Source organism: Podarcis cretensis (assembly GCF_951804945.1).
Source record: "Podarcis cretensis genome assembly, chromosome: 1".
Lineage (NCBI taxonomy): Eukaryota > Metazoa > Chordata > Lepidosauria > Squamata > Lacertidae > Podarcis > Podarcis cretensis.
The window spans coordinates 11,532,334-11,654,229 of NC_137170.1; the positions used below are offsets into that span (position 1 = coordinate 11,532,334).

Sequence of the window (121,896 nt, forward strand, 5' to 3'; positions counted from 1 at the left end):
AGGAAGAACAAGCAGCCCAAAAGGGCTGCTTTTGGGCTGCTCGTTCCTCCTCTGCTACTGCCGACAGCGGCAAAGGCGGAGGAGGAAAATGGAACAGCCTGAAAAGACCATCACTCGAGTATAAGCCAAGGGGGGCTTTTTCAGCATAAAAAATGTGCTGAAAAAGTCGGCTTATACTTGAGTATATACGGTATTTAACTTATACAGTGGTAACTCGGGTTACATACGCTTCAGGTTACAGACTCCGCTAACCCAGAAATAGTGCTTCAGGTTCAGAACTTTGCTTCAGGATAAGAACAGAAATCGTGCTCCGGTGGCGCAGCGGCAGCAGGAGGCTCCATTAGCTAAAGTGGTACTTCAGGATAAGAACAGTTTCAGGTTAAGAACAGACCTCCGGAACGAATCCTTCCTTGGAGGTTTTCAAACAGAGGTTGTATGGCCATCTGTCATGGATGCTTTGGCTGGGATTCCTGCGTTGCAGAGGGTTGGACTAGATGACCCTCAGGGTCCCTTCCAACCCTAAAGGTAAAGGGTAAAGGTACCCCTGCCCGTACGGGCCAGTCGTGTCTGACTCTAGGGTTGTGTGCCCATCTCACTTAAGAGGCCGGGGGCCAGCACTGTCTGGAGACACTTCCAGGTCACGTGGCCAGCGTGACAAAGCTGCTCTGGCGAGCCGGCACCAGCGCAGCGCACGGAAACGCCGTTTACCTTCCCGCTGGTAAGCGGTCCCTATTTATCTACTTGCACTTTTTAGGGTGCTTTCGAACTGCTAGGTGGGCAGGAGCTGGGACCGCAGACGGGAGCTCACCCCGCCGTGGGGATTCGAACCGCCGACCAAGCAATCGGCAATCCCTAGGCACTGAGGATTTACCCACAGCGCCACCCGTGTCCCTCTTCCAACCCTACATTTCTGTAATTTTATGAACACCCTTATAACATTACAAATCGGTTTAAAACAGAGACTTGGAGGAGTAAATTTGCAGCAACACACCTGTTGGAAATAAATGGAAATAAAAACCACTGAGTTAATAAACTTTAGTATGTGTGGCATTTGCAGAGATAGATAAACATTACACCCACCCACCCACCCACACACACACACCTACAACACACATATCTACACACATCCACACAGCTCAGACAGCTGACTTTAATTATGCATATAAACATTTATAACACAAGCATCATCTCTATAGTCCCAAGGTGGGGTAGGATACATTATATAAGCAAATCAAGGGGAAAGGGCCATAGCTAAGGGGCAGAACACCTGCTTGAATTGCAGGTTTAATCCCTGGCATCTGCAGGGAAGGCTGAGAAAATGCCCAGTCTGAAATCCCAAAGAGCAGCCGGCAATCAGTGTAGACACTACTGAACTAGGTGGAACAAGGCAGTTTCTGGAGCTTCCCCAATGCAGCAGATTGGGGACTTATAAAGGCCTGATCCAACAGCCTTCTTTCTTCAGGTGGTGTAACCTGGAGCTCTGCAAATCAAGGGCAAGAGCCCTACCTCACAAGCAAGTCCCCAATTTGTATTTCGTGTCTGCTTCGGCTTGGCACTGAAGCACATTGAGGCCATTGCACTTTTCCCAGCACCAAGTGTTTCTCATGCCAAGAGCTCCTCCTTGTGTTAGATTGCGAGAGGAGCATGACTGTAATAACCACACATTCCAGGTAAACTGCAAAATTGCAAAATTGGAGCAACACAAATGCCTCAACATTTTGGGAACGCTCCACAACCGTATCTGGCTGCTCCCCTGCCCCCGATGGCTCTTTACATCCATCTTGTGAAAAGGTTTGACGTTTGGATGTGACCGGGTGTGGGTGTCACGACGCTCGTTTTCTCCTGCTCTAGAGGGTAGGACTCGAACTAATGGCTTCAAGTTACAAGAAAGGAGATTCCGACTAAACATCAGGAAGAACTTTCTGACAGCAAGAGCTGTTTGACAGTGGAATGGACTCCTTTGGAAGGTTGTGGACTCTCCTTCCTTGGAGACTTTTAAGCAGAGTTTGGATGGCCATCTGCCATGGATGCTTTAACTGAGATTCCTGCATCGCGGGGGGTTGGACTAGATGACCCTAGGGATCCCTTCCAATTTAATGGTAAGCGCCAGAGACCCTGGGAAATGTAATTTCCCCAGAGCATTGTTCCGTGGAGGGAACCTGGAAATTGCATGTGCCAGGGCTTCCATGCAAAGAGTTTAGGGCCCTGGAGAAAATTATATTTCCTTGCATCCCTGTTACCAGATATGCTGTTGTATTAGTATACCAGTAGGGGCCAGGGAGAAGAGACAACCACTGTCATCAAAACCCATAACATGTGTATCAATCCTCCTATTTGCTACCCGCTAGAGGCTCCCATGGGATGCGGGTGGTGTTGTGGGTTAAACCACAGAACCTAGGAATTGCCGATCAAAAGGTCGGCGGTTCGAATCCCTGCGACGGGGTGAGCTCCCGTTGCTCGGTCCCAGCTCCTGCCAACCTAGCAGTTTGAAAGCATGTCAAAGTGCAAGTAGATAAATAGGTACCGCTCCAGTGGGAAGGTAACCGGCGTTTCCGTGCACTGCTCTGGTTCGCCAGAAGCAGCTTAGTCATGCTGGCCACATGACCCAGAAGCTGTACGCCGGCTCCCTCGGCCAATAAAGCGAGATGAGTGGCACATCCCCAGAGTCAGTCACGACTGGACCTAATGGTCAGGGGTCCCTTTACCTTTTACCTTTAGAGGCTCCCATATTCTTCCTTTCACTGTTTCCCTCTTCTCTCTTTCCTACCTTTGCCCTGTTCAAAGCTGCAAGGCTGCACAATTTTATTTTTGTATTTAAGAGGTTAACATGCAATTAAATGCAGAATATGCTATTCCGCTTCAGTTAATCGGAAACAAAGCAATGACAGATTTGGAAGTGAAAACTATTCTACTGAGTGGGCTGTTTCGTAAGTACCAAAGCGATGGACTTTGGCACTTTTGAGTGCCTGCCTGAGCAACAGCCTGCCTTTTTCCACCTAATCCTGCTTCTCCCGATTGCTTCATACCTATTGAGCAGTTGCTGGGACATTTGAGGAGCAGGAGGTGTCTAAAGCAGGGGTAGATAACATGGCGCCCTCCCTCCATACGTCATTGGACAGTAACTCCCACCAGCCCAGCCAACGGTTGAAAGAGACTGAATTGCAGTCCAGTAGCATCTAGAAAGCACCACATTGGCTACCCCTAGAGTGATATGGGAAATGCTAACAAAGAAATAAATCAAATCATTGAGTGTCCAGCAGATGTCATGGACACCAGGATGCTGGTGAGAGTGTACCAGTGGAATGGGGCCCGGTGTCTGACTCAGGAGCAGCGAGCAGTGGTTTGTGGGGAACTGTACCAGCCAAGAGGCAAGTGTCAGGGGCAGGGGAAGCTTCAGAGCCTGAGGGTGGAGCACAGGTTGTGTTGGAAGAAGAGGAGGAAGAGGCAGGTCGGGCAAGTGGAGGGTCGTGTGCTTCCCCACCCTCTCCTGCACCACTGTCATCCAGAACCAGGAGGGGACTGAAAAGGGAGGAGCAGAGGACGTTTCCATGTAGGCACAGTCTCTGGCTACATGTGCACAGCCTGTCAGGGGAAGGTACATAAACTGTTGGGTGATAACACCGAGGCTTGGTGCCTCGCCCGGGATTCATCACTCCGGTCTCCCGTCACGCTGATGTGGCCCATATCCAGGGACATGAGCAAACGATTAGCAGAGTTCAAAACAGAAGCTCAGCCTTGAGGAGTAACATCTAAGCCTAATTTATGGCAAATTAAATCAAACGTAACAAAACAAAGAAAACATGGCTTCTCTCTCCGTCTTTCTTCCTCGGAGAGAGAGAGCTGCCAAAGCTATACAGAGCGGAAACAGCGTATCTCAATTTCCTCTCACAAGACTCCAATAATCAGTGCTGGAATGTAAACAGACATGTGACATGTAACAATCCCACACATCTGCAGCACGGGAGGAATGGAATTCTCAACATCCTCCCCCATTTCATGTAACCCGCTGCTGCAGTATTTCAACCTAACTGCAACCGCTGTACATAAACCTGAAGTTGTTCCCAGTCAACAACTTTTGACAACAGATCTGCAGGAATTTCTTTTCCCGGCATGTAGGACACCTGAATGAATCCTTTCTGGATACACTCTCTTGCACGGTGTAATTTTATCTGCAAGTACTTGGTTCTTTCCTTGGAAGTGAGCAAAGACAAACATGACCTATTGTCTTGGTAAACCTGAATAGGACAGGTTTTGTCTTGTTCCTCTCTAAGGAATCAAGTTCAGCCTTCATGGCATTTAACCACGGCTCAGCATCCTCTGAGGTTAAACACTGGACCTCATGGAAGCTTGAAGGTTCCCAAACCTTCTCTGAGTTACTAACAACAGCTGCTTTGGCTGCTTTAGCAAACTCTTCAGCATATCTTTTGGGTCAGATGTAGGCAACCTAAGGCCCGGGGGCCGGATGCGGCCAAATCGCCTTCTCAATCCGGCCTGTGGACGGTCCGGGAATCAGCATGTTTTTCATGAGTAGAATGCATCTCTGGGTTATTTGTGGGGCCTGCCTGGTGTTTTTACATGAGTAGAATGTGTGCTTTTATTTAAAATGCATCTCTGGGTTATTTGTGGGGCATTGTCTACGGGCGATCAAACGGGCTGAGGACGTTGGGACCGGGGGCAATATGGCGGGGTGGGAGCAGTCCTGAAGCGAGGTATCTGATGGTCAGGAAGCAGAGAGTCACGAAGTCAAGGCTCCGAGGGTCGAGAAGCAAGGAGTCAAGAAGCCGAGGTCCGAGGCTCAGGAAGCAAGAAGCCAAATGCAGCAAGGCAGAAAACATGTTGCTGTGGCAAAGAGCTGAAGGGAAATGTTGATCTTATACCCCTTCGCGGCTCTGGACACCAGGTGCAGTGAGTTACCAATCGGCCTCACCTGCGCGGCAGCGCCTTGCCTCTCCAGAACAAAATTAGGAAGGCCCCAGTCCTGCAAAGCCCTACTGGTCACAGGGCCCGGCTCCTGCACGCACTCCTGACAGGCATAGGAATCCATTCATTCCCCCCCCCCCCAAATATAGTCCGGCCCACCACATGGTCTGAGGGACAGTGGACGGGCCCATGGATGAAAAAGGTTGCTGACCCCTGTTTTGGGTAGTTTACCCTTTGTGGCTCTTTCAGGTTTGCGTACTATATGCAAGTCTTCCATGCTAGACTTCTCCTCTTTAGGAGAATGGTGGCCTATGGTGAAGAGTGGTTCCTCCAATTCAGTGTCAGACTCGTCTGACGGTCTGAGAGAGGCTTTTGCACTTTTATAGCCTGCTGTGTCATCAGAGCCCACAGCACTACCACCTCCCACTAAAGTGCCCCCCGCCCCATTGCTGCAGCTGCTCCCTAGAGTACAAACCTGGGAATAGCTGCCCAGAGACACTAGACTGGTGTGCATGGGTGTTTGGAATTGTAGAAACAACTGTCCTGTGCATTCCTTTGGCTGGGAAATGCCCGTGACACAAGGGCAGATCAAAAGGCCTATCCCTAATGAAGCAAAGAAGACCATGGAAAATAATAATAATAATAATAATAATAATAATAAATACAATGGAACCTTGGTTCTTGAACGCCTTGGTACTTGAACATTTTGGCTCCCGAATGCTGAAAACCTGGAAGTTAAGTGTTCCAGTTTTCAAACGTTTTTCGGAAGCCAAATGTCCAATGCAGTTGTCGGCTATTGTTTCCGGGGCGCCTGCACCAGTCAGAAGCCATGGATTACGTTTGAGAACCAAGGTAAAGGTAAAGGGGTAAAGGGGTAAAGGGGTAAAGGGGTAAAGGGGTAAAGGGACCCCTGACCATTTGGTCCAGTCATGGCCGACTCTAGGGTTGCGGCGCTCATCTCGCTTTATTGGCCGAGGGAGCTGGCGTACAGCTTCTGGGTCATGTGGCCAGCATGACTAAGCCGCTTCTGGCGAACCAGAGCAGTGCATGGAAATGCCATTTACCTTCCTGCTGGAGCGGTACCTATTTATCTACTTGCACTTTGACGTGCTTTCGAACTGCTAGGTTGGCAGGAGCAGGGACCAAGCAACGGGAGCTCACCCCGTCGCACGGATTCAAACCGCCAACCTTCTGATCGGCAAGTCCTAGGCTCTGTGGTTTAACCCACAGCGCCACCACTGTAATAATTTTATTATTTATATGCCGTCCATCTGACTGGGTTGCTCCAGCCACTCTGGGCGACTTCCAGGAAGATGAACGCCATGGAACTCTCAACAATTCATTAGGGAATTAAAGCCGCAAGCCTGAACCCATTCACCTGGGATTAAGCCCCACTCTAGGTGATTTACTTCTGAGCAGGCAGGATTGTGCTGTTGGTGTCTTGTGTGGAGGTGCTCTTCTTCATCGGGGCAGGTTGTGCACAGCCTCCCTAGAAGTATTATCGATTGCATCTGTGAATCATTTCCCATAAAACATCCTGAAGTGATTTAACAATAAAACACATATACAAAAGCAATTTCAACTGCTTCAAGACAGACTTGAAGAGGGATAAAAATCTCCACTTAAAAGGTTTGTTGGAAAGGGGAGTTCTTCAGCAGGCGACAAAAAGATAATAGAGGCAGCGTGTGTTTGATATCTGTAGCGGGAGCAGTTTTAGAGGATAGATGTAGGATCAATTTCCTGCAATAAAGTTGAAATGAAATCTATCCTCCTTCTATTGCCATCTCCTTTCTCCTGAAGCAGGGTGGTGGTGTCAAGGATGGACTCCAATTCCCACCAGTCCCAGCCAGCATGGTCGGTGTTCAGGGATGATGGGATTTGGTGTTCTACAACATCTGGAGAGTCAGGCGTTCCTCTACCTTGCGTTAAAAGATCACAGAACCCACTGTAATTGCTCACTGGAGAGTCAAAGCCAGCTCCAGCTCCCAGGTAGGTCTACAAATCCTATTGCATTGTGATAACCGTGCATTTCCACTAAGGCAAAGTCCAACAACAAGCTATCCATCAATATACCCTGGCTTAAAGGAGCTTCATTAACATGTGACATGTCAATGAAGCTGCTGAAAGGGCCTCCTACGTAAGGAGGAGATATGTGATGGCAAACAATAGCATTTTGGGTCATAGAATCATAGAACTGTAGAGTTGGAAGGTCCACCAAGGGCTATCTGGTCCAACCAACTGCAATGAAGGAATTTCAACTAAAGCATCCATGACAGATAGCCAGCCCATCTGACCTCTGTTTATAAGCCTCCAGTGAAGGGGATACCATCACCTTTCATGGGAGTCCGTTCCACTGTCGAACAGCTTTTAATGTCAGAAAGTTCTTCCTGATGTTTAGTTGGAATCTCCTTTCTTGTAACTTGGAACACATTGGTTCGGGCCCTACCTCCCCCTCCCCCCCCCCCAGCAGGAGAAAATGAGCTCATTTCAAGATTTATTGTGCATCCCACTTGAAACAGAGTTGTCATCTAATTCTGGTGGCCTTCAGGCCCACCTTGAGTGTGAGGGCGATGTTTGTGTCTGCTACCAGTACTGATCATAAGAACATTGGAAGAGCCTTCTGGATCAGGCCAGTGGCCCATCTAGTTCAGTTCTCCTCCTGTTCTCATGATGGTCAACCAGAAGCCTGTGGTATACCTGAGAGCAGGATCCAAGCACACAAGTATTCTCCCCTCTTGTGGTCTCCAGCAATTGGTATTCAGGAGCATTGCACCATATCATGTGTTGAGGTTGTGCATGTTGTGATTATGTAGTTGGGAGTTAGTCCTGGTTAAGAAAGCCCAACATAGACTCTATCTCCTCAGAGTATTGAGAAAGAACGATGTCCATCAACATTTGATGATCTCCTTCTACAGGTTCACAATAGAAAGTGTCTTTTCATACTGCATCACGGTGTGGTACGCTTGTTTGACATCAACTGATGGGAAGTGCCTACAGAGGGTGGTGAATACAGCACAAGATATTATGGGCTGTCCCGTGAATCCACTGGATGACATTGTGGAAGAACGTTGCCTCAGGAGAGTGAGGAAAATTCTCAGGGATGATTCACACCCTGGCTGGCACTTTCTTGATCTCCTGCCCTTGGGCAAAAGATATAGAAGCATGATTAGTCGCACCAACAGGGTAAAGAACAGCTTCTATCCGTGGGCTGTTAGGCTGCTGAATGAAAAGATAACAACAGGGCAACTGACTTTCGGGTTTGGTGGGTGTGCGTCAGTAAACGAGGGGAATTAAGACTAAAAGAGCTGAGTGGGGGGTGCTCGTGTAATCTCACTGTATACAAGTTGTACAAGTGACAATAAAGTATAAAGTATAAAAATATCTTAAGGCAAAGTGGCAAAATATCAACCAGTGATTGCAGCAATGCTTGAAAGGGCATTGAGCTCTACCCCAAATGATGCCTGCCAAATTTCTGTTTTTCTTGGCTGCCCCTTGCGGCTAATACGTAGTTGGGGGGGGTTGTTTTATTTGTACTGCAAAGTTTGCACCTCCAAGCCAGGAGGTTGCAGCAGTCTGCTGATAAAGCTGATCACCGACACAAAATTGTGCATTGGTAGAACCGAGCCTCAGCATCAAGATGTAACTGTGCTACATTGCCCTTTGGTGGCCATGTGGGACACTCTGGATTATGGGGTATAAGAAGGCATTCTCCCCTGCACTCATTGCATGCAGCGATGTTTCTGTTCTGCTGCAATTTGCCTTCTGCCAGAACCTACACATTTGTCTCTATGGCCTCCGTGGCAAAAGTATGTAACTTACGTACTTTATCTAACTACATACATTGCACTCTTCATTTCAACACGCCAAAAAATGCAATGCAGTTGGGGAAAACAATCAACTACATATCGTTTGTAGGCTGAAAGCAACAACAACCCTGAGTGTCAAGCATATTTTCTGGATTTGTTTCCATTCTGGACATGGGATGTGTAAGTGAACATTGGCAATTTCCACTCCTGTTTCCTCTGGAATTCTGTGACATCTCTACTCCGGGCTCCCCTTTTCATTACATCTGGAATACAGGCTATAGGGTTTTAGGGTGGCCCTGCAGTCAGTACCCTCTATCCAGGCCAGAGGAATTTCCACGTCTACTTGATGCTAGCGATGATGGCAGAACTCAGAGTTTTTCTGGGTAGAGAGTGGTGCAATTGCTTCTAGGCATCCTTCTAGAAACATAAGTTACTCAGTAGCCTGCTATGACGTCTTTGCCAAGTGCATCGCTGATAAAAATCTCTCTGGTCCATGCCAACCTTGACTCCTCTTTACTGACCGCTTACTCAACAGGGCTGCCTTCAAGCTCTGCCGGAGCTGAGTTTCAGTTCTTGAACTAGAGAATACAGGCAAGGTGCTGGAACGGTATAGCTGACAAGCCCAGATCTTGCAGTTCTTGGTTTGCTCTAGCTGAACAGGAGAGAGACTGTCATCTAGTTAAGCATTAGGAACATGGGAAGTTACCATCAACCAGTTCCTCCCGCACAGAGAAGCTATCTTAGATGGGCTTTGCATTTTACAACACTGAAGACCATAGGGTGAGAATTCCTCAGATGCCCCAACACTAGCTTTTCCAGGGAATAGGAAATATCAGAAGATGTCATTTAAAACCTAGTCTCATTGGGTAAATCCCTTGGGGCCAGCTCCAGTTTGGTATTCAGCAGCCTCGTGCTGACTTTGGAAACTGTTGAAACACACAAAAACATTTTTGTCAAAGAGGATGTCAATACAGCACTCTGCTAAGACAATCCGGTGAACTCGATATTGAAGACATCTTCAGGTTGTATTTGAACAGGAATCAGCCATGAGCAACATCAGTCCCCATTTGCTAAAGAGTCCCTGAGAATGTTTTCATCCTAGCTGCTGTGCTTTAAATGAAGGGGCTCCAGCCAGATTCATGCTGACTAAACTCACTGAGCAGAGTGCTGGGAAGAAAAATAGGAAGAAATAAATTTGTGCAGCTGGTGAAAACCACACAAGCACTCTGCACCCTGGGTATGATCTGAAGAGCACTCTGTGTCCAGCCTGCATTACCCAGATTCTAGGGAGTTCCCTTGTCTTGTGACCCCTCGCAATCGTGGATGCCAAATCAAGAAAGGAAAACGAAGTAGCGTGACTTCTCTCAGATAAATGCACCAGTGTTACAGAAGAAACATGAGCTGGCTTTATGCCTCAATATGGGCTATTCCAGATAGCGGAGTCTAGTACAGTCATACCTCGGGTTACAGACGCTTCAGGTTATGTTTTTTCGGGTTACAGACCGCCGAAACCCGGAAGTACTGAAACGGGTTACTTCCAGGTTTCGGCAATCGCGCATGCGCAGAAGCGCTAAATCACACTTTGTGCATGCGCAGAAGAGCCGACTCGCAACCCGTGCGTGCGCAGACGTGCAGCTGCAGGTTGCGAATGCTGCGGGTTGCAAACGTGCATCCCGCACAGATCGTTCGCAACCCGAGTGTCCACTGTAGTCCTAAAACAGGGTTGCAGAGCCCAATCAGGATAATCAGGATTAAGGAGAGGATCTTGGGGAGAGGTGGGTACAGTACTTTTCTCTAGGACATCAGTGAAGATAGCATGAGAAGCCAACCGTTGTGCAAGGCCTGATGGGGCTGGGTTGATTCCTGGCTATGGTCTGCACCAGTGAAAACCACAGGCATCATATTCCTGGATCTTAAGACACCAGGGGAGGGGGGGAGCACTGATGCAGCACTCCTGAGCAATCTGGACAAACATCCTGTAAGACAAGTTGGATTGTGGTTAAGTGTGCACAAATGCAGCACACTTCAACAGGTGCCAGACTTAAATCAAGACAGCTTAAATCAGCAAGAGAAAAAAGGCCCATCAAAACCAGTGATTTAAATCCAGCTCCCCACTGGTAGCTCTTCACGTATTTCCCAAACAGAAGCGCAAACCTGATCACCATTTATTTGTTGCACTGTATACACGTGGGGATTTTTGTAACTCATATTTTACTCACATTGCTTTCTTGTGATCAACATTCAAGACTTAAGTAACACCCCACCCCAAAAAATTACCCAAAGTACAGCAAAGGGAAGTCTGAGGGGTTAAAGTCTAACTCTAGCTCATAATACGAAGTTTTAATATTTAACTATCGCTTAAGTAACTACAGGGTGATTGCGTTGATGAAAAATCCACCTGCAGTCAGGGAAAGTCTCGAACAAGCAGACTGGGGGGGGGAGGCTCTTCCTGGTGAGATTTTTATTGCACACTTATCCTGCCTCATTCACTGGATTTTTCAGAGGCTCCTATTCTTAAATTAGGGGACAGGTGTGGCGCTGTGGATTAAACCACAGAGCCTAAGACTTGCCGATCAGAAGGTCGGCGGTTCGAATCCCCGCGACGGGATGAGTTCCCGTTACTCAGTCCCTGCTCCTGCCAACCAAGCAGTTCAAAAGCACGTCAAAGTGCAAGTAGATAAATAGGTACCGCTCCGGCGGGAAGGTAAACGGCGTTTCCGTGCGCTGCTCTGGTTTGCCAGAAGCGGATTAGTCATGCCGGCCACATGACCCAGAAGCTGTACGCCGGCTCCCTCTGCCAATAAAGCAAGATGAGTGCCGCAACCCCAGAGTCGTCCACGACTGGACCTAATGGTCAGGGTTCCCTTTATTCTTAAATTGCTTGTGTTCTGAAAGCAAGCTGCCATTCTTTAACCAGAAGCTATCTGCTAAGTCACAAACTGAAAAGGCAGTTTCACCGAAAAGTCCAGGGAAGATATAAAGCACAGCTCAGGGTGTGATGGGGGGACATCCCTTTGCCCCACCCTGGCTAGAAAGCTAGCCCCGAATCTACTTTACCTCTGCTACCTACGGTTGGTTACTCATTATTCCCGTTTTGTTCTAAGACCATCTTCCTCACAGGCCCCCGTTTCTTCTGAAGACTTCTGATTACTCAAATATTGTGACTGTCCTTTAGATGAAGGAGGCTGGACGCCAGCTCCCTGCCCAATCGTGGTTAATTAGCTGGCAAATGCTGCAGAAGCATCGAGACAGCTCTGCAAGTACCCTAAGCATTATTGCTATGGCTGCGGTGTGAAATGTCAATTTGTAAACTCATTTGTTCCTTCTGAATCATTCCTCGCCCTGGAGAGGAGTCAAGATAACCTCAAACGAGGGGCGTATTGAGGCCATCTCTGGGATTGTTCCGAATCTTCTCCAGCTAAAATGCTTTCGATATTAATAGATCTCTTTCTTCTCTCGGCCCCAGGTTCTCATCAGTAAAATAATTACACTTAACAGCCGCATGCGGTTGTTGTCGAGATAATTTAAGGCAAAAGGGTGCGGGCAGCAAGGAAGAGATGAGCAGAAAGGGAGTTACAGTAAAGTACTTCATTGGCATCGATTGCTAATAACGCCACTTAGTATTTATATAGAACTTTTCCAAAGCGCTCAAACACTTTGTTATCTTGACAGCCTTCACAACATCCCCATGAGGCAGGCCAACTATTATCGTCCTCCGTGGGTCGTGCAAACGGCTATTCTGAATAATGCTTTTTGTAGGGTAGGATAGGGAACCACTGGGTTACAGTGCCAGATTAGGAGACTCAGCCAAATCCCCAATTTAGCCACAAAGCTGACTAGGTGACTGTTAAGTTGTGGGTGAACATATCAGACGACACAGCGATTCTTCAAACAGCTCTTGTTTATTCACAGACCCAGAACAGAACAGAACTGAAGGGTTCAGCCAGCAGCCTGCTTATATAGAGCTCCACTACAACGCAGCAGTAACAACTTTCTGTAACTATCCAATCACTGAACGTCACTTTCAATTCCTTATTTGCATATGGGGACCTGAGTGAAAACTATCTACAGTATCCCCCTGCTGGCCCAGGGTGAGAACTTCAGTACATAACAGTGACCCTGGCCCAGTAACTGTCTCTTAGCTTAACCTCCATCACAGGGTTGTTGTGGGAGTTAAACAGGGAAGGGAGAACTACATATGCCACGTTGAGCTCCTTGAAGAAGGAATAACACATGCAATAATAAGTGAAATATTGGAATACATGTACCCCCAGATACTGATCTTTGACATCTCCTATATATATTTATAGCAGGCATCACCCAGGCAAAATTAAGCAGATTTATCTGAAGGCAGCCCTGTATCGGCATTTCTTTATTTTTTTTTAATCCTGACTGTATTTAAACCGTTGCAAATTATTTTTTTTTTTAAGAATGGAACCAGTTGTTTTATGCCTCTCTGGTGCTGCTATTTTAATGATGCAATTCATGTCTTTGTCTTTAACCTATCTTTACTGTATTTTTGTGTCCTGAATCTGGAAGGAGCTGAAGAGCAAGTGGATTGATATTATTCTATTTTATACGCTTCCTTTCAAAAATATATTATCTTCCCATCACGGCTTACAACATATAAAAACAATTTAAAACTGCATAAAGTACAAGCAGTACACTAATAATGACAGCAGCAGTGATAAAACACCTTAATACTTCCAATTCAATTTCATCAGCCAGCCCAATAAAAATAGAAAATAGAAGCCCCTGCCTTTCGCAAACCTTCAATAAATGCAACTGCGAATAAGAATGTGTTTTAGAGTCTGCTGAAATGGTAGCAAGGAGAGAGCTGGTCATAGGAGCAAATGAATATTTCTTATACCAAATCAGATCACAGGTGCAGCTGCCTCATCACTGTCTATGCACTGACTGACAGCTGCTCTTCAGCACTTCAGGCCCTCCTACTGAGCCATTGCAGTGACACAGAATGTTCACAAACATTCCAATTGCTGAAACAGGATTGGTAAAACACTGGGCTGAAGGTAAGATAATATGAGAGAAAGGGGAAGGACAGGATAATCCTAAAGTTGAGTTTCTGTGTCAAAGCCGGATTTCAAAAGATTCAAACTTTCTCAGATTTTGCATTTATCTAGTACCCAGGTTTGTGTCCTGGAGAGGTCACTTCGATGCACTTTTACTTCACCCCCGGAGGCACACTCCATTGTCTCTAGGACGGATGCCAACATACCATTTGAAGAGACACAGTTTTCCCACAGCTAAACTAGCTCGTGGCTTTTCGGGGGGAAGATGGGAGCCGAAATAAAAATGCCTTAACTGTCCCAGCGCTCAGACGGCAGCCTGAGTTTTGAAGGGGAGCCCCTGGAACGTCCCCATAGGGGCAAAGCAGGATTTACTCCCCAGCACAGTAAAAGCACACAAAATCAGGGCTGGGTGAGCCTGCAGCAGTGATGGGGTCCGACACATAGCTGTCAACCATCCCTTATTTGGCGGGAAACTCCCTTATCCCAGCGCCGTGTCCCGCTGCTGTCCCTTATTGATGATGTCCCTTAAATTTCCCAGGTTTCATGCTCGCCCGGCTCGGGAGGGAAGCAGCGGCTGGGGTCCTCTGCCGTGAGAGAGAGCATGCGCATAAGCTGCCGCGTCTCCGTCTATCCCTTTCCCCCCTCAGGGGTGGGTCGTGAGGAGACAGGTGGCAGTGGCTGAGGAGGAGGCCTGGGGGAGGAGGAAGAGGAGGGGATGGGGAGGGACACAGAAGGGCGGTGCTTCAGCGGCCGCGGCGGCACCGCAACTGCCTCATGCCGGGCTCGCGAGCATCGTGGGCGAGAGTCTCTCTCTTTTTTTTTTTTTAAATATTTATTAAGATTTTCCAAATACAAAAATGCAAAAATAATAAACAATATAACATATATCATAACATATTATCAAAACTTCTTTGGATTCCCTCACGTCTCCTGCTCCCACTTGCATCATTACAAAACTTTTTCCAGCAATTTATCAACTTATTTACATTCTTAAATCTTATTCATTTAATTTAGTCTGATAATTCTCCAAAAAAAATTATATTTTCCTCAATCTCATTTATCATCCAAATTACGTCTAATTTAGTGGTGCTCAATTGTTTATGATCTGGCATCCTTCTTAACATTCAAACCAAATTACAGTGTTTTTGTAAATAAATCCTGAATTTCTTCCAGTCTTCTTCAACCCTCTCCTCTCCCAGGTCTCGGATTCTGCCGGTCATCTCTGCCAATTCCATATAGTCTATCAGTTGCATCTGCCATTCTTCCAGTGTGGGTAGATCTTGGGTTTTCCAATGCTTGGCGATGAGTATCCTTGCTGCCGTTGTTGCATACAGGAAAAAAGTTCTGTCCTTCTTTATCACTCTCTGGCCGACAATACCCAGGAGGAAGGCCTTAGGGAAAGTATACTTAAATACCTTTTTCAGCTCATTATATATCATTTCCCAGAAAGCCTTCACTCTAGGGCAAGTCCACCAGAGGTGAAAGAATGTTCCTTCAGCTTCTTTACACTTCCAACATTTATTATCAGACACATGGTATATCTTTGCAAGCTTGACTGGGGTCATGTACCACCTGTATATCATTTTCATTTCATTTTCCTTCAAAGCATTACATGCAGTGAAGTTCAACCCAGTGGTCCACAACCTTTCCCAGTCTTCAAACATAATATTATACCCAATATCCTGTGCCCACTTTATCATAGCCGATTTAACCATTTCATCTTGTGTGTTCCATTTTAACAGCAAGTTATACATTCTTGAAAGTACCTTAGTCTTAGGTTCTAACAATTCTGTTTCCAATTTCGATTTATCCACCTGGAACCCTAACTTTTTGTCATTTTTAAAAACTTCTTTAATCTGAGCGTAGTGTAACCAGTCTCGCACTTTATCCTTCATTTTCTCCAAACTCTGCAATTTCCAGTTGTCTCCATCTTTTTCTAGTATTTCCCCATATTTTGGCCATTTGGCCTCCATATTGGGTCTTTTTCGGGCCTTAGCTTCCAGAGGTGATAGCCACCTTGGAGTTTTATTTTCCAATAAGTCTTTATATTTTGTCCAGACATTAAACACTGCCTTTCTGACAATATGGTTCTTAAAGGCCTTATTGATCTTAACCTTGTCATACCATAAGTATGCATGCCAACCAAAAGCATTGTTGAAACCTTCCAAATCCAGTACGTCAGTGTCCTCGAGAAGCAGCCAGTCTTTTAGCCAGCAGAAAGCTGCGGCCTCATAGTACAACTTTAGGTCTGGCAGGGCAAAGCCCCCTCTTTCTTTCACATCGGTTAATATCTTAAACTTAATTCTGGGCTTTTTGCCCTGCCAGACAAACTTAGATATATTAGAGTCTCTCTCCCTCCCTCCCTCTCTCGCGGGCGGGGAAGGGCTGATGGAACTCCTCGCGCCAGGATGACGGCAGCCCCGATGAGCTGCTTAGCATACCCTCCAACCAGTGCAGCATCTTAATGTAGTGATTTCCCCTCTGCATCCCTTTCATAACTCTATTTTTATAAATCATTTGTCCATCCATAGTTCAAATTTTTACTGCAAGTTTTCTGCCAATCCTACCAGCGTATGTAACTCTTTACAATAGCTTTTCAACTAAATTATAAACTTTCCCCATTCTTTATTAAAGAGGTCCTCTCCCTGGTTTCTAATTCTGCCTGTAAGCTTTGCTATCTCCACGTCGTTCATCAGTTTTGTCTGCCACTCTTCTTTGGTCGGAGTTGTAGACCCTTAGGATCATCTAGTCCAACCCCCTGCAAAACACAGTCAGTGGCAGCCAAAGCAGCATGGCTCCATCAGTGGCGGATTTCTGTATAAACTAAGCCAAAATCCCTTATTTTGGCTGCTGATCCCTTATTTTTGAGGCTGCTGGCCCCTTATTTTCAAATCTGTAAGTTGACAGCTATGGTCCGACACAACCACCCTTCTTTCCACCCTGTGACCTCTCTTCCACCAGATCGAAAGGCAGCGAGGGATCCCCACCGGCCCCACCTACTCAGGAGGAGGCGGAGGGAGGCGGTTGCACTCCCTCGGGGGAACCGACGCACCTTGGATCGCGCACAAAGGGGCGGATCGGGGGCCTCGAGGGGGCGGGAGGAAGAGGCGGCCAGTCGCGTTGGAGATCCGCTGGCTCCCTCCTCCTCCGGCTGCCTCCGCCCCTGGCGCGGGCGGGGATCGGCCGGGGTCGACCGGCCTGGGCTTGCGGGGGAAAGAGGGAAAAGTTTCGCGGCCACGTGGGTGTCCCGTGCAGAGGGGCGGGGAGGGAAGGCGGGCCGGGCCTCTTTTGACCCCTCGGCAGGCACCATCGGGGCTTCACTGAGCGCAGGAGCTGCATTCGCCCGGGGTGTCGCCATGCCTCCCGCCGAGATCATCAGCGGCAAGGCCGTTTCCGAGTAGGTCTCCGCCGCCCCCTCGGGGCTTTGGGGAGGGCCGGGGTTTGCGCGCGGGGAGGCGGGCAGGAAGGAGACGCGTGTATGCATCGCTCTCGGGGCCTGCTAGGGCGCACCTGGACTCGGGGCTATAAGTGGGGGGGGCGTGTTTTGCGCCCCACTTCTCCCAGAGGGCCAGAACCCCCTTAGGATGAAGGATTCCGGGTTTGCTGCGCGCCCCAGCGCGCGTCTGGACAGGAATTGCCCGCGTGGACTTGCGCGCCACTTGGCGTAGATTTCACCACGGGGATCAGCCGCTCTTTTTCCCAGCGGGGGACTCGAACCCACAACCATGAGGTTAAGAGTCTCGTGCTTGGAGGGAGGGAGCCCTCCCACGCAGACTCCCCCAAAGCCACGTGTCGTTTCCCTTCGCTTGCATCCAACTTATTCGTTGTTGCATGTAGTTGCCGTTCGTTTTAACTTTAAATAAAAATCGCCCGCCGCCTTCCCATCACCTGGAGGCCAAAGGTGTGTCCTATGCCCTGTTCCCAGGTGGTCTCCCATCCAGGCACGGGCCAGACTCGGCGCTGCTGAGCCTCTGCAAGCTGGTGGCGTCATGGGGCTGTAAATCGAACCCGAGACCGGCCTTTTCCTCCAGGGCCGGGCTAGCTTCCAGTGGCTCTCTCCAGCTGCTGGCAACTCGGATCAGCCCCAGCCAGCATGGCCAGTCATCAGGGATAGATCAGTCGCTAGAGCATAGAACCAAAGAATTGTCGAGTTGGAAGGGACCCTGAGGATCATCCAGTCCAACCCCCTGCAGTGCAGGAATATGCAGCTGCCCCGTGCAGGGATCGAACCTGCAACCTTGGCATTATCAGCACCATGCTCTAACCAACTGAGCTATGAGACTCTTTAATTTCAGGGTCATTGGTTCAAGCAAGAGATTTCTGCATTGCAGGGGGTTAGACTAGATGACCGTCGTGGTCCCTTCCAACCCTACAATTCTATGATTTTACCCCTGCACCCTGAGGGTTGCATTCCATTCTGGGCAACGTTTTATTTTTTTACTATTGTCATTGTATATTTTTTTACTTGCAAGGAAGGTGGCTTATGGACAAAAATAAGAGCCGCTAAAAACTTAAGGGCAGGGAAAGCAATCAGAATTTAAACTATATGCATAGATAAAATACCTTAAAAGCATATGGATAACTGCAATTAAAGCAGCACGGCACCAGCCCTTTCTTTAAAAGCAGTCTGTTCCCAGCAGCCCATTGGAACGTGAAGGTGGGAGGACAGCAAGGAGGGAGCGAGTCGAGCTTCTCGAGGGAGGGAGTTTGGGAGCTGCCACCACCAAGAAGGCCCTGTCCTGCAACCCCCACCAAGAATGCCCGTGAGGGTGGTGGGACGGAGATAATAGATCAAAGCCAGCATTTTGAACGATGCCCAGATATAGATTGGTACCTGGTGGAGCTGTCGTACAAAGGGAGCCATTATGCTCCCTGGAGCCTTTGGGGAGCCATGCCTCAGTGCTGTGCAAGGAGGAAGGCAAAAGTGGCCAGAGCAGCGAATGCGAATGCTGCCTTTCTACAGCAGGAGAGCTTCTCAGCATGTGCTCCAGCACCCTGTCTCTGTTCTCCATCTACACAAAAAAGTAGTACAGTGGACGCTTGGGTTGCAAATGTGATCTGTGCGGGAGGCACGTTCACAACCCGCAGCGCTGTGTCTGCGGGTTGCGATTCGGCATTTCTGCGCATGCGCAAAGCGCGGTTTAGCATGCACGAGCGCTCAAACTCGGAAGTAACCCATTCCAGTACTTCCGGGTTTGGCACGGTACACAACCCAAAAACGCGCAACCTGTGTCTGTAACCCGAGGTATGACTGTATTATCAGATTTGGAGAGGACACATTGTAGCCTGGCAGAAATACTGGGACAGGACCAGGGAGGAGGGCTGTGGCCTGCAGAGATTTCCAAGGGTCTTGTCTACTGTCTCCCTTTATTGCTCTGCTGGCTTAATATTAACCCAGCAGCTGGTCCGTGACTGATTAACATTTGATTCCTTGATCCTGAAATCATATGTGTGTGTCTTAAACTATGTCCGCTTTTGAAACCTTTGCTTTTAAAGCTCACTTCTATCTGGGGGCCTGGCTGAAGAAGCTGCTTTTAGTTTTATTCCTCTGTCATTGTACCTGCATGCTGCACAAAACAAAAAACCTCACCTGTTAGATTTCTGCCTGCGCCTAGGAGGCTTGTTAGACCTCTTTGCAGCATGAGAGCAGAAGCTTTCTCCCTTGTTCCATCCGTGCAAGGTTTTCTGCTTCTGCAAAAGACTGCTCCCTTCCTCTCCTGTCCCCAAGCTGCCCCAGAGGGTTGGGGAAAATCTTGAAATCTTTGTGCTGTTGAAATGATGGTGTCAGTGTTATATTGCATTCCACCATGAGTGTTGCCATAGTCCTGCAGCCTCTTTTCTGAAGCTCATCACTACCCTTGAGTGCAGGGGTGCATTGGAGGTGAAAATTATGCAAACCGTGGGATGCTGTCTTCAGTCCAAGCCAGCATGACCAATGGTCAGGGGTGATGGGAACTGTAGTCCAGCAACATCTGCAGGGTTCCCAGTCCTTTATATATATGCTCAGCTCCCATCATCCCTGACCATTGGCAGTTTATTGATTTGTGAATTGGACATATACGTCCCTAGGCAATTTGCAGGCAGGGAGCTGTAGTTTAGTTTTAGGGTGCTGGGAACAGTGGCGTAGCGTGGGTTGTCAGCACCCGGGGCAAGGCAAGTAATTTGCGCCCCCTAACCTGCACGCCTGGCAGCCCCCCCCCTCCACAGTGGGTGGCGACCCGGCGGCTCGGATCAGATTCGCACAGCCAGCATTGCAGTGAGAGAGAGTGAGTGAGCCAGGTAGGGACAGAGAGCTGCGAGTGTGAGCGCGCCCCCCCCCCAGATGTTGCGCCCGGTGCGGCCGGGCCCCCCTGCACCCCCCACGCTACGCCACTGGCTGGGAATTATAGTTCCGCAAGAGGTAAACTACAGTTCCCATGATTATTATGGGGCAAGTCATTGGCTTTAAATGTATAGCGCATATGCAACCAGAGCTGATGGCTGAGCAATGTGGACTGCTTTAATTTAGTGGCGCTGCTTTCATTACTGCCGCTGAATCCTTACGGGTTGACCTTCATATGTCAATTTTGCATTGGAAGCAGATAATTGGCATCTGATCCAGCTGCCTTTCCCTTCTCCCCCCTCCCCCAGCCCAACACCCAATTGCACAATTTTAACACAGCGCTAGAAGTGGAAAGACAAGGGAGCCAGCAAAGCAAACAGCTTCAGGCAAGAGCACTGCGCTACAGGATCTGGGCCTGCATGAAATTTAACTAGGGAGCCTTTGTAGTTTCATCTTTGTAGTTTCATTGCAACCCTGTGGAATGCCTTAGAGCTTTACTTGTGAGGTTCCTGCATTCCTGCAGTTACATATGCCCTTTCCCCCTTTCCTGGTTCTTGGAACGCTCACATGAATGTGTCTTCCAAGCGATTCCCGATGTGAATCAGTTCTTAGCAGGGGTGGAAAACCGTCCACAAGAAGTTCCCGTACTCCCAGCTCCCGCAGTCTCCATCCATTGGCCATGAGACTGATGTGAGAGTTGAGCCCAACAACATCTGCAAGGCCACAGGCCAGGCTTCCTCAACCTATGGCCCGCCAGATGTTTTTGGCCTACAACTCCCATGATCCCTAGCTAGCAGGACCAGTGGTCAGGGATGCTGGGAACTGTAGTCTCAAAACATCTGGCGGGCCAAGGTTGAGAAAGCCTGCCATAGGCTCCCCATCTGATTTATAGCAACCACAGTGTCTTCTTGGTGGCATTGATTTACTGGGGCATAAGCTTTTGTGAATTAGAGCCTAGACTTCATCCGATATGTAAAGTGGACATTAGTTCATGGAAGTTGATACTGAAATACAGTTGCTAATCTTTCAGCTGCCCCTAGATTCTCTCTTTTTAAAAAAAGTTTAAATTGAATTTTCAATTTTACAAACAAAACAGACATTTTACATACCATTAAATATCCAACAAGGATTTCCCTCCCTCTCCTTCCTTGGTTCATTTTATTTATCTACTCTTCCTGCATATTCTTACAAAAACCATTTTTGCCAGTTTTCCATTTTTACGTCCCTCAAACAATAATTACACTGTTGTTTTTTTCTTAATGCTGCCATTGTTTTCAGCAATGTAGTTATTTTCCATATAGTCACTAAATATTTTCCACTCCTCCTTAAATAAATATTCTTCTTGCTGTCATATTCTATACATTAAACCTGTAAGTTCTGCCTATTCTAACATCTTAAGTCGCCAGTCCTCTGTGCCTGCGACCTCTCTCACTTTCCAGTTTGGGGCTGACAAAACTCGAGCTGCAGCTGTAGCATACATAAATAATCTTTATTCTGGGAATAAAATCTGGGGATTTCTGTCGGGATTGTTCCTAACAAAAAGAACTCTGGGGTTTTTTCCCCCCAGCTCATTATAAATCATTTCCCAATATTCTTTTACCTTTTTACATGTCCACCACATATGAAAGAAGTACCTTCCATTCTTTACATTTCCAACACATATCAGATTCGGATTTATACATCTTAGCCAACCTACTCAGAGTTAAATACCATCTATGAATCATTTTTATATAGTTCTCCTTCAGTGAATAAGGTAAAGGTACCCCTGCCCGTACGGGCCAGTCTTGACAGACTCTGGGGTTGTGCGCCCATCTCACTTAAGAGGCCAGGGGCCAGCGCTGTCCGGAGACACTTCCAGGTCACGTGGCCAGCGTGACATCGCTGCTCTGGCCAGAGCCAGAGCCGCACACGGAAACGCCGTTTACCTTCCCGCTGGTAAGCGGTCCCTATTTATCTACTTGCACCCGGAGGTGCTTTCGAACTGCTAGGTTGGCAGGCGCTGGGACCGAGCAGCGGGAGCGCACCCCGCCGCAGGGATGCGAACCGCCGACCTTTCGATCGGCAAGCCCTAGGCGCTGAGGCTTTAACCCACAGCGCATGCAGTAAATCTAAAATCATACTTCCAAAGTTTCTCCCAGAGGTTTCAGTCCTATATCTATTGCCCAGTGTGTCAATGAAGCTTTAACTAGCTCATCTTTTGCTTTCCATTCTAGTAAAAAATTTTACTATAATAATTCTCTTTCAAATTGTGAGCTTTGGTCCAAAACCCCATTTTTAAATCTAGCTTAAACATATCATGTAATTGGTGGTATTGTAACCAATCCGTGACTCAACTCCTTAAGTCTTCCAAAGGTTTCAATCTGGGTTCCTTCCTTGTAAAATCCAATAATTCCTTATAAGTCGCCCATTGTCTATCCATATTACCGGTAACTCTTTTAATTGTAATTGCTTCAATGAGAGATAACCATAGAGGTGTTTTTCTTTCCAGCAAATTTTTATACTACTCCCAGACTCTATACAAATTCTTCCTGATAATGTGGTTTGTCAAACTCATATAAATTTTAGCTTTCCCATACCAAAGACAAGCATGCCAGCCAAATTTTATGTCATGACCTTCTAGATCTAAAATGTCTGCATTTCCCAATATGATCCATTATTTTAACCAGCACAAGCAGGCTGCCTCATAATACAATTGCAGGTCTGGCAGGGCAAAGCCTCCTCTTTCTTTTAAATCTATCAAAATTTTATGTTTAGTTCATAGCTTTTCCCTCTGCCAGGTAAATTTAGAGATGTATTTTTCCATTATTTGAAGCAACTTAATGTTTATTTATTACTGTTCCCCATTTTACAGATGGGGAAATTTTGTTTACAACTGCTCAATCCAGATTAATCTTTGAAATGACCTACAACTTGAGAACAGCTTTGAATCTGTGTTTTCTGTTGAAACAGGGCTCTAGGCTGCCTTGGGCTCTCTGCGGTTGGGGAGACCATTCATACAACACTTCAGTTTACACTAGAAGACAAAAGGGACCTTTTTGTTTGGTGTTGGTGGTAGTTTACTTATCAAAAGGCCACATTGTACATTGCATTTTTTCTGCATAGCAATCGGATCACTATACCAACCTGGTACTCTCCAGATAGTGTTAGAAACTCAGTTATATAATAACCTAGGTGCCAAATGGCTCCTCAAACCAAGGTTACAGTTGCTAAAATGGAATGTCTAATTAGCATTTTGGCATACCCGTATTTTTTGCTCTATAAGACGCACCAGACCACAAGACGCACCTGGAGGAGGAATATATATATTTTCTGAATCTCAGAAGCCAGAACAGCAAGAGGGATCGCTGTGCAGTGAAAGCAGCAATCCCTCTTGCTGTTCTGGCTTCTGGGATAGCTGCGCAGCCTGCATTCGCTCCATTAGACGCACACACATTTCCCCTTACTTTTTAGGAGGGAAAAAGTGAGTCTTATACAGCAAAAAATACAGTAAACGTCTGCCTAGTTCAGATGACAACTTTGAGCTAGATTAATAACTTAATTAAATAGAAAAGTCACTTGATCCAGGGACAGCCCACATATATATTGGCCTATTTCAACCTCTTTTTCTTAACGGTGACACAGAGCATTCATGACGTCAGAATATTCTTCACAACTGTGAGCAGGGCAGTGGGGTGGGGGTAAGCGAAGACAAGCGACAACAATTAACTACAACGTTGTTCACCGCTCTTGTTCAGGCTGCACAGGAAAAGCATTTTGGTTGCTGAAATCCATTCTGATTGTGCAGATAAAATATAACGGATAGAATTCTTCAGGACGTGTTACTAGTGTGTGAACACAGTCCAAGGATCCCTAGGCTTGCACCTCCAGATTTTGGAGGTATCAGGCGCTATCCTAGCACCCCAGCATCTGCACTTGGTCACAAGTGGCCAGTAGCTAGGTGTAAAATGTGAATTTCAGAAACTGCCTCCAGATGTTCTGGACTACAACTCCTGGCTGGGACTGATGGGAATTGCAGTCCCAAACATTTGGAGGACACCAAGTTGATGACGTCTGCAGAAGCGTGAAACCAAGAAGTAAATGTTGCAGCAAATGCCATTGCTACATTGATTGTGCCACAATAAATCTGTATGTCTTTTTCAGTTGCCACAAAGTTATTTAATATATAGATATACAGTGGCACCTCGGGTTACATACGCTTCAGGTTACAGACTCCGCTAACCCAGAAATAGTACCTTGGGTTAAGAACTTTGCTTCAGGAATGAGAACAGAAATTGCACGGCGGTGGCAGGAGGCCCCATTAGCTAAAGTGGTGTCTCAGGTCAAGAACAGTTTCAGGTTAAGAACGGACCTCCAGAACAAATTAAGTACGTAACCAGAGGTACCACTGTACATTGCTGTAGGGATGCGGGTGACGCTGTGGGTTAAACCACCACTTGGGCTTGCTGATCGAAAGGTTGGCGGTTCAAATCCCCGCGACGGGGTGAGCTCCCATTGTTCAATCCCAGCTCCTGCCAACCTAGCAGTTCGAAAGCATGCCAGTGCAAGTAGATAAATAGGTACCACTCCGGCGGGAAGGTAAATGGCGTTTCTGTGTGCTGCTCTGGTTTCGCTAGAAGCAGCTTAGTCATGCTGGCTACATGACCCAGAAAAACTGTTTGCGGAAGCAGACAAACGCCGGCACCCTCGGCCTGTAAAGTGAGATGCGCCGCAACCCCAGAGTCGTTCACGGCTGGACTTAATTGTCAGGGGTCCCTTGACCTTTATACATTGCTGTATCTGATTGCACGTTATCTTGCCGAGATACGGGACAGACCAAAGAAAGTACTTTGCTCCCACAGTTTTTTGTTTACTATCACATTTACGTCCTTCCTTTTCTCGGGGTGGTGTGCATTGTGGCCCCTCTCCATTTTACCCTCACAACAACCCTGTGAGGTAGGTTAGGCTGAGAGGCTGTGACAGAACCATGGGTGAGCGTCATGTACTGAGGGCCACCAACTTGGATGTCTTTAAAAGAGAATCAGACACGATGGCTGTGTTTCTGTACAAAATCTAACCTTCATATTTGTAGCCCCACCCACTTTTGCCCCTGTCCCCGCCCACCTCAGAAGGTCGCTAAGACATAAATGCGGCCCTCACAAGAACCAAAGTTTCCCACGCTTGTATAAGGGAAAAATATAAAGAACAATAGGCTTTATATATTTGGGACAAGGTAGAGGCACCTGTAATCTCTTGTACTGGGACTTCAGCCGTCGCCTCCTGCCCCTAGCATGGCAGCCGAGGGAGATATTTGAGTGGGTTTTGGTGAAATATTAACTAGCTGACATTTAGAACAGATTGTCCTTTATGGCTCATCACAGAATCTGCCAACTCTAAAAATTGTGAAACAAAAGTTAGCAGGGGAGGTGCTAACCGCTGACAGATTCACATGTTATATTTTTGCTGATTCATAGAACTGTACAGTTGGAAGGAGTCCCCGGGGGTTATTCTTCTAATTTATTTATGGAATTTATATACCGCCCTATACCTGGGGGGCCTCAGTGCAGTTCGTGGAATAAAATCAAGATATAAAACCACAAAATACATAATAAAAATAAAAACAACAACCCAGTAGCGCCCCCCAAAAAACACATTTTAAAAGGGCATGTGATGTAAATCAGATCAACCAAAGGCCTGGGTTAAAAGAACGTTTTTTCCTGGTGCCTAAAGGTGTATAATGAAGGTGCCAGGTGAATGTCCTTTGGGAGAGTCCAGCACTGCCATCCAGGAATCTCAGCAGATTCATGGCAGATGGCCATCCAACCTCTGCTTAAAAACCCCCAAGGAAGGAGAGCCCATAACCTCCCAAGGGAAGTTTGCAAGCAAAGGACAAAAAGTATGATCTTAAGAGACAACTCCAGATCTGAACAGGCCCTGGGGAAAGTCTCTGCTGATGGAGAAGGGCTGTAGCTCTTTTGTGGAACATCTACCTTGCATGCAGAAGTGCTCAGGTTCAATCCCTGGTATCTCCATGTATACCTGGGAGAAAACCCTGTCTGAAATCCCAAGGAGCTGCTGCCAGCCAGTGTAGACACTACTGCACTAGCTGGACCAATGGTCTCACTTGGAATAATGATAATATAATAAATTTTTATTTATACTTCGGCCAGAGCAGGGCTCAGGGCTGCTAACACTAATAAAATTACGATAAAAACATAAAGGGTGGGGGACACCAATTTTAAAATACAGGTTAAAATGCAATTTAAAATGCAGCCTCATTTTAATAGTAGCCCATGTATCAAAACCATAAGGGGAGGGAAATATAAGGGTCAGACTGAGTCCAAACCAAAGGCCAGACGGAACAGCTCTGTCTTGCAGGCCCTGTGGAAAGATGTCAAGTCCCACAGGGCCCCAGTCTCTTGTGACATAGCGTTCCACCAAGTCGGGGCCAGTACTGAAAAGGCCCTGGCCCTAGTTGAGAGAGCACCCTTTGTCAGTGGTCCCTGGTGGTGGCAATCTTTTAGGTGGTGCTGGCAGCTGGCTCTAGCCACCCTTTTAATTTCCCGCAATTCCTCAGATCGGGATTATTATGGAATATTTAAAGGGTGGCAAGATCTACCCATCTGGTGCTTTTTAGAGTGCTGGGCTAGCAAAGAAATTAAGGGTGGGGGTTGGGTGTGAATCTGTGGTGGTTCTCCTAATCTGCCCAGCGATGCCAAATGTTGGTGCCAGGTCTGCGGAGCACACTGGTTTCCTCCAGGTAGAAGTAATAATTTGCTTAGGCGTGAGTATTAACTTCTTTGCAGCCAGAACCAGATTTTTATCCAAAAGAAGAAGAAGAAGAAAGCAAGTATCAAACACATGCCTAGAATCTAGGCCTCCCCCCCCCAATCCCTGGAAATTGCTGGTGGACTTATTATCCATTCTCATAATTCTGGGTTCTGCAGATTTTCCCTTGTGCATTTTTACAAGTGCATTGTCAAAACCTACATAATGAATAAATGGGTTATGTCAGCCTTTGCCGACCTGCTGCTCTCCAGATGTCAAAACTAGTTCCCAACATCTGGAGGGTGCCAGGATGGGCAAAGTAAGAAGCAGAAAGCTATAAAATCAAAGCAAAACACATTTAAACAGAGGTCAGTAGTTGAAGATCTGCGTACTTTGTCAAATATTACGAATATCTACAGGCTGAAAATGAGACTTACTGTATGCTCTTTAATTAAAACCTTTTTTTTATTTACAAAAGCAGTTTCTGTTACCTGCAGCTGCACCCTATGCTCAGTAGATGGCAGTGCAATGCGAGTATTATTATTCCCGCAAACCGGCGTGGTGCAGTGCGCCTCAAGAGTGACTGTAATAGCAACTGGCGGATCCTTTTGATTTTGTTTTCACTGGGGTTGTTATTTTTAAATCTTATTATTTTTCAGTGCACAATGAATGTGCCTGACTTAATCTTTTTAGCTTGTGCCTGAACAGCAGTTGGAGACCAGCTATATCATGAACAAGAAGCAGCTACTTATCCATGAGATCCTACGTATAGTACAGATGAGAATGAATTGTAGTTTCTTTGTGTTGGCGTAGCTCATTGTGTTTGCTTTTCTGTTCCTAAATCGGGTGGCGTGAGAGCCAGCATGGTGTACCATATTTTTCGCTCTATAGGACGCACTTTTTCCCCTTCAAAAATTAAGGGGAAATGTGTGTGTGTCCTGTGGAGCAAATGCAGGCTCCTTGGCTTCAGCGATAGCAACGTGAAGCCTCCAAAGCGCAGAGGGAGCGCTCCCTCTGTGCTCCGAAGGCTTCGTGTTGCTTTCGCTGAAGCCTGGAGAGCGAGAGGGGTCGGTGCGCACCGACCCCTCTCGCTCTCCAGGCTGCAGGGATAGCCGCCTGAAGCCTTCGGAGCGCAGCGGGACCTTCGCAGGCTTCGGGAGAGCAAGACTCTCCGGGCTTCAGCAGAGAGGGAGAGCTGTGCAGCGCCCCTTCAGCAAAGCGGGAGGAGAAATGGAAGGGGCTCCGTTTCTCCTGCCGCTTCACTGAAGGGGTGCTGAGTAGAGAGGGGGATAATTCCCCCCCCCCCATTCTCTGCCTCCTATGGTCCGGTGCGTCCTATAGAGCGAAAAATACGGTAATTTGAGAGCCGGTGTGGTATTTTGGTTAGGGTATCTGACTAGGAGGGACGCAGGTGGCGCTGTGGGTTAAAGCCTCAGCGCCTAGGGCTTGCCGATCGAAAGGTCGGCGGTTCGAATCCCTGCGGCGGGGTGCGCTCCCGCTGCTCGGTCCCAGCGCCTGCCAACCTAGCAGTTCGAAAGCCCCTCTGGGTGGAAGTAGATAAATAGGGACCGCTTACCAGCGGGAAGGTAAACGGCGTTTCCGTGTGCGGCTCTGGCTCTGGCCAGAGCAGCGATGTCACGCTGGCCACGTGACCCGGAAGTGTCTCCGGACAGCGCTGGCCCCCGGCCTCTTAAGTGAGATGGGCGCACAACCCCAGAGTCTGTCAAGACTGGCCCGTACGGGCAGGGGTACCTTTACCTTTACCTTTACCTATCTGACTAGGAACCGGGGAGACACCAGGGTTCGAGTCCCCACTTGGCCATGAAGCTCTCGGGATGGCCTTGGGCCCGTCACTGCCCCTCAGCCTGACCTACCTCACAGGGTTGCTGTGGGAATTACACGAGGGGGAGAACCTTGTGCACCACCCTGAGCTCCTTGGAGGAAAAGGCAGGATGCAATCAGTAACAAATGGTGTGTTTATGCAGATGTTTCCTGTGAAAATGCATGGATTTCCTTGCTGCCTCTTGAAAACTGCTTTACAGTGGTTCCTCGGGTTAAGAACTTAATTCGTTCTGGAGGTCCGTTCTTAACCTGAAACTGTTCTTAACCTGAGGTACCACTTTAGCTAATGGGGCTTCCCACTGCCGCCGCCATGCGATTTCTGTTCTCATCCTGAAGCAAAGTTCTTAACCCGAGGTACTATTTCTGGGTTAGCGGAGTCTGTAACCTGAAACGTCTGTAACCCGAGGTACCACTGACTCTGTGATTGGAGCTTGGTGTCTTGGACTCCATAGCTCAGTGACAGAGCATCTACTTTCCATGCAGAAGGTTGCGGGTTCAGTCCCCAGCATCTCCCCAGAGAGCTGCTGCCAGTCAGTGTGGACAGTACAGTGGTACCTCGGGTTACATACGCTTCAGGTTACTTACGCTTCAGGTTACAGACTCCGCTAACCCAGAAATATTACCTCAGGTTAAGAACTTTGCTTCAGGTTAAGAACAGAAATCGTGCGGTGGCGCAGCAACAGCAGGAGGCCCCATTAGCTAAAGTGGTACCTCAGGTTAAGAACAGTTTCAGGTTAAGAACTGACCTCCAGAACGAATTAAGTTCTTAACCCGAGGTACCACTGTACTGAGCTAGGTGGACCAAAGGTCTGATTCGGTATAAGGCAGCTCCCTGGGTTCTTACAGTTTTGCTTTGTCACAATTTCTCGCTCCACCTTCATGCATTATGGCAGCCTTCCCTAACCTGGTGCCTCCCAGGACTACGCCTCCCATCACCCTGACCATTGGCCAGACTGGCCGGGGCTGATGGGAGTTGTAGTCCACAACATGGAGGGTGCCAAGTAGAGGATGAATAACGTGGGAACATAGGTTCCAAGATTAAGTCTTCCAGGAAGTTCCAAGTTGGTTTGAACCCTGGCACGTGTTTGGAACTCTACTCCTACAACTTTTTCCTGCTGCTGGATTTGCGACCCGTGCCTTTCTTTTCTCCCTCTGATCTCTTCCTTTTCTAGGCAAGTGAGGCAGAGGCTCAAGAGCCAAGTGGCAGAAATGAAGGAGAGTGTCCCAGGCTTCAGACCAGGCCTTGCAATTCTACAGGTTAGCGGCTATATCTACAATTTTGAGATTTGTTTTCATCTAAAGCAGATGCTCACGGGGTCAGACGTTACAGCGTCCTTCACCCACTTGGATGTCCTCCAGATATTTTAGACAGAATTTCGCGCAAAAACAGTTTTTCTGTATTATATATATATATATATATATATATATATATATATATATCAAAATCTGAAACTTTGGCATTGGCCTGTCTGGAACAGTGTAATCCGTGGCCACTTTGTGTCTTGAAATAATACTTATTATCTGCAAAGCAGTCTTTGGGAGGAGGAAATTAAAATTCACAGGGGATGAGGAAAGGCTTAACCCTTTCCCCCATTTGCTACTGCCCATTTCAGTGGAATTTCAGCGACCGAAGAGGAACGTAAGGAAGCAGACGGTTCTTGTGTAATGTGGGATTTGGTATGGAGGCCTATTATTGGAGGGTGGGGTTGCCCCAAACTGGGAGGTCTGCTAATTTTGTGTGAAGTTCCCGCCTCCATACCAATAGGACCCTTAAAGGAGGGTCCTATTATCCTCTGGATGAGCTTGGGGGGCGAGGAGACACCCTGTCAGTGGTTACACAATTGGGGGGGGGCGAGAAACTTTTCTTTCATTGACTTCCTTGAGCTAAGTTATCTTAGGAACCAAACCAAAAATAAGTGAAACCAATAAATTGCCTTCTATTTGTGATTTATTTATTTTTCTCTTCCTCCTTCTAAAGGTTGGTGATCGGGATGATTCAAATCTCTACATTAGCATGAAACTCAAGGCTGCTGCCGAGGTAAAATTACCCACACACCCAAATAGCGTAGGGTTCTCTGGAGTGTTTCATTCCCCCTTTTCACTTTGGTGTTGATAAATAATAATAATAATAATAATAATAATAATAATAATAATAATAATAAATTATTTATACCCCGCCCATCTGGCTGATTTTCCCCAGCCTCTCTGGGCGGCTCCCATTCAAGTGTTAAAAACAGTACAGCATTAAATATTAAAAACTTCCCTGAACAGGGCTGCCTTCAGATGTCTTTTAAAGATAGGATAGCTGCTTATTTCCTTCACATCTGAGAAAGGCTGTGAGGCACAGTGGGTATAGCCTGGTGGACCACATCAGAGCCCAGGAAACAGTGACTCAGGGAGAGCACCTGGGTGTTGCTTCAGCGCCATGTATAGCTGTGGTCGTTCTGCACTCCTCTCGCCATTCCTGGCTGTGGCAGCGGCGCATGGAAAGGATGCAACGTTCTAGGAGGAACGTTGTGATGGGCAAACAGGACCGCCAATCTGCATGTGGGGAGTGAGTTTGAAACATCGGATGCTGCCATGTGCTGGGCCAGACCATTGCTCCATCCAGCTTAGTGTTATCCTCACTGACTGACAGCAACGGCAGACGCTCTTGTCACTGAGCTACATCCCTTCCCAGAACATTATGGTCTGCCACCGATCTGTGGTCGTTGCCCTGATTCCCAGCTGCTCCAAATAAGTGCCTCCATGGAAAGTCACAGTGAGAAAGAAAGAAAGAAGGACAAAATGTTCTGAATATTATTTCTGTTTATATCCCAAGACCGGGGAGAAGAGGGCAAGGTGGAGACATGCTGTTGCCGCCGCACACTGCCTTGTTGATGGTGGACAGCTAAATCACAGCATGAGAAGACGGCGCATGTCTCCTGGTTGCCTTGGCAACGTGTTTTCCTGCCCAGTGGGCAAACACTTTCCCTCTCTGGAAAAGTTGCCCAGAGCAAGGTCCCTTTCTGTGCATGTGGCGGGGAGAAGAAGGGAGCCAAAGGTTTCGGCTCAGTTCTGCCATCTCTTTCCTGAGCCTTCCAGAATGAGAAAATTACTTGGCTGCTTTTCATCTAATCACATCACAATTCATAGAGTCTAATGATTTCTATTTTGTTCTCCGTCTTATTTTCCAGATCGGGATCAATGCCAACCACATCAAGCTGCCAAGCACTGCAACAGAAGCCGAGGTAACCCCCCTTTTGCTTTACGAATCTCTCTGTGGTTTCACAGGGAGATCCTGTTGCATTTGCCGGATCACAGTTTCTTCTGAAAGTGCCTCATTGATTCCTAAATCTGCTTTCTGAGATCTTTTTCAGTTGGAGGTCCCTGGGATTGAACCTGTGACCTTACTGTAATCTGCTATTGTGCTATGAAGCTGCATGTTGGGAGGTTCAGGAGAGAGAACGATTCTATGAGATACAAAATTAAAGTGTTGGAATTAACCATCTTGTTGTCCAGATAGCTAATTTCCTCCTTTCATACAGAGGAGTTATTTATAAACTCCCTCAGGGATGGAAGGGAGAGCGACCCTCAGACATCAGTGGATAATTCAGATATTTTAACGGACATAAGTGTGTTCATCCTCCTGTGTCCCCTTCCCAAAACGCCCCCCATCTATACACATGTACCACATGTAGGGGGGGGGAATGGAGAGAGAAGGTTCAAAACAGCTCAATGAGGACTAGCATGATGGGTTAGCGTGCTCAGTAGCCACAGAATGTTGACAGATGTGGGGAGCAGTGGGGAATAGAAGGAAGGGAAATAGAATGGCAGACTGGAACCCTGAACAGGAGACTGCTATGCTGCAACATTTTGTTGCAGAGCCTCACCTGTTTCTTTCTAATTGTCTCCCCTCCCCGCCGGTCCTGTTCCTGCTTTTAAACAAACAGGTGCTGAGATGCATTCACAATTTGAACGACGACCCTGCTGTTCATGGATTTATAGTACAATTGCCTTTGGATACCAACAAGCCCATCAACACGGAGAAAGTCACCAATTCTGTGGCACCTGAAAAGGATGTGGACGGGTAAGTTTGTGGAAGGGTCAAAGGTCTGCGGTAAAGCAGGTTCAATCCCTTGCAATTTCCAGGTAGAGATAGGAATGTCCTCTGTCTGGAATTCCAGAGAGCTGCCTGGAGATGAGACTAAAGTGAGAAGGTTTACTTTCTTCTTTGGCGATCACTCGTAGCCGAGTAAGATTGTCCTCCATAAACACAGTTTTAAAAGTGAGTCTGTAAGTGACTGTGGAGGCAAATTCTGGATCCGCACTTCTTTCCACAGTGGGGACATAGGTTTCCAGGAGGGAATTGATCACAGTGAGGGTTTGCCAAGCGTGCCTTCCTCTTAGCACGTTTCTCCCTTTCGTCCTGAGTTTGAGTGTATTCAAAGCCCATGACTCCTTTGGGAAAGGCAGTTCTCCAATTGGAGCGCCCGCAGGCAAGTGTTTCCCAGTTCTCGGTGTTTATACTGCAGTGGTACCTCGGGTTACAGACGCTTCAGGTTACAGACGCTTCAGTTTACAGACTCCGCTAACCCAGACATAGTACCTCGGGTTAAGAACTTTGCTTCAGGGCGAGAACAGAAATTGTGCGGCGGCGGCAGTGGGAGGCCCCATTAGCTAAAGTGGTACCTCAGGTTTAGAACAGTTTCAGATTAAGAACGGACCTCCGGAACGAATTAAGTTCTTAACCTGAGGTACCACTGTACCTTTTTTTTTTTTTTTAAGATTTGCCTTGAGAGAGTCTTTGAACCTCTTTTGTTGACCACCAGCATGACACTTTCCATTTTTATGTTCGGAATAGAGTAGTTGCTTTGGAAGACGTTAAACAGGTATCTGCACAACATGACCAGTCCAACGACGTTGGTGTTGAAGAATCAGTGCTTTGACACTGGTGATCTTTGCTTCTGAAGTGAGATCTTTGCTACTGGTGATGTTTGCTACTGAAGTGAGAAGGTTTCAGCCTTTATCATCACATGCATACCGTATATGGCAAAGGGATTTCAGTCCAGAACCAGATGCTTGTACCTACTGGAACAGAGAACATTTGCATCTACCCCCCCCCCCATTCATTTATTTCCAGAGGAAGTTGCACTTCAGTTTGCCCCAGACTTAGAACAAGGGAATAGAACTCCAGCCAGCTTTTTCTTTTTTCTTTTTTTAAATAATATTTATTAAAGTTTTGAAAATTACAGAGAGAAAAAAGAAAAATAATTAAACATAACAAAACCATACAATACAATACAAAGACAAAAATATTACATATACATAACAAAAGTAAAACAAAAACAATTTTTAAAAAAGAGAAAAAAGTAGCACAACCAATACTTTCAATGTTATTAACTTTCTTTTACTTGTTTCAGCGACCTCCTCACACCTCCCTTTTTTTGTATTCCACTTCAATTAATTGTTTCAGCAAATCCTTTCCATCTTCCTCAAATTTCTGTCCTGTCATTCTCCAGCCAGCTTTTTCCTTCCTCAGAGACCACTGACCACTGCTGCTTTGTTTTCGCCTTTTCAGCTTGAGCAGTATTAACGCAGGGAAGCTCTCTCGTGGCGACCTCGGAGACTGTTTCATCCCCTGCACGCCGAAAGGATGCATGGAGCTCATCAGGCAGACAGGTGAGCAAGGAAAAGCCACATGGCTCTTGCCTTGGTAAAGATGCTAATGTGAAAGAGGTCCAGGATGAATTAAGGTCCTGGTGTCTTTTGCTGTGCTAGGGACAAAATATTAAGAAAAAGGGCTAAAATGTACAAGACAAGAACTAATGAGTGCTTGAAATCATCAGGAAATGAATGGTATCTTCTACTACATGTGGTGGACTTGCAAAGAGGTAAAGGCATTCTGGGAAATGGTATTTAATGAGTTAAAGAAAATGTTTAAAAAGACTTGGTTAAAAGAACAGAAGCTTTTTTACTGGGTATAGTGGGTGAAGAGATACCGAGGGAAGATAAAAGACATTTTATATGTTCAACAACTGCGGCAAGAATTATTTTAGCCCAAAAATGGAAATAACGAAAAGTACCAGCGAAAGAAGAGTGGCAGATGAAGATGATGGACTTTGCAGAACTGGCGAAGCTGACAGGAAAAATCCAAAACCAGCACAATCAAGTATTCCAAAGGGATTGGAGTCAATTTATACGATATCTGAAAGATAATTGTAAGCAATTAATGTCACTAGCAGGGCTGTTTGAAGACTTGTAGTGAGAAATTTTCTGTCTTTCTATATTTATTTAAATTTTGAGCCATTCTGTAATGAGCGTAATTAGAATTGGAAAATGTATAAATTGCAATGATATAAAGGTTGATTTTGAAAGCCATGAGGCGGGAGTGAAGGAAGTCAATATGCTCTACAGAGCCAGGGTGGTATTGTGGATAATGATGATATGAATGTATAATATTAAATGGAAAATAAATAAAAATTATATTTATAAAAAATATTAGGAGAAAGATGCCACCCTGCCTGTGGGGAAGCAAAGAGGCTCAGCGGTGTAGCTTCTGCTTTTTTCATGCAGTGGAATCCCACAAGCCCTAGAGGCTGAAATACGTCATTAGCACAGCTCAGAATTCAGGCAAAACTAAGTTGTGAGTTCTGTGTTTCAGGTGTTCAGGTGGCTGGGAAAAGAGCCGTGGTGATTGGTCGCAGCAAGATAGTTGGCGCTCCAATGCACGACCTCCTGCTCTGGAACCACGCGACTGTGACGACATGCCACTCCAAGACTGCGTCCCTGGCTGAGGAGGTAAGGCTGGGAGGCGGGCGGGGTATAAATAAATTTATTATTATTATTATTATTATTATGGTGCCTTGGTGAAAGTTGCCTTGGTGATACTATCCTGTGTTGATTGCAGTAGTCATTGTATCACCACCCTGTTCATTGTTTCCTTGTAGAAGTCAGCAGAGAGGATGCAGGGGACAAAGATAGGATTAGTTGGCTCTGCCCATTGTTGGCTCTGACTCCACCTACTGTTGGCCTCCTGCATTACACCCTATTTCTTCTTCCTCTTCCTGTTCTTTTTGTTCTTCTAAATTTATTTATAGCTCACTCTCCCTCCCTGATGGGAACAGCTAAAACATGGGGGGGGGGATTAAACAATATCCATACACACATGTATGTATACACAAATACACACCCACCCATACATAAAAATCTGTAACCACTATACAGATAATTGCAATAAAAATAGGGCAGCGCCAGTCTGACTTCTCAAGTGGAGGGGAGTTCCAGAGTCTGGGAGCAGCCACCGAGAAGGCCCTCTCCTACGTCCCCATCAAGCATGGGGTCAAGAGGGAAGGGCCTTGCAGGCCTAATGGACTCTAGCCACCACTGGGTTCTTCTCTTCTCTTCTCCCTGCCTTTAAACATTTCTTTTAAAATAGAGTATTTGCTTTAAAGGGGTGGGGTAGGAGAGAGACTGATCAAGAGGGAAGGGTAGTGGAGCATGTCTGGTGAACCCTGGGTTGATGCAAGCTCTGTTTGCAGGTCAGCAAAGCAGATATCCTGGTGGTTGCTGCTGGCAAGGCAGAGATGGTGAAAGGTGATTGGATCAAACCTGGCGCGGTCGTGATTGACTGTGGAATCAACCACATACCAGGTAATTTTTAAAAAAGCGTTGCACTGTGCGAAATATGAGCAAGCCAGGGCTGAACTGATATTACCCTTGCTGGTACATTTCCCGGGAAAATCAGAGACTCACTATGTCAGGTTCCTATTGGAAGACCGGACAAATGCTAGAACATTAGCAGTGGCGAAGTTTTTAATCGGTGGTTGCAAGAACCAATGATCCCTATCTAAGTCTGAACAAAATGCTTGTTTAACCTGGAGGTAGGCTGTTTGAACTGTGCATTGCTTTGTAACAATTTGTTGGGTCTCTGGACCGTAATAAAGATTGATTGACAGTATAAAAACGTGACATATTGATACTCATAAAACTATGCTGCAGGAAAAAAATAAAAAAGTGGCTTCTGGAAAACAAAAACATGAGAAGAGCCTGCAGGATCAGGCCAACGTCCCGTCTAGTCTTAGAGTGGCTAGCCAAATGTCTGTGGGAAACCAGCAAGAACGCTCTCCCCTCCTGTGGTTTCTAGCAACTGGTATCATAGAGTTGGAAAGGGACCCTGAAGATCATCCAGTCCAACCCCGTGCAGTGCAGGAAGACGCATCTGTCCCTTACAGGGATTGAACCTGCAACCCTGGCGTTATCCACACCGCACTCTTACCGATTGAGCTATCCGCTACGGCCTCAAACTGTGGAGCCAGCACACAGTAGCCATTGGGAGCCTTATCCTCCGTGGAGTTCGTCTAATCCTCCTTTAAAGTAATGCAATTTGGTGGTTATCGCTGCCTCTTACAGGAGCAAATTCCATATTTTTAAGTGCTATCATGATAACCTCTTACTCACCTTTCCTCTTAAAAGTCCCGAATGTTGCAACCTTCCCTCACAGCCCCTTGATTCAAAACAAAATTTAAAAAATCCTTCCAGTAGCACCTTAGAGACCAACTAAGTTAGTTCTTGGTATGAGCTTTCGTGTGCATGCACACTTCTTCAGATACACTGAAACAGAAGTCACCAGACCCTTATATATAGTGGGAGGGTGGGGAGGGGTATTACTCAGAAGGGTGGTGGGAATGGGTGATTGGCTCATAGGTGTGGTAGACTTGTTGATGACTGTTAACGATTGCAATAGCTCTTACAGGAAAAAGCAAGGGGTGAGATGGCTAAAAATAGCTTTATCATGTATAATGAGATAAGAATCCAATGTCTATTCAGACCAGGTCTCTCCATGGTTTTAAGTAAGTTGCAATTCAGCAACTTCTCTTTCCAGTCTGTTTCTGAAATTCTTTTGTAATAAGACAGCTACTTTGAGATCTTGTATAGAATGTCCTGGGAGTTTGAAGTGTTCTCCTACTGGTTTCTCTGTCTTGTGAATCCTGATATCAGATTTATGTCGCATTTATCCTTTGGCGTAGGGTTTGGCCTGTTTGTCCAATATAGAGAGCTGAAGGGCACTGAAAGCTCATACCAATAACTACCTTAGTTGGTCTCTAAGGTGCTACTGGAAGGAATTTTTTTATTTTGTTTCGACCACAGCAGACCAACATGGCTACCTAACTGTAACTATCCCCTTGATTGTTTTGGTTGCCCTTTCCTGGACGTTTTTCCAACTCTGCAGTATCCTTTCTGAGGTGAGGCAGCCAGAACGGCACACGGTATTCCAAACACAGCTGTGTAATGGCATCAGGTGTTTTATTTTCCTTTCCTAACACTCCCTAGCGTGGATTTCACCAGTTTTCACAGCTGCTACCCTCTCAGAAAGTTGAGAAGTGACCGCTAAGTCTAGGAAGACTCCAAGGTCAGCGCAGCTTGGAGGGGAAGAGACTTCCTCTGTTGGGGAGGAAGGAGAATGGAGCTGGGCAGGATCCTGGCAACCAGAAATTGGGAGATGGCATCCAAAGCCCGACATCATGTACCCTCCCCCATCCCTCCAATAACAAAGCAGTTTCCATACTCCATTGGGATGACAAGCAACTTCAGCAAGCCGTGATTGTCACCATGTTAAATAAAATTATGGAGTCATAGGAGTGCTTTTTCTTTTCTTTTCTTTTTTTTTGGAAAAAAACCCCACTTTCCATTAGATAATTGCAATAAATCACTTATAAAAACAGGCTTCATGGAAGCGCAGTTAAGTGGGAGGATAGCAACAGCCTGACAGGTGTGACTAATCCTCTTATTTAAGAACCTGAGAGTTAGATTCTTAAGCGGGGCGGGGGAGAGAAATGCAGCAAAGAAGTGTTTCTAAAGAAGCAATCTATGCCAGCCAGACTCTGGTTGATTAACTGAGTTCTTAGAGCTGTCAACGAAGAGCAGGGCAGAAAAATCTTGGTCTCTGCATCCAAGCAGGGATAAGTGAGAGGTGTATTTTACGTCCCCCGTTTTGCATCACTTCGCAGGCCAGGTATCTAGAGAAAGGGCTGCCCCCTTGCAAACTGGTCAGTGTACCTTCCAAACAAGGTGGGGTGAGTTTTTCCAGTATGGTTGCCACACGAGCAACCTTATTGCGCTTGTGGGCAAGAGCGGAGGAAAAACTGGGATGGAGCAATGGATTTGGCTCTCACTTGGCGCATTCCCTCCGTGCAAAATTCAGGGGTGCACACGCTCCTTTCTCCACCCCCCCAAACTACAAAGGCAAACCGTCATAGTCCAGGGACCTATCCCAGCGACACAAAGGCACTTGAGTGAAAGGTGGGTCCAGGGGGCTTCTTGTGGGGCAGGTGGGGAAGTTCGGAAGCCGCCTTTCCACCAGGTCAGACCATTGGCGCCTCTCACTCAGTAACTGTGACCCTTCAGGGTCTCATGTAGGGAGATGCTTTGGGGCCCAAGTTTTATGAATTAACGGAGGAACCAGTGTTTCTCAAACTTGGGTCACCAGCTGTTGTTGGACTGTAGTTCCCAGCATCCCTAAAAAAGAAGAGGAGTTTGGATTTGATATCCCGCTTTATCACTACCCTAAAGGTAAAGGGACCCCTGACCATTAGGCCCAGTCACGACGGACTCTGGGGTTACGGCGCTCATCTCGCTTTATTGGCCAAGGGAGCTGGCATACAGCTTCCGGGTCATGTGGCCAACATGACTAAGCCGCTTCTGGCGAACCAGAGCAGCGCACTGAAACGCCGTTTACCTTCCCGCCGTAGCGGTACCTATTTATCTACTTGCACTTTGACGTGCTTTCGAACTGCTAGGTTGGCAGGAGCAGGGACCGAGCAACAGGAGCTCACCCCGTCATGGGGATTCGAACTGCCGAGCTTCTGATCAGCAAGTCCTAGGCTCTGTGGTTAAACCCACAGCACCACCCGCGTCCCTCACTACCCTAAGGAGTCTCAAAGCGGCCAACAATCTCCTTTCCATTCCTCCCCCACAACAAACACTCTGTGAGGTGAGTGGGGCTGAGAGACTTCAGAGAAATGTGACTAGCCCAAGATCACCCAGCAGCTGCACGTGGAGAGCAGGGAATCGAACCCGGTTCACCAGATTGCGAGTCTACCGCTCTTAACCACTACACCACACTGGCTCTCACTGCTGATCCTGCTAGCAAGGGATGATGGGAGTTATAGTGCAACAACACCTGGCGACCCAAGTTTGAGAAATGCTGTGCAGTTCAACAGCACCTGGAGGCTGCCTGTCTCTGAGTTGACTTATTTTGCGATCCAAGCCCAGCTTGGAAAGATTTTACACACACATAATTCAAAAGGGGTCCCACCTGGCTGGGGACCCTTTGGCGAGGGAGGAAAGTTGCTTTGTAGAGCGGGCAGGAAACTTTGCTTCTGTCTTTAACTTGCATTAGGACCCCAGCCTAGGATTCCCCTTTAGAATGGGCCTCTTTTTTTAAAGTGCCTCCACTTCCAATAGAACTATTTCACACCGGGATTTGTGAAGGAGATAGCCATCTTCACATATCTCGAGGGATGTCACACAGAGGATGTAGCAAGCTTGTTTTCTCCTGCCCTGGAGGGTAGGACTCGAACCAGTGGCTTCAAGAAGGAGATTCCGACTAAACATCAGGAAGAACTTTCTGACAGTAAGAACTGTTCAACAGTGGAACGGTCTACCTTGGGAGGTTGTGGGCTCTCCTTTCTTGGAGGTTTTTAAGCAGAGGTTGGATGGTGTGCATTGCAGGCAGTGCTGGATTTACACTGGTGCCTCGCAAGACGAAAAGAATCCGTTCCGCGAGTCTCTTCATCTTGCGGTTTTTTTGTCTTGCGAAGCAAGCCCATTGACGGATAAGCGGATTAGCGGTATTAGCGGCTTAGCGGATCAGCTGATAAGCGGCTTAGCGGATCAGCTGATAAGCGGCTTAGCGGATCAGCTGATAAGCGGTTTAGCGGATCAGCTGATAAGCGGCTTAGCGGATCAGCTGATAAGCGGCTTAGCGGATCAGCTGATAAGCGGCTTAGCGGACCAGCTGATAAGCGGCTTAGCGGATCAGCTGATAAGCAGCTTAGCAGCTTAGCGGATCAGCTGATTAGCAGCTTAGCAGCTTAGCGGATCAGCTGATAAGCGGCTTAGCGGATCAGCTGATAAGCGGCTTAGCAGCTTAGCGGATCAGCTGATAAGCGGCTTAGCGGATCAGCTGATAAGCGGCTTAGCGCTTAGAAAAAGGGGGGAAGGGGAAAAAACCCGCAGGAACTCGCAAGACATTTTCGTCTTGCGAAGCAAGCCCATAGGAAATTCGTTTTGCGAAGCGCCTCCAAAACGGAAAACCCTTTCGTCTAGCGGGTTTTCCGTCTTGCAAGGCATTCGTCTTGCGGGGCACCACTGTACGTATAAACTAAACAAGCTATAGGGTCCCACTCTCTTGGGGGCACCCAAAAAAATTAACGGGGGAAAAAACTGGATGTACATAAGTTAAACAAAACAAAACAAAACCTACATGCAGCAACAGTGTTTTGTGTTGCGTAGGCTCCTATGATGTATTTCACTATTGATATATTTCTTAATTGTATTTCAGTTCAACAATTACTTTGATAAAATACATATTTTGTTATGCACAAATGGCTTTAGATAATAATCATAATCATAATCAATTTTATTTATACCCCGCCCTCCCTGGCCAGAGCCAGGCTCAGGGCGGCTAACACCAGTAAAATTACAATAAAAACATAATGGGGGAGGGGAGACAATTTAAAATTCAGGTTAAAATGCAGTTTAAAATGCAGCCTCATTTCAATAGTAGCTCATAGATCAAAACTATAAGGGGAGGGAAACATAAGGGTCAGACTGAGTCCAAACCAAAGGCCAGGCGGAACAGCTCTGTCTTGCAGGCCCTGCAGAATGATGTCAAGTCCTGCAGGGCCCTAGTCTCTTATGACAGAGCGTTCCACCAAGTCGGGGCCAGTACTGAAAAGGCCCTGGCCCTAGTTGAGACCAAACTAACCACCTTGTGACTTGGGACCTCCAAAATGTTGTCATTTGTGGACCTTAAGGTCCTCTGCGGGGCATACCGGGAGAGGTGGTCCCATAGGTACAGGGTACTAGGCTTTAAAGTCGAAACCAACACCTTAAACCTGACCCTGTACTCCACCGGGAGCCAGTGCAGTTGGTAAAGCACTGGATGAATGTGTTCCCTATCAGGTCCATAAATTACCATATAGCATATATTCAACACAATAAACAGCGACAATTTGTTGTTGACAAAGGACATCTGGACATATAAAGGGCCCCATTAACTTCAGTAGCTTAGGGCCTCCTCAAACCCCCTGGTTGCAGGGGGTTGGACTAGATGACCCTCAGGTCCCTTCTGTATATGATACTGTATAGTCAACCTTTAATACAGGGCTGAGGAACCTCAAACCCTCTAGGCCTGGCCCCTGAGGGACTCCCCACGCCATGCACCGACCCTAGCCACACTGCTTGAATGCAGGGGAAGAGGTTGAGAGGAGGTAAAGTGGACAAGCGCAGACTTCTGCATGTGGTATATAATTCTCAGAGACGTTGAGAGCATTTGCAGGCCTGGGAGCTGTCGGATGGAGGCTCCGTCTCTGCCCTGGACATCAGTTTGACGGCGGCTGCTATGGAGACACAGGCAGCTTTATCTGAAAGTTCAAAAGGGGAGGCAATAATTTAATGATCTTGAGAATAATTGCCCTTGTTCTCCGGGTTAATATCGAGGTAGGGATATAAAACAGCCCAATTTCAGGATCAAAGTCATATTTTTTTAAAAGGATATATTGAAATAGAATCTTATTGGATGACATGGGCTACATGGAGCTGGTATCGAATTATGCATGAAGCTTAAAATTCTTTATTTTTGAAATGTGGGTTATAATTACATAAAAGGATAATGTGCTCTAAAGATCCCTGCTGCATAAGCTGAAGTCTAGAGCAGCCATTGCTAACCTGGCAGCTTACAGATGTTTAGGACAAAAAACTCCCATCTAAGCTAGCTGGGGCTGACAGGAGTTTTAGGCTGAAACACCTGAGGGATGCCTGGCTGCTGAGGAATGTTCTGGAAGGTGAGATGGTGTGAAAAGCACTGACAATTCCACCGATCCCTTTCCTCAAGAAATGACTGCCAACATAGTGTGTGACAGATGTGTTTTGTTTTTTTAACCTGAAATTTTTTTTGAAAGTTTTCAACGTGCCATACACTAAAAACCAAACTAATCTAAATAAAAATAGAGAAGAAAAGAAAACAAAAAAGACAGAGAGAAAATAGAGATGGGCGGAAGAGAAGCAGAGAAAGAATAATAAAATACAAAGCCCTCTATCGAGGTAGATCGTAACCCTTTTGCTGTTGTTTAGTCGTGTCTGACTCTTCGTGACCACATGGACCAGAGCACACCAGGCACTCCTGTCTTCCACTGCCTCCCGCAGTTTGGTCAGACTCACGTTTGTGGCTTCGAGAACACTGTCCACCCATCTTGTCCCCTTCTCCTTGTGCCCTCCATCTTTCCCAACATCAGGGTCTTTTCCAGGGAGTCTTCTCTTCTCATGAGGTGGTCAAAGTATTGGAGCCTCAGCTTCAGGATCTGTCCTTCCAGTGAGCGCTCAGGGCTGATTTCCTTAAGAATGGATGCGTTTGATCTTCTTGCAGTCCATGGGACTCTCAAGAGTCTCCTCCAGCACCATAATTCAAAAGCATTGATTCTTTGGCGATCAGCCTTCTTTATGGTCCAGCTCTCACTTCCATACATCACTACTGGGAAAACGATAGCTTTAGCCGGCCACAAGTGCTTGCAATTTGACTGAATGGGTTTTTTAAAAAAGGAAAAGAAAGGAAAAGGTTTGGCTAAGGCAGCTCTGGCTCCATGGCATTAATGCAGGATTATTCTTCATGCCCACCCCCTCGCCCCGCAAATCCCAAGCTATCTTGCTGCCTTGCAAAGTCTTAAGAAAAGCATGATGCATCGGCCGCTTATAAAAATGGTACACGCAGGAGTTTTTGAGCAAACCTTGCTCTTTGATTAATTTATTTTTCTTTCTCTTTTTTGCATTTTTATATACATGCCCTCCTGAGTGGTTCACAAATTAAAATCTGCAAAACACAAATCCGGTCCGCGTGTAAACGATTGCTGCTGCAGCAGCTGCACTATGGGCAGAACTGAACATCGAACCAGCATAAAGCCACATGGCGCAGCGTGAACACGGATAAAAACAGCGCTAAAACGCAGGAAGTGGGGAAATCCTTAAGGGGTGTTTTTCTGGGTGAGCTGTGCAGTTCACCAGCTTAACAGCACAGCAATTATTAGTGAAACCTGAAAGAGGAGGAGAAACAGAGTGGTCTGGTGTGTTGCCTTAGTGCTGCCAATAGATTATGCGTGTGTTTTTCTGCCGTTGCAAAAATGTTCCCAGGCCTTTTTCCTGCTTATTCTTTGTATTGCTCTGATGCGCACCCTCCCCTTATCTCTCTCTCACACACAAGACAGTACGAGGGCAAGTGGGAAAAGGGTCGTTGGCGATGTGGCCTACAGCACAGCCAAGGAGAAGGCGGGTTACATCACCCCGGTCCCTGGAGGTGTCGGGCCAATGACGGTTGCCATGCTGATGCAGGTGTGTGCCCTTGGTTCGCGGAGAGAGTGTACTGGTTGTACCTGTGGGAGGCATAGGGGCTGCGTTGCTTTCCCACAACCCCACCCTCAAAACTCTGGCTTTCCCCCAGAGCAGCTGCACATTATGTACAGGGGCGGGGGGGGAGGAATGGTTGTGGGTGCTCTAGGGTGTTCTCTCTCTCTGTGTGTGTGTGTGTGTGTGTGTGTGTGTGTGTGTGTGTGTTTTTGTCCCACCTTTTGGCGTGAGCATAAATTGCAGAGGTGAGGGTGCAGCTGCTACCTATGAATGCATGCTTGTAAATGTTAAATAATGGGATGATGATAATGATTATTATTATTATTATTATTATTATTATTATTATTATTATTATTATTATTATTATTAATTTATACCCCGCCCATCTGGCTGGGCTTCCCCAGCCACTCTGGGCGGTTTCCAAAAAAATATTAAAATAATGTAATACATCAAACATTAAAAGCTTCCCTAAACAGGGCTGCCTTCATTCTATTTGACTTTAGGAGACATCAGAAGGCAGCTCTGTATAAGGAAGTTTTTAATGTTTGATGTTTTGTTGTGTTTGTCATATTTTGTTGGGAGCCGGCCAGAGTGGCTGGGGCAACCCAGTCAGATTGGCTGCGTGTTGTTGTTGTTGTTGTTGTTGTTTGATGGGGCTGCATGTCTCCACTGTATGTCTGTGTTTTTCATCTGCCATTAGCCATGACGGCCCCCATATGTTAGTTGATTCTTAAAAAACTTGTTTGTGATAGTTTTGTAACATTGTAAGCTGCTTGTATGTCCATCTCTGTTGCATGAAGAGCTATATAAATAGCAACCTCCAGTATTTCTGATCACTGTGCCTCTAAATCAGGGGCAGATTGGAGTCTGTCATCTATTATTCTTGACCATTAGGCATGCTGGCTACAGACGACAGGAGTCCAATAGCATCTGAAGGGCCAGAGGCTCTCAAAATATAAACCACGATGATGATTTAACCTTTGTATTCTGGCTTTCTGCTGATGTAATCAGAGTGTCTGACAGCAGAGATCAGAAACGATAATCCTAAAATGCAGCAACTAATGCTGTAAACAGTTAGGGTCCTTTGTTTTATATCCTGCTTTTTTGCGGGGGGGGGGGATAATCTAAAATTGGCTTCAAGGGCAACAGAAATAATAATCGGCCTTCCCCCAAAACCTACCAAGCAACCAGGTTGTAATGAAGATGTTAGAACGAGGCAGGGGATGGAGGTGTTGAGGCCGGGCTTCCTAGAGAGTGCATTCCGTAACAGCAGTGCCACAACCAAAAAGGCCCTGCAGCTTGTACCCATCTGCATAACAATGAGTGATGGAGGTTATTGGCCGGGGGCGGAAGTCCTTTGTTGCTGCAGCCGGAGGAGCCGGACGCCTGTGGAAAGGCTGCAAGCGGGACTTGAGTGCAACTGCACTCTCCCTGGCTCCCAGCAGGTAGTATTCAGAGGGAGAACACAGCAATTGCGGCCAGTAGTCTTGCCAGGTGTGTGCTGGGCTCCTGTTCTGTCTTGCCTATGACATTATTGACTGACCTGCTAGAACGTTTTGTGTGATGGACCTTTCCTTGGTTCGCTTCTTTGTTTTTCAATATGAATTTAGAGCACTGTAGAAAGTGCGCAGCGCTTTCTGGAGAAATATCAGCCCGGCAAGTGGAATATTCAGTATAACCAGCTGATCCCTAGAACACCCGTTCCAAGGTACGGAACAATTTATGGCTGGAAGGCCATTGATAGAGATTATTTCATTCTGGTTTTTGTCTGAATTTATATGGGGGGGGGTGTTGGGGCATGGGATAGTGGGTGTTGTTTTTAAGTCTTTGTAGAGGTCCAGCATGTTCTCTCCACTACTCACAGCAAAATGGGTTGATAGAAACTTGGAACTGATGGAATATATTTCTGTGGTCTGCAAATGGGTGATGCAATTGATTTTTGTTGAATTTGCAGGGAACAGCTTTTTTATAATAATAAAAAAATAATCTAGGTGGTTGTTGTTTTAAAACAAGGTCTACCTTCCCCCAATCTGGGGAAGATCATGTGGATCTTAATCTCAGGGTTGTGCATTTGAGCTCCACATTGAGCAGAGTAAAGGTAAAGGGACCCCTGACCATTAGGTCCAGTCATGGCCGACTCTGGGGTTGCGGCGCTCATCTCGCTTTATTGGCCGAGGGAGCCGGCGTACAGCTTCTGGGTCATGTGGCCAGCATGACTAAGCCACTTCTGGCAAAACCAGAGCAGCGCACGGAAATGCCGTTTACCTTCCCGCCAGAGCGGTACCTATTTATCTACTTGCACTTTGGCATGCTTTCGAACTGCTAGGATGGCTAGGATGGCAGGGACCAAGCAACGGGAGCTCACCCCGACGCGGGGATTCAAACCACCGACCTTCTGATCGGCAAGTCCTAGGCTCTGTGGTTTAACCCACAGTGCCACCCACGTCCCTACATTGAGCAGAGAGAGCCTTGCAATTGCAGGGTGTGGTGGACCAGATGATCCTTGTATGATGCCTTCCAAGCCTGCAATTCTGTGGTTCTAGGAATATCTCCAGATGTTGTGGCTGGGACTGACAGGTGTTGTAGTTTTAAAACAGCCGGAGGGCACCCAAGATGAGAGCTCGCTCTGGTCCATCCTTCTCCTGCTAATTTTCCAGCTTGCTAGGAGCCTTTCTTTTAGGCGAGCACTCAGAAACATGACTCTCCCTCCATACACACACAACTGTAGTGGGGAGAGCCAGGGTGGTGTTGTGATTAAAGTAGTGGGCTACAGCCTGCGAGGCCTGGATTTGAATCCTCCCTCGGCCATGAACTTCACTGGGCCAGCGATCTATAACTCAGCATTAAAGCAGCTTCCTATAGTCCTGCGTATCGTCTCTCCATAGAACTCTTCCTCACCGCCCTCTTGTTGACTTTCAGTGACATCGAAGTATCCCGATCCTGCTTCCCCAAGCCCATCGGCCAGCTGGCCAAGGAGATCGGTCTGCTCTCAGATGAGGTGCAACTCTACGGCCAGTGCAAGGCCAAGATTTCGCTGTCGGCGCTGAAGCGCCTGAAGGACCAGCCCGACGGCAGATACGTTGTTGTAACGGGGTAGGTTTCATGGGTCCGTTTCTGCTACTCTGGTCGGCTCGTAGCCTTTTTCAGTTGGGGACATTGGGGAGCAGCCTGCCAGGTGGGGTGGAACCAGCCAGTGGCGTAAAATGGGTTTCCAGTGCCCAGGGCTGCTTGGAGTGGGGTGGGTGGGAGAGAGGGATGGAAACAGACAGAGTATGCATTCACATTCAACTGCCTAATGGTGTCCGCGTCACTCAGGAGTATTGCAGCCACTGTGATAAGAAAAGAAGAGTCGTTCACTGGAAGTGCATGTCGGGATCTCCGCTCGGCCAAGCTGATAAAGCTCATCTTCCTCCGACTGCTTCGGAATCGCCCCCGATGAATAATTAATGACCTGAGCCTTTGATGAGGCCTCAGGCACGTTCCCCCATTCAGCAGAGAATCCAAAACAGCACGCGGAAGTGATGAGATTTATGGCTACATGCTATGCTTTATTACTAAGCAAAGAAAAATACATCCTCTCTCTGTGAGAGCAGAGAGCAACTGAACAACAAACGAACAGGAAACCAGTAACGTCACATCCGTCTCCCTTCTCCCGTGAGACTTCCAACAGCCTGGAATGTCTCTGGAATGTAAACAGAGCCTTGTGACTCTAAGCAGCTGCTCAGTGGCAAAACAGAAACTAACAGTGCACAGCTGTGTTGAGGCAGCTCTGGGTGCTGAAATTATGCACCCTAAACAATTTTGTGCCCAGGGCATGTGCCCCGTGGCCCTAACCATGCTATGCCACTGGCTGGAGCCGCTGCACTGTCTTCCCAGGAGGCAGGTGGTGGTTGTTTGCTGGGAGGGGCAGAGGTGAGGCAGCAAGAGATCGGCATCATGGCCATCCTGTGATTTGCTGGACCCCAAAGAGCTTGTCTTGAGCTTTGAATACCAGCGCTAAGGGTGCATGCAGGAGATCACCTTGTTCATAGCCTGTTGGCTTTGCTCAAAGGAAACGGGTGCATTTTCCCAATGCCTTGGGGTTTTTTTGTTTTTTTTTTGCATTTCAGTATAACGCCCACACCCCTGGGAGAAGGGAAAAGCACCACAACAGTGGGACTGGTTCAAGCGCTGGGAGCATACCTTGGTCGGAATGCCTTTGCCTGCGTTCGGCAGCCTTCGCAAGGACCCACGTTTGGAATTAAAGGTACGTAAAGGTGGGCCGTGGGACGCAGGTGGCGCTGTGGGTAAAAGCCTCAGCGCCTAGGGCTTGCCGATCAAAAGGTCGGCGGTTCGAATCCCTGCGGCGGGGTGCGCTCCCGCTGCTCGGTCCCAGCGCCTGCCAACCTAGCAGTTCGAAAGCACCTCCGGGTGCAAGTAGATAAATAGGGACCGCTTACCAGCGGGAAGGTAAACGGCGTTTCCGTGTGCGGCTCTGGCTCGCCAGAGCAGCGATGTCACGCTGGCCACGTGACCCGGAAGTGTCTCCGGACAGCGCTGGCCCCTGGCCTCTTAAGTGAGATGGGCGCACAACCCCAGAGTCTGTCAAGACTGGCCCGTACGGGCAGGGGTACCTTTACCTTTAAAGGTGGGCCGTGGGCCTGATCCAGCAGCCTCTTCTTATGTCCAGGGTGCACCTGGAGATGCTGGGGGGGGGGTTGGAATCTTCTGCATTAAAGGCAGATGCACGGCCACAAGCTATATCCCTTCCCAGAACATTGCAGTGGTACCTCGGGTTAAGTACTTAATTCGTTCCGGAGGTACGTTCTTAACCTGAAACTGTTCTTAACCTGAAGCACCACTTTAGCTAATGGGGCCTCCCGCTGCCACTGCGCCGCCGAAGGCTGGTTTCTGTTCTTATCCTGAAGCAAAGTTCTTAACCTGAAGCACTATTTCTGGCTTAGCGGAGTCTGTAACCTGAAGTGTATGTAACCCGAGGTACCACTGTACTGAAAATATTGTTTCCGGTATCAGTAATTTGGACTTAAAAGTTATGAGATAACACAAGACAACTTACAGATAAGCACATGATCTACTTTCATCTCTGGTAATCGGATGCAGGAGGTTTTCGGGCAAGCCCTTTTTTTGACACCCATCACTGCTCAGAGAAGTTTGTCGATTTTAGAAGCCTGTGCATCCTCTTTGTAATCTAAAGATGCTCCCGCTTTTAAGAAATTTAAAGAATATCTAGCTAAATATATTGTAATATAAGATAAATAGGAAATTATTGGAAGTAATAAATAGGCTTAGGGGTAGAGTAAGAATATGTGGTAGTAAATATTAAGGATTAGAATATTCATAAAAGAGAAGAGGTTAGTAAATGAAAGGAGTTAATGTTATTACAAATATGAATTTGGAGAACTGTTAAACAGGTGATATAATGAAATTCAGTTAGAGGAGATTTGAGGAAGTCAGTTATCAATGTAACGAAAATTAGGGATTTGAAGTAATAATTCTTTTTTGTGTTTTTTCCTCTTTTTCTCTGTTGTGTGTTTTGTAATGTTTTCTTTTTCTTTCTGTGATAAATGTGAAAATCAATAAAAAAATAAAATAAGGATGCTCACGCTTTTTGCAATCCTTTCTTTTATACAGGTGGTGCGGCTGGAGGTGGATATTCTCAGGTTGTTCCTATGGAGGAGGTAACTTGATTCCTTAATTTACGACTGCATTTGAGGCAAAACGGTTGATGTGGGTTTAGTTCAGTCAGTAGAGCACGAGACTCTTAATCTCAAGGTCGTGGGTTTGAGCCCCACATTGGGCGAAGGATTCCTGCACTGCAAGGGGTTGGAACTTGTGGTTCCTTCCAACTCTACAATTCTGTGATTCTGTGTTTAAAGCAGGGCTGGGAAACCTTTGAGAAGCCTGTAGTGGTTGAAGGAACTTGTTCTACGATACAGTACCCACTTCCCTGGATCTCTGGAAATTTTGCAGTGTGACATCAAGAGATGGCTCTTGTCTCTTACCTATCACAGAGCAACTTTCTAACCTCGCCTGTAGGAACAACGCTAATAATAATAATAATAATAATAATAATAACAATAATTTATTATTTATACCCCGCCCATCTGGCTGAGTTTCCCCAGCCGCTCTGGGTGGCTTCCAGTCTAGTGTTAAAAACAATACAGCATTAAATATTAAAAACTTCCCTAAACAGGGCTGCCTTCAGATGTCTTTTAAAAATAGGATAGCTGCTTATTTCCTTCACATCTGAAGGGAGGGTGTTCCACAGGGCGTGCGCCACTACCAAGAAGGCCCTCTGTCTGGTTCCCTGTAACCTCACTTTTCGCAATGAGGGAACCGCCAGAAGGCCCTCGGAGCTGGACCTCAGTGTCCAGGCTGAACGATGGGGGTGGAGACGCTCCTTGAGGTATACAGGACCGAGGCCATTTAGGGCTTTAAAGGTCAGCACCAACACTTTAAATTGTGCTCAGAAACGTACTGGGAGCCTGTGCAGGTCTTTCAAGACCGGTGTTATGTGGTCCCAGCAGTCATTCCCAGTCACTAGTCCAGCTGCCGCATTCTGGATTAATTGCAGTTTCTGGGTCACCTTCAAAGGTAGAGCGCATTGCAGTAGTCCAAGCGGGAGATAACTAGAGCATGCACCACTCTGGTGAGACAGTCCGCAGGCAGGTAGGGTCTCAGCCTGCATACCAGGTGGAGCTGGTAGACAGCTGCCCTGGACACAGAATTAACCTGCTCCTCTGTGGAATATTTCCCTCTCCAGCTCATAGTCCTGTTTTGGGACTTGCTGGGCTTTAACAGAGGGTTTGAGGTTGTAGTTGAGGTCCTCTCCACCCCAATCCAATTTGTCTCCCCTTTTTTGTCATGGAAATTCTACTCAATATTGATCCAAGGTTAGATTCCATTGTATATTTAGCAGAGTAAAAAACTTAAACATGTTGCAGGATTCCCCCAAAAATAGACCAGAGGCAATTAATATTTCATCCAGCAGAGCTTTACTGCCACTGAAGGCAAACGAGCATAATGGTCACAAATCCAATACATTCAGGATTGGCCCTGTCCATAAGAAATCCAGTTGCAGCAGACTTAACTGAAACTTGCAATAACTTATAATAAGGCTGAATCTTAACACTAAGCATACTATGTACAGTCAGACCTCATGTTACGTCCGCTTCATGTTACGTTCTTTCAGGTTACGTCCCGCGGTGACCTGGAAGTACCGGAAAGGGTTACTTCCAGGTTTTGCCACGCACATGTGCAGAAGCGGCAAATCACAACCCGCGCGTGCGCAGACGCGCCGCTGCAGGTTGTGCTCTTTTCATGTTGTGAACGAGCCTCCGGAACGGATCCCGTTCACAACCAAAGGTACCACTGTTCAGAACACCACACCAGAAGGAAAGAGAGATAGAAAGAGAAAGTGTGAAACCCAGGCTCCTTCTGGCCTATTTTTATAGTCAGCAATGACCTTGACTGAAAGAGAACAGAACTAGTTTAAACTAGCTGCACTCGGCTTCTCTGAAGGAATAACCCAAACATCGTGAACCTTCTTTCACACAGAGAAGCTTCCAGAACCCTCTTGAATTAATTAGAATAGGAAAGATCTCAACACATCAGATCAGTACTTTCTGCGCTAAGAAATGCAAACTGACATTTTCTGTCCTCTCTAGTTCAATCTCCACCTCACTGGCGACATCCACGCCATTACTGCAGCCAATAACCTGGTCGCTGCCGCTATTGATGCCCGCATCTTCCATGAGGCCACGCAGTCTGATCAGGTAACACGGTGCGATTTATCTTTTCCCCTGTAGCATTTGTGTGTGTGTGTGTGACTTGTTGAGTGCCCTGCAGCCGCTAATGAAGTGCCTTTGCTCCTTAAGGCTCTCTATTCCCGATTGGTCCCTTCTGTTGACGGCGCCAGGAAGTTCTCCAACGTCCAGATCCAGAGATTGCGGGTGAGTTTGCAGAGCCGGTTCCGGTAACCAATTTCCAGGTCCCTTCCGTGTGGATGATTCATGGACTATATATTCAGGGATGTGACCATCTTGCATGTTCGCAAGCATAGAATTTGGTGCAAAGCCCAGAATCCTTTTATTTCATTTTAATAACTTGTACTGAAAACAGCAAAGCATAGAAAAACTAGGCAAACAGGAGGCAAAAAATGCAAGGTTGGGTATCTGGCAAATGTATGCAAAGAGAAAAAAGGTACAAAATTGAAAAGTCACACTTTTCGGACTAATCAAGAGCACCTAATGAAGTCATATTTGTGCATCAGTGTTGTCATGTAAGCCATCAGGAGCCAGCAGACAGTTGCAAAACCCAGAATCTTGGCCCTGTAATTTATGAGATTTGCACCCAGGCAAAGTATAATGTACTATGCCAGACCTTACCAATGCCCTCCAGATGTTTTGGTGGATAGTCTGAAAGAGCTGGAGGGCACCAAGTTGGAGAAGGCTGATTTGTACAAGTCTCTCTTTATTTCTTCAGGAAAATCTGGCTCTACATTATATATCTTCTTTCAGATTAGGCTCCTGTTCAAGTTAGCTAGGCAGGAAACACACTTAGGACCCATATCTATAGCTGGCCCATTGAAGCTGAAATTCTGGCTTAAAAAAAATTCTGTCACTTACATCATTCCTGGTTTGCACAGGATGCTAACCCATGGCTTAAACAAACCATGGTTCAGAGTTATGTGCAAACCATGCTTTTTCACATTTCTTCTTGGCAGGTTTCAAGTTTCAGCCTAGGCTTTTAGAAGCAGCTCTCCCTTTATTATTTTGCTTTAAGAACGATTCCAACTCCCCCCCCCCTTGAAGTTGCTCATTTCCTATAACTACCCACCATCTTATTTCTCTCCCCCTCCTTTCGTTCCTCCTCAGAGATTGCATATTGAGAAAACAGACCCAAGGGCTTTGACGGATGATGAAATAAACAAATTTGTGAGATTGGATATTGATCCAGACAGCATAACATGGCAAAGAGGTATTGGCACAAAAATAACCCACAGTGGGCAAAGTAGAAAGACATTTAAAAGCGTGCGGGAGTTTGAGCTTTAGTACAGTGGTGCCCCGCAAGACGAATGCCTCGCAAGACGAAAAACTCGCTAGACGAAAGAGTTTTCCGTCTTTTGAGGTGCTTCGCAAGACGAATTTCCCTATGGGCTTGCTTCGCAAGACGTTTCGTCTTGCGAGTTCTTCCCCTCCCCCCCTTTTTCTAAGCCGCTAATAGCCGCTAAGCCGCTAATAGCCACTAAACCGCTAATAGCGCTAAACCGCTAATAGCTGTGCTTCGCAAGACGAAAAAACCGCAAGACGAAGAGACTCGCAGAACGGATTAATTTCGTCTTGCGAGGCACCACTGTATTTGTGAGTGTACAAAAAAAAAATGGTTTAAGGTTTAGACTTAGAGATTCCTACTTATTTTCCTCCACTGCCTGTCCCCATCCCAGAGCCTTCAATGTTAGCCAAAATCTGATTGCACACAGATTATAGATAGTTATGGTCCTCCGCTTCCCGTGTAGCAGAATTGTCCATCCTCCAAGGAGACTGCTGTTGCTTCTCTGCGTGAGTCATTGCTCTGGGCTTGCCGACTTCCAATCAGGAACATCCCCAGAATTACAGAGTTATTGATAGGGCTGGCTCAAGATTTGAGGAGGCCCTGTGCAACATCCCCTCTGCTGGGCCTTCTCCTTCCTATGTCCTCCCTCTCGGTGGGCTTATGTGGCAGCAGGAAGTGGCCGGCAGAGATGTTCCGGTCAGCACAGGGAGCTACCATTTAATTTGATTTTCTTGGCAGGCTAGCCGCACGGTCACTGCTGGGCAGCTCTCGAGATGTAGCTGCTCAGCGCTGATTGGAACGCTTGGGGAAACTGTTGACCTCTAAAAGTTTTTGGGAGGGAGAGGGCTGTGGACCTGTGTCTGTGTGTTCCTGCATGTCTTTGAGTGTGTGCACGTATGAGTAGGCATTCACCTTTCAGCAGCTTTTCTGAGCTAATGGGGTAGGCAGCCTAAGGCCCAGGGACCAGATGCGGCCCAATCACCTTCTCAATTCGGTCCGCGGGCGGTCCGGGAATCAGAGTGTTTTTACATGAGTATGAGAAGAGAAGACTCCCTGGAGAAGACCCTGATGTTGGGAAAGATGGAGGGCACAAGGAGAAGGGGGCGACAGAGGACGAGATGGTTGGATAGTGTTCTCGAGGTTACCAGCATGAGTCTGACCAAGCTGCGGGGGGCAGTGGAGGACAGGAGTGCCTGGCGTTCTCTGGTTCATGGGGTCACGAAGAGTCGGACACGACTAAACGACTAAACAACAACAATGTGTCCTTTTATTTAAAATGCACCTCTGCATTATTTGTGGGGCCTGCCTGGCGTTTTTACATGAGGAGAATGTCTGCTTTTACTTAAAATGCATGTCCGGGTTATTTGTGGGGCATAGGAATTAGTTCATTCCCCCCCCCCAAAAAAAAATAGTCCAGCCCACCACATGGTTTGAGGGACGGTGGACCGGCCCACAGCTGAAAAAGGTTGCTGACCCTTGCTAAAGGTAAAGGGTAAAGGTACCCCTGCCCGTACAGGCCAGTCTTGACAGACTCTGGGGTTGTGCGCCCATCTCACTTAAGAGGCCAGGGGCCAGCGCTGTCCGCAGACACTTCCGGGTCACGTGGCCAGCGTGACATCGCTGCTCTTGCGAGCCAGAGCCGCACACGGAAACGCTGTTTACCTTCCCGCTGGTAAGCGGTCCCTATTTATCTACTTGCACCCGGAGGTGCTTTCGAACTGCTAGGTTGGCAGGCACTGGGACCGAGCAGCGGGAGCACACCCCGCCACAGGGATTCGAACCGCCGACCTTTCGATCGGCAAGTCCTAGGCACTGAGGCTTTAACCCACAGCGCCACCTGCGTCCCTATGACCCTTGCTAGCCCCCCCCCAAAAAAAACCTGCCTAAAATGCCCATATCACAGGGTCCTTTTTAACCTGCTTTCAACCATCCATCCATTCATTCTCTCCTTCCCTCCCTCTCCTCGCTTTCCCTTGCTCAGTGATGGACACAAATGACAGGTTTCTGCGGAAGATCACTATTGGGCAGTCTCCAACCGAAAAGGGGTTCTCACGCACAGTAAGTGCCCTTTCCTCTCTCATTCCGAGATGCTTTCTTATTGCGAGGGTGGTGGTGGGGAACTGGCTGGTCTTTGAACAGTAGCATCTTACCCTCCCTTAGCAACTGGGTTGACCTTAAGCTAAGAGGTGTTGGGGTTTTTCTTTCCCCACTGAGTGTTTTTCTACAGATGATGTGCATGAGAACATAAAAGTGTGTGTGGGGGGGTGATAATATGTACCTGGTGCTAAATTGCTCTGAGGGGCTGGCTTTTCTACCCACCGTGTTTTGGAGTACAGTGGTACCTTGGTAATCAAACAGCTTGGCTCCCAAACAAATCGGCTCCTGAACGCTGCAAACCCAAAAATGAGTACAGTGGTACCTCTGGATGTGAACGGGATCGTTCCGGAGCCCCGTTCGCATCCTGAGTAGAACGCAACCTGCGTCTGTGCATCGTGATTCGCCGCTTCTGCACATGTGCGTGACCTCGTTTTGAGTGTTTGCACATGCACGAGTGGCGAAACCCGGAAGTAACGCGTTCCGTTGCTTCCGGGTCGCCACAGAGCATAACCTGAAAATGCTCAACCTGAAGCATATTTAACCCAAGGATTCTTGGGACGTGGGTGGCGCTGTGGGTTAAACCAGAGAGTCTAGGACTTGCCGATCAGAAGGTCGCCGGTTCAAATCCCCACGACGGAGTGAGCTCCCATCGCTCAGTCCCTGCTCCTGCCAACCTAGCAATTCGAAAGCACGTCAAAGTGCAAGTAGATAAATAGGTACCACTCCGGCGGGAAGATAAACGGCATTTCCGTGTGCTGCTCTGGTTCGCCAGAAGCGGCTTAGTCATGCTGGCCACATGACCTGGAAGCTGTACGTCGGCTCCTTTGGCCAGTAAAGCGAGATGAGTGCCGCAACCCCAGAGTCGGCCACAACTAGATCTAATGGCCAGGGGTCCCTTTACCTTTAGCTTTACCTTTATGACTGTATTCTGGTTTGCAAACGTTTTCAGGAGCTGAACGTCCAACGCAGCTTCCATGGCTTCTGATTGAGTGCAGGCAGCTCCTGCAGCCAATTGGAAGCTGCACCTTGGTTTTTGAACCATTTCAGGAGTCAAACAGACCCCCAGAACAGCTTAAATTTGAGAACCAAGGTACCCCTGTAGTCTGCTCCATTTCAGACATCTAGTTTGCTTGACTCTGTGTTGTCCTTGGCATAAAAAATGGCACCTCTTCCAGCACAATCTTGCACTATCTTTCCGGTGGGACAAGGGTAGTGGTTGGAAACCTTTTTCATCCCTTCTGTGGACGGCATGCGGGTGGTAGGTGGAGCCAGAGGCAAAATGTGGGTGGAGCAATGGAGTTGACTCTTACCTTACAACAGGTGACTTTCCAGCCATACGAAAGTGAGAGGTGTGTATATTGTAGACACCCGTCCTTTATCTCTATTTTATTTGTATATTTTGTTTCCCAAGATTTAAACACCACTTGATTGTAATAAAACCTCAAAATGGTTTACAAAAACACTTAACATTATCAGGGGTTGGGGGAACAGCTAATAACGATTGGGAACATTAAAAAAATAAACAGAATCAGTGATCAGCTAAAAACCAGATTAATTTCAACAACCACAGGCAATACGCAGCTAATAATGTGCTAACAAAATATTTACAAAATTATAATGTTTCACAATTCATGAACAGAAAATATGCAATGGAGTAATGAATCATCGGAGTCAAATAATGTTCATGAACAACAATAGAGAGCGTAGTTAGTCAGTGTCAAAGAACCTGCCTTTCAACAGTCCTGCAAATGAGCAGTGATTGGTGCTTCAAATATAGCGTAGAACAGTTTTTACTGCACTTCTCGGTGATTGCTGATTCTTTGCTACTAGATGTACCTGTAAGGACAATTCATTTGCTGATGAAGAATTACCGTTGAAACAGTTCATCATCCGGAAAAACTGTTCTGCACTGACTGTGACTGTTGTTAGCAAATTATTAGCCGCGTGTTGCTTGTGGCTGTTCAGAGTTGTCTGTTTCGCAACACAGGGGATTTCCTTTGTTGTTTATTCAAAAACCAGATTAAAGCATACATAATCATTCTGCACACCTTAAACAAAGATGTTTTTAGCAAGCAGCAAAAAAAGTACAGAGAAGGCACTTGCCCAGTGTCAACACGCAGCGAATTGCAAAGTGTTCTGCTGCTACACTAAAGATGGATTTCTTCCAGGCAAGCGAGAGGCGTTGTGGCAGTTCATGTTGGAAAACGCCCTGAGGTGCTCCTGCAGCCCCCACACTCCAAGCATCCTCTGGTATGCGCAGCTCTGGAAAAAGCATTTCCCTTCTTCTCCAGTCTGCTCAGCGACGTATACCAGATAGTATATGCACACTAATCTTCTAGCATTGCACAGCAAGAAGCGCGAGACATTGTAGAGCTAATCTACGTATTTATTTACACACTATGTACAGACAAAGAATTATGGCGTCTTCTCTCATCAGCTTCGAGAGAGGATAGGACAAAGTAAAAGCAGAAGCACAGTCCCAACAGTACCCACAACGGAAGAGAGAAAAGGCTGTCTTCCGTTCCCACCGTCTTCCCAGACAGGCGTGTGATTTACACCGATCACATCTGCAGCATCGGATGCATGAGATACTAACAGTTCAAGGATTCATTCCAGAAAGGGAACAGCACTCAAGGAAGGTGTAGCTTGCAGGATGTGGGTGACCTGGGAAGCGTCTTGGGGGCCAAGCAAAAAGGCCGCATTGGCCCCTGAGTCTAATGCTTCTCTCACCTGTTAACCACAAAAATCCATCTTGCCATCCACGCAAGCAAGAGAAACTCTTGCAGTTCACGGCAAGAACCAGTGTGGTGTAGTGGTTAAGAGCAGTAGACTCGTAATCTGGTGAACCAGGTTCGCTTCCCCGCTCCTCCACATACAGCTGCTGGGTGACGTTGGGCTAGTCTCACTTCTCTGAAGTCTCTCAGCCCCGCTCACCTCACAGAGTGTTTGTTGTGGGGGAGGAAGGGAAAGGAGAATGTTAGCCGCTTTGAGACTCCTTCGGGTAGTGATAAAGCGGGATATCAAATCCAAATTCTTCTTCAAGGACACATTCCTGCCAGGCAAACCCACTTGAGGAGGGCAATGAACAGGGTCAAGGAGATGTGGCATGGAGAGAGTCCTTAGCGGGATGGAGAGGCTTGAGGTGCCACATTCGTCCCCTGGGTCTGAGGCTCCCCACCTTTGCCAGGGGTATCATAGAGCTGGAAGGGAGCCTATCATCTACTCCAAGCCCCTGCAGTGCAGGAATAGGCAGCTGTCTCTTGCTGGAATCAAACCTGCAGCTTTGGCGTTATCAGCATCACTCTAACCCAGAGCATTCCAAACTGTGTGTCGCATCACGTTAACATGTCGGCTGCAGTGTGTAGGTGTGTCATGTGAATGCTCCCTGTGCTCCTCATGGGGCTGGAAAGGGGTTAGTTTAAACCTCTGGCTTGCTAGTAAAACTGAAGTACCGTGTCGCGAAATGATGCATATCTAAAAAGTGTGTCACCAATATGACAAGTTTGTCAAGCTCTGCTAAGCAATTCAGCTACCCAGAGGTCCGGGATTGAACAGAGTGTATGGGGTGAAGGAGAGGGGTGTTCGCTCCAGCCTTGCCCACTTTGGCCCTCCCCACCACCAGGGTGCCCAGATACAAAGGAAGGCAAAGCTCTGGGAATGTCAGTGGGTGTTGTTTGCAGGACAAGCTATCCCTGTCGAAATCCCCTCGTCTTATCTCAACCTCTGCAGTTTGCCCATCCACCAGCATGCAGCCCCCAACCGCTTCCCTCCAAGGAAACAGGGCCCTTGCGAGGCAAGACAGAGTCCCCCACCCCACATCCCCACTATAGAGTTTGTATCCGGAGACAGTGGTTCTCCATTAAAACAAAAAAAATGCCGCATGCATTGAAAGGAGACTGTTTTTGACCCTGTCCTTCCCTCCGGCAGGCTCAGTTCGACATCACGGTTGCCAGTGAAATCATGGCGGTCTTGGCTCTCACAGATGGCCTGGAGGACATGAGGCGTCGCCTAGCCAAAATGGTGGTGGCTTCCAGCAAGAAAGGCCTTCCAATTACCACAGAAGATCTGGTACGTAGGCCGTAAACCTAAGCTGGCCCCAGGATAACTTAAAATCATGGTATTGTGGAGTGGGGACCCAAGAGTCATCTAGTCCAGGCATAGGCAACGTCGGCCCTCCAGATGTTTTTGGAAGTACAACTCCCATGATCCCTAGGTAACAGTACCATTGGTCAGGGATGATGGGAATTGTAGTCCCAAAACATCTGGAGGGCTGAGCTTGCCTATGCCTGATTTAGTCCAACCCCCTACAGCGCTGGAACGAAGCAGAACCTGTGGAGCATCTTCTTCTTCTTTGCGAGCCCCTTGTGATTCAGGTAGTCTGAGGAGGCCCTGCTCCAGAATCCCATTGTGTGCCGAAGGTAAATTGCCCTGGACACCAGCTTTAATTTACATTTTAAAATTAAAAATAGGGAGAAGTAGAGGCCTCGCACGCACCAAGGCTGGTCTCTTCAGCACTCGAGCACTATCCCAGAGGTAGATCGTACATGTGTGAAATTAACCTGCCTGTAATTGTGGAATTTTTAAAATGGTGAGCATGGCATCCTCCGCTGTGTTCATTTAGCATCCTATTTCTGTCAAAGTAGAATAGTGGGCTCCCTTGCGGTTCTTGGAGAATCCTAAACCTGAAGAAATTTGCAAGAACTGCCACCCAGGTAACTCTAAACACTTCTTTCTTTAGGGAGTAAGTGGTGCCCTGGCAGTTTTGATGAAAGATGCTATTCAGCCAAACCTCATGCAGACTCTGGAGGTAAGTGCATATCTTGTGCAAGCTTTGTGCTTTCAGTTGGAAATCGGAAAACCTACCTGCCACCCCCCCCCCCAATGCTGTGAGGCAGTGGTTCTCAAGAACATTTTGCACCTGACAACCAATCACCCCTTCATGGTTTGCCTTGTTTGTCTGCTGTGTTTCCAAAGTGATTTGCGATTAAAAAACATTAACACAAACAAATGGGATAGCTCAGTCATGAGACCCTTAATCTATGAAATGGTAGAAAAATAATCTCAGAGTGGCATTAGCTGCCGATGGCACTAGATCCCTGGCCTGGATTTATCCTCTTCTGCCTACCCCCAAAGGCGGGGGGGGGGGTGGCTGGGGAAGGAGGGACAAAGGCTGCCTCAACAGATCTCCCAGGCCATTGGTGGTCCAGTCGGGAGCTGGTGGCTCTCTTCTGCTAGGCTTCTGCCTTACCTCAGATTACCTTCTGCATTACCTCAATAGAACCTCCTCATGCAGAGGCATGGAATACGAGTTACTGTGAGGAAATCAAGAGGAAGTGTTGTTTATCCAGAGGTGTTGTTGGAATCAGAATGCTAGCCTAGTTGATCCAACAGGGATTCTTGCAAACCCTGCAGGCTCTTAATCCAGAGGCAAAGCTCTTGCTGTTTAAAGTTAAGTGCCGAAATATAACGCAGCAAGAGTGGATGTGGTTTGCAGATTTGTCGCATTCCCAGAAGGTGTGGGGGTGGCCAAGAAAGGACTCTGAGCTATGAGGGAAGCCAGTTCCTAAGAGGCAAGATTGCATCTTCTTCCCCTACCCTCAGCTAGCAGAGGTGGAGGGGGGGGTTGCCGTCTGCATTCCTGAAGGAGCCAGAAAGGTTTAAACTTCCTGGATCCTGCCCATTCTGTGCAGGAAAGGATTTGGCTTGAGAAGTGAGAGGTCCCTCCTCTCCTGTAGAACTGTTTGGCGCAGAAAGAGAGCGTCTCATTTCATTTCACTTTCAATTTGTATACCATCTTTCTATATTACTATACACAAGGCGGTTTGCAGCAACAAAATATACACACCTTATAATAATCTGATCCAGCACAAAAAGGCATAATGAAACCTAACTTTAAAAATGAACGACTTATGTCATATAAAGTGATATTCAGTGATGTGCTAGAATATAATAGAACACAACAAAATTAACTTTCAAAACACCAGCAAATAATAATTAAATTCACTCTTAACAATTACAATAAAAATCACTCAACTTGGGGCAACACAGAAGGGACTGTGATGGGCTGATTTTTCCTGCTGGTTTTCAGTTCTGCCCAATTTCCATTTTGTTGGGTTGTTTCACCAGAGACACTTGAAGTGCTGCAAGATTTTTAGAGCCCTAACACATGCTTACTCGCAAGCAAGTGCCGTTGAGATCCATGGAATTTGCTTCTGAGTAAGTGTGCGTAGGGCTTGCTGATCAGAAGGTTGGCGGTTTGAATCCCCGCGACAGGGTGAGCTCCCGTTGCTCGGTCCCTGCTCCTGCCAACCTAGCAGTTCGAAAGCACGTCAGAGTGCAAGGAGATAAATAGGTACCGCTCTGGCGGGAAGGTAAATGGCGTTTCCGTGCGCTGCTCTGGTTTGCCAGAGTCATGCTGGCCACATGACCTGGAAGCTGTACGCCGGCTCCCTTGGCCAATAAAGCGAGATGAGCGCCGCAACCCCATAGCCGGCCACGACTGGACCTAATGGTCAGGGGTCCCTTTACCTTTTAAGTGTGTGTTGGGCTTGCAGCATTCCAGGTGGCAAAGCAGCTGTTCTCCCTTTGCATTTCCTTCTTCCAGTTGCATTTTCCCCTTCTCTTCACAGGGCAACCCTGTATTTGTCCACGCTGGTCCATTTGCCAACATTGCCCATGGCAACTCATCTGTCCTGGCAGACAAGATTGCCCTGAAGCTCGTCGGCAAGGAAGGGTTTGTGGGTGAGTCTCTGTGCGCCATTTACTTACAGAATTCACGGCTGCACGATGCAGTGGGTGGGGGAACCTGTGGCCTTCCATAGGTTTCTGGACTACAACTCCCATGATCCCTGTTAGCCTCTCTAGCTGGGGATGATGGGAGTTGGAGTCCAGCAACTTCTGGAGGGCCATGGGTTCCCTATTATTGCTGTTGCACCGAAAATCATTTGTGAAATTGACCTAGTAATTCAAAGAGGAATAGCTTTGTGAAGTTGTGTCCCCTTCCCCAAGTTTGTTTCCCATAATCTTTTCAACGATTCCTCGGCTTGTTTACTTGGGTGTAAGTCGTATTGAACACAGTGGACTTACTTCTGATTGGGCATGCATAGAACTGCTACGGGTTTTTGCAAGGCAATTCTTGTTTTTTAAAAATAAAATAAAAGGGCAGAGAGAAATTCAAGCCTAAAACAAAAGTCTTGTGTTGTTCAGAAAGGCTTGCAAGGAACAACACGCTGTGAGTTCATCTATTTAACAAGCCTGCTTCAGTCACTGCCCTTTCTCTGGAGGTGTGTTTAACACTGCACCTCACGGATAAAATGAGATGCTTGAGGAACAAGCCGCCCACTCTGTAGAAGGGTGTATTTTTCTGCATAAATTCAGCTTCTGTCCACTGAACTGGCAGCCCCCAGGGAATGGCAAAGGAAGTGGCTGTGTTTTCCACCATATTCTCAAAGAGCACCTCAGAACAGAACTTCATGGGGGAAACAAAATGGCTGCACCTCTGTTTCAAATCGCGCCAAAATAATTTCACCTCACCCTGGGATTATAGCCAGACAAAACAGCCGGTTTCAAAGTGGGTGAAGTGGCTGAGAAAATGGGCTTTGTCACTTTGGTTCACCCTTCCGGCTGCCATCATTTATTTATTTAGAATATTTACATGCAGGCTTTAAATCAGAAGTAACCAAGGCAGAGTGCAACATCATCTTCTTCTCTGACGATCACTTATAGCCGAGTAAGATTGTCTTCCGTTTGAGGACCTGGACATTCTCAGGGAAACCAAAATAATCTTGATTCCCAAAATGCAACACAATAACTTAAGACAATCCACTAAAACACATGAAACACCATGAGGGTTTGAAAATCTGCATCTTCCAAATCTAAGGAACAGGTTTTATTTTTGGGTGATTTTTTTTTTTTACTTTTTTGCCAGTTATTTTTATTGATTTTCCATAATTTTTATCGAATTGTCACCAAATTAGTAAAAATTTAAAAGCTGACTTCCAGCTCCACCCCTAACGTTCCTTCTTTTCCCCTCCCTCCATTGCTGCTCCAGATACATTTGCTTCCCCAACTTTCATATCAATATTCAATAAAATCAAACATATTTATTTTTGCAATAATATTTCAACCTTTGTCCCTACACATCGGCTGTACAAGTACCAATTTCTGCTTAAGACTTTTGCATATATTATTGTAGCCTATCCATAAAATAATCAGGTAGATAAATCCTCCTTTTATCTGTCTATGATAATCATGAATCAATAATGACATATCAGTACTGTCAGCGCCTGCTCTGTATCCAGAGGGAGACCATTCCACAAGGAATGACTTTTGTGGAAGCCCACCTGGCTGCTTGGGGTCCCCAAACCAGAGGACATTTTGCATAAACTCTTTGACGCTGTTCCAGCTGGAGCAAGGACTTTGCATAGCTAGGAAAGAGGGAGGTTAATGAAGTGACTAGAGCAGGCATCCCCAAACTCACCTTTCCAGTTGTTTGGGGACAACAATTCCCATCATCCCTGACCACTGGTCCTGTTAGCTAGGGATGATGGGAGTTGTAGTCCCAAAATAGCTGGAGGGCCGAGTTTGAGGATGCCTGGACTAGAGGAATGAGGAGGAATGAGGTTAGTGTGGTGCAAACAAACAGCAGAAGTGCCAAGTCAGGTCTGCTGATGTGTTTGCACCATGCTGGCCACATCGCTGCCTTGCCCCTCTCCCTCCAGGTGTGCTGCAGCGACTTGGGTGATGGGAGGCCAGGTAAGTTGAGCGCTAGGAGTCGAGAGACTCAGGGGCTTGCCGGATCTCTACTAGGAATGCCTTACCCTTTGTGGCATCGTCGCTGCCCTTCCTCTCCTAGTTTGCTGCTGCTGCTTATTAATGCCATGCCTGGGGAGCTTCTGCTGGAGGTGTGTGAATAGAAAGGAAAGAGGAGTTATTAAACCCTCGGGTTTTCATCCTTGCTGTGCATCTCTGTGCTTCAGGCAGTTCTGTTTCCTCGTTTCGCTCTTGCCGTTTTGGAAAACTCTTGCACGTTTCCCAAAGCGTGAATTCCTCCAAGTTGAACACTAGACTGGATAGGGACGCGGGTGGCACTGTGGGTTAAACCGCAAAGCCTAGGGCTTGCCGATCAGAAGGTTGGCAGTTCAAATCCCCGCGACGGGGTGAGCTCCCGTTGTTTTGTCCCAGCTCCTGCCAACCTAGCCGTTCGAAAGCACGTCAAAGTTCAAGTAGATAAATAGGTACCGCTCCGGCGGGAAGGTAAACGGCATTTCCGTGCGCTACTCTGGTTTGCCAGAAGCGGCTTGGTCATGCTGGCCACATGACCCGGAAGCTGTACTCCAGCTCCCTCGGCCAGTAAAGCGAGATGAGCGCCACAACCCCAGAGTCGTCCATGACTGGACCTAATGGTCAGGGGTCCCTTTACCTTTAAAAACAAAAAACAAAAAAAACACACTAGAGTGGATGGCTTAAGGACGGAGATTAAAATGAGAATGATGCAAATAGAAAGGAGATTGTACATAATATAATGCAGTTTTCTCCTTTTGTTCCGCCTGCAGTGACAGAAGCTGGCTTCGGAGCAGATATTGGCATGGAAAAGTTCTTTGACATCAAGTGCCGGTATTCTGGCCTGCATCCCCATGTGGTCGTCTTGGTGGCTACTGTCCGAGCTCTGAAGATGCATGGTGGAGGCCCTACGGTGAGTGGCAGCCTTGGCGATAGGGAAGCCCAGAGACCAGTGCTTAAGTCATTTTAGTTCCCCCATTCTGGTGCCCTCCAGGTATTCTGGACCACAGTGCCCATCAGCTCCAGCCAGCACGGCCATTAATACCTGTGGATATTATCCACATGTATGTTTTGATTTCTGAAGACTTAAAATTCAGGATAAATGGAGATGCATACAGAGAGGTGATGGGGCAGAAGGGACCTTTGGGAGAGGCAGGCTGGAGTGGCTTTTCTCAGGGTGTGTGACTGACGAAGAGGGAAGCTCTCCCCGGTGAGAGCTGAGAGGTTTTGCTTCTCTGTATGAGGATCAAAAATTAAGATATAATGGAGGGCTATATATATATACAACTCTGTGCTCTCTTTCTTTTCTCGTTTTCTCCCTTCATTTTCTCCCTTCATTTTCTGTATTGTTGTTGCTGTCATTTTAATAAGTATTTATTTTATTTTTTACATAAAATGCAGTAAAAATCAAAACTAAATAACAGAAATAATAAGAAACAAAGAAAGGAGGAAAAAAGAGGGGGGGAGAGAAAGAGAAAGGAGGAAAACATAATAGCTATAAGGGCCCTTTATCACATTTATATCATATGATAGAATAAAAAACCCAACTCGTCTAAAATAATAATAGATGGGCCCTTTAGCACTTTTGTTGTTGTTGTTATTTTAGACGAGTTGGGTTTTTATTCTATCACATGTTGAAAACTCTTAATAAAATTTATATTTTTAAAAAAACTGGAGGGCACCAGATTGACTTATCCTTCCCCAAAGTGTGCAGTGATGTTGAGGAATCTGGCTCCATTTTCCAGCTGCCCTTATTGGGTAGCCAGTGCTCTCAATTCCTCTCCAATCTCCCTCGGTTTCTTTTTCTGATTCTGATCCTCTCCCTTACCATCCGTCATGATGTTTATTCTCTTTCTTCATTGGAAAAGCAAAAAACAAAAACACATTTTGCTCTTTTCCCCACTCCCTCTATACAGTCCTCTGCTTGCTTCTTATTTAAAATTTAAAAACGATAGCTTCTGTCAGTATATAAGTGATGGTTAACGTTATGAAGGCGTCGGGCTTTTAATTTGCATTGCTCCTTTCCCCTCGTGGCCCTTGCTGTTTGGATAAGCAAAGCCTCCTTGCAGAGACTTGTCTCTGATGAATTAGGTTTACATTGGCCGCGTTGGCGGAGCAACCAGACTGCCATGTTTCAGAAACAAATCTCCATTTTGGGTAGGCAGCAAATGCTCTGCTTTTCTGTTTCTTACAGATTCCTTAGGCTTTGCGGCATAAGCAAGAGGCAGTTTCTCTAGCTGCCCCCTTTTTCCTTTCTGTAGCCTAATCCCTGATAAGTATTCTGAATATTTTCCATATTTAGCTTCTCCTTACAGAGATGTCAAGCAGAATTACTGCCCTTCTGTGTCAAAGAACGTTTGCTTTTTTGCCAGTCTTAGAAATACCTTACTTCCTTTTTTATCTTTTGAGTTCAAAGTGATCTTATTTTTTAACAGACTGTGGGGGGGGGGGGACTAAAGATGGAGTAAAAAGAGAGAGAGATTTGCACACACACGCAAACACAAGTTGAGCTTCCTGGTGACTGGCAAACAACCTCTTCTCTGCTTAGCTTGGAATAGGAGCTAAGATAAGTTCTTCTCCAGAAAAACATTAAGAGTCTGCAGGAGGAAGGAGGAAGGTCAAATTCATTCCCTCAGCATTGCCCACTGCTTCTTTGCTAATGAGATCTTTTGTGTGCCGCTGGCTATCGTCTTCACAGTCTGGTGTCTCTCTTCCTTTGGCCTCAGAGCCTTGTGTTGAGAGGTAATGATACGTCCCTGGAGGCAGCCATCTATTCTTTGTGAATTCATCAGAGGGAAACGATTGCTGCTTGGTTCATTATGTTAATGTGCAGGACTCCTAGACGTGAGCCAAAACTCACAACCTTTGCTATGTCCTTGTAGAAGAACTCCCCTTCTCTCTCGAAGTGGGGACCTTTCCTAAAAGTCTAATTTGTGCCCACTCCACCTCTGGTCCACTTCATCCTGCTTGTGAGGAATCTGAAGGAGCGTCTCCACCACCACCGCTCAGCCCGGACACTGAGGTTCAGCAACAAGGGCCTTCTGGCGGTTTCCTCACCGCGAGAAGCCAAGTTACAGGGAACCAGGCAGAGGGCCTTCTCGGTAGTGGCACCCGCCCTGTGGAACGCCCTCTCACCAGATGTCAAAGAGAACAACAACTACCAGACTTTTAGACGACATCTGAAGGCAGCCCTGTTTAGGGAAGCTTTTAATGTTTGATGTATTACTGTATTTTAATATTGTGTTGGAAGCCGCACAGAGTGGCTGGGGAGGCCCGGCCAGATGGGCAGGGAATGAATAAATAATAAATAATAATAATAATTAAACAGGCTCCCAGGTAAACTCCAGGGTTGGGAATGAAATTGGAGTTCATAGGTTTTTGCTCTTTTCAGGTCGCAGCTGGAGTTCCCTTGCCAAAGGAGTACACTGAAGAGGTAACAATAATTTGCCGACTCTATTTACTGTTCCCTGATCTAATAAGAACTTTGCAAGACACAAGGCAGCCTCAGCACCCTCAGTACGTGCCCTTAAATGCAGTACATATACTTCCGCTCTGAAAAGTGCTGCTTCCCATCTCCGCTCAGAGGAATAAAGATTGCTCATTTTGAGCCAAGATTTGGGGACCCAGTTCTTACATCATAATCCCAGGCCAGTAAACCATGGTTTGTTGGTCCCCAAATGATCTGTGTGGCCACACCTCCTTCCCTCATGTACCTGATGCCAGCACTTCTAGCCTAGCTTGTTGGAAACCACAGAGAAACCATGACTTTAAGCCCTGCTTAAAGACCAGGATATGAAATCAGTTTGTAAGCAGCTATTAAGCCATACGTTTCTCTAAACCTTGGTTGGTTTGTCTAACTTTGCTTTCCCCGTGTTTTTTGTATCTTGCCACGCATCAGGAATGACGTGGCCAGGTTCACACATAGCATCGAGTTATAAATGAAATGAACCGAGTGTCGTAATCCAACAAGAAACCATCAGGATTGTGGTTTGTTGGCAGTAAACAGTAATTCAGCCACTTGGCAGGGTTCACATACAACATGAAGCTATAGTTTAATAAACCACGGCTTGGCGTTATGTGTGAACCAAGCCAGTGGCAGTCTGATATTGAATGTAAGCAAGAATATATGGTAAAGACTCAAGCTGCTTCAGGTGAGGAAATTAATCCTGAAAAGGGGGTGAGTCGAAGCTTCTGAGGAAATTTAAATTACTTAAGTATTAAGAGATCACTCTGTAGCTTGCCCAGAATCCCCACCCACTGCAGCTCAGGTTAGGAAGTTGAAAAGGAGACATTTTGTTTGCTGAGAAAGCAGAATGTAGGGTGCTCTCAGCACACAAAATGCCTAAGAGAAAAACTCTCCTTTTCGACTTCCTAACCTGAGCTGCAGTGCTTCATTTTTCTAATGACACTTTGGGCTCGCAATGCTCACTGCTCGTTTAATCCACAGGTCTACTTAAAATTTTCCATGCCAATAGTTTTATCTCTCTATAACCTCTCTGTTGCTGCAGCTGTGCTTTTTTTTTTTTTTTTAAAGTAAAGTGCCTGGAAGGTAGCTGAATTCAGGTCCGGAAAATGGTAGACTGGGGCTAAGGGTAGCTTCTGGCTGTTTGGTTGAGGATTATGTGTTTGTATTTTAGATAAGCCCAAGCCACTGGGTGCTTTACAATAAGGCAAGTAGATAAAAATCCGCAAAGTCCCTAAAATAGCAATCCGTTAAAAACTCCTAACAAATCACAGAAAAGCAATTACTAACAGAAGCAGCAGCAATCAGAGTTTGCTTCCAGACACCCTCCAAAAAATATGCATCTTGGCTAGCCATCTAAAACAAAGCGTTTACCTTTCCCACCAATATAAGCTCCTGAGGCAGCTTACGGCAAGTGATGTTGCAGTGCACAGTTTACCACAAGAAAAAGCAACATTAGATAGAGCAGTTGATAAAGCAGCTTAAAATCCTTCACAATTGGACGTTAACTTTCTTAACTGGCCAAGATTGGCGGCGGGTTCCAGAGACATAAAAGGCCAATTTCTCGGGCAGAACGAAGGTGGAACACTCAAGAGTAGACAGAAGATGGACAGATTCATGCAGACTCCCTCGGGAGGTTGTGGACTCTCCTTCCATGGAGGTTTTTAAGCAGAGGTTGGGGGGGCCACCTCGCCATGGATGCTTTAGCTGAGATTTTTGCATCACAGAGGGTTGGACTAGATGACCCTGGGGTCCCTTCCATCTCTGCAATTCTGCTATTCTATTATTTAAGTGATCCTGAGAATACGCTTCCGAAAAAAAGAGGCTAAAGATGCCGTAACAGCTGCACTGGGAGCTGGCAAGTTGCAAAAAGCTACCTAGCACTTGTTCATCCCCAAACAAACTCTCTCCTTTCCCCCCCCCCCCCGCCTTTCCTTTTCGTACAGAACCTCCCACTTTTGGAGAAAGGGTGTAGCAACTTGCGCAAGCAAATCCAAAACGCCAGGACCTTTGGCATCCCGGTCGTCGTAGCTGTCAATGCATTCAAGTAAGTAAGAGAGCTAAAAGTCCCTGCCTATCCATGCAGGAAAATAAAAGAGTAAAGGGGTCTCACACTACTTCAGACTGTTGTTTTGGAACTGCAGTGAAATAGTAGCATATTATCGCAGGGCTGTTGTCACATGGGGCTGCCGCTGAAGATGGTTCGGAAACTTCAGCTAGTGCTCAGCTTGGCAGGCAGGTGGTTAAAGAACGCAGGGAGGTGGGATCTCTTAACACCAGTTCTGTCCCACTGGCTGCCACTTGGTTTGCAAACTGAATTCAAAGTGCTGCTTTTGACGTTTAAAGCCCTACATGGCTCAGGACGCCCCCATACCTAGAGGGTCCCCTTTTCCCATATGAACCTGTCTGGACACTGCAATCAACATCTGAAACCCTTCTCAGCGTCTTATCTCTTGAGTATGGAGATTGGTGACTGGAGACAAGGTCTTCTGGATAACGGTCTGCCTCCCTGGTCCCATCTGTAAAATGGGGAATAATCATGCTGTCTCACTGTACAGGCTTCTTGTAAGGATGGCAACAAGATAATGCACATGATGTGCTTTGAATGCTGGAAAGCACCATTTATATGGGTATTATAATTATTGTTGTTGTTGTTGTTGTTTAGTCGTGTCCGACTCTTCGTGACCCCATGGACCAGAGCATGCCAGGCACTCCTGTCTTCCACTGTCTCCCGCAGTTTGGTCAAACTCATGCTGGTAGCTTTGAGAACACTGTCCAACCATCTCATCCTCTGTCATCCCCTTCTCCTTGTGCCCTCCATCTTTCCCAACATCAGGGTCTTTTCCAGGGAGTCTTCTCTACTCATGAGGTGGCCATCCTACACAAAAGCAAGTGGACCCTCCCAGCTCTTACCTGGGGAGCTGCCCAGAGTGACTTGGACAACCGAGTCAGATGGGTGGGGTACAAACATTATTATTATTATTATTATTATTATTATTATTATTATTATTATTATTATTTTATTTTCCCGCAGCCAGTGTGAGAGACGCATATGAACTTTTCTCCAGTACAGTGGTACCTTGGGTTAAGAACTTAATTCGTTCTGGGGTCCATTCTTAACCTTAAACTGTTCTTAACCTGAGGTACCACTTTAGTTAATGGGGCCTCCCGCCACCGCTGCACGATTTATGTTCTCATCCTGAAGTATTGGAGCCTCAGCTTCAGGATCTGTCCTTCCAGTGAGCACTCGGAGTTGATTTCCTTAAGAATGGATCGGTTTGATCTTCTTGCAGTCCATGGGACTCTCAAGAGTCTCCTCCAGCACCAGAATTCAAAAGCATCAATTCTTTGGCGATCAGCCTTTTTTATGGTCCAGCTCTCACTTCCATACATCACTACTGGGAAAACCATAGCTTTAACTATACGGACCTTTGTTGGCAAGGTGATGTCTCTGCTTACTATTATTATTGTTATTGTTATTATTATTATTATTATTAACACCTCCCCCAGTGGCTCAGTGCAACCAGAAGGCTGGTGGTTCGAACCCACCCAGGGACGGCGATGCGTAGAATTCCAGCACTGCAGTGGGTTGGACTAGATGACCCTTGGGTCCCTTCCAACTCAACAATTCCTTGATATTATTATTATTATTATTATTATTATTATTATTATTATTATACCAAGTAACATAGGAAAGGGTGCATTCAGATGAGGTGTTTCTCCTGATAAGGCCTTGGTGGTCCTGATACATCCAAAGGCAGGCATGGCCAAACTTGGCCCTCCAGCTGTTTTGGGACTACAACTCCCATGATCCCTAGCTAACTGGTCCAGTGTTCAGGGATGATGGGAATTGTCGTCCCAAAACAGTTGGAGGGCCATGTTTGGCCGTGCCTACGCTTAGAAAACCACCACGTATGGGTGACCGGTTGAAAGGTGGCAAGCTACCCGCACAATATCTTGTTTGTGAGCCTAAATTAAAGCTCTCCTGCTCCTCCCCGGTCCCCGCCCCTCCTCTCATGCCATCCATGAGTCATCCTGCATGTGTCTTTCTTAAATGTGATCTGCATCCACATGAGATGTTGCTCTGAAGTGCATTTGAGAAATGTTCTGTGGCAGCTCTCTGCTCTCGTCTCATTTTCAACCTTGAATAGAAGAAAATGCCTTCGCTAATCAGGCAGTGCTTTTTCATTCCTGCCAGCTGAATCGTGGGAGGTGGTGGTTGGGATGTCATGAAGATTAAGCACTTAATGGTTTTCAATGAGCATTAATAGTCAAAATTAAATCTCCCTATGCTTCTCCCTCTATGGTTTACATCATCATTGGCTCAGTATAGTGATAGCATCTCTTAGGTAAAGCTCAAGACGCGGGTGGCGTTGTAGTCTAAACCACTGAGCCTCTTGGGCTTGCCAATCGGAAGGTTGGCGGTTCGAACCCCTGCAATGGGATGGGGTGAGCTCCCGTTGCTCTGTCCCAGCTCCTGCCAACCTAGCAGTTCAAAAGCACACCAGTGCAAGTAGATAAATAGGTACCGCTGTGGCAGGAAGGTAAACAGTGTTTCTGTGCCCTCTGGTTCCCGTCATGGTATTCTGTTGCGCCAGAAGTACTGTGTCCAGTTCTGGGCACCACAGTTCAAGAAGGACACTGACAAACTGGAACGTGTCCAGAGGAGGGCAATCAAAATGGTCAAAGGCCTGGAAACGATGCCTTATGAGGAAGGGAGCTGGGCATGTTTAGCCTGGAGAAGAGGAGGTTAAGGGGTGATATGATAGCCATGTTCAAATATATAGAAGGATGTCACATAGGAGGGAGAAAGGTTGTTTTCTGCTGCTCCAGAGAAGCGGACACGGAGCAATGGTTCCAAACTACAAGAAAGAAGATTCCACCTAAACATTAGGAAGAACTTCCTGACAGTAAGAGCTGTTCGACAGTGGAATTTGCTGCCAAGGAGTGTGGTGGAGTCTCCTTCTTTGGAGGTCTTTAAGCAGAGGCTTGACAACCATATGTCAGGAGTGCTCTGATGGTGTTTCCTGCTTGGCAGGGGGTTGGACTCGATGGCCCTTGTGGTCTCTTCCAACTCTATGATTCTATGATTCTAAGTGATTTAGTCATGCTGGCCACATGACCCAGAAAGTTTGTTGTTGTTTAGTCGTTTAGTCGTGTCCGACTCTTTGTGACCCCAAGGACCAGAGCACGCCAGGCACTCCTGTCTTCCACTGCCTCCCGTAGTTTGGTCAAACTCATGCTGGTAGCTTCGAGAACACCGTCCAACCATCTCGTCCTTCCAAATGCCTGCTCCCTTGGCCTGAGATTTTTATCTATCCTGATACCAAATAAAAGTAAAGGGTGTACAGGAAGAGACACTGGATTTTCCTGCTGTTTGCTAAGGTGCATTGACCCAAGGAAAACCATCCACTTGTTTCCCCCAGTGATAACTCTCCGTCAATGGATATCTTTGCAGATCTGACACAGAGGCGGAGCTACAGCTGGTCATCCGGTTGGCTAAGGAAGTGGGCGCTTTTGATGCTGTGAAATGCACCCACTGGGCCGACGCAGGGAGAGGAGCCGTGGCTCTGGCCGAAGCTGTACAGAGAGCATCGCTGACCCCCAGCAACTTCAAGTTTCTGTACAATGTGGAGGTAAGGATTCTCACTGAACCCTGTGTGACTCCTCTTCCTCCTTTGCGACCTTCATTGAGTTATAATGCAGAAAAAGGGAATTTGTTTTGAGGAAAGGAGTCTGCAGCTGGGGTAGCAATGATTCTGGTGCATGGGTGAGAAACACAGGCATATAAGCAGCAGCTCCATCTCAGTGTCGCCTTCTCTGGCTGACAGCAGCTGTCCAGGGGGTCAGAAAAGGGCCTCTCCTAGCCTTAAGATCCCAGGGACTGAACCATGCACTTTCTTCATATAAATTTTAAACCTTCCACTAAACTCAGGAACTGCACGCATTGAGTTTGCAAAAAGAAGAAAACAGCCCATGCCAACATATAGCTTATAAATTGCCACAATGAGAGTTGTTCCGGCGAAAATGAATCTTGTTATTTTTACAGGAGCTTTTCATGTTACAAATCTTGCTCCTCCGATTTCCAGTACAGCTGTACCTTGGTTTTTGAACAGCCTAATTCTTGAACGTTTTGGCTCCCGAACGCCGCAAAACTGGAAGTGACTGTTCCGGTTTGCGAACTATTTTTGGAAGCTGAACATCCAACAGGGCTTCCGCAGCTTCCCATTGGCTGCAGGAGCTTCCTGCAACTAATCAGAAGCCGCGCTTTGGTTTTTGAACATTTTGGAAGTTGAACGGACTTCCAGAACGGATTCCATTCTGCTTCCAAGGTACGATTTATCTGTTTCACATTATTCACTTAGTTATACATCTTCAAAAATATATGTACATAATAAGCTCCCATCAATTACCAGTCTTCTGCATCCATAAACCCAAAGACCCTAGCCTTTGTTGCTCACCTATTTTAATATTTATTTTTCCCCCTTAGAATTTTTCTTTAACTCTTTGGAGTAGGGAACCTTTGTCACTCTGGCTCTTGCTGCACTAAGAGTTCCCAAATATCTGGGCCATTGGCCGTGCTTGCGGAGTCTGATGGGAGCTTGCAGTTCCACAGCATCTGGTTCCCCACACCTGCTCTGGGGGAATATACCGATAAGCTTGTGGGAGACTTGGGAAAGACTGGCTGATGGGGTGTGTGAATGGCTTAGGGCCTCAAAATTATCATAAGTGCTCTTGCAGGCTCTCTTTCCACGACTAGCCAAGCCAGGTACCCAGCAATCCCCTCTGTCTCTCTCAGGCTAAATCTAATTCCTTGCCCTTGAGTCAGCGGCATAATCAAATTGCTTTCTAATGTCCCTGGGAAGACACAGAATTTTTTGTTCCGAATGCCCAGAATCTGATTGGCATTCTCAAAGTGATGGGGAATAATGTGGTTGTGTGGGGTTTTTTTTGGAAAAAGTGACTTAATGAATGATGGATGGCTTAAAAGGAAAATGAGGCTCGCTGGGCCAAAGTATTCTGAGTTCCCTTCCACTGTTTCCTCCCTCCGCCTTGCAATGAATTTTGGTTCCCTCTGAGAAATGAAAGGCTCCCTTCCCCTTCCGCACTCCCCTTGCAACTCTCCTGGTGTTTCAACTGCACTTATGGGGCATTTCGGAAGGCCTGACTGGTTATTAAAGGTAAAGGACCCCTGACCATTAGGTCCAGTCGTAGCCGACTCTGGGGTTGCGGCGCTCATCTCGCTTTATTGGCCGAGGGAGCCGGCCTACAGCTTCCGGGTCTGTGGCCAGCATGACTAAGCCGCTTCTGGCGAACCAGAGCAGTGCACAGAAACGCTGTTTACCTTCCCGCCTGAGCGGTACCTATTTATCTACTTGCACTTTGACGTGCTTTCGAACTGCTAGGTTGGCAGGTGCAGGGACCGAGCAACGGGAGCTCACCCCGTCGTGGGGATTCAAACCACCGACCTTCTGATCAACAAGTCCTAGGCTCTGTGGTTTAACCCACAGCGCCACTCGTGTAAAAGTAAGAATGCACACATGCACCTATGTATTTTAACATTCTATATCCTCTCCAGTCTTACGGATACAGGAACCTGGCCTCTACTGAATCAGGACATTTATTTTACTTATTTTTAGAATTCCTACACCACCCTTGGTCAAAAAAGACCACAAGGCAGTTTACAACATCGATCATAATAAACATGTTTGTATCCATCCAATCAAAAAAGAAAGAAACTGTAATATAAATACGATGCATCATAATAAGCACATTGTCATACATGATACACAATGGGGCATAATATCTAATGAGCAATGCATGCTAAGCAGCAGTAACAGACACTGTCAGCCCAGCAAATAAACATTTGGGGACCTTCGGGCCTAGCCCCCCCCCAAAACAGCCCCCTAGGCCTCTCCACACATGCACCCCCTCTCCCCAGCCCAATCCCTCACAGACTCTGCTTTCCGCTCTTAAGCATTCTTGCCTGCCTGAGATGTCCCTTCGACTCTGCCTTATCGGTCGTGGCACCCGCCCTGTGGAACACTCTCCCATCAGATGTCAAGGAAATAAGGAGCTATCCTATTTTTAAAAGACATCTGAAGGCAATCCTGTTTAGGGAAGTTTGTAATATTTAATGCTATATTTTTTTAACACTTGATTGGGAGCCGCCCAGAGTGGCTGGGGAAACTCAGCCAGATGGGCGAGTTATAAATAATAAATTTAAAATTGTTGTTGTTGTTTAGTCGTTTAGTCATGTTCAACTCTTCGTGACCCCATGGACCAGAGCATGCCAGGCACTTCTGTCTTCCACAGCCTCCCGCAGTTTGGTCAAAATCATGCTGGTAGCTTTGAGAACACTTTCCAACCATCTCTGTCGTCCCCTTCTCCTTGTGCCCTCCATCTTTCCCAACATCAGAGTCTTTTCCAGGGAGTCTTCTCTTCTCATGAGGTGACCAAAGTATTGGAGCCTCAGCTTCAGGATCTGTCCTTCCAGTGAGCCCTCAGGGCTGATTTCCTTAAGAATGGAGAGGTTTGATCTTCTTGCAGTCCATGGGACTCTCAAGAGTCTCCTCCAGCACCATAATTCCAAAGCATCAATTCTTCGGCGATCAGCCTTCTTTATGGTCCAGCTCTCACTTCCATACATCACCACTGGGAAAACCATAGCTTTAACTATACGGACCTTTGTTGGCAAGGTGATGTCTCTGCTTTTTAAGATGCTATCTAGGTTTGTCGTTGCTTTTCTCCCAAGAAGCAGGCATCTTTTAATTTCGTGACTGCTGTCACAATCTGCAGTGATCATGGAGCCCAAGAAAGTAAAATCTCTCACTGCCTCCATTTAAATTTAAATTTAAAATACATATTATTAATCACAAAAGCGAAAGGTGGGAATCTTTTTCGTTGCCTTTTGGGATCACATTCCTGTGGTGGGCGGGTCGAGAAGTGGGTGGAGCAAAGAATGTAAATTACTTACCTTTGCACAGTAAGCTAGTTTCCGCACACCCCTCTCCATCCTGATGGGCAAGAGAAATGAATTATCAAAATTCAAGTCCAGCCAGGCAGAAGCACCCGAGGAGGCAGGACCATTGAGAGGTGTGATCTAATAATAATAATAATAATAATAATAATTAAAAAATTTTATTTATATCCCGCCCTCCCCAGCTGAAGCCGGGCTCAGGGCGGCTAGCAACACTAAAATAGTGCAACATTATAAAAACATTATAAAAATTAATTAAAATCAAAATTGATGGCAACCATAAACTGAAGTTTTGTAAAGATTGCCAAAGGAGGGAGTCAGGCTGCGCCCTGACCAAAGGCCTGGTGGAACAGCTCTGTCTTGCAGGCCCTGCGGAAAGATGTCAAGTCCCGCAGGGCCCTTGTCTCTTGTGACAGAGCGTTCCACCAGGTTGGAGCCACAGCTGAAAAAGCCCTGGCTCTAGTTGAGGCCAGCCTAACCTCTCTGTGGCCTGGGACCTTCAAGATGCTTTTATTTGAAGACCGTAAGTTCTTCTGTGGGGCATACCAGGAGAGGCGGTCCCGTAGGTACGAGGGTCCTAGGCCGTATAGGGCTTTGAAGGTTAAAACCAGCACCTTAAGCCTGATCCTGTACTCCACCGGGAGCCAGTGCAGCTGGTATAGCACCGGATGAATGTGATCTCACAGCGAAGACCCCGTAAGGAGTCTCGCTGCGGCATTCTGCACCCGCTGGAGTTTCTGGGTCAGTCTCAAGGGCAGCCCCACGTAGAGCGAGTTACAATAATCCAGTCTGGAGGGGTGTGGCTTGGAGAGAGTACAAAGGGCCATACAGAGAGATCTGGGGGGCCACATCTGTGCCCTTTGCCTGAGGTTCCTCCCCATCACCACCACTCAGGGCAAGCCTTCCATTTTCTGGTGCAGCCCCTCGTCAGTAAGTTTTCTGCTTGGGAAAATGATGCGTTCATGTTGCTTTCAGATTACCATGATTGGCTACGTTCCTTATTGATTTGGCATCCCATGGCGGTAGGAAAGGAATTGGGCTGACTCTCTCTCCCTGCTCCCTTTCCTGTCTTTCTAGCTTCCAATTCTAGACAAGATAAGAATTATTGCACAGACGATCTACGGGGCGAAGGACGTTGAACTGCTGCCAGAAGCAGAGCAGAAGATTCTTCTGTACACCAAGCAGGTATGCTAGCAAAACATCCTTGCAAGATTGGGCTCTTACGTTTGGATTCTTTAGTGCACGTTCTGATTTTTCCTGCGCACATAGCCTGAGTTGGTCAACAGCTACCAAGACTGTCTTAATTAATTTCTTAGGAAAGAAGCCTAGAAAATGCTTCTTCAGAAAAAACAGGCTTCATTTTGGCATGTTGCCTATTCTTGCTTTCTCTCTCTGATAAGATGCTGATAATTAGGGCTTATTCTTTTTATGAGCTTGTAAACTTAATTTGTATCTTCTCCTATTTTAGTGGGATGTCATTCGGCTTTTCTTGACACCAAATTCAGACTGCCTTAGTTAAGGATGTTAACATTTTGTAGCTTTTATGCGCATTTGTAAATTTCGAAAAGAAGGTTTGCACTGTAAAAGCATTCCTTGTTAAAATTCCGTAGGCCAATGATATGCAAAGCTGTTTGCACTTTATCCTGTGTGTGTCCATTTAAAAAGCATATTTGGAGTTTTTGCTTACTCACCACTCCTTAATAAACTAAAGTTACGGCACTCACAGCTCCAGTTAAGTATCTCAGTTGAAACTTTGCTTCCAAATCGCTGGAATGAAACTGTTTAGAAAGCCCAACGTCCATATTGGCTCCTCGCAAAAGCACTTGCAATTAGCAAATTATCTTCATAGAACAGCAAATGGCAGAAATAGGGGGTCTTTTACTTTCCCTTTGGGGTAGCAGTGCTACTCCGCTGCAGCAGAAATTACACATGAAGGGCTTAGGGTTGCAGCCAGATTTAACAGTGCAATCCTATAACACAAGCATAGGCAAACTCGGCCCTCCAGATGTTTTGGGACTACAATTCCCATCATCCCTGACCACTGGTCCTGTTAGCTAGGGATCATGGGAGTTGTAGTCCCAAAACATCTGGAGGGCTGAGTTTGCCTATGCCTGCTATAACACATCTGCTCAAAAAATAAGTCTCCATTGAGTTAATGGGGAATACTCCCAGTTCAGTAGGTCTACAGCAGGCATAGGCAAGCTCGGCCCTCCAGATGTTTTAAATCAAGGCACGACAGAGCTGAGTACACTTTAACTGGAGCAATTGCATAATGGTTTACTGGCACGCTGTTCAAAAGTTGTCCTACTCTTCCTTGTGGTCTCCTCAATCCATCATCCAGGGTTTTGGGAACCTGCCTATCTGCATGGCGAAAACCCACCTGTCGCTGTCTCACGACCCAGAACAGAAAGGGGTGCCCTCTGGTTTCATCCTGCCCATCAGAGACATCCGAGCCAGTGTGGGCGCAGGATTCTTGTATCCGTTAGTAGGAACGGTAAGTGCTACATATCGAAAGCTTTGTTGTGTGGATTGAGTTGGAGCGGGTAGCAAACATGCAGAGCTGCCTTCACCTTTTGTCTATGTAGCCCAGCACAGCCTTTGACCAACCCTGGATTCCCAAATGCCGTTGGACTACAAATCCCATCATCCCCAGCCAGCATGGCCCGTGGCCAAGGATGATGGAGGTTGTAGTCCAGCAGCATCCGGGGACCCAAAGTTGAGGAAAGCTGGACTGGCGAAATGCTGTTTCCAGATGAAAAAGAGGGCTGGAGGGACTGTGAATCTCTGCAGTTTGTATGGATCTCATTCTCTTGATGTTAGGCCATAAAGCGCCCCTTCTCATTTAAAAAGCCCTAAACAGCCTCAGGCCTTTATACCCCAAGGAGTGTCTCCACCCCCATCATTCTCCCCAGACACTGAGGTCTAGCTCCAAAGGCCTTCTGGCAGTTCCCTCACAGCAAGAAGTGAGGTTACAGGGAACCAGGCAAAAGGGCCTTCTCGGTAGTGGCGCCCGCCCTGTGGAAGGCCGTCCCATCAGATGTCAATGAGATAAGTAGCTATCTGACTTTTAGAAGACATCTGAAGGCCGCTCCGTATGTTTCGTGTTTTATTGTTTTTATATGTGTTGGATGCTGGGGTGTGGCTGAGGTACAAACAAACAAACACCTGTTTTGTGTTGTGCAAGCTTACAAAGCAATTTTACTTTCAATGCTTTGTACATTAAGTCACGTTTGGTTTTTGTTTTTTTAAAATCAATAAATCTCCAGCATGCTGCATTAAACCTGTAGCCCAGTGACACACTTTCCTTATCCAAACAGACCTTCAATTATTTTATGGTGAATATTGCTGATTTTGGGTGAATATTTCTGATTTGTGGCCAGGAGAGAGTTGAGGGGAGGAGCTCTCATCTAAGATATGCTTGTTAGCCCAAGAAAAAAAAATGTTCTCTGGTATAAATAGCAAAGCACATGTTGCAGGAATGTTCGGAAGACTAAAACATTTTGTCTTGTTTTGGCATCTCCAAATTTGGACGGCTTGGCTTTTAATTGAAATCCCCCAAGCATCTTACGCAAGTCTGCCTGTAGCACTAGATTCTTGCTGTTGTTTTTCCAGGCTCTCACAAAACCATATGATATTAAAAAAAAGAAAAGACTCTCCGGAGCTGGCAGCTTAAGGTAATGCTGCTTATGTTCAGGTGGAAGAGCCATAACTCATTGGCAGAAAGAGCCAGCCTTGAGGTCCTGGGTTCAGTCCTCAGGTTCAGTAGCAGGGCTTGCACAAATCCCTGTGCATTTGGAGCACCATTGTCAGAATAGGCAGGGACACTACAGGTGACTGAACTTTCTTGGCCTAAGGGACACATCACCCCTGCAGTTCCTCTGGGAGGGGCAGGAACGCTGAACACAATACCTGTTTTTCAGCATTTCACCAGCTAAACATAGCAATATGGGTTAAGAACTTAATTCATTCTGGAGGTCTGTTCTTAACCTGAAACTAACAACAACAACAACAATTTATTATTTATATTCCGCCCATCTGACCGGGCCTCCCCAGCCCCTCTGGGCAGCTTCCAACACAATATTAAAATACAGTAATGCATCAAACATTAAAAGGTTCCCTAAACAGGGCTGCCTTCAGGTGTCATCTAAAAGTCTGGTAGTTCTTCTTCTCTTTGACATCTGGTGGGAGGGCGTTCCACAGGGCGGGTGCCACCACCGAGAAGACCCTCTGCCTGGTTCCCTGTAACTTGGCTTCTCGCAGCGAGGGAACCACCAGAAGGCCCTTGGTGCTGGACCTCAGAACGATGGGGGTGGAGATGTTCCTTCAGGTATACTGGGCCGAGGCCGTTCTTAACCTGAGGTACCACTTTAGCTAATGGGGCATCGCATCACCACCGTGCGATTTCTGTTCTCATCCTGAAGCAAAGTTCTTGACCCGAGGTACTATTTTTGGGTTAGTGGAGTCTGTAACCTGAAGCATTTGTAACCCGAGGTACCACTGTATACTGATACATCACAATGTGTGAAATAAGGATGGAGCTATGTAGAGGGATTAGCTGGCTTCATGGTTTTTCCTGCATCACAGTTTTTGCCAGCGCCTGCGCTTGTGATTCGCTGGAGTCAATGGAGAGCTGAGCAGGCAAAGAGAACCATTGGCTGGCTTCGCGGTTTTCCCCACATTGTGATTTTTGCAAAGTACAGACACGCACACGCACACACCATGATTCACAATATATTGCCAGGTCAAAAATTGTGAAACTGATATCACAATAAGGACTTCAAACCAGTTTTGGACAATATATCGCCCAGCCCTACTGTAGGCGTGATTACCCCTGGCAAGATGTCATGGACTGGCTGGTTGCAGAGGAATGGTGGGAGGAGCCAGCCGAGGAACCCCCAGGGGAAGGAGGCTCAGAGCCTGGGAATTGGTGGTGGGATGATGATGAGTGGTCAGAGGGAGAAGAGGGATCAGACTGGGAGGAGGAGAAGGTGTTGGAAGCTGAAGAGGTAACAGGGCTTAGTGAGCAGGAAGAGTCTGGGGCAGAGAGCAGTGCAGGCTGAAGCAGAGGCTGGAGGGGAGGGGAGGGGGACCAAAAGGCAGAGTGAAGACAGGCTGCTGAAGAATCCAGGGAGTCCCCACTTCCTGCTGCGACCAGCTCCACTCCCTCCTTAGTCTCCAAGAACGCACAGAGCAATGAAAAGAGTGGGGCAGAGATGAATTGTGTGCAGCCGCAGTTTGAGACTGTGTGGGGAGACGAGGAGCCTTAGGGGTGGGAAGATGGGGACATCCAGTCCTTGCAACTGCATCATCGGGGCAAGACCTCCTGGAAAGCGTTGCTGAAACCACTAGGCCCGAGCTGCGGTTTCTTTCCCTCAGTAACTATTTAACTTCCCCGGCCTCGAGTGCTTTATTGTTTTTGCTGACAACCTACGCCTGACACAAGCTGCTCAGAAACCAAAGACTTACCGTATTTTTTGCACCATAACACTCACTTTTTTCCTCCTAGAAAGTAAGGGGAAATGTCTGTGCGTGTTATGGAGGAAATGCCTACGGGTGGCATGCCTACGGATTTTCCTCCTCTAAAAACTACGTGCGTGTTATGGTCGGGTGCGTGTTATAGAGTGAAAAATACGGTATTCTGGCAGTCTTGGGAGCACCGGTTGATGTCGGCCGGAGGGGAGGGGGTGCGCGCAGGGGGTTGAATTTGGTCTTTGACTCCACCGACGTTCTCTTTCAAACTGCATCCCGGAATAAGCACACGTCAGCCAACGAGGCCATTAGCATAATCTTTATGCTTAACATTATTAAAACCCACTCGCTCAGCGCACTGTCGTTGCTCCCGTTAACATCACTTCAAAACACAAAGATTATAAGGAGCCCTGCGGGTCGCAGCTGGTTTTGTAGCCGGGCTGGTGGAGGAAGCCTTGTATTATGGTCTGTACGGCACAAGCCTGCAGTCCCCTCCCTCCCTGACTGTTTGCAACCTCCCCAGAGAGCATCGAACACTCGTCTCTTTCTCACTTTTGTGGAAACATTCATAGCCCTGCCAGCTGTGGGAGTGGAAACGAGAGAATGGATGTATTATGCTCCCCTGTACTTCAGATCAGAGGTGCACAGCGAAGGCAGCATTTGTTCGCTTCTACCCTGTGACAACCGCCCACTCGCCCTGCAAAGCTCAGGAACAGAATAAGCACCAGAGGCCTATCGAACGCAGCATCCTGCGGCCAGCCCAAAGTCCTTGAGATGCCCCACAAGGAGAACAGAACCGCCCTAGGCTTCTGTAATTGCAGCAGCTGAAATTCAGAAGCATCAGTGCCTCTAATCCCACAGGGAGCAGTCATCATCCTGACTAGTAGCTACAGATATAGTCTTCTCCTCCATTAATTTATCTCAATTCCCTTCTAAAGCCTTTTTGAGCACCACATCTTGTAGTAAGGAACAAGTGGACTGGGAAGATTGTGGCTGGAAGGCTGTTGGTATAGATTATTTTGCTCTGGTTGAATTTATTTGGGTGTGTGGGATAGGAGGGTGTGTTTTTTAAAGAAGTATTTTCAGAGTTGCATCGTGTTCTCTCCATCTCCCACAGCAGAATGGGATGGTAGAAACTTGAGCTGATGGAACATATTGCTGTGGTCTGCAAGCGGGCGGTGCAATTGATTCTGTCTGTCCCCAGTCTAGAGAAGATACGGAGACTGTTAATCTTAGGGTTGTGGGTTTGAGCCTCATGATGGGCAACAAGATTCCTGCCTTGCAGGGGGCTGGACTAGATGACACTCGTGGTCCCTTCCAATTCTACAATTCTATGATTCTAGTCAGCTCTGTAGTTCAACAATGTGAGGAAGTCTTTTTTTCTTTTTCTGTCCTGAATTTGCCGTCACCATATGGCTTCGTTGAATGACCCTGGCCTCTAAGAAGAGTGGGGGGAAATAATGTATTTCATCCACTTTTTCTACACCGTACATTTGTTGAAAATGCAGTGTCCCGTGCACAGCGGAATGATGAGGAATACGTGCCAACATGCTCTATATTGCTTTATTTACATTTCAAAGCTGGTAGGTTACAGAAAAACATCTTGCCTCTGCCGGAGCAGAGAAAGCATTCTCTCTCCTCTGAAGCACGGAGAGAAACAACAGAGTGAGAACAGTGAAAAACAGGAAACCAGTGTACGTCACATCCAGTCTCCCTTTCCCGTGAGAAAACCCAACAGTAACTCTGATTGGAATGTAAACATTGTCTTGTGACAAGCCCTTTCGCTGCACAGTGAAGAGAGCAGAAACCAACAACATTATGTTATGTGCCTCTATTGTGTGTCCTGACTTGCTTTTTTCTAAACTATAAAGTCCTAAATATTTTAATCTTTCCTCATAATGGATGGCTTCAGTCCCCTGGTCATTTGGTTTCCCTTTTTTGTAATTTTTTATTTATATTTTTCCATTACAATTTTTTAACATTTCATTGAATAGAACTATATATTCACAATCTTTGACTTCCCTTCCCGCCCCCTTCCATTGTTCTCTTTATTTATCCATCGCAACTGCATATTCTAATGACCCCATATGTTCACATTCTCTCCCTTGTAAACAGTATTCCTCATATTGTCCTGGTCTGAGACAACACTCACTATTATATATTTTTATGGATGGGGCAACGCAGGCCTCTTGAGCAACAGAAATGCAAAAGGGACTTTATTTACGAACACCTTTCCCCTCCCTACGCTCATTAAAATATTTGTGCTATAAGAGCAAGGCTGTGGGAAAGGGTGGACACTGGCTTAGAATCGACGGGTCTGAAAGTAGCAGGTGCAAAGCGTAAAGGACGGCTTAAATCTCCATCTTTTCTTGCTGATTGTCAGCCCGTGGGTGTTTCTGATGGGCTTGTACCAATGTGAATAAACATCATCTCTCCCTGCTTTTTTTTTTTTTTTTTTTTTTAAAGTTCTGTTATGTAAAGTTCTTTAAGAGAAGGGAGAAAGATCTGGACACATACCGTATTTTTCGCTCTATAGGACGCACTTTTTCCTCCTCCAAAAATTAAGGGGAAATGTGTGTGCGTCCTATGGAGCGAATGCAGGCTCCTTGGCTTCAGCGATAGCAACGGGAAGCCTCCGAAGCGCAGAGGGAGCGCTTCCTCCGCGCTCTGGAGGCTTCACGTTGCTTTCGCTGAAGCCTGGAGAGCGAGAGGGGTCGGTGCGCACTGACCCCTCTCGCTCTCCAGGCTTCAGGCAGCTATCCACAAGCTTTCGGAGTGCAGCAGGCGTTCCCCCCGCGCTCCGAAGGCTTGCGGATAGCAGCCTGAAGCTCGGGGAGCGCAGTGCCAACTGAACAGGTCCGGGAGCTTGTGGGGCTGGGGGTGCGCTCCGAAGGCTTGCAGATAGCTGCCTGAAGCCCGGGGAGGGCAGCAGGAATTGGTGCTGCGCTCCCCGGGCTTCAGGCTGCAAGCTGCTATCCGCAAGCCTTCGGAGCGCGGGGGGAACGCCTGCAGCTAAAAACGAAGCCAAGACAGCGAGCGAGATCCATCCGGGATCCTCTCCCAGCTGGAGAGGTTGCGCGTGGCTAAAGAAGAAGCCAAGACAGCCAGCGAGATGGATAATTTCCCCCCCTCTATTTCCCCCCTTAAAAACTAGGTGCGCCCTATAGTCCGGTGCACCCTATGGAGCAAAAAATACGGTACTATGGAGAGAGAGAGAGAGAGCGCACATGGTAGAGATTTTGTGCAAGAAAAGCACCCCGATGGTCATCTTTCCAGGCTGCCCAAATCTTGTAACGCAATCCTAGGCATGTGTATTCAGTGGGGCTTTCTTCCGGGAAAGTTTGTTTTGAATTGCAGGCGAAGGTCGTCCCACCCACAGAGAACCGAGTTCTGCAAGCAGCTTGCTGTTTAAGGCAAGGGCATCTTGAAGGTGAAGCAGGGGGGAAAAATCCTGCTTCTCCTGCTCAAGATTAAGCAACCCTTCCCGGCATGTTCTGATCGAATGGCGCTAGAGAGTTATAAATCCAAAAAGAAGGGGGGGGGGAATAGGAAGCCTCTTGCACAGAGAATTTGCTTCTTCCTTGTTGCCGTATCTGATTATTTTCTTGAGCAAATGGTTAAGCCAGGCATTAAATGGCTTTGCTGGTCCGCAAGCCCTGCTACGGCCGACTCCTTTGAGCAGATTTACAGCCCTTTGTATGCTGGTTGCTGCTTATGCCTGCAGCTGCGTGAACGTCCCTAACCTCTATTAACCTGCCATGTCTGCTGCCTGCAGATGTACCCATTCAGCACTGACGCCGAAATCCCAGCCGAAAAGGCAAATGTTAAGACCTTGTAAATGGAGTTGTAGACAAGGCTCACTTATTCCGGGTGGGAAGAGCAAGTAGCTCGAAAGCTCGTGCTGTAATAGATGTATTAGTCTCTAAGGCCCCATCTGATCTCCTGGTTGAATCCATACATTCCCCCAACCCTCCTCTTTGCAATCAAAGGAGGTTAACAAGACTAGCAAAAAGAAAAAGAAAAAACACTATTTAGAATTCATTCCCATAATGTTCTGAGGAGCCAGATGGGAGCCATTTTCAGAGTGTAATAGGTTTGCTTTGTGGGTTGTTGGGGTTTGGTCTGGTTTTTAATCAGAAATGCTGCTTGCTAGAAATCTTCCTGTCTTTTCTTGTTTTTTAAATACACGGGTTAATCTTTTAAAAATGTCTCTCGCGAGCCCGGCTCACCTGCAGAAAGAATACCGCTGATTAAGGGTTATGATCCCTTGTGTGTGAAGCGAGCCTTCTAAAGAGCTGCATAAAAATGTACCGTTGCTTCAGAAGTAATTTTAGCGGGGGGGGGGTGGAAATACGTCAGCCAATTTGTAGCTCTGTCTTGCTTTAAGACTCTGCTGCCTGCATGGCCCACCAGCCAGGATTAAGATATTGGAAGCGGGGGCTCACGTTTCAGCTAAACTTGGAGCTTTCTTTCGCAGTGCTGAGCAGGAAATTCTCCATCCACCTAATTGAGCTCTCTGCAAAATGGGAGAAAGAGTGGTGGAAATCTTTTTCTCTCTTTTTTAAAGAAAGAAAGAAAGAAAGAAAAACGAATCGGAAATGTGATTAAGGTTCATCACCTAATGCCTGGTGTGGGAAAAGTGAGTGGAGATGCTTTTCATTCTCCCGTCTCGAAGCTACAAGGTCATTCCATGAAACTGCATGGTGGGCGATCAAAGCAGAAAATAGCGTCTTCCTCACACAGTAAAATTGCAGAGCTGGAAGGGACCCCAGCTGTCCTGTGTGAGTGCCTGGAGGCAGTTGGAGGGTGGATGGCAGCTAACAGATTGAGGTTGAATCCTGACAAGACAGAAGTACTGTTTTTGGGGGACAGGAGGCGGGCGGGTGTGGAGGACTTCCTGGTCCTGAATGGGGTAATTATGCCCCTGAAGGACCAGGTGTGCAGCCTGAAAGTCATTTTAGACTCACAGCTGTCCATGGAGGCGCAGGTCAGTTCTGTGTCCAGGGCAGCTGTCTACCAGCACCATCTGGTACACAGGCCGAGACCCTACCTGCCTGTGGACTGTCTCACCAGAGTGGTGCATGCTCTGGTTATCTCCCACTTGGACTACTGCAACGCGCTCTACGTGGGGCTACCTTTGAAGGTGACCCGGAAACTACAACTAATCCAGAATGCGGCAACTGGACTCGGGACTGGGAGCGGCCGCCGAGACCACATAACACCGGTCTTGAAAGACCTACATTGGCTCCCAGTACGTTTCCGAGCGCAATTCAAAGTGTTGGTGCTGACCTTTAAAGCCCTAAACGGCCTTGGCCCAGTATACCTGAAGGAGCGTCTCCACCTCCATCGTTCTGCCCAGACACTGAGGTCCAGCGCCAAGGGCCTTCTGGCGGTTCCCTTGCTGTGAGAAGCGAAGTTACAGGGAACCAGGCAGAGGGCCTTCTCGGTAGTGGCACCCGCCCTGTGGAACGCCCTCCCACCAGATGTCAAAGAGAAGAAGAACTACCAGACTTTTAGACGACATCTGAAGGCAGCCCTGTTTAGGGAAGCTTTTAATGTTTAATGCATTACTGTATTTTAATATTGTGTTGAAAGCCACCCAGAGTGGCTGAGGAAGCCCAGCCAGATGGGCAGGGTATAAATAAATAATTATTATTATTGATTATTATTTTTTATTATTATCATCATCATCATCATCTAGTCCAACCTCCTGCAATGCTGGAATCCTGCCCACAGCCATCCCTGGGTCAGTGTATAGTTTAACTATGGAATTTGATTCCACAAGATGTAGGTATGGAACATAAGCAGGTTGTCTGGTGGGAGGGAAATGCCATTCTACCTTAACCCGGCAGGTGTGTTGCTGCTGCTTTCACTGGTAAGGGAGAGCTATGAGAGAGGGAGGTTGATGCATTGCAGGCGATCAGCTACACCTGTATGCCCATTCCATGCTGACTGCCTCTCCCTTCTGATAAGCAACAGTGACTCGCCTGCCAGGAAACGAGCTTTGTGGTTCCGCCCCATGGCATGAGCTGTTTCTAAGTGTGCAAAGTTCTAATCGTGGTTGCTAGTCCTCATGACCTGTTTGGGGGTTTTCCATAGATGATAATTAGATGATCTGCGAGAAGTGAGATTGCAGGAAACCAGGCAGAGGGCCTTCTCAGCAGTGGCACCTTCCCTGTGGAACACCCTCCCATCAGATGTCAAGGAAATAAACAACTAACGGACTTTTAGAAGACATCTGAAGGCAGCCCTGTTTAGGGAAGCCTTTAATGTCAGGAGCCGCCCATAGTCGCTGTGGCAACCCAGTCAGATGGGTAGCATACCACTACTACTATTACTACTACTACTAAGGTAAAGGTAAAGGTACCCCTGCCCGTACAGGCCAGTCTTGACAGACTCTGGGGTTGTGCGCCCATCTCACTTAAGAGGCCAGGGGCCAGCGCTGTCCAGAGACACTTCCGGGTCACGTGGCCAGCGTGACATCGCTGCTCTGGCCAGAGCCAGAGCCGCACACGGAAACGCCGTTTACCTTCCCGCTGGTAAGCGGTCCCTATTTATCTACTTGCACCCGGAGGTGCTTTCGAACTGCTAGGTTGGCAGGCGCTGGGACCGAGCAGCGGGAGCGCACCCCGCCGCAGGGATTCGAACCGCCGACCTTTCGATCGGCAAGCCCTAGGCGCTGAGGCTTTTACCCACAGCGCCACCTGCGTCCCACTACTACTACTACTAATAATAATAATAATAATAATAATAATAATAATAATAATAAAATAGATTCAGGTAGGTAGCCGTGTTGGTCTGACACAGTCAACATAAAAAAATAAAAATAAATTGTCCAATAGCACCTTAGAAACCAACTAAGTTTGTTCTGGGTATAAGCTTTCGTGCGCATGCACACTTCTTCAGATACACAATAATAAAAATAGTTATTAAACAGGGTTCGGATTTGAACATTAGCAACCCACAAAGACCACAGGCTCAAGATTGTAGCTGAAATGAATCCATACGTTTACTGGTGCTTCATTCAAAGCGTACTGTTGCCTTCTCATGAACTTTGAAGCCAAACTCGAAGCAATGAGCTTTCCTCTCATACTTTCCCAAAGAGCCCCACCCAAAACAGCAGGGGCCTGTTTGCAGCAACCAAGAGAGCAGCTGGCGTTTTGGATGGGGTTATTTTTTTTTTGGCTGGAATGCCGAAGAACTGGCAGGCAGATGGAACTGTCTTAATTCCTCCCATACCTCCTTTCTGGTAGAGCCTTTGCTGGAAAGAAGATCCCAGCTTTGTTCCCCTGTCCCTTTCTCCTTGTGAAGCCACAGGGCAAATGTCAGCTGTACCAGTGGCAATCCTGCCTGGGAAGAGAGGTGCCAAGTTTTTCAGTTGTCTAGCCAGCAGGAAGAGGGTTGAAATGCCTTTGCCTTGGTGGTCTGCTTCCTGCTGGTTAATAGGACTTTGGCTTCAAGCTGGTCCACTGACATGACCCAGATCCAGCAAGGAAGCTCTTAATGTTCTTTGCTCCTGTTTCCAGCTCTGGTTTTGATACTTGTTCAGTTCGTTTCAGTTGATTTTTTCCCCTTTTAATTCCTTCCAGATGAGCACGATGCCGGGACTTCCAACTAGGCCTTGTTTCTATGACATTGACCTGGACCCAGCGACTGGAGAAGTGACCGGCCTGTTCTAAAATGAACTGACAATCCAAAGTGAGTACTTCACTGCTCGCTATCCTGCAGGACTCCATGCTTGCAACTGCTGGATTTTCCCAGCTCTGCAATCACGCCTGGTCCCACCATTCACTCTTCCCTGAAATAGTGTGGAAGCCTTTTTTCCATCATGCAGTCCCTATTCTGCAATCCCAGGAACATGCATGTGAAAGAACTACATAGTTGTTTGACCTACATAGCTCTAGAGAGCTGCAGTTGGCCATCTATTTTCTGCATTTTTCATCATGGCTTGCAATGCTGAGGACTAGTGACATGATTTCTTTTCTTTTTGTAGGTATCCAAGCAATGCCAGTTTGGCAAAACCTGAAGAAGGTACCTCAAGGGGACACTAGGAAGCCTTTGGAAACAAATTAGCCTGCAGCATTTTTTTAAAAAATAATAATGATCTGTAATACTGTATTTTTAATTAGGTTGTCTACTTTTTAGTCACTACAGGTGAAAGTCTACATCATGTTAAACGCAAAGGGTGATCAGCAGAATTAGTCATATTCAGGAGTAGATCTATGGACTTAAATCCATTGATTTCAGAGGGCCTACTCTGGCTAATGTTGGATATCACCCAGAAACCTTTTAAAATGGGTTGAAAACGTGGTTTTAAACAGTCAGTGAAAAGCAATATGCGGTTTTAACTAGGGTAGCAAACTTATTAAAGATGTTTTATTTGATTAATCACATGAGTTTCGATCTATGCAGTATGCATATGGGTAAACAGAATATTTCTAAGCAAAAGGTGGTATTTTCTTTGTTGGTAGATTGTATGTGTCGTCTTTGGCAATATCAAAAAAACGTTCTTTTGGAAAGGGATGCTAGAGAAGGCTTCTTTTAGAATGGTGTTTGCCTTCTGCACTTTTTATATTCGCAATACTTTGTTAAAAAATCTGCCCAGCTGACATGACCCAGATCCAGCAAGGAAGCTTTCCAAAAAAGGAGGAGATCCTTTTTTGGGTTGGTTAAAAAAAAAAAATGTGATCATATAATCCTAACTGATTAATCAGTTCAAACACTGCAGCCCTAGCATCCTCTATTAGTGCCTAATGTACAAAAGTGTGTTTTTAATGTCTTAAATCTTTGGTGTAATTATGAATGCTAGTACATTCCCATGGAATGGGGCAGGCAACTCTGCACATATCCCCAAGCTGCACAGCCCGTTCCGAAATCGGCAAGGCAATGCACTGTTCAATGGCAGAAGCACGCAGACGGTAACCCAGGTTCAATCCCTTCGGTTAAAAGGATCTCTGGATGCAGGCCTGAGAAACTCCTGTGCCTGAGACCTTGCTTCTCATCGTAGGCCGGGGTCATCCAGTGCGGTGCCTTCCAAATGAAGGATGAACTACGACTCCCATAAACCCTGGCCATAGGCCATTGCTGGTCGGGATTCATGGGCATTGGAGGCCAGCAAAAATCTGGAGGGCGCTTCATTGCCTAAGTTGTTAGTAGGCAGTGCCTGCTAGTCACGATGGTTGTATACTACCTCCAGGATCAGAGACAGTATGATTGTTGAACGCCAACTGCTGGAAAACAACAATAGGGGAGTGCCGTCATCCACGTATCCTTTGGGAGGACTTCCCACTAAGGCATCTGGTTGGCCACTGTGGCCAAACAGACCAGCATTCTGATGGTGCAAAGGGTGCTTTGCATGGTCTGTTGTTGTTGTTTAGTCATTTAGTTCTGTCCGACTCTTTGTGACCCCATGGACCAGAGCGTGCCAGGCACTCCTGTCTTCCACTGCCTCCTGCAGTTTGGTCAAACTCATGTTGGTAGCTTCGAGAATACTGTCCAACCATCTCGTCCTCTGTCGTCCCCTTCTCCTTGTGCCCTCCATCTTTCCCAACATCAGGGTCTTTTCCAGGGAGTCTTCTCTTCTCCTGAGGTGGCCAAAGTATTGGAGCCTCAGCTTCAGGATCTGTCCTTTCAGGGCTGATTTCCTTCAGAATGGATAGGTTTGATCTTCTTGCAGTCCATGGGACTCTCAAGGGTCTCCTCCAGCACCAGAATTCAAAAGCATCAATTCTTCGGCAATCAGCCTTTTTTATGGTCCAGCTCTCACTTTCATACATCACTACTGGGAAAACCATGGCTTTTTACTATACGGACCTTTGTTGGCAAGGTGATGCCTCTGCTTTGCATGCTCACATCAGTTTAAATGGCCTTCATCTCCTGTTCGGCAGCAGTCAACTCCCCTAATGCAGGCCTGCAAATATATGATCAGCCAATCTGAATGCGTGGATGGGGGCCCATCAGGTAGCTTGATCAACCTCCCTTTTTATTTAGTAGTCCTTGGGAGGCAGCAAAAAAATAAAATAGAGGACAATTGATGAGCAGGTTGGTGGCGTCGTGCTTGGCTCAGCGGGCGACAAGTGGTCTATTCTGAGATGTGTAGCTAGTTTAAATGATACAGGGAAGTGGGTGGATGATTGTGTTCCCTCTAGCGACAGCTCCCCACGCAGTGGTACAGAACTGCCCATCACTTGAGCAATGCTTCCTTGGGTAGCTGCTTGGTTTACTTGCTTGCACACACACACCTGTCTGAGTGTATGTTTGCTTTTGTGCACCCATGAACAGAGCCTGTCTTCCTCATAGCAACTGGAGAAAGGAAAACTTCAAAGCCAAACTCTGTTTAACTTCTTCCGCTTTTGCACTGCTTGGGAATTCATTTAACAAGCATCTTAGTTTTCCCGTCAGGGATTGGGACTTGGCACATGTTCAGCGCAGGCCGCAACCAAATAGGTCATCTTGTCGCTTGGATGCCAGCCAGCCATTGTAGCAAACTGCCCAGATCTCTTGGGGTCCCTGTGTTGCCCTCACTGTGTGTTGGTTCTAAGTATACTTTTCCCTGTGGGTGCTTGATGTCTGCACGCTGCACCTTTTAAAGTCCTGCTGTGTTTTCATTTTGCATTGCTTCAAAGGCTCTGCTTGTTATAGGAGTTGTTCCGTTCCTGGTTTCATTCCAGATCTGGAGTTTATTTACGCCTACCCTAATCATTGTCAGACAACAAGGATGGCTGGGAACAATGTGGACTTGTACGGTCAACCTTGATGGCTTCTCGGGTGATTGCAGAGGCATCTGCTGCCGTAAGACACCTTGTTTGCCCAGGATGTTCCCCTGCACTGGGAATGTACAAAATACCTGAATACCTCTCCTTTGAGTCCTTTTCTGACTCTCAGTCGTGCAACTCTGACAAAAGAAATTAGAGATGATGGATAGGAAACTTTACTTGCTCCATGCTTCTCTCTTATTTCATAAAAGGACAAAGTTCTTGGTTTTGCATGCAGGAAAATATCCCAGGTTCCATCCACAGGTAGGGCTGGGAGAAAAAAACCCTTTTCTGAAACCCTAAAGAGCCACTGCCAATCAACGTAGACAGTGCTGAGCCAGATGGACTGGGTCTGTATAAGGCAACTTCCTATGTTCCTGTGGGTTTTTAAAAACGTATTTTTAAATTAATTTTGAATATATGAACATACAGCCAGCTTCAGTTCCCCAACCCAATAACAACCCCAGCTATGTACAGTTGCATTAGTAACAATAAAGTAAAACATTGACTTGATGGCTGCCGATTTATAAAGTGCTATTCCACAGGCTCCCATGTTTCTTGGGTGGTTCATATGCTTGTTCTTCCTTTGGTGCAAATGAAATAATTCCTGTGGTTTTTATGATGGGTTTACTCCTGTTTGAAGTCCAGATCCTGACCTCCAAGAGAGACCCAAATTGGCCAGTGCTCTTTCCATCTCCGTCAGCATCGCATAAGAGAAGTTTGCATGCAGCCCCGGTTTTTCTTTTTTCCAGAATCCAAAGTCCAAAAATCCAACTCCAAAGGCTTTGCCTTCAGTGCTCCTTGGTGGGCACCTCTTTCTATTTGTGGGGAGACTGGATCTCCCACATAAGACCTCTAGGATGGGACGTTTCCGACCGCTTTGCCTTTTTAATAGGTCCCTGGTGTTCACTGCCAAACCTTTATTTCTTTTGTGCAACATTCATGTTTCTGTTCAAGTGATCAAACAAGATGCAAAAGCTGTTTCAAATAAGGTTTGTCTCTCTCACACACACAGAGGAACATCCTCTTTCCTCTCCCCCAAAAGATATATTACTTCCTAATGTGAAAATGCAATTGTTGCCAGACTTGTAATTAACACAAATAAACTGCTACATCTTTGAAAAGCTCTCAGGTACTTGATGAATGTGCTGTGATTAATGTAGAGGAACTTGTTTTTATTATGAGTTCCAGAACTGTTTTGGGCAAGAGCTCTGGTTACTGGAAATGGATTATAAATGCTGCAATATTTGCATCTGCAATGCACCCGGTTTAAACCGGGGTCCTATGTCTCTGGAAAGGGGAAGGGGAAATGTTCACATATGGAAGGAAATTCTAAGGCCAGACATATAGTCAACTGGATTTTGATGTATATCTGAGCTGTTTTCATTACCTCTGTGCCATCACCCTTCGTTCAAAGAGATCAAGGGGCATACTACTTCTCATTGAAACTCTTATTAAAGCCTTCAGTTTAACTTAACCCTTATACTCCTTACCGCCTCAACCCCTACTGGAAAAAAACCTGAGTTCATTTTAGATTATTCTGTAGTTTAGTGGTGGTGCATATGCTTTACAGGTAAAAGATCTCTAAACCACTGAGCCTCTTGGGCTTGCCAATCAGAAGCTCGGCGGTTTGAATCCACACAACAGCATGAGCTCCCGTTGCTTTGTCCCAGATCCTGCCAACCTAGCAGTTCAAAAGCATAACCGTGCGAGTAGATAAATAGGTACCACTACAGCAGGAAGGTAAATGGCATTTAGACCTGCTGGCCACATGACCCAGAAAGCTGTCTGTGGACAAACACCAGCTCCCTCGGCCTGAAGCGAGATGAGCTCTGCGCCCCATAGTTGCCTTTGATTGGACTTAACCGCCCAGGGGCCCTTTACCTTTTGGCTTTTTAAAAGATCTCCATTTCAAACCATGGCATCTCTAGCTAAAAAGATCAGGGTTGGAGGGGAAGGGGAATACCAGCCAGAGTGGGAAATACTGAGCTCTATGGACAAATAGTCTGACCTGGTGTAAGGCTGTGCTCTACATCGGGGGTGCCAAAACCTGTGGTCCTCCAGGTGTTGAATCACGGCTGCCATCATCCCTAGCAATTAGCCATCCTGGGTGAGACTTGAGAGCAACCTCTTTAGTGTGGCAGCTTCTCCACCCCTGTTCTGCTCGCAACTGAAAGCAAATTCCTTACCATTTTACTACCCATTCACTCAGTTTGCAAATGTCCTTTTGGAGCTGTTTGCAATCTCTCTTTGTTTCACTGACTGAACTATGCAGTATCATCAGCAAACTTGGCCACCTCACTGCTCCTAATTCTTTATGGTTTATGAACAAGTTAAAAAGCACGGGTCCCAATACCGTGCCTGGTGTTTTGTATGTGCCATAGAAGTTCACTCCATTGGTTACTCTCACCATAGGAAACAACTGTGTAGAAGAGAGAGCTTTTACTTGGCAAACACCAACACACCCACAAGCTGTTGGCAGTTGCTACAAGAAGTATTCACTCTCTGAGCCCAGAGAGGGTTCTTTGCTTTCAAAGTCCACAAGGCAAGTACTAAGTTGAGATGCTTTCAAAGTCCTGCAACTTCCAGAGTTCTCTTGAGTCCAGAAGACTTGTAAGTTGTCCACCTTCTCTCAGATGAGCTCTTCTCAAAGCTTCCACAGTTCCATAAATTTCTCCAACAGTCTTCACAAGTCTCCACTACGTCCCAACAAAGAATACCATAACCAGAGCCCTTTACGTACCTAATGCTATGTGCTAGTTTGCCAAGCAACTCGGATAAAACAGTCACATGATGCTTTGCTGAGTTGGAAGGGACCACGAGGATCCTCTAGTCCAACCCCGGCAATGCAGGAATATTTTGCCCAACATGGGTCTCAAACCCCCAACCCTGAGATTTAAGAGTCTCATGCTCTACCTACTGAGCTATTGCCCACCCATGTCAAGTGCACACCCAGGCTGGCTTCTATGCAGTGTGTTATGTGGGCATAGAATGCAGAAAGGGGCCATAGCTCAGGGGCAGAGCAACTGCTTTACACACACAAAGTCCAGGTTCAATCCCACGTATCTCCAGTTAGGTCTGGAGTGGGAACACCCCATGCTTGAAGTCCTGGTGTGCAACAGGCAGTGTTGACACTACTAAGCTAGGAGGACCGGTGATCTTACACGGTATAAGGCAACTTCTGGTGCTCCTAAGTTCTGTAGTGGTGGCAAACCAAAAAATTCTGGTTACCGATAGGTAGCCGTGTTGGACTGCCATAGTCAAAACAAAAAATTCCTTCCAGTAGCACCTTAAAGACCAACTAAGTTATTTCTAGGTATGAGCTTTCGTGTGCATGCACACTTCTTCAGATACACTGAAACAGAAGTCACTAGACCCTTCTATATAGTGAGAAGGTGGGGAGGGGTATTGCTCAGAAGGGTGGTGGGATTGGGTGATTGGCAGATAGCTGTGATGAGCCTGTTGACGACTCTTAACGACTGCAATAGGTCTTACAGGAAAAAGCAAGGGGTGAGAAGGTGAAAAATGGCTTTGTCATGTATAATGAGATAAGAATCCAATGTCTTTGTTCAGACCAGGTCTCTCCATGGTTTTAAGTTTGGTAATAAGTTGCAATTCAAAAAATGCTGGAGTTGCTTTCACAAGGGAGGAGCCCCTGTGTAGGCGAAAGGCTTGCTATATATAGCCTAGCTATTGGGACACGGGTGGCGCTGTGGGTTAAACCACAGAGCCTAGGACTTGCCAATCAGAAGGTCGGCGGTTCGAATCCCTGCGACAGGGTGAGCTCCCGTTGCTCGGTCCCTGCTCCTGCCAACCTAGCAGTTCGAAAGCATGTCAAAGTGCAAGTAGATGAATAGGTACCGCTCCAGTGGGAAGGTAAACGGCGTTTCCGTGCGCTGCTTTGGTTCGCCAGAAGTGGCTTAGTCATGCTGGCCACATGACCCGGAAGCTGTACGCCGGCTCCCTTGGCCAGTAAAGCGAGATGAGCGCCGCAACCCAGAGTCGGTCACGACTGGACGTAATGGTCAGGGGTCCCTTTACCTATTGGGAAGAAGGAAATTCATGCAACAATTAGTTTATTGTCTTACCTGTAAAGAGCTTTGAAGCTTAAGATGTTTCATGTTCCCTTTAAACCCCCCCACCCCCATTTTTAAGCATTGTGTTCAAGTAATGACAGCTGATAGGGGTCTCCAAGGCAAAAGGAACCAACTGTTTTGGTGTCCTCCTAAGGTAGTTATTCTGCATGCAATGTGCTGTACCCTGAGAGACTGGCAGCTGGTGTGCTATGAGGAATAAATCACGAAAGACTCCTGCGCCCGGCCACCAAGGAGGCTGTTGCACGCCTGTGTGATTTATTGCTGTCCCTTTGCCTGCTCCCAGTCATTCTTTACTCACAGCGAAGCCATAAGCTCATCCGTCTTCTACAGCTCTGTGCTGGAAATTATCTGAACGGGTGCTCTCTGGGCGCCGAGATTGCAGCAGAAGTCCCTCTCGTCCAGTATGTTGTCTCTGCATAAATCACTATTAGAGCACCGCCTTCCAAACAGCGTTGCACACCCAGAACAAAAGGGTCGTTAGCAGAGGGGCTGTAGAGTTTGTGCTTTGCAAGATCAGGCAGCAGGTGCTGGGAAAGACCCTATAGAGCTGCGGCCAGCCAGAATAGATTGTACTGGGCTAGATCAATAATTTGAACTGGTAGAAGGCCACTTCTTCTGTTTTCATGTCCCTATGTGGGAAGGTAGTTCTTCTTGCACAACCCAGCAGGTGTTTTTTTGGGAGGATCATAGAATCATAGAGTTGGAAGAGACCCTGAGGTTCATCTAGGCCAACCCCCCGCAATGCAGGAATATGCAGCTATCCCATACGGGGTTTGAACCTGCTACCTTGGCATTATTAGCACCATGCTCTAACCAACTGAGCTGTAAGGTGGTGTAAGAAAAGTGAAGAGTACCTCTCAATTTCTTCCTCTTCTTCTTTGAAAAATGGTGTACTACCCATTGGGAGTGTTACTACTGAGCTGAATCCTAGAACAATAGGATCCAGAATGCAGCAGTCCGATTGGTCCGCAGGAGCCACCCAATCCAGTTACAGGTGCAAGTGAATCAGTGACCTGATTGGCCTGCAGGAACAGCCAACCAGACTTCTGGAGGAGGTGAATACGCAACCTGATTGGCCTACAGGAGCAGCCCAGAATTAGCCAATCACGCAGGGCCCATTGTGTAAATAATGTATATGTAGCTAGACGTTTTGGGGAAAGATTCATTCTTTGCTACTATGAGCTGAATAAAGAGCATGAAATTCACACTCAACTCCGAGTATATTTCAGGGGGAAAGTGTCATAAGTTTTAGAGGACGCAACAGGTAGAAAAATAAGTGGTCCGCCATGACTGGCAGCTATTCTCAAGTGGTCCATGCGGGGGAAAGAGTATGGGAACCAGTAATCTAGGGTGCATTCACAATTAAACATTTCCACCCCTCCAGTTACTTAACCAAGGCTTTCTGCCATTCTATGGGTCTGTACTGAGAATTGCTAAACTGGAATCTCCATTCAGCCACAAACTTGCAATTGAAGAATAGTGGCAGAGAGATTACCAACGGCACACGTACAAATTTATGTTAAGCCGTGGGTCTCAGGTTTTGAGAAGAGTCCCTTGGCAGGGGCATACAAGACACCTTGGGGAAAGAGAGTGCAAATTTCCAGGAAGGAAGAGGTTCCAGAGGGAGGCAATTTGGAGACAAACTCTCTTTGCGGCATCATTTAACTCTGCAATCAGCCAAAATGCTCCGTTAGCCAAGCTAGCTGCAGATGAGCAGATAGGGAGATAGGACTCATCTCTTGGGCCAGCTCATCCGTTGCAAAGGGTTTAACTCTTATTAGGACATTAATCCATATTATCTTTACAAGGCCAAGCAAAATATTACAAGATGCTGTGCAAGCTTTCACATTCTCCATAACTCTTATTCGGGGTTGCTGGTAAACAAAGAGGAGAGGAGAGGAAGGAACTTGCTATTGCTAAGTTCTGGACATCTGTAAGCACCAATTTATTAGCAGTTGGGTTTACATTGCTTGGGAACCGAATTCTTATGGAAAAATCGACTGGCAAAGATACATTGACAAAGCAGCAATGAAAATTCAGGTAGGTTTTCTGCAGCTTGCTCCAGTTTTACATCATAAACACATAAAAAAGCAACATGAGCACAGACCACCTGCTTCTTCTGAGGAAATGGACACTTTTTCTGAAAGAGGGAAATTGTTTGTATTATACTGACTAATTTGTTTGACAAGATGCTGCACTCTTTGAGGGGCATTCTGTTTGTTATATCTCTCTGTGTATAATTTATTAATTTATTATAATTATTATTTATTCAATTTATATACCACCCTTTTTCAGAAGATCCCAGGGCGGTGTACAACATTAAAAACACATTACAGAACATCAATGGTAAAATAATAATAAAGACAGACAACCTATCATACATATTAAAAGTAAGGTGAATGGCTGAGATTTACAGTTAAGGAACGATAAATGTATTTACCAGGTATGGTTGCAACTCAGGTTGCTAAGAATGTCATAATGTCATCTGCCCATTTCCCTACAAAACGTTGATCATTTTTCCTACATAGGCAGTTATCTTTCTACAAGGGCTGACATGGATGCCAAAATCCAGCATCATCTGAGCTCTGGGAGTGCAGCGTTCTCCTGATGGAAGTGCAGAGTGTTTGAGGGGAAACCAAAATGCTTGTTTACAAAGCTATTGTCCTACCAATCTTACTGTACGCTTCTGAAACATGGACCACTTATAAACGCCATCTCCAACTCCTCAAAAGATTCCATTAATGGTGTTTCTGAAAAATTTTACACATCACTTGGGAAGACAGGTGAACAAATGCACTGGAAGAAGCGAAGATCACCAGTGTCAAAGCAATGATTCTTCAACATCAACTTTGTTGGACTGGTCATGTTGTTCAGATGCCTGATTATCATCTTCCAAAGCAACTACTCTATTCCAAACTTGAGAATGGAAAACGAAATGCCAGTGGACAACAAAATAGGTTTAAAGATACTCTCAAGGCAAATCTTTAAAAATGCAGTATAAGCATGGATAATTGGGAAACACTGGCCTCCCGTTGGAGAAGAAGCCTCTCCCAAAGGTGTCGTGGACTTTGAAGACGCTCAAACTCAGGACAAAAGGAGAAACACAATGAGAAGAAGGCACATTTGGCAAACCCTCACTGTGATCAACTCACGCCTGGAAACCTATGTCCCCACTGTGGAAGGGTATGCGGATCCAGAATTGGCCTCCACAGTCACTTACAGACACACACACACACACACACACTGTTAAGACCATATCACAATCTTACTCGGTTATGAGTGATTGCCAAAGAAGAAGAAGTTCATGAATTCTTTCTCCAGGCCAAAACAGAGCCTCCTTGTCAGGTGCAGGCTACTAGCAGAAAAGCTAGATTATGAGGGTTTTGTGTTATGGAGAATCAAGGCAATCTTAACAAAAAGAAAGTGGGGGTTAATTTAAGGTGGTGTGCTAAACAGAAAAACTAACAGAATCTGTTAGCAGTGCTTCTTCAGAGAAAGGGATCCCATAGGCTTCTGGAATATGCTGGACTACAACTCCCATCGTGCATAGCTATTGGCCACACTGGCTGGGGATGATGGGAGTTGGGAGTCCAACAGCTGTTGACGGAATGCCATAGGCTCCCCCTCCTTGCCTCATAGAATGAAGTCCCATCTCCAGATACCCCACATTTCCTGCATCACAGGGGGTTAGAATAGATGACTCTTGGGGTCCCTTCCACCTCTACAAGTCTGTGATTCTACGAAATATCCTCTTCCTTCAGGCTAGGATCGCACTGCTGAATGGCCGACTTTGGCATTCAGCTTGATAAAGCTGGTGTTTTCATTAAAGGGTTTAATCTGGAATGCATCCCCAATGTTTGCATGAGTCGCAATGGTGGGGGAACCCATAGCATATCAACCAGTCTGAAGACATTAGTACTGCAATCACTGGCTGCATCTGTGCAGGCCTGGCCTCTTGTACTCGTTTCCCATGTGCGGGAAGACAGCCAAGACAAATTGGATTCGTTTGATAACGTTCAGACTGGACCAGCTGCTACTGCATGAGCATAAAGGCCTAAGCCAAGATGGCGGCGTTCTATCTCCTGTGTGAGAGGAAGGAAGACTCTGAATGCCAGTTGGTGGTGCTTCAATTTATTACATTTATATGCCGATTTCCATTCAAATGGGTCTCAAAGTGGCTTACAAGCAATAAATAACAATAACATGCTGGCTAGAACATAACAGAACGTCACAAATACAGAATAAACTAAATCATCAGTAAAACAATTGCAATCTATAAAGCACAAAGCAACAACTTAAACAATAAGCCATATTATATTATTAACAAATCAATTCAGCATTTATAATCTATAACACAGGGGTCAGGAAACTTTTTCAGCAGGGGGCCAGTCCACGGTTCCTCAGACCTTGTCGGGGGCCGGACTATATTGGAGTGGGTGGGTGGGAATTAACGAATTCCTATGCCTCACAAATAACCCAGAGATGCATTTTAAATAAAAGGACACATTCTACTCATGTAAAAACACGCTGATTCCCAGGCTGTCCACGGGCCGAATTTAGAAGGCAATTGGGCTGGATCCGGCCCCCAGGCCTTAGTTTGCCTACCCATGCTATAAAACAATATTAACCTTTAGCCAGATCCAGCAGGGCTTCTTATGTTGTTGACAATGGAGTGTGCCTTGGGGGGTGAAGTCAAACTGCTGCGTTAGGAGACCAGTTTGGGGCACAAGCCTGGGCAGTGTATATTTAGGGAGTTGGGCTGCCCAAAGGACAAGACCTGCCTCTCAGCGCTCGTGGTGTGGTCCAAAGGAAAGCAGAGCAGTATGTTTGGCACCAGCTTGGCTGTAGCAGTTGCAAGAAGGAGACACATGAGGCACCATCCATCCATTTTAGGGACTCCATTCCGGATTTGAGGAGGGTTTAATCCTTAGCCTTTTCGTCTCTCCAATATGTCCCCCAAGGCAGCGGAGGTTTAGGATCAGAGTCTTCATTCTCCTCTAAGGGCTGCCTTCCCAGGTTGACGAGCCCCATGTGCCTCTTGTTCATAAACACCCCATCAGAATCCCCAAATGCTTGTGTAAGTCGCATCTCCCATTAGCCCTGGTCACCGGGGTTTCCTGGTTGGAGCAGATGGGAGTTGGAGTCCCACAACACCTGCAGGGCCACAGGCTCTGCATCCTTGACCTCATGGATGTTCTAAACCAGGTTCCTCCAGTCTGATGTTGTCCAGATGTTGAGGACTACAAACCCCATCAGCTCCGGCCAGCATGCCCAGTAGACAAGGATTCTGGTGGCTGTTGGGAGTCTGCAAAATCAAGAGGGCACCACTGCAGGTGTGGAAAAACGCCTGGAGGTGAAGAATAACAGGACAGGTACCCAGACTTGTCTCAAACAGATACAGTGGGCAGTCATGGGATAGAGCACTGGCTGCCAATTAGTTTCCGGGCCCAGTTCAAAGTGCTGGTTTTGACCTATAAAGACTTACACAGCTCAGGAGCTCAATACCTTAAGGAATGTCTGTCTCCATTTGAACCAACCCGAACACTGACTTTGTAATCTCTATATCCCCACCTCCTTGAGAGGTTTGGAGGGTGGCGGCATGAGACAGGGCCTTTTCCGTAGTGGCTCCCCAACTATGGAACACTCTCCCCAGAGAGGTGAAAATACTCTTCTTTACCCAGGCCTTCGGTTACTGAATAATCTATGGCCCGTTAAATGTGCGAGAGACTGGTTATTATGCTGTGTATTATGTTTTCATTATTATGCTGAGTAAATTATGTTCTTAATGTTGTACACCACTCTGGGACCTTTGGATAAAGGGAGGTATATAAATTGAATAAATATTGTAGTAACCTGGCTGCACTATAAAGGCTGGTTCACACATTCGTGTTTTCCAGTTGATGAAAATAAGGTAACTTGTAGATGTGAATCATTGATCTGACACAAGGGAGGCAGTGCTCATGCTACCCTGAACCATCACAAACACCCCCATGTTTGAGGGAAGGGGAAGGCGCTATCTCTGCGTGGAGAAGGTGTCAGGTTCGATCCTTGGAAGAAATAGTTTTGCTTTTTTTTTTACAAAGGATCCGGTATGAGACGACGGGAAAGGCTCTCCGCCCAGACTGGCTTCAAACGGACACACAGCACTTCCCTCCAGCGGCCTCAGAGAAAACAACCGAAGCGCGTGCGAACGTGTGAACCTGCGCCCTTGCTGCACTATGCGTAAGAGAAGCGCGCGTTTGCAGGACATGCGTTATGGGAAACGTTTCCATCTTTCCACGCAGCAGCGACACCTGCATGTTTCCAGGGCACGTAGGTCTGGTTCGTCACCTATACGCTAGTTTCTTGGCGGGGGAGCCGACCCGGCGTCTGTTAATCCGAATTAAGGACCGGGGGTGGGCGGCACTTTTCCTCCTGCCTTTGGCGCGACCCGATCCTGGGCGGGGAGCTTCGCCTTGGCGCGCCGAGGGGGCGCCCGAAGGACGGCTCCCCGCCTCCTCTCCCCTCCCCGCGGCCGTCCAGTGGGCGGATCTCGGCGGCGCCGCGGCAGGCAGGCGGGCGGGCGGGCAGGCAGGACGGCAGCGCGGGCGAGGCGCGGGGTGCGGCGGCCGGAGCGCAAGGTGAGCCTGGCGGGGCAAGCGATCGCCCCGGGGAAGCGGTTGCACATTGCCAAGGCGGGAGCGGGGATGCAGATCCGGAGCGGGCGGCCAGGCAGGCAGGCAGGGGAGCACCGAGGCAGCAAGCGCGGAATCCAGCGGGCAGCAGCTGCAGCAAATGCCCGGGGCTGCATGGCGCACGGCGGCCCGGGAGTGCCAAGCGCCCGGCAGGAAGAGGGGCGGGACGGGCGAGCAGCCGCAGGCAGCCCCCACCGGTGCAACGAGGGGGAGCGCGCGGCGTGCAGAGCCGCGGAGGCGTGCAGCAGCAGCAGCAGCAGCAGCGTGCGCGCTGGGGGCTCGGCGGTGGGGATGTGCGCGCCGGGCGCCTTGCAAGCGCGAGGCTTTTGCAGCTGCACAAGGGCAGCGCGCCCGCTTGCTCTGCAAAGAAGCGCCCCTCGAAGCTGCAAGGCGCGCCCGCTCCCAGGCTCCGCAGCCGGGATGAGGATCGCCTGAGCGCCAGCAACGACGAGGTGCAGGTAGTTGCAGGTTCCCCTTAAATGATAGGCAGTATTGGGGGGGGGAGAGTGATTGAAAAAGAGAGAGCGGTGCATAGCCCACGGCTGGACCTCCGCGTAAGCCGCTTGTTAGAGATCTCCACGCTTAAGCGGCATACAAATTTTTCAAAAGGGAGATGTGCAAATCTTCACGCGGTCAACCTGAGCATGGTCCCTTGGGGCAAAGCGAAGGGCTCCTTCTCAGCCTCAGTGACTTGTCTGTAGAATGGGTGCCTCGGGGATCTCTTGCACGGTGGTTTGGAAAGGTCTTGCTGGTTCCCGGAGTCGGTGCTGGCGGCTTCAATCCTTTGTCTGAAGAACAGGTGGAATTGTAGACTGGCACACTTTCTGTGAATCGAGAGTCAGCAGTTCTGACTGCAGATAGCCGGGGCTACCTTTACGATGTATCTTTAAAATAAAATAAAAAATCCCACTTAATGGATGCCTGCAAAAATGCTGGGTTTGCAGTACAGAAACTACCTTGTAGGGGCTTGTCGCATCAGATTTTTGCAAATCAAATTTGCATGCTATTATATACATTAGAAATGCACAAGGCACCTTGTGTTTTGCAGGGTTTGGCTAATTAGTTTAAAAGGTTATCTGGCTTAACCGGGTGTCAATTTTTTAAAATATATGTATAATACACCCATATTGTGGTGCCTGGCAGGTAGCTGCTTACAATGTCCCCCACCCCCGTTTTTCTTGAATAGAGGAAAGAATGCTTTCAGTGGAACTTGATGTGACAGGTGGAAATCATTTTTTATCCTGGCCTTTAACACCTGTGACAGGTGTTTCCACCCTATTCCTGTGACTGTAATTTGTTTTAACTGTTTTCAATACCCCTTTCTTTAAAAAACAAAACAAAACCTTCCAAACTATTGTTCATTCATTTGCAAATAAATACCAGTGTAATCAGATAACGAGGTAGTAGGATCGACTAACATTTCTTTCACCCTGGGGTTGTGCTTGCAGAAATATATACGATAATGGCTGTCGCTGCAACTCCCCCTTTCTCTCAGTGCAAGGACTGCTAAAAATGTTCTTCGCACTATATGGCTTCATTCTGTGCTCGGCTTTCTCCTGTGCCGCTGGCTGCTTTTTTTTGCAGCTGGCTCCATGTACCAAGTTCTGATCAAGACATGCAAAGAACTTCTCTAGTGGTCGTGTAGAATGGGTGGGGGTAATTAACATTGTTGTTGTTTAGTCGTGTCTCACTCTTCGTGACCCCGTGGACCAGAGCACGCCAGGCACTCCTGTCTTCCACTGCCTCCCGCAGTTTGGTCAAACTCATGCTGGTAGCTTTGAGAACACTGTCCAACCACCTCGTCCTCTGTCATCCCCTTCTCCTTGTGCCCTCCATCTTTCCCAACATCAGGGTCTTTTCCAGGGAGTCTTCTCTTCTCATGAGGTGGCCAAAGTATTGGAGCCTCGGCTTCACGATCTGTCCTTCCAGTGAGCACTCAGGGCTGATTTCCTTCAGAATGGATAGGTTTGATCTTCTTGCAGTCCATGGGGCTCTCAAGAGTCTCCTCCAGCACCATAATTCAAAAGCATCAATTCTTCGGCGATCAGCCTTCTTTATGGTCCAGCTCTCACTTCCATACATCACTACTGGGAAAACCATAGCTTTAACTATACGGACCTTTGTTGGCAAGGTGATGTCTCTGCTTTTTAACATTGGGCACCTTTAATGATGCAGTGTCAGACTAGGACCTGGGAGACCAAGGGTTCCAATCCTCCATTCAGCCACGAATCTCACCTTTTTGGGTCTAGTTCACACGCGCATTTACATTGCTAGATTTCTCTGCGCTCAGTGGCTGTGTGAACTGGCTCCCATTGCGAGTGGCAGGGACACACTGCATCAGAATGGTGCACAACTTTCACCAGTGGTCTTCGGGTTTGTCCCATGACACATGCTGATCACCAGTGGAAGCTGTCGTCAGTGGCTGCTAATACGTAGGCATGGACCTTGCATCTTTTTCTTGCACTCTTTTTTCTTTGCAAACTTTCTCATGTTTCTGATCTTAACAAGTTCAAGTCCGACGGCGTCGAGAGCTGCTATCACAGCTCAGCCAGCTTGCTCCAGAACACAGGTTCCTCCTTCTGGGAACAATCTTGAACTTTGCCATTCTAACAGAGTTGCTGCTTGCTCAAATACTATCTGCCCATGTGGAACCATTTAAATAGAGCGGGTGGAATTCAGCGCTGCGTTGTTGTACTTGTTCCGGCTTTCGCAAGCAATTTCAGCTTGCCAGTGGGCACTCTCCCTCCACCAAAAGAGTGAATTTCACAGGGAGGGGGAAGCCTGGTTTTGAGAGCAGAAGTTTTTCCACAGGGCACCTGCCAATGGAGGTGAATCCCGCCGAGTATCAGTACCGTATTTTTCGCTCTATAAAACACACTTTTCCCCTCCTAAAAGGTAAGGGGAAATGTGTGTGCGTCTTATGGAGCGAATGCAGTCGGGAGGCTCTGCTCAGCGCTCCCTTTAAAGAGCCGCGTGGATCGTGTGTGCGGCTCTTTGGGGCTTTTCCCCGAGGAGGGAGAAGGGGTGCCCCGGCTTCTGGGATTCAGATTTTTTTTTTTCTTGTTTTCCTCTTCCAAAAACTACGTGCGTCTTATGGTCTGGTGCGTCTTACAGAGCGAAAAATACGGTGATTGGTTTCATATGGTGCCTTTTTAGAGCTAGACATGGTGGTTAGAATACCAGATTCGGTCTGTAGAGCGACAGAGGAGGAAAGAGGCAGGTTCAAATCCCCACTAAGCCAGGACTGGGTGACCTTGAGCCAGTCACCAGCCTACCTCAAAGGTTTGTTGTAAAGGTAAGTTGGGGGATGCGGGTGGCGCTGTGGTCTAAACCACTGAGGCTCTTGGGCTTGCCAATCAGAAGGTCAGCGGTTCGAGTCCCCGTGATGGAGTGAGCTCCCGTTGCTCTGTCCCAGCTCCTGCCAACCTAGCAGTTCGAAAGCACGTCAGCGCAAGTAGATAAATAGGTACCGCTTTAGCAGGAAGGTAAACAGCATTTCCATGCACTCTGACTTCCGTTGCAGTTGTTTGGCTTCTCCAGAAGCAGTTTAATCATGCTGGCCACAAGAACCGGAAAGCTGTCTGTGGACAAACGCCGGCTCCCTCGGCCTGAAAAGCATGATGAGTGCTGCAACCCCAGAGTCGCCTTTGACTGGACTTAGCCGTCCAGGGGTCCTCTACCTTTTACCTAAGCAGGGGGTGGAAATACAGGTAGTAGTAATATTTAGGTTTATACAGCACAACAAGCTTCAGGTCATTGGTGGCTCGCCACAAACTAGTCCAGTTGATTGCATGGACTTTCCAAACGGACTTGGGTTTTTACAGATAGGAAGTCATGGACAGATGAACTTCTGTCGCAGCAAATCTTCATAGAATCATAGTGCAGTGGTACCTCGCAAGACGAAATTAATTCGTTCCGCGAGTTTTTTCGTCTTGCGATTTTTTCGTCTTGCGAAGCACGGACTTTGGAAAAGCTTCAAAAATCACCAAAGTCTTCAAAAACCTCAAAAAAGGCTACCACACCGTGTGCTATGAGTTGCTCCTCGAAGTGAATGCACGGTTTTAAGAAAAAGGAAACAAACTTGCAAGACAAAGGAAACAAACTTGCAAGACGTTTTCGTCTTGAGAAGCAAGCCCATAGGGAAATCCGTCTTGCAAAGCAACTCAAAAAATGAAAAACTCTTTCGTTCTGCGAGTTTTTCGTCTTTCGAGGCATTCGTCTTGCGAGGTACCACTGTATCGTAGAGTTGGAAGCAGGGTGGATAAAAATCAAGGTTGTTTGTTTTCTTAAACCAAACTAACAGATTTGTTTTATTTAAATCAGATTTTTTAAATTTAAATCAGATTTTTTTAATTTAAATCAGATTTTTAAAATTTAAATCAGATTTTTTTAATTTAAATCAGATTTTTTTAATTTAAATCAGATTTTTAAAATTTAAATCAGATTTTTAAAATAAAATGCTTTTGGAGGAAATATCTTTCTAAAGATTTTCTATTTAAGTTACATTATAGTGCAAAGGCTATTCATCAGGAAATAAGGATTTGTTTAAGTTTTTCATGTGTGCTAAAACTCAGTCTAAGTTGTTGGGTTTTTTTAAAAAAATTGTTTAACCACATCAGTTAACAAGCATGGATACATATGCTATAATGTTATTGTTTTAGTTAAATAAATTGTTTAAATTGCTATGAAGGAAATGATTATTTTTCTCGTTCCAATAAAGTACAGGAGAACAGTTGTCAAAATATAAACAGTTCACATATTAAACCTCACCATAATTTAATCATTATCGGTCTATGTATTTCTAAGACTATCACCAAATCAGTAATTTTTGATAGAACTGTAAAAACAACTCTGAAAATTTATTATTCCAAAAATGAAACCTTCATCTAGTTGTAAAGATTAAGGTGATACCAGCAAGAATGAGTCTTTCTGTAAAAAAAAAAGAAAAAATATTTAAATCAAGTCTTACTGACTAGTGATTTAAATCATTAGTCAGTAAGACTTGATTTAAATCATTTTTTAAAAACAGATAGACTCATTCTTGCTGGTATAATAATAATAATTTATTATTTGTACCCTGCCCATCTGGCTGGGTTTCCCCAGCCACTCTGGGCGGCTTCCAACAAAGATGAAAGATACACTAAAATGTCACATATTAAAAACTTCCCTGAACAGGGCTGCCTTCAGATGTCTTCTGAATGTCAGGTAGATGTTTATCGCTTTGACATCTGGTGGGAGGGCGTTCCACAAGGCGGGTGCCACTACCGAGAAGGCCCTCTGCCTGGTTCCCTGTAGCTTTGCTTCTCGCAATGAGGGAACCGCCAGAAGGCCCTCGGAGCTGGACCTCAGTGTCCAGGCAGAACGATGGGGGTGGAGACGCTCCTTCAGATATACTGGGCCAAGGCCGTTTAGGGCTTTCAAGGTCAGCACCAACACTTTGAATTGTGCTCGGAAACGTACTGGGAGCCAATGTAGGTCTTTCAAGACCGGTGTTATATGGTCTCGGTGGCTGCTCCCAGTCACCAGTCTAGCTGCCACATTCTGGATTAGTTGTAGTTTCCGGGTCACCTTCAAAGGTAGCCCCACGTAGAGCGCATTGCAGTAGTATCACCTTAATACTTGGTTAAACATTTGGTTAAACACTTAAGATGTGGTTAAACATTTCAAATCCACCCTGGTTGGAAGGGACCCATAGGGGTCATCTAGCCCAACCCCCTGCAATGCAGAAATCTCAGCTAAAGCATCCAGTACAGATAACCGTTCAACCTCTGCTCAATGTTGAAGCTCCTCTAAGTCACCGCTAGCGAATGTGCGCAGCTATCCTTGGAGTCCACTGGCCTGATCTGAAGGCAGGAGAAATGTTTAGATGGGGCATCTTGTTTTCCTGCAGCCACCCACAACGTGTGGATATCATCGTCCTCCAGACTCCCATCAGGCCTTGCCAGCGCGGCCAATGGGCAAGGATGATGGGAGTTGTAGTCCCAAGAGGGTGTCAGATATCGCCAGACCATGGTCCCATCTGCCGCAGCCCTCTCTGCTCCCTGAGAGAGGTCTGAGGTGCAGGATCCTTCCACAAACAGCTCCAATAGAGCCCTTCAACTAGAGGTGCCGGGTGTAGAACCTGAGGTACTCTACATGCCAAGCATGTGCTCTGGGCCAGGAGTCCTCTGGCTGTTAGACAGCTGTTAAAACAGCTGCTCTAAACCAGCATTTGAGGTTGGTGTACCAAAGGCTTAGCTCCCTTTATTCCTGCATTCCAGGGGTTTGGACTAGATGGCGGCTTGAGATTACTTCCAACTCTACAATTCTATGATTTAAAATGTTTTTTCCGCCCCCCCCTAATAATAATTATTAAATTTCATACAAAGACATAAAGTAAACATAACAGAAAAAGAAATAAACAACAATAAAAGAAAAAAGATAATAGAGAAAATAAAATATTACAAACCTCCCATATACCACCACATACATAAATACAATAAGACTTAAAAATTAATTAGTTAAACTCCAACTTCATAAACATATTACTTGACTTCCTCTAATCTCTTCCAACTGAATTTCCTTGTAATTGAATGTAGCAGTTTCCAATATCATTATTCCATATAACAATATTCCGGTTATAATCAAATTTCCTAACTTTTCTTATCCTTCTGTTTCTTATTTATTTATTTAATCCTAATTTAACCCTAGGCCTAATTAGTTCTTTCAAGTAATTACAAATCTTTAATATTACAATATTTATTCAAATAGTCTTTAAATTTCTTTCAGTCTTCTTGATATTCCTCTTCTTTCTGGTCGCGGATTCTCCTGGTGAGATCAGCCAGCTCCATAAAGTCCATCATCTTCATCTGCCATTCTTCTACCGTTGGTAATTCTTGTGTTTTCCATTTTTTGGCTATTAAAATCCGTGCAGCAGTTGTGGCATGCAAAAATACTTTTACATCTCTTTTGAGCAACTCAGAACCTATTATTCCAAGGAGAAAGGCTTCTTCATAAACGTATATTTCATCATTTTTAAAAATTCATTATAAGTTTTTCCCCAGACGTCTTTTACCTTTTTTTTTTTTAAGAGTGACTTTTCCTTTTGCAATGTGCTTGCAATTTTTAATAATAATAATAATAATAATAATAATAATAATAATTAATAATAAATGAAAAGGGGGGATGGGGTGGGCATCCAGGAATTGTTATTATTTGATTCCACCCACCACTGAACCCAGTGGTGTTTCCATTTCATGTATGTATGCAGAACCTGGGAATCTAAGCCTCCGCACAAGTGGGTAGACGCCTGTGCTGTTGCTATCACGAATTATTTGTAAGGGCACAGTGATCTCAACGAAAGCTCTTAGAGTGAGTAATCGGATGTTTGGGATGAGCCTGAGGCTTTGCTGCAAATCTTGGTTCTTGGTGCTGCAAATCTTGGCAGAAAACTCTCCCTCCTTCCTTCCAGCCACTTTTAGAAGTACAGTGGTACCTCGGGGTACTTAATTCGTCCCGGAGGTCCGTTCTTAAATTGAAACTGTTCTTAAACTGAAGCACTACTTTAGCTAATGAGGCCTCCCGCTGCCACCACCATGCGATTTCTGTTCTCACCCTGAAGCAAAGTTCTTAACCTGAAGCAATATTTCTAGGTTAGTGGAGTCTGTAACCTGAAGCGTATGTAACCTGAAGTGTATGTAACCTGAAGCGTATGTAACCCAAGGTACCACTGTATCACAATGGCATTTGCGGTTGAAGGGCTTCGCCCTTAGGTAGCGCCCGTGAAATGCTGAAGACATGTGCTTGGCGATTTATGCTGCAGTTGCTATGGAAAGGGAAGGCAAGACTATAAATAAACATCCCTCGTGCAGCGCAGCTCGCATTTTTGAAGAAGAAAGCCGTGGGTGCTAGCAAGAAAGCGCCTATATGACGTTTGTGTCGCAAACGGGACTTGGGTTCCCACAAAGTAGACATCCCTTCTTGTCCACGGCACCACGGCCTATATTTTTTTGCAGAACCTGAGCTTTCTTCAGGAGTTTGTTGATGGTGGGGATGACTTGTCCTCTCTGCTACAGAGGGCCTTCTCGGTAGTGGTGCCCGCCTTGTGAAACGCCCTTCTGTCAAATATAAAACAGATAAATGACTACAGTGGACCCACCGGATACGAATTAAATTTGTTCCGGGGGTCCATCCACATCCCGAAAAGTCCGGAGGCAGAAGCGCTGCTTCTGTACGCGCGACACGCAGAGCACTTCTGCGCATGTGCGCACGGCAAAACGCGGAAGTATACACTTCCAGGTTTGCAGCATTCGTAACCCGAAAGCCACGTATCCAGAGCGGTCCGTAACTAGAGGGTCTACTGTATGTGACTTTTAGAAGACATCTGAAGGCAGCCTTGTATAGGAGAGTTTTTAAGGTTTGGTGCTTTATTATGTTTTTATATCTGTTGGAAGCTGGAGTCAGGGTTCGATGCAATTCTCCACAAGATAAGTCATCTGAACTAGTCAGATGTTTAACTGATCATCAAAATGGCAACTGGACATTCCATTTTGGCCACTGTAACTTTGGTTTAATGCCTTTGGATGTCGTGCTTATACAGTTGTACCTTGGTTTTCGAACAGCTTCGTTCTCAAACGTTTTGGCTCCCGGATGTCGCAAACCCGGAAGTAACTATTCTGGTTTGCGAACTATTTTTGGAACGTCCAATGGGGCTTCCGCGGCTTCTGATTGGCTGCAGAAGCTTCCTGCCGCCAATCAGAAGCCGTGCTTTGGTTTCCAAACGTTTTAGAAGTTGACCGAACTTCCAGAACGGTTTCCGTTCGACTTCCAAGGTACGACTGTATATCTGAGGTATGACTGTATATCTCCTCCACTGTATTTTCTGTTTATGGCTGCATTCAATAGAGATGTAAATATGGGGCCCCTACAGTCAAACCCAATACCTTCCTACAAAGGTGGTTAAATATAAATAAAAAATAAAATAAAGCACTTCTCCTTCCCCTCCCTTGCAAAGCAGTCTGATTTTTTTGGAGCATTAATTTGTGTGGGCACCCTGAGTACAGTGCAATATTACTTTCCCCCATTTCTCTCTCTCCCCCCCCCCCCGCAGGTGCCCACAAAGCAATCCCATCAATGAGGAAAGTCGTTGTGTTTTATAACCCGAGGGATGCTAATTGGAAAATGGACCAAAAGGCAATAAGAAGCAGAATTGGAAGGACACAAGGATGCCTCTCCCTGAACCAGTTTATGAAGATGGCCTTCTTTGTAGTCGCTTGCATGCAAAACCCCTGATTGGGAAAAGGCACGTATATTTGCAAGTGGATGTTGTCTCCCGGGGCTGTCGTTAATGGAGCAGGGCCAGTCTCTGTGATTATCCAAAATCTATTTTAAACTATTAAAGCGCCAAGCTTCTGATGAAAGAGTGTCGCCCATCGCACCGAGAGATGATTAAAATTGATGCTCAGAGGCGTCGGGCAGAGAGTTCTTCAGTAAGATACACGGAGGGGGGGAAAAACACCCTGCTGTCAAAAAAAGAAAAATCTCACTCTTTTAAAAAACAAAAACACTAAGCGAAAGAGAAAGCTGCCTTCAGGTGTCCATCAAAAGATGTTTTTGTAAAAAATAGAATAAAATAGATAGGTCATCTTGAGGTCGTGAGAAGACATCTCAAGGGATGGTTTGTTGAGTTTGATAACAGCATATCAGCGCTGCAGATGCAAACAGTCGTCTCCTCTCTGCAGGGAATTGTGCTTCTAAGGATTTTGTCACTTCCCAAACTACAATTCCAAGTATTCACAACTGCTATAAAACTGATACGTTTGTGGTGTGGATCTGCCATAAGGATGCCTTTCCTCTGAAACGATAGCTACGGGACAGGGATTTAAGAATGGAGGATGCAACGAAAGAAATTCAGACAGAGAGTATGCAAGAACCGGAAGCCTCAAATGCGGAAAAGCCTTTCCTTCCACACGAGAGCCCGGCCCAAAAGGTCTCCGCGATTTGCTTTAAGAAAAGGAAGAAGTCCTACGCAACAGAGAAACACGAGGTTCGTGAATTTGTAACCCGAAAGGCTACAAACCAGCTCTCCAACTCTGGGCAAAGTCAAATGGAGGCTTCAGATCTATCGTGGACGTCAGGAGGGGCCTGGTTGTCCTTCAAGCGGCTTGTGACACTGAGGAGGAGGTCCAAATCCGCTTTGAAGAAACAAGCGCAGTCTGGTTCCCGTGTGCAGCTGGAGACGAATATGGAAAATTCTGGCGCAAAGGAGCGCACCAACTCCAACCATAAAATTCCCTGCCTAAGGTTCTGTAGAAGCAAGAAGTCCTGCCAGGCTGAAATAACAGAGGAGGGGGATCATGGTGAGAAAGCCAGCGAAGGGACGAGCATTCTGGATAACAAAAGGAACAGTGAACCGGAGTCTGTGTCTGTGGAAGGTCCTCTGAACGCTGACCCCAGCGGTGCCCTTGAAAACGAGGGCGACAGGGGGGTTGTAAACAACTCCGAAGAAGTGGCTCCAGCCAGGAGAGAGGACGCTTTTTCAGAGATGAGTCCGGGTCCTGACCAATACACAGACTTTACAGCTCAGTCAGAAATTATCCACTCCGAAACGGTCCTCAAAACAGAACAGGAGAAGCAACTCTTCCAGCTGCATCACGGAAGCCTTTATGGGGAACCTGAAGAAGTGAGAAACGAGAGGTTTGATTTTGAGGGAGAGGTGGGTTCCCTGCTTGCCCAGGACCTGCCAGAAAGCCAACCCAACGTCTTGGAAGGAGAAGACTCCAAGAACTCTCCTGTCAAAGAGGCTGAGTTGGAACAATCAGTGGAAGATGCTGTGCTGGAGATGGACGGTGCCAAGGAAGGCGATTCGGTTGAAGTGATGCTGCATTTCAGTCTGCCTGTGTCCGAAGACGAGGCTTCACAGGAGCCAAATTGTCCCATCCAGGAAGCAGAATCTGACGAAAACAAGCTTGCAATGCCTGGGGCGGGCATTGTGATAATGATCACAGAAGCGGAGGCCATCCAGGAGGAAGAGGAAGAGGAACCCAGCTATAGCTGCGAAACGTTTTCCTTTCCGCAAGCCAGCAAACAGAAAGCGAAAAAGAAAACCAGCAAAGTCCCTGATTCCAGGTCAGGGAGGGAAGGCAAGATGTGTCCACAGGCCCAGCCACCTTTGGGTGCCAATGACCAGGAGCACTGGGCTTCAGAACAATACGAGATGCTTCTGATTGAAACGGCTGCCTCACTTGTGAAGGCGGCCATCCAGTCGTCCATCGAGCAGCTTGTGAATGAGATGGCTCTGGAGCAAAATAAACAAAACAGTTTTCTATGATAGGGTCACCGGAGCTCCCTGGTGGTCTTTGGCCGGGCCCTGCCATTAGACTTCCACAAGTACTGTAGCGGATTCTGAGCACCGGGGAAAAGGTGCAAGGGACCTGCTGTTTAAGTGGCTTGGCTGAATTTTCTGCATCAGGTGCCAAAACTACCTGTCCTCGTCTTACAGGTTAATCCAGTATTAATGCCATAGGAAGGGGGAAGGAAGTCCTACAATATTTGAACTCAACATGAAAGACATCGGATGAAACCCCGAGTTAAATTGCAGTACTCGCTGCAATTAGCTTAATTTTGCATGTCGGTGAGACGAATGTATCATGTACGTAAAAAAAGGATTTTTGGAAGGGTGGGCCCTTTGCTGCATGGTGACGTGTTAATGGCTTGTTCTGCGTAGTAGAGCTAGGAGAGCAAGAAGCCACCTCTTCTTCCCCATGTCCATTTATTTCCCTTACTTAGAACCAAGTTGTTCGATTCCCATTATTGCCAAATGCTTGAAGAAGCCCTACGTTAATCAAATTTAACACCCGCTAAATTGCTTTTGGTTAAGTTGCTGTTAGAGGCAAGTTGTTGAACTGGGATCAATTGACAGAACAGTGAATGAAGGATGCACACGTTGAAACTGGCAAGCAAGACGTTTTTATCGGAGGTCTTGCAGAGGCCTTAAGAGCCATATTAGCAAAACTTCAGTGTTCATTTAGAAAAGTGTAACTTTCTAGAGCCTTTTGGCACTGTTTTTGCTCAGAATAAATGTTTCGTTTTCAGAGACTTGGAGCTCACTTGATCTTCCAAAGGGAAACCAAAAAGCAGCAAATCTCACTGAGTACAGATTAAAACTATCGTCAAATATCAGGTGGTGTAAGGGATCGGAAATAAGACTCCTAATGCCGTTATACAAATCTGTGACGCGGTCAGTTCTTGGAATGCAATATGCAATTCTGGTTGCTGTACCTGAACCAAGGATATTGTAGAGCTTGCAGAAGAGGGCAGCCAAAATGATAATGGAGGTGCAGTATGTTTCCTAGGCAGAAAGGCTGCAACACTGGAGCCTTAAAAATATATATATTTAAAGAGTAATTAAACTGTTCCTCCTAAGGCTTGGTTTCTAGACCCTTGATCATTTTGGTCGCCCTCCTCTGCACATTTTCCAGCTCGTCAATATCCTTCTTAAACTGTGGCACGCAGAACTAAACACTTGTTGTTTAGTCGTTTAGTCGTGTCCGACTCTTCGTGACCCCCTGGACCAGAACACGCCAGGCACTCCTGTCTTCCACTGCCTCCCGCAGTTTGGTCAAACTCATGCTGGTAGCTTCGAGAACACTGTCCAACCATCTCGTCGTCTGCCGTCCCCTTCTCCTTGTGCCCTCCATCTTTCCCAACATCAGGGTCTTTTCCAGGGAGTCTTCTCTTCTCATGAGGTGGCCAAAGTATTGGAATCTCAGCTTCACGATCTGTCCTTCCAGTGAGCACTAAACTAAGCAACTAAACACTACTGGAATGATAAAAAAGATTGGCTGGAGTGTTTTTGAGGAGATCCAGCAAGCTAGGGCACTGCTTTGGCGCTTAACCGTTTTCAAATGCAAGGGCTCCACCTACTCCTTAGTTTTCCTTAGGTCCACATAGGTTACTCTTGCACAAGTGCAAGAATGAATCATGCCTACCTATTTATTTATTTCAGGAAAGGGTATATCCCTCAAGCCATTTGAGGTTCAGGAAGCCTGTGGAAAGTCCCCAAAAGAGTGTGTTCTTTTCTGGGAGGTCACCAGAGATCAAGAATGGAGAACGTTTTCAAGCTGAGGGCCACGTCTCCACGTAGGAAGGGGCCACATGTGGAGGTGGGCGGGGCCAGAGACAAAAGTGGGTGGAGGAATAACGTGACACTTAACCTTTCCTGGCTACACTCCAACCATGCAAATAATCGAGAGGCTTCTACACCTGCAGATATAGGTGACCAATAGGCATTGTCCCAGTTAAACACTTGAGGGGGTGCAAAAGGTTCTGGTAGGGGTTGTTACCTGGGGACAGGTCAGGACCTAAGGGAGGGTCCTGAGGGCCAGAGAGTGGCCTAGGGGCCACATTTAGCTGCGACAGATGTTCCTGGGGCTGCCATCAAGATAAGAGTCATTCATTCAGGATTGCTGGAGTTTTCATATAGCAGTACCTGCACATAACATTTGTGGTAAGGAATAAAAGCTCTGGGATTGTTTTCTGGAGATGCCTGTTAAACATGATGTCAGTCCGGATGAACTTGGGAGTTTGCAGCTGCTCAGACCCATAGGCACCGCACCGTCTCCAGAAGTTAAACAAACCTCCTGCATACATAGCAGTGGGCAATGCAAGGAGTGACCCTGAGCCTTCTTGGTGTCGATTCTAGTCACCCCCTTCCCAAAACTGGGAGAAAAATGAAAACGGCTGCAGAGAATTGGGCAGTTCATAAAATTCACTGAAAATTTGTATTTAAAACACACAGTTCTTGATTGGCACATAATTATAGGCAAAAAGGATATTGGAAGTTGTGCAAAGGAGAACCTGAAGCTGATCTCATTTTGTCAGCACCCAAACAGTATTTAATTCAGGTCCAGTGTATGTGTTTATAAAAATCACATGGTACAGCCCTATTAAGCTGGGACCGTACCACTTCAGAATTGAGGTTAATTTTTGGTTGGGGTATTATGTACTTGATTGCTTCGGTTTCAGCCTCGGCTACTCCGATGTTTTACTTTTCTAGGTGCATGGAATACAGTTTTGGTTTTTGCTTTAAGTAATAATAATAATAATAATTTTTTATTTATACCCCGCCCTCTCCAGCCAAGGCTGGGCTCAGAGCAGCTTAGAAGCAATAATAAAAACAAGTTGAATGATTACAACTTAAAAACAAAATTAAAATACAACATTAAAATATTACAACATTAAAATAAAATGTAGCCTCAACGCAGGAGAAGGAAAGAAAAAAAGAAAGAGAGAGAGGGAATCAAATTGGCTCCAAGCCAAAGGCCAGGCGGAACAACTCTGTCTTACAGGCCCTGCGGAAAGGAATCAGATCCTGCAGGGCCCTGGTCTCATGAGGCAAAGCGTTCCACCAGGCCGGAGCCAGTGTTGAAAAGGCCCTGGCTCTGGTTGAAGCTAATCTAACTTCCTTAGGGCCCAGAACCACTAGGGTGTTGCTATTTATGGACCTTGAGGCTCTCCGTGGGGCATACCGGGAGAGGCGGTCTCGTAGGTATGAGGGTCCTAGGCTGTGAAGGGCTTTAAAGGTCAAAAGCAGCACCTTAAATCTGACCCTGTACTCTACCGGGAGCCAGTGCAGTTTGAAAAGCACTGGGTGAATATGCTCCCATGGCAGAGACCCCGTGAGGAGCCTCGCTGCAGCATTCTGCACCCACTGGAGTTTCTGGGACAGCTTCAAGGGCAGCCCCGCGTAGAGCGAATGACAGCAGTCAAGCCTGGAGATGACCGTCGCATGGATCACTGTGGCCAGGTCGGGGCGGGAAAGGTAAGGGACCAACTGCTTGATGCAGCGAAGGTGGAAAAATGTCGCCTTAGCTTTTGCTGTAACTTGTGCCTCCATGGAAAGGGAGGCGTCAAGGATTACACCCAAACTCTTAACGGAAGGCAATGGCACTAATTGGGCCCCTGCAAGAGAAGGGAGTTGGTCCCTCATCCCCATGCCATCCCAACCCAGCCATAGGACCTCTGTCTTCAAAGGATTTAGTTTCAATCGGCTCCCACGAAACCATCCAGCCACAGCTTCCAAGCATCTGGTCAGTATGTTCGGGGCCGAGTCGGTGTGGCCATCCATCAGCAGATAGAGCTGAGTGTCATCAGCATACTGGTGACAGCCCAGCCCAAAGCTCCGGATAATCTGGGCAAGGGGGCGCATAAAAATGTGAAAAAGCGGAGAGAGAATTGCGCCCTGTGGCACTCCACACACCAAGGAATGGCGCGCCAACATTTCCCTCCCTAGTGCCACCCTCTGTCCCCAACCAGAGATAAAAGAGCACAGCCAGTTACGGGCTATGCCCTGTATCCCCACGTCTGCGAGGCGGTGGTCCAGAAGATCATGATCGACCATGTCAAAGGCAGCTGACAAATCTAAAAGGATCAGCAGTCCTGGCCTGCCTCGATCCAGTAGTCTACGGAAATCATCTGTTAGGGCAACCAGAGCCGTCTCGGTCCCAAAACCAGGACGGAAACTGGACTGAAATGGATCTAAAGCCGATGTTTCCTCCAGAAACCTACCAAGCTGTTCAGCAACCGCTCTCTCAATTACCTTACCCAGATATGGAAGATTTGAAACTGGGCAGTAATTGGATAGGTCTAAGGGATCTGTGGGTTAAAGCCTCAGCGCCTAGGACTTGCCGATCGAAAGGTCGGCGGTTCGAATCCCTGCGGCGGGGTGCGCTCCCGCTGCTCGGTCCCAGCGCCTGCCAACCTAGCAGTTCGAAAGCACCTCCGGGTGCAAGTAGATAAATAGGGACCCCTTACCAGCGGGAAGGTAAACGGCGTTTCCGTGTGCGGCTCTGGCTCGCCAGAGCAGCGATGTCACGCTGGCCACGTGACCCGGAAGTGTCTCCGGACAGCGCTGGCCCCTGGCCTCTTAAGTGAGATGGGCGCACAACCCCAGAGTCTGTCAAGACTGGCCCGTATGGGCAGGGGTACCTTTACCTTTACTTTTAAGGGATCTAATGAAGTTTTCTTTAAGAGTGGACACACTACTGCTTCCTTCAGTTCCCCTGGGAATGTCCCCGTGTCAAGGGACAAATTGATAATTTCAACCAGGGGGGTCCGCGCAACATCTGGACACTCCCTAATCAGCCAAGATGGGCACGGATCAAGGAGGCAGGTGGTGGGCCTACCAACTTGGAGGAATCTATCCACATCAGCGAATGTGATAGTGAAGTGAGAGAATCCTAGAATTGTAGCATTGGAAGGGACCCTGAAGATCATCTAGTCCAACCCCCGGCAATGCAGGGATATGCAGCTGCCCCGTATGGGGATTGAACCAGCACCCTTGGCATTTTTAGCACGACGCTCTAACCAGCTGAGCTCTCCAGTCCTGCAATCCCAAATCTGCCTTCTGAAATGACACAGCCTTGGAGGTTAGAAATCCTGCACCAAGGCTAGCAACAGCCCCTTCTCTCTCCCCCAAAATAATCCATTAATGTCCCCAACTTCCTTTCCTTTAAAGAGGCTTGGTCTTTGGTGCGATCCTGTGCATGTCAGCTCAAGTTTTATGTCCAGGGTTTACTCTTGGGTAAGGCAGGGGACACGGTGGCGCTGTGGGTTAAACCACAGAGCCTAGGGCTTGCCAATCAGAAGGTCGGCGGTTTGAATCCTCACAACGGGGTGAGCTCCCGTTGCTCGGTCCCTGCTCCTGCCAACCTAGCAGTTCGAAAGCACGTCAAAACGTCAAAGTGCAAGTAGATAAATAGGTACCGCTCTGGCGGGAAGGTAAACGGCATTTCTGTGCGCTGCTCTGGTTCGCCAGAAGCGGCTTAGTCATGCTGGCCACATGACCCGGAAGCTGTACGCCGGCTCCCTCGGCCAATAAAACGAGCACCACAACCCCAGAGTCAGCCACGACTGGACTTAATGGTCAGGGGTCCTTTACCTTTTAAGGTAGGGTGGTAGATCCACATACTCTGCCCCTTTCTGCTGCTGGCAATGAGCAATTCATATTGGAGATAAATTGTTGATTTATTTCACATACCACACGGCACGGGTGTCAAACACAAGGTCCACGGGCCGAATCCAGCCCGCCAGACCTCGTCATGTGGCTCGTGTAGCCGCCGCCGGCCTTCACCTTTTATTCTCACTTTTTCTTTTCTTTTTTTGACACAAGAAAGCCACCTCTTCAGCGCATGCGCGGCAGCCTACAAGCCAGAGAACGTCTGCCCTCTAGTGGCGCCGGCCGTTCTACACAGGAAACCTCCACTTTACATGCATTCAGGAAACCTCCACTTGTTTTTATATTGAGCGCATGCCACCCTGTGATGTGATTATTCTGACTATGTTTCTGCTTTCAGAGCTAGTTATTACTTACATTATTACAAAAAACAGTAATAACTGAATGCAGTGACAATAATTTATGATAATAAAGAGTGGACACATAGTCCTACAGATACAACCGGCCCTTTGAGGGTGACCAAACTGCTGATGCGGCCCCCGATGAATTTGAGTTTGGCATCCCTGCCACACGGCATGCATCGCCCCTCCTTTTTTTTCCTTACAGCTTTTGTCACGTATAAAGGTAAGCATGCAAGTGAGAAGGGAGCAGCTCATAGGTGTGCGCGTGAAGTAATACAAAAGAAAAGGAGCTAAACAATGAAACTGAAGCTATTCCTTGCCTCTCCACTTCCATTGTGATTGCACAAAAGAGAACTGCAGAAAGAAAAACGAGGCGGCTCTGAAAGAAGCCTCAGGAAACGGCAGAGAAAGATGGAAATCAGACAGAAGGCAACATTTGCTCTCAAGCCGCTTAAAACCAATATAGACACCTTGGCCCCGATCCTTAGCAGGTGATACTATTGTTGTCTAGGGATCTGTACAGCTAGGCTGCAACATAGCAAACCTTTTCGGTTATACGTATGCAGGAAAATTGCCTAATCTAAAACAATCCATTTGGGTTTTGTGTGTGTTCCCTCCTGGGTCAATGGCTTCTCGTTTCGTTCAATTTGCTTTGGTTTTGATTACTTTAAGACACTCCCTTGCTATTTTTTTGGCGGTGCTATTTTCCGTTTTGAGTTTCACAATACGCCTCTTCGGGTGCTTTTTTTGGTCACAAACGTCCCTACAAATAAATTGTGGGGAGTGCAATAGGGAACTAGTCAATCTGCAGCAAAAATTTCTGATCAGCAAGGGGGAAAGGTCCATTCTTTTTGCTTGCTCTCCTTTTCCAATTACATCCTGATCTGCAATAAGTCGGATGTGGATTTGCACTTGCATATGCGGGGCAT

General features: G+C 46.8%; 2 protein-coding genes across 7 annotated transcripts; both read left to right on the forward strand.

Moving 5' to 3' along the window:
* Positions 1 to 17,000: 17,000 nt before the first annotated feature.
* Positions 17,001 to 93,986, forward strand: MTHFD1 (methylenetetrahydrofolate dehydrogenase, cyclohydrolase and formyltetrahydrofolate synthetase 1). The gene is made up of 29 exons (XM_079990438.1): positions 17,001 to 17,153; positions 29,837 to 29,921; positions 30,643 to 30,702; positions 31,841 to 31,894; positions 32,597 to 32,733; positions 34,225 to 34,325; positions 35,308 to 35,444; positions 36,185 to 36,296; positions 44,122 to 44,249; positions 45,875 to 45,972; positions 47,184 to 47,357; positions 48,374 to 48,510; positions 49,896 to 49,942; positions 51,932 to 52,039; positions 52,142 to 52,216; positions 53,141 to 53,243; positions 55,300 to 55,376; positions 59,343 to 59,483; positions 60,154 to 60,222; positions 62,045 to 62,156; positions 64,970 to 65,109; positions 67,588 to 67,629; positions 69,606 to 69,706; positions 73,118 to 73,295; positions 77,717 to 77,824; positions 78,981 to 79,133; positions 89,698 to 89,806; positions 90,102 to 91,706; positions 92,779 to 93,986. The coding sequence occupies exons 1-27, from the start codon at positions 17,113 to 17,115 to the stop codon at positions 89,785 to 89,787; spliced, it is 2,808 nt and encodes a 935-aa protein (XP_079846564.1). The 5' UTR covers positions 17,001 to 17,112; the 3' UTR covers positions 89,788 to 89,806; positions 90,102 to 91,706; positions 92,779 to 93,986.
* Positions 93,987 to 103,103: 9,117 nt separating this feature from the next.
* On the forward strand, positions 103,104 to 115,708 carry AKAP5 (A-kinase anchoring protein 5). Of its 6 annotated transcripts, none has more exons than XM_079951414.1 (2): positions 103,104 to 103,181; positions 112,722 to 115,708. In XM_079951414.1, the coding sequence occupies exon 2, from the start codon at positions 113,499 to 113,501 to the stop codon at positions 114,939 to 114,941; it is 1,443 nt and encodes a 480-aa protein (XP_079807540.1). In that variant the 5' UTR covers positions 103,104 to 103,181; positions 112,722 to 113,498; the 3' UTR covers positions 114,942 to 115,708. The 6 variants fall into 6 exon arrangements, with proteins under 6 accessions (XP_079807540.1, XP_079807541.1, XP_079807536.1 ...); XM_079951415.1 differs by lacking the exon at positions 103,104 to 103,181 and adding an exon at positions 103,251 to 103,271; XM_079951410.1 differs by lacking the exon at positions 103,104 to 103,181 and adding an exon at positions 103,295 to 103,579.
* Positions 115,709 to 121,896: the final 6,188 nt, after the last annotated feature.

Excerpts from the sequence above, each read along its gene's own strand:
- MTHFD1 (XM_079990438.1), top strand. The coding sequence starts at position 17,113 with ATGCCTCCCGCCGAGATCATCAGCGGCAAGGCCGTTTCCGA. Across the intron at positions 44,250-45,874 it reads CGGTTGCCATGCTGATGCAG|AGCACTGTAGAAAGTGCGCA; the intron begins GTGTGTGCCCTT and ends ATATGAATTTAG. Across the intron at positions 77,825-78,980 it reads TTCTTCTGTACACCAAGCAG|GGTTTTGGGAACCTGCCTAT; the intron begins GTATGCTAGCAA and ends TCCATCATCCAG.
- AKAP5 (XM_079951414.1), top strand. The coding sequence starts at position 113,499 with ATGGAGGATGCAACGAAAGAAATTCAGACAGAGAGTATGCAAGAACCG.